Genomic DNA, 142334 nt, shown 5'->3' with positions numbered 1-142334 from the left:
CATTAAGCAACACAAAATTAGACCTACGGTTTACGATCAATGAAGATGTGTAAGTTCTCCCTTTTTTTGTACGGTTACACTTTCCTTGTTAAAAACTTTAAGAAGAATAAGAAATGTAACTCAGAAAAGATGAAGACTGCTCTAAGTATTGTTCAAACTATTTGACTCTGAGGGGCCTCTGTGTGACTCAGAAGGTTGGAAGGGAGTACATGTCATGTCTGGCCTTGTGATGCTTTTGTAAGTCAACACAAAAATGGGAGAACGTGTCTTTGATTGCTTCCTTTGTAACACGTTCTTTACAGCACTCTCTCCCCCTTTCTCCCCCTTTCTCCCTCTTTGTTCCATGCTCTGTTCTTCAAACTTACAAGCAAGACCCATACAAATGCTGTTTTGAAAGGGTAAGGTTCGAGAGTCACTACCTTTCTATAGCCATTCTTGGAAAATTACAACAGTTTGTTGTATGAATTGACCATATAGTTACAGTGGTTGTGGGAAAGAAATAGACCATTAATAATAGATTTGTTCTGAAGACCTTGACATTATTTCACAATTAAGGCATGGAGTCATGCTCTTAATCAGGAAACCAAATGGAATGTTCCATGGGTGAGCCATGTTTTAAGATGAAACATGTCTCATGAGAGTGTTTAAGTCACATGTTCTGCTGAATATAACCAGACTATCAAATGAGTTGTGCTTTTGTTATCATACATACAACATTGAGGAAGCATGTGGGGAAACCAATAGAGGTCCTGAACCGTATGGGCAGTTATGCCTTCATCATCATTTCCAAATGACGAGAATATCACAGCTGTAAACAGGAGAAATATGTTGCCATTGTACATAGGTAACTACCATTATTGAGTCAACATTTTTACCACTGCAATCCAAGGAATTACCGATATGAACAACATTGCCAGCCATGGAGATACTTGGATTTGATTCACCTCTCCTTAAATGACTGCCACCCTTGCAGAGAGGAGTTATACTGGGGTGACTAGCTCCCTCTGCAAATGGAGCCCAAGCCAAAGGTTCTCAGCCACCAGAGTGGGGGCTGAGCATCCAAACATTTCAGGACATGGAGATTAGCTATGGAACAACATATCATTTGGCAATGATCTATTTTGCCACTGTTGTTAATTACAGCAAGTATGCAGAATTTGTGTGCAAAACCATGATACCACAATGAAGGGAGTGAATCCCAGCCGGAGATTTGCATGCCATAATCCTGTTGAAATGTGAATAAATAAAGACTAGGAATTAATGTGGGCAAGATTTCATTTTTAATAAGTGCTTGGAGAAACGAAGAGGAGAGAAAAAAAGAAGACTATTACATCTCACTTACTTCAAGTGGAGTTGTGAGTGTGCAGGAAGGAATCATTCCTTCTCATTAAAGGTGCAATCTCGAGCCCCCCAGATCTCCAATGTAATAACCAGAGAAAATAATCTGTTTTATTGATAGGCACATGTAGCAGAGAATATGCCAACTGCCAGGTACTTATCTTTTTGCCTGTGTCCTGTGTTATAGAAGGATATAATTCTTTGTGACTGCTCCTGAGGGCATCAGCTCTTCAACTTCATTATTTCTACTTCCGATAGATATGTTTTGCCCTAAAAACCTGAGAATTTAATACGAGAGCTGACAATCTCTGCCAGCGGTCATTTGGAAATGGAACAAAAAATGTCATGTCAGTTGACAGAATATTTTCTTAAAGCCACACACCTTCCATCTTATTTAAATTTATTGATGGATTCACAAAGTAATCCTGTGCCAGTTTACTGATGGGAAAAAGGGATGCTTGCAGAGCATATTGAGCAGTCTTTGAGTATGAGTTAAGCCTCTCAACAGAGAAGGATTGATTTTGGTCAGTTGTCATCATTGTTGACACTGTTCCTGCTTATATTGTAAACATATTTGAAATTATTTATTTTTTTTATAAAAAATTTCAGTCATAACATAATAAGAGTAGAACTGGAATGTGTTCCAAATTCTTCAGTAAAAATCACATAAAGCACTATTACAAATTTGTAACAAATTCCTTCCTAATGCTGGTAAACCATGCCAGGAATCATAAACACTGCTCATGTGAGTTTTGTTAATCATCCACAACCTGACAACACTCTTTGTCCAGGAAATACATCTTCACAAAACCAAACCTTGTTTATACAACAGTTGATAAAAATCCTCCCATTCCTCCAACACTGATCCCAGTCATAAGTACTGATGACCTCAAAAGAAAACATTAGAGTTGACAAAAGCTGTGCTGTCTCCATCAGAGGAGGTCAGTGTAGTTATGTGTTTCAGACAGCAGTGGGAGCTTTAGTGTCAGACAGCCTGAGCAGAAGAGGTTTCTGCTCTTTATAAACTGGAGCTGCATGCATCACCTACTGCATCTTGACTGTAAAATGCAAGTACACCACAAAAACTTCATCTCAATGTAGAAAACAGGCCCAAAAGAAAACTATGAACCTGTTGTATCTCATCTGTATTTACGGAATCTGTGAAGCTGAACATTATTGTAACAGTGCTTTGCAATTACTGGAATAATACATACTATATACAATCATATTAATACTATAGTGTTTTACAATAATTCCATTAATAAAGTTACCATAAGTCACATGGAACCAGTATACTGGTGGAGACCTATGGACGGTTTATCAGATATGACACAACAGAGTACTGGCCACTTAGAGAGAAAGACAGCTTTATCTTCACCAGTCATAATTGATGTCCTTCCGTGCAAAGATCAGAAGTAAACCCCAGCTATCTCCATCAAGACATCTTTTGTTATTGCTTAACTTCACTGGATGAGTTATTTGCCCTGGGCTAATAAACGATGAGTAATTTGATGACCACACAAAGACAGACAGAATATTCCCTGTGTAGCTGTGTATGGATATGAACAACAAAGTTGATCACAGATATAATTTGCCAGAGAATCTAATGCAGGATGTGCCACAAATAACAACCAGAATAAAGTGCACCATACAACTATTTATAAAAGACGTGCGTCAAATAAAATGAGCAATCAGCCACCTGTTCAGGGCAGCCAAAAAAGCCTCACGACAGTGATGGATTAGTAGAGGAGATCCGTGAACAAGTGACTAATGCCACTAGGAATGTTGTATTGGTTTTGCTTGGTTTCGTTGATTGGTTAGTGTGGTTGTGTTTGTAAGTCTGGCATGTGTACTGCTCTTTGTCAGCAGAGAATGGGCGCCCCATGCCCACTTTGGATGTAAATTGTGAGGCTAAATTGTGAGCCTTAAAGTTTAGAGAAGCTCTGAAGTAAAGCTGAACATACAAGCCAACAGCAGGCGCAGTGTTGGCAAGTAGTTCTAAAGTGAGGAGGTGCACTGCCATTGAGATGACTTTTAGTATATAAAATAGAGGAACATCACTATTAGGAGCAAATGTGTTTTATTGTCAGTGGGTACTCCTTAAGGATGGTCTTTTTGAATGTCTTGTTTGGATGTAAAAAGTAAGAACAGGGTTGTAATGGAAAAGGAGCTGTTTAGTGGCCCTCATAAGACAACAACTAGATAGGTAGAATGCTGAAAGATCGAATCATCAAAGAAATAACAGGAAACGTCAGCGAGGATGTCCACAAGCTTTAAGATATGTATTTATGCAGTGTCACTCCTTTTGTACTTAAGATATTTAATATAACAACACAACACCAACGAGTAATCCTCATCGACATTTGAAGACCGCAGACCCCACGACAGCCTCACCTGAGTAAGAAGTAGTATCCTGGACACACCTCTCCATCTCCTGGTCCTAATTCAAGCATGCCTTCTCTATGCCCCAGCAGGGGTCCATATATCCCCAGCATTATGCACTTTTAAACAAACTTGGGTCTCTTAAAAGTAGAGCCAGACTTCAGAGGACGTGGCATGTTTATGGGAATGTGCTGTATGTGGAGATTTTCTCATTTTTCTGGTGACCTTGGGCACAGTGACATGTATGGTTTTGAAGCTTTGATTTGCCACGTTGGGAGTGTTGCGGAAAAGGTGCAATGCAAGATAATTTTGGCATTTTTCCCCTCCTGGGAGCATAGAGAAGTAAGAAATGTACCAGGTCCTCCTCTGGAGATTACAGGTAATACAGCACATAGCCTTCATAAACATTCTTGACACAACCTGATGATGGAAAGATTGCTTCAGGAGAGACTTTTCACACTTTGATTTGCCTAAAATGAGCTGGGGTAGTCAGTGATGGCTTTGAGGTTTTTAACAGAGAAACTTTCCCAAGCAGTAGATCTCCCCGCATCCACCCATGTTATGATATCCAGGTGAGACCACAAAACGCTATGTCAAGTAAACAAATAAAGGTAATAAAACTACAAAGAGATAGTGTTGATTTGTTATTCATGTCAGAAAAAAATACTCTAAATGTGATCCATCTGAGCTATTGAAGCTAAAGGCGTTAATCCAGGCCCTGTGGGCCAGCCGTAGGAGAATTAGGAATGAAAAAACCATCGGTGGATGCCTCTGAGGTCAACACAGAGTTGAACTGGTGCTACATATGTATGTTAATATGCCTAATCTCCCTTCTACAAATGTCTTACAGGCACATAAAGAGGTTTAACACTAAGACATAATGATATCAGGGCATCTGAAAGGGTTTATGAAAATATGAGACAGACGTGGCTCCAGATCCTATGGAAGACCCTTCATATTACGTCTCCATGACAGCGGTGCCGATGTTTTTTTGTTTTGTTTTTACAATTGACAATTAACATAAGTATTTTTTACTCTATTTTATCTATGATCTTTTAAGATATATGTCAGGGCATCCTATTTACCAATTTATTATACATTTTGAGCAACAGTAAACAATTGTGATTAAGTAGAATTGATAGACTTACAGAAAAAAACATGACATCCTGTAATTTGTCTAATAATAATAATATATATTTTTAAACTGGTCTAGGTTAGTTGACTGAGTGTTGCATACCGTTTATTTTTATACAACTAGGTAACGTATAACTATATATTTTTAAGAGATTATACCTAATATTACAACTACAGTTGTTACACTACTCGGGATTCTGAGAATAAGTCTGTGTACTGTATAACAAGAACTTTTTGCCAATGAAAAATATATGATGTTTTCTCCCAGCAGGAAACACGTGATATAGACATGCTGTCATCCCCAAGCTCATTTTCAAACACTGGGGAAATGACATAAATAAAGGTCCCTGTCTCCCAGGAGTAAGAAGTAATTAAGATGTCCATGAAGCATCTCAGCAGGTGGATGCAGAGGAAAGTCTTTCAATTAAGACTGGAGAATGGAATATGATGTGTTTAATTTCCCTTCACACCAACCTTGTATAAGTGGCTATCTGGCAATTATAACTTAACATTTAGTGACATTTTACCATAAGGTACTTGGCTGCAAAACTCTGGATCTGAGATATTTGGCGAAGAAGTGTGATGGAATGTTCATGGTGACATGAGTGCATGTCTGTATGCACAGCCTTGCTGACCAGCATGTCTGGACAGTAGAACATCCCTGTATGGTGTGTTAGACAAGATTGTAGTTTTCCTTACAAAAGCTGACCTGTGGGCACTATTCACCTCAACAAGACCAGTGTCACTCACGCCCCTACAAATCTGATACATTTAAGATGTCATTTCAATTCAAAATGGCATTTATGGCGCAATAATAAGAGACGGTTGTATAGATGTTGTTGGTGCTGTTTTACATAAATGGCATGATTGACGACGGATCTAACACAGGCGTAATACATTTTCATATTGTTTTACAAGACAGATGTCCAACTTACAAGTGTAGGTTGGGTGAAGAAAAAGGGCAAGTAACTGGTTGTCCAAAGAGGGATTCAATGTTAAATTTAAACGACAACAATATTAATAATTATAACAATATATTAAATAAAATATGTATATAATTATAACGTGGTAAATCGTACAATTGTCGTGTAAAAAGAGTAAAATATATTGATAAACAATAGTAAAGAAAATTGATCATTTCATCAAACCACTCACAAAAATCACAAGTTAATGGGTGTCCGTGGTTACCTGACCTGACAATCTTGTATCAGCACCGGAGAAAGATTTCCTGAGAAAAAGTTTTCTCCCAGTTATTTGCATAGTTGCATCTCCACCTTTCCTATTCAGTCTGATTTTTCTTCTACGAGAAAAAAAGCATATCTATTCAAAAGGCATTTAGTCCATTTATTTCTTAGCCGGTAAACCTATTCATCAATTGTTCTGCCTTGTAGATTGCATTCTAATGCTAATCTAGCGTGTTAAATATCTTTTTGTTCCCCTTTCACCGTTTTGTCATTCAGTTTATCCAGTTTTGGCCACCCATTTTATTTATTTATGCGCCTGCTTCTATTCATGTGCTCATGTATTTTTTATTATGTTGTTTCACTGTCATGCAGTGTCAACTCACTCTATTCAATGTGGGCTACTTGAAGGGCTTGGACGGACAAAGCGTGTACACATTGCAGTGCTATTCACTCCGGCCAGCTGGATCGGCTGAAAAAAACCATGTGAAAAGAAATCCTCCACAATGGACACAGAAGAAGTGCACAATGCTAACAGTTTTCCAAATACCACTGATTGCTTTCATCACAATGAGGGAAAGCAGCCGCTTTTTGCTGAGCTCCACTTCAACAAACAACACTCTCACAAAAACCTCCCAACCCACGTTTTGTTCCCAGACAAAACCTCCTCGACCGTCTAAACGCTCCCAAAGAAGAAAAAAAGTTCTTTCAGGTTTCTTCCCCTTTCCTCAAGTAAAATATAATAAAAGGGCGAAGAAAGAGAGGGAAATGGTCACTGAGCTTGTAATGTGAGTTCCTTTATCAACCTGACGACCTTTTCATGCATTTTAGCCAGCAAAATGTGTAATGCTTCTTTAGCAAAAAGCAGAAAATATTCTAGAAAATGAACATACGACATTCAAAATATATTTTAAAACCTCAGAATATCTTGTGGCTTTGTAGGCCTAATGTAATCTATAGGCTACTGTATGTATGCACGACCTATAAGGCTATAAGTTAAAATATAAATAAGACACCAGTTTAAAACATCAATACCGTTTCTCTTAAGATTTGTTTTGATCCACAGCGGTCTTTGGATAAACAATTTGCTGAATTGGTTTAGACAAGATAACATTTGAATATCTATACTGTAACTGTTTGAAACAGGTCACTTGCGCGTTATTACCAGTGCAAAGCAGGAAGTTCCGTGGAGAGAAGTGATCGGGGTGTTACAATAGATAATACAGAGTGGTGAAAGGGTTTAATTAACCGTGACGGAGATAATTATCCCTGGACAGTCCAAATTAGTTTTGCATAATCGCTCTGATCCATATGAATTAACTTCTTAATGTAATCGAGGAGGGGTGGTTTGCTTAAATAACATGTCCAATGTATTATTGCATGTCCTAATATGAGCATAGATTCTGTCCACTCCCCCAAAATATAAGCTATAACCACCCAACCTCCCTTCTCTCTCTCTCCAGCTCTCTCTCTCTCTCTCTCTCTCTCTCTCTCTCTCTCTCTCTCTCTCTCTCACTCACTCACTCACTCACTCACTCACTCACTCACTCACTCACACACTCTCACACACACACACACACTTAAGGACCAGAGATCAACTGTTCCCAATAGTGCATGGGAGGCCTTGAAGAATGTGCTTTTCATTGGATGATTTAATTAATATAAAACATAATGTAATTAGTTGTGTTTTGGATTTGGAAGTAGACACTTCATTCAGACCCTGTTTTAAATCTCCAAAAGGATCCCTCCTCAACGGCCCTAAGGGGATCTTTTTACTGGGAATAGAGGGCTTAAAAGAAACCCACTCAGTTTTATCTTCCTTCCTATTCACGATTAAAATTGTGATAAATCAGGTTTTGGCTCTTGATTACAATGGGTTGATTTAGATTTCCGGGTAATGCTATTCAAAGCGCGAACAAAAGCGGCCTTTGGAGGATACCTTACACTTCACCTGGACTGACCACGTCAGGGCAAGATAAACATCTTGTTAGCAATTCAAAAAGAACTACAGCGCGATTCTTTCCATTTGTCCGCATACGCTTTATTATAATCCTTTGTTCAACAAATGAACAGAATAGCATTTAAGAGTTTAAAGTACATGTAAGTGGTGTTAAATAAAACACAAAACATACAACTTCAATAAGAGTTAGTAAAACGAATTATGCTTCTTATATGCACTTAAATGCACATAAATGCGGATGTCTCAAGAAACAAAAATTGTCAGTGATAGTTGAAAGAAAGATCGACGTTCTGTAGTCGATTCAAAACTTTGGGGATACTTGGCAGAGTTTCTCCTTCAATAAATTACATCATATAAGCACTTCATATTTCCTGTGCAAATGTTACAGGACAACGTCCTCTGGTAAATCGCTTGGGTCACCATATGCTTCCACCAAACAATAAATATTACAGACATCCATAAAACAGTGTTTAAAAACGTAAAATATACACCGGATTTCTAGTCAAACAACCATGCCTGTTCCAGGGCCTATCTCAAAAACTAGTCTAATGAAAAATCAACTAGTATCATTTATCTGTACACATTTACAGTAATTCTGATTGCGATACGTTTTGAAGATGATACAGGTAGCAGGTGCATGATAAATTTGTAAACCCATCAGTGTGTGATTAAAGTTTCTAAATATTACTGAATTATCAGAAGAAATAGTCAACAAATTAAAAAAGTGGTCATCATTGGTCTCATTGGACGCTGTCAGCTACCCACCCACTTGATTCCAAAAGGTCGGAAGCAAGTGCAACTGCAACAGATAGAAATCAAATATGGTACTTTTCAAATGAGTATTCACATTGTCAAGGGTAAACTGGTTTCCTACCCTTTCCTCTCCGGTTTCTGTATTATGCCATCCGTTTGTTCCTTTCCTCTGCCAGGTGATAGCTGAATTGTATTTTAGAGAGTTCTCTAAATAAGCATAATAAGCTACCTTAGATAAAGGCATTAATCAATATACATACACATGTGATATCTGAGACGACGAGCACTTCATCACATGTACAAATTTGTGCATGCATAATAAATTCTTGCATGAATATTTTTTTTTCACATTTAAACAACTTCTAGGTCCATATTATCATAATGCCGCGGCATATGCGGGGTACGGTTCTAGTTGTGGCTTGCCCATTCCAGGAAGCAGGATATAGGCTAACGGTGGCTGGAGCCCCGCTGAGGGCCAGCCTGCACAGTTACAGGGGATCATGTAGCCAGGGTTGCCCGGAGATGGATGTGAGTGAGTGTGAGCTCCACCGACACCGCCAGTTCCAGTGAATGCTGTGCCACTGTGGTACCCCAACGGAGAGGCGTACGGAAACGATGGTGGGGAAAGCTCTGCCATCTTCGACCCGAGGTCAAAAAATGAATAGGGGTTCGTGGACATGGACGGGTTGAAGAATACCCTGGCAGCTGCGGCTGCCGCTGCCGCTGCCGCCTTGTCGGGGTTTCCTAAAAGGGACTCGGAAAGTGCTCCACTAGATAGACCGCTAACTTTGAGCGCGTCGTGCTCTCCAAGGTTGTAGGGCACTGGGAAAGCAAACTTGTCTTTTTTCATTAGAGTCTTTGGCTTCCGCCTAGGTCTGTATTTATAGTCTGGGTGTTCCTTCATGTGCATGGCCCTCAGTCGTTTAGCTTCGTCAATGAATGGCCTTTTCTCTGACTCGGTGAGAAGTTTCCACTCCGCTCCCAATCTCTTGCTGATCTCAGAGTTGTGCATTTTAGGGTTTTCCTGAGCCATTTTTCTCCGCTGAGCCCTGGACCAAACCATGAAAGCATTCATCGGGCGCTTTACGTGATCCATTGGTTTCGACATGTTGGTACAAAGTACTTTTGGCCTGAAATACATCCAAAGACAATAATGTCAAGTCACTCATGAAAACAGCTACACCCAAAACAATATGTCACATCATCGGAAAAAGGTTACATTTAAGAACATCGATGTACATTTCTGCAGTAAAACGTTATGACAAAGAAAGCTGCCATTAAAAAATACAAGTAGTATACGTCTTCACTTACTTAGATTTCAGTTCTTCATCCCCCCCGTTCGTATCCGTATGGAAACGAGAAAAATACAGCGCACTGATGAGTAACTGTGTAAAAGTTAGGTTTTCTGATTCATGGTGATATCCGACGACGACAATATGACAGACAAGTCAGAAGCCAATACGACCGGTGTAGTAGTTGTTATCTTGTATTTGCTCTATCGCCAGAGAATGTTAACCGCCACTCAGCACTTGAATCCAGCATTTACGCAATGGATGATAACTCCGGGCTGCCCCATGTGAAATAAGGATTTGTGAAGCAGGTAGTGAAAGTGCTTTAGGAGCATGCGCAATGCGTCTAATACACTGAGCGCTCTTTTAATCCCTCCCTGTTCGCGCGAGGGAGACCCAGAGGAAAACGCATCAATATTTTCTTGACTCAATCTTACGATTCTATTAGGACCAATTCCGAAGATTATAACATGTATGTATACCATAACAATTATGATTGCATGTAGTCCTACATTGATCACAAATTAGTATAAAAATAAAGCAAGCAATTTACAATAACAAACATGTAGGCTAACGCCTTTATTTATAAGGGGCCAATACATCGGACTGCAATTTATCATCAGAATGAAAACACTGAATACTGAAAACCTTAAAGATGGCTATAATGGACTATAATTCCGTGGTCTGATGAGGATGTAAACTATGTGCGCTATAGTCGTTGGCTGAAAGTCTGGCCTACGTTTTGGGATGACATAGGCCTACTTTCTATCAAGTAGTCAATTTGTTGTTCAAGTGTCTCAAGTAAGCCCAAATCACGATCATCCTTCAATAAATGTAGCCAACATGAGCCTGTATGGCCTTTGATATTGTGATCTTAAAGATTAATCTGTCTCTCTCCCCCCTCTGTTTACTTTTTCAAGAAACATTTTCAAATGGTAAGCCTACGTGAGGCTTACGTGATAGCCATCCTGTTTGCAATGCTAATCTATTAGGCCTACAGAATAGGCTGTATATAATTGGTAATTGACATTAGCCTACAGCCCGTCCTGCACCCAAACATGGTCGCCTCCCCTGTGACTGTCCTTATGGGTGGTACAGAAATGTTACACGTCTACACACACACACAATATACCGATGTAACGAATGTCTTCGTTACATGTTCTTATTCTATGGGAAAGCATTTGTCATAAATACTACTAAATATTGAGGAGGGTAGAATGTCTCTAACCGGCGTTGGTAAATTAATTATTTTACCGAAATTCCCCTTTCACTCTCACTTCAAAGGACTTTCCCAAGGGCAGTGAATCGACAACTGAAATTAGGTTGTCGAATATTCAACTAAGCAATTACAGTTATCTAAAATACTTGTTGAGTAAATTGTATGTAAGTGGTTTGTTCCGTACTGTTGTGCATAATTATTTAAATGGAAAAGTAAAAAGGGGCTGCATCAAACAATTGATAATGCTGAATAGGTCGGACATTTAAATTGATATATAAATGAATCAACTTTCACTGTGTTGGAATTTTTGACACCTCAGTTTTTATATTGGCAAAGCCAATATAAAAAACTGCCCTCTTACTATTAGGCCTATTCCAGTAACGTGTAGCTATTACTATTATTTGTAGAATATATAAAAGTAGCCTAGTATCCGGTATTGTTGTTCTTATAACGAATATTAATATGTTTACCATTGGCAGTTGTATATCGCAATTACCATATCCTTTATGATAGTAATTTGAATGACAATCATTTAGATCATCATAATATTCCCATAGTTATAGAAAATTCCAGTTGAAAAAAATCATGCATGGTATATATATTTTTTGAATTAAAGGGAAAAAAGTTCAGCGAGTGAATACCAATCGGCTCAATAAATAAATATTTGCGCTATAGAAAAAATGCGCTCCATATCATTTCATTGAAGGGAACGATAAACATTTTCAATTTTAATGAGCCTAACGACCAAGATTAATGTTGTTTCAATGTCAACGGGAAATACTGCCCTCCTCACTGAGAGACTTCCATTGTCTCTGGAAGGAAACCTGATGACAAGGTGGAGATGATGCGCGTCAAAAGAACCGGCCGCTGATTGACAAGTGCACGTTGACGCATCTCAGAGAGACAAGCTGCTACCTCTACTGAAAGTACCCGCGTCTCTCAACACCATGGTGTGTCCCTATTGTGGTCTTGTCATTGCCTAAGATAACATTCCAGCAGTGAAGCGCGCGAATCACTCTGCGGGAGCTTCTTCTTTTATGACACAAAGAAGCAAAATGACTATGAATTATATGAAAAAGTTCTTATCGGGAGTAGATTCTACCTACACAGGCAAATGAGCACACAAAACAATGCTTTTTATCCCCCTGTAATTAGAGTCTCTCAAAATCATAACTCCATATTATTTCAATTCGTGAGGAAGCACTTGATAAACGTTTAATTCTGAACTTGGCAGCATTTAATATTGTGTATAATTAGGCAACTGAATCATAATAGCATGTTTCATAATAGCCTGTTGCTCAACCGTGACCACAAGATTATGGTGTGCACTGGGAGTTTCCTGGACATGCCCATAGTTCTTTAAATGATAAGGTGTAGCTGAGAAAACCTTCAATTCAATTAGTGTTTCATCACCTGTTCTGAATATGATTAAACAGATTGTTAATGATTCATTGGCCTTTCTATAAGGTGAAACAGTGCAGTACATTGTGGCTGGGCAAAACACATGCAATTAAGATCTTATAAATTGATGCAAAAGACACAAGTGTTTGGCTTTTTCTCTCTTTTTCCTTTTTTCCCTGTTGGTGGGGGTGGGGGGGCAAGGTTCGAGAGGGAATAACACTTCAATAATTCAAGATGAGCTAGTGAGAGTGGGAGAATTACCTGGTGATAAAGCCTGGGTCTAGCCTCTGAGACGGAGCAGAGCAGAGCGCTGCCACCTCACAGCACACTGGTGATAAGACTGAAAAGAAAAATATCATGCAAATGGCAGGCAGACAGCAGCACAACAAGGACGAGGGGGACAGTTTTTTGCGGAGAGATCACCCACATTCTGGGCTCCAGCATCTTACAGCACACTGAGGTGGAAGTGGGAAATTTTTTTTAAAGGCATATAGCACCAGTTGGTTGTTTTACCTCACAGTGGTTTTCTCATTTTTCAAAAAGAGAACATTAATGAAGACAGACTGTGGTCTACATTAGCATGAAAACACACGCACAAACACACACGTCTGCAAAAAGACGTTTGTCTCTTTCCTTTCAGTGTTAATTACAGAACCATAGGAGAACTGCACTCCAATCATTACAGTTGCTTTCCACAGCAGAAAGGAGGGAGGATCGCATTGTTTATAAATAGGAAGTTACGCTCAAAAGCATGTGGAGTTGACCTCTTGGTATCAGAGCATCTTCTACACAATAAACGTCACAGGATAAACAACAGCAGTTACTGTCCGCCACATCAAACCCAATGGGCCAGATTGTATTTATGGCAACATGAAAGTTTACTCATTATCAGGGAGAATGTGGGGTGGAGAGATGGAGGGAGGGGCTCAGATTGTGTCCCTGATGCAGTCTTTTCTGCTTGTCTGATCACAGCAATGCCTTCCCTGCCTTCCTGGTCCATCCCCCTTCCTTTCCATTAGATTGCACAGGGGTGAGACCCAGATAGGAGGTAAACCTATTACACTTCAGGTATTCATGCACTTTTATTCATTTTGCCTGTGATTTTCATTAACCTACATCCTTTGTCCAGTTTTGTCAGCTACAATGTTCTCCTAGGTTCCTCTTTCTCCATTAAACAGATGTGTCAGCATTGCTGGGGAGCTGTCATAGCTGATAGGAGGGAAATAAATAACGGTGTCAGTTTTGTCTTGTTCATAATTGTAAGATGGCTTAGCCTGTTTTGTGGTCTGATCCTTGCTTGAAATAAACAGCTATTGTGAAAATGTACAATGGCACAAATTAGAAATTAGGACATGTTTTTTTTAAGTACCTTCCTGACTCTATGGAGAGGAAAAACAGCTCAGTTTAAAATCAATCTCATTAACATACTGTATAAGAAGGAAATGTTCTTGGCTTGATCTCCTGAGCCAGACAGTATTGAAAGTCAATTTGTCACCCATTAAATACTATTTGCTTCAGTATCTTATCTTAATACATAGTCATTTCTTGATAGAGAGCTAATGGCTTTAACAGTTTAGTCTTGTGTAAAATCCCATTGATTACTATTAAAAGATCCTTGTATTTACATTAAATACGTAATTTTGTCTGTAGTGTGCTACTGTTTGTACAAAGCCTAGTGAGTGTTTCAAGTGTCAGGAACATAAAGACAGGTTTGGCAAATCAACAATAAGGTTCGCTGCCTTCATTCTAATGAGTCACATTCATCTCTGAATAAGTCCATAATTAAAGCAATAAAGTTAATATTTTCCTCAGATTCAATGTGACCTATTTTATGATGTTTTCCAAAAACATATTCAATAAGAGCCAAATGACTTCTCCAGCTCTGTAATCACTCTAATTATACTGTGTTTATTTATCCTCAGGGCACACTTTTGAATCTTTGTTTCTGTTGGAATTTTTTCTCTAGAGAACCAACACGTTTACTTCACCACAACCTAAATATTAAGCATATCAAAATAATTCAGAATTAATCCTTTCATAGAACAGAGTATTAACTTAATCACATTATTTTGTGATACTAAATTGAGCATAGTGGTCATGTTGCTATGATTGTGAAGGAATAGCTAACCCTCAATAATAATAACGCTCTTTTATACACTATGAATGAGTATAAGCACAACAAAACACTCACCTTTTTCAGAGAAGGATCGTGTGTGTGTGTGTTTGCGTGTGTAGTTTGAGGGCAGACATTGTCAGTATCCACACGTGGAAGGTAACTGAAAGCGGTACATTTTTGAATGTAAAAAGCTACACAAAAGGACATAGAAGCTACAAGGTTGATAGGACCTTCATCCTCAAACCAAGTCAGTGGCTCACATTGAATAATCTTCCATTGAGGGATATCTCCACACCTCAAGGCATAAACAAAATAAAAGTGACTTCCTGCATCATTATAGAATGACCTTGATAGCCTTTTGTCATGGAAGTCAGATTCCGGAGCGTTGATTCCTACAATCTCCCACAGGGCATATGTTCAGCTTAAAACACCCACATTTTCTCTGTCGCTGAGCCCTGTGATTTAAATCCACAGATGCTACTTGTATCCCTACAGGCTCTGAGTTGACTTTTGCCATGATACACTGTTTTTCAACCATTTAGCAGATGTATTATCGCTAGCCTTTTCCCCCTCATTATTCGCCCCTTATCGACACAGCATCGCTGCACAGCCCCAAATAGAGAGTTGTAATTATTAGACTGCCACCTGATAGCACAACCTCTATCAGCTTTATCAGTCCAGGTCCCGCTAACTCATCACAGGGACAGAAGGAAGAAAAAGCCTGCTTGTGGCACAGCCTGCCACAGATAGCTCATCTCTCCTGATACATTTATAGTTCCAGTTGGGATCAGAGAAAACTGATGCACCCAGGCAATTTTTCATCCACCCTCTCCCTCAGCCCCACAAAGACTGCCCTCTTTCAGCCCTCCTCCAGTCTCTATCCTTATTGTGGAGGCAGAATTGAGGCCGTTTGGCACACAAAAAGTGATCCAATCTCCTTGAACCAGTGGCAGTGCGGTGACAAGCCATTTGGGCCCTCATATTGTGCCATCGTCCTTCCGCTAAAGAGAGTGAGTGCCTTGTTCATCGGTGACATTTTCTGCAAGGTCCAAAGCAAGGGGAGAGGGAGAGTGCTTGTGCTTCTGTGTAAAGGTTGAAGAAGCATCTATCTTGTTCACAGCCTTTGACTTCCAGGAACACTTTTACCGATGTTACTTTGGGACAGAGAAATAGGAGCCTTGAAGGGGATACATTGACTTGGGTCGCAACACTACATCAGTTTACTGAAAGCCTGGACCCTAAGCCATGTTCTGAACTCCTAAATATTGAACAGAATTTGATGTAAATCTAACTGAAGGTGATGACAACCAATCCAGCTTTAATCTCCAATATGCGCCATGTCAAATTAATGCATAAAACATTTACTATTGGGTTAACACACTGTGAACCCTTTGAATATGCCATTTCCTGGTTGCTTCTCATTGATTGACATTAGCCATATTGCTGCAGCATTACCATTTAGCAAAGAGAGATGAAAAAAGCTAATTTGTACTGTTCAGGAAATGCCTGTGTCTGAAACAATGACATGAAAAAATATCAGCAAGGTGATCATCTAGTTATTGTGATTCACGTGTCCATCAAGACTCACTTGATAATCACAGGACAATTTGAATAGCATGTTGGCATTCATAGAACACACGCATAACCCTATCTCTTCGTACCGTGCATTGTGGACATATCTCTGCTCTTCTCTATCAGTTATTACAATGAAAGAGCCTTTGTTTTTCCCCTCATCAGTATGTGAAGGCAACAGCCACAGTAACTGTGACCTCTATCAAATGGAGGAATTGTGAGGATGCATTGGAACTCTATGGTTCCCATGGCCTGGTTACCTTCAAACAGAGGCACTCTAACCCTGCTTGAAAGGGGAAATCAATCTTATTTGAGGAGATTAAGTGACCAGGATAATAACCATGTCATTGAGAGAGAAAAACCTCCCTCTTTTCAACAGAGTGAAATAACAGTGGTCCTGCAGATGGCTCATTGTTGCTGCTGAATGTCACATCTCTCAAGGTAAACCTATTATAGCAGTGGTGTCTGACATGCCAATGTGACAAAACAAGGGGCTATTTTCCAGGTTTACGTTTGAAACAAGCAGGACCAGAGAGGTCACCACTGAAACAGCTCGGAAGATCCGGTTACGGTGTGGCTCACACTGTATTTCCTGTATCGCTTGTCTTTTCTACACAGCCGTGAACAGGTGCGTCTGTGTGCACGCGCGTGTCCTGTGTCCTCCCCGGCGCTCGTGCGAGCGCGCTATTTAACTCAAGCACGGGCTTGAATGACACCGTGATCAATGGGAGGGCAAGTGTCCTGTCAGCACGTCCTGTCGCTGGGGTCTGTGGCAGTGGTCGTCTCAGGTGATCTCATTATTTGATGGACGCACCAGCGGAGAGCCCGCGTTCACGCGGGGCCCTCACATGAGGCTTAATCAGTCCGTTATTCATGCAGAGCACACGAGACACTTATGGGTGTTATTGATCGCATTTTGACAGAGTATTCTCTCCTCTCCATAATCAGCAATACATTACTGCCATGGCTCTGTTAGTCTGCACACAGCGGCATACACTACATCTTTATTAGAAGCCACTGCAGAGGGAGGGCCCTTATTATCAGCGTTTGGGAAGAAGGCTGGCTGTATTTGTGTGTTAAGATAATTTTTTGGTTTAATGAGGTAAATAATCTGTTTATTTCCAATGTTTATCTAAATAGCCCGTGAGGGGCGGTGCGGTGTAAAGCAGGGAAATTCACAAAATCAAAGACATCAAAGCGCTAATCGGTTGCGTCAGGATTAAGGGGGGTGCCCATTATGAATGCTCCTCTTGGTTTTTCACCAGAGCTGCTTTTATGTTCGCCAAAAGTCGATCCCCCGTGCAGTGAAACACCCTGAACCACGCCACACCAAAGACCTGCACCCTGACCCAGCCCTGCCCTCCCCAGGGATAGCCTTGGCTAAACATACCCCGTGACAGCTCCAGCTCCACCTCCTAAACCGAGCTGACACCCAGGCAGCACCAGCCCTGACCGTGTCTGCGTGAGCCGTCCCAAATTAAGCCCAGCTGAGGGTCAAGTTAAATCAATAGGGTGATCCATAAATTGTCCCGGGTTGATAATTACTGTGGGGAGCAGTAATTACAAAGAACATTCATTTACTGCTTAGATTTTGTGCCAGCGGAGGGTTTCACCCGGGTCTGATTCATCTGCAGGCACACAATTGGAGGAGGAAGCGTCTCCCTTTTTCTAAAAGCAGGCTGATTCTTTGAAGGAACAGTAGGCGAGCGCAGGCCGGGGTTCAAAGCAGATTTGGGGTGTGCCCCAGGATTGTCAGCAGGTTTGTGAACCCCTGTGTAGTCAGCTCCAGGGTTCTTACATTGACCAGTCACTAACTGTGTAGAGATGACAAAGGTTTCTCAGAATACACACTTTTGTTGATCCCGACAATGCGTCCTGAACATTAGCATCATAAAACAAAAAAATCCACAGGGAATATTTAGGGCTAAAATCTTGATGTCCTGGGTGCTACTAAAGATACAAAGGGCCCTCCATACAAATGCCATATTGCTTTGGCGGGCGGACAACCTGTATATACTTTGGTCTTTTTTTTCCCAGCCACTTTGAGGCACAGTACAAACGTTGTACAGGCATTCTATTCTAAGCCCCAGGTTGCAGCTGTTCAGTCACTTGCTGTGCACTGCCAAGTGCAAGGAACGGGTCTCTTTTATCAGAATAGAGCAAATCTGGGCTAATGTGTCTGGTAGAAAGAGTCCTAGGGAGCCGCGCTCCTCCATTCTTTGGCCATTCTTCCCACTTTTCTCCTCTCCTGCACTTGGGATAATTGCAGTTTAATTGGGTGACAAGAAATGAAAACTGTGTCCACATTATCTAGGATTATCTCTTTTTCCTCCAGCCTGCCATCAATTCAAAGCAGCCCATTTATCAGAGCAGGGAGGCTGGGGCTTGGTCAGCGGCGGTGAAGCTTTGAGCACCAGTTAGCAGAATGAAGTGAGAAGAGGGCCGAGAGCAGTGGGAGGAGGGCTGACAGTTAAGAAAAATGCTCTTTGTATCTTATCGCGAACGTACATTTATCTTCAAGATGCATATCTTTTTCAAGACTCCCAATCAATAGAAGTACTGTAATACTATGCCAGAGAACAATTTTGCCCCAAAAAAGAATTATGGAAAAACAGTGTCAGTTGTGCCAGTATACAGGCTGAAATTCAACTGCAATAAAAGGTTGTGTTTAATAAGAAGAAAATATTTCACTAAACCTGTGATGCATCACATTACTTCAGCTACCACCGTCAAAATATGTTCATGAATATAAATAAGCTTGCTGGTATTGTGTCTTGGATGTGCTCTGGATCCAGTCTCATTCATCTGTGCTGGGTATTCATCCATTTCTCAGCGTTCTTTAGGCCTGCATGGTGAGGTTATAAACATTGAGTCATTCTCAGGCCAGCACTAGCCTACCTTCCCTTTTGTCTGAGCTGTACTCAACTTTAAAAGCCCCTTTCAGAGAGCATGAATGCACTTCATTTTCTCTCAAAGAACTTTGCATTGATAGCTGGAAAAAGGAAGGTTGTTTAGAGAAGGAAGGAGAGACAATGAGAACAAAAATGAAAGCTTTCAGATTCCATTATGAACATTGCTCTCTATTCTTCTTGGCTGTTTATACATTTTCCACACAATAATGCCCCCTTGCTGTAATATGTGTCCCCATCATTCAGTGGCCCTTCTAAATGGGCCTTGCGTCAAGGCTAAGGTAAGAAATACTCAAGAAAAGATGGAGACGCTGTTTCTTGGCATTCTGGGGGAAGATCAAGGTAGAGAGAGCAGATCAGAAAACGTCTTCAATAATACTTTTCTAGCCAATGCACAGAGGCAGGTAAAATAAAAGGGACCTTGTCAATGCACTATGTATCTATTCAGACCCAGGTGCATTGAGTAAATATTTAAGATGGCCTGATCGCTGGGTAGAGAGAGGAAGCTTTGTGCGGATCTGAAGCACTGAAATCTGTGGTACAATGTTGTCGCTGGAGTGCTTTCTGCTCAGAAGGGCCAGTAGGAGACCTTAGTCCTCAAAGCACAATGCACATGAAGGTTACATGAGGTATTGTTGGTTGCTTTTAGATGAGCAATGAGTGAGATGAGTGTGTGTGAGTGTGTGTGAGGGAGGGAGGCATGGGGATGTAAAAGGTACAAGGGTGCCTTTGGTACACAACAGCCTACATGCAATTGCTTACTGCTCCAATCATTTGTTCATCAATGTACTCTTTGTTGGACGCCTTTCTACTCGTAAATGTAATTACAGTATGTAAAGATCTCATGAACAGAATGCATGTATTTAATGTTCTCTCGCCATCTATGAAATTATTTAATTGATATAATGACAGGCACAATGTTCTGTTAGAATAACACGCAGCCTAACTCAGAATTCATAAGTTAGATTTGAGTGATTTGGGCCACACTGGGACACTAAGTCAGCCTTTGTTTGTCAAAGTGAGAGAGATAAGATCAGAGCGTTCGAGGGAAAGGTTGGTCTCGGCGTTTGCGAGGTGAAAGAGACCTCTGTCTTGCTGATTCAGCCAGCCACTGGGTGGCCCGAGTCCACATCCATCTGTTGAGGAAAGTCGTGGTTAGATATGGCTGTCTCCAGAGCTCACTGTGACTCCAACAGTCACACAGAGCCGCCACACCAGGCCCACTCTGCCGTCTCTCTGAATCCACGCAGCACGGACAACACACCCGAACGTGAGCTTCCGTCTAACGCGTGGCTTCCGAGCACACCTTCTAAAACACATTTCACATCTTTGAAAAATCGGGACAGAAACTAGATTTGTAAAGGATAAGGACGAAAATAATAAGGCTGCTTTTTAAAGATACGAGTCGTACCTTCAAAACGGGGCGTCTGCTCGGCTACGTTTATCTGTCGTCCGTATGTGCGTGCTGTCCCTGTGGCGTGGAGAGCTGACGGGCGAGCGCCCTGTCTCAGGACCCGGGCAGGCCGGGGGTATTGCCGTGGTGACCGGCAGCGCCTTCCCCTCGGTCGGTGTTAATCATTTTTATGCTGCCCAGCCGTATAACATTACTAAAGGGGAATTGCTTCAGTCTGGTCAGTGCAGGGAGCAGTTTGTCTAATCAGAGTGCAAATAAGGTTTGATCACTGTCCAGTGTAATCTACTCCACGAGCAGCATTTACAGCACTAAATCAAGCGGTTTGGAGGCTGCAGGTGCAGCCTCACAGACAGCCCTCCCCCCGGGGCCCTAGACTGGGGAATAAACAGCAAATAAATGGCAGTGCTGTGGAGAGGGATGAGCTGATTAACTCGCTGCAGGGCAGTTTCTCATTATCCCCCTCGCCTCAGCCCCAGACTGGCCCAATCTTCCACTCTGTCTCACACAGGCTGCTGGCAAACACCCACCACACGCCGAGGCCACTGGCGAGATGGCGGGCGCGTTCCCCGCGCCGCGTGGAGGTGACCGCGGGTGTGCGCACGGGGGCTGTGTGTGTGTGGGAGGGGGGGGGGGGAGGGAGGGGGGGGGGAGGGAGGGGGGGGGGAGGGAGGGGGGGGGGAGGGAGGGAGGGGTTGTGTGTTTATCCGAGTCCCGTGCCACCCAGTCGTCCCAAGCGGTCTCAGGGGAGAGTGCTAATGTGTCAGCTCCATGGCTCATTTCTTTCAATTACCCTGGCTGGAAGGGGAACCCAACAGAGGGCCAGCGACAGCTCCATATGTGCAGGGCCATCCCTACTTATCATGGCCCACTTATGGACTATTCATATACCCTTCATTGGAGGTGACATATTGGTATCATATATCAACGAGGACGGTTTCCATCTTAGGATTCGTATTTTTATCAATTTAGGTCATGTTTTCTCAGAGGCATATTCAAAGAGCAGATAGCAGCCATATATGATCATTTTGATAACCACAGTCAAATTGTGGTAATCATATTTCACCACAATCAGATTTCCATCAGCACACTCTCCCTATCGCATGCTATTACACAAACACTCAATTGAAAACACAAAGCACAACGCCACAGTATACACCAAATGCAATAAATGTGTTTCAGCCTCCTAAATTACAGGGGGGGAATATTTTCTGTTTGGACCGCTCAGGTCACAGTGAAAAACAGCAGTATTATTAACGTTCATCTTTAATCTGCTAGTGATGCTCCAGAGAAATACAGAGAAGAATTATTCCATTGTTATAATTTTGATTTAGCACATCGCCAGAATATAAAGCGTTTCCTGACATACTTTAAATGAGCCACTCTGTTTTCCATTGTGCTTTCCCTTATGGTTTCAGAGCAAATTAATTAACATGATACAGAAAAAGGTAGAATGCAAATGTTGAAGCCCTCACTTGATGCCCGCGTATCCCTTTTGTTCCCCTTTATTGTAACAAATTATTTAATTGGGTCTCTGTGATTGTGTACAGACACAGGAAGGAACACAGCCTATTGTCAGCCTCCATACAAGCCACAATGCAGTATCAAATTCAATTCCCATCAAAACTGCAGGCTGCCATAGAGCCCACAGTGGCCCCAGAGATTAATGAAGATCTGCATTAAGGCAAAGCGTTGGTCTGAGATGGGAGATTTCTCCCAAATAAAAGGCCCCCTTCACCAAGAACAAAAGGGGGCCTTGAAAAGCAATGGGCCGTTCTGAGAGGATAAAATAAAGCTAAACTAAAGAAAGGAGTCTGCGAGGGGAGGGAAATGGTCTGAAATAAACCAATTTATTTCCTCTGTCATCTGGTTTACTTTCCTAAATCAACAAGTTGAGACGCGTCATATGGCAGTGGGATCAGTTTGACTGATGGAGCTTACTGGTGGAGTGTAACACACAAGTCATTATGCTAATGCTATTGCTGATGTACTCAGAAGCATAAACTTCACCTCTTAATATTTAATTTTATTTAGTTTACATCTATGTAATTATCACTGTTCAAGTTATTACAGTTTGAAAACTGACATTGTGTAATCCCATAGAAGAAAAAAAACTAACCCAAATTGCTCTTTGCAGATGTTTCAACAATGATGAGTTATCTAACTGGTCCCTCTCACTATGACTTGAACTGTGAGTATAATTGAATATGAATCATGTATTCAAAGACACATACAGCTGAGAAAGGCACACCATGACTAACTGGCTGAGAATGTAATGTCTATGATACTAAGCATTTCCCAGCTTTGTTCGTGTATAACAGAAACTTCTTCAAAGAGCTCGACTTGGAATGTATTCAAATTGTGTGAGAACAGATTTGCATTCTTTGTTTGTTAGAACATTAATGATTGGATAACTTGTTTTTTGACTGCAGCCTGTTGACAGGAGTGCTCTTTCAAATAGAAGCACAACAACATTGTTTTGTCTGGGACATTTTGAACTCATTATTTCCTTCTGCTTGTACCTAGGCGTGCTTGATTGACTCTGAATGACATAAGCATTATTTATCTGAATCGCATCTCTTAACACTAAGACTGGATGCTTTTAAATCATTGGCGGGGTCATATAATGATAAAATAAAATTATAATAATTTTCTAACACAAGTATAATTTGAACAACAGATATTTACAATAAAGAAACAGTATTTAGGACTGACCTTGATTTCAGGTTAATTATGATAATGGTTCATTCTTAATGCATGATATAATTGTATTTGGCTTCTACCATTCTGAGAGAGAGATTAAACTGAGATCACAAAGCAATATTGGATTCTAAACTTTTTGGGCCGATGCCACCCAAACAGAGCACTCTTTCACATTCAGCACATGGTGTGTCCCGGCCGGCCATATTTACTTCATTTCCCCCGATTCATAGATGCTGCTCACTGGACCAGAACATTCCAGCTGCCACCTCAACATCTCATTATTTTTTGAAATATCAAGCTTGTATCGTCTTGATAAATAATTCGCAGTAGTATAATGTATCAGACTAAAACATATTTTCAGGGGGCCATGGAGGTTAAAGTGCCAATCTCACCTTTTTAATTTTTTTCGCCCTGAAGACAGAGATTTCCATATATAGAGTGACCAGGGTTTGTGTTGAACACGAGCAATCGGGATGAAGCGTGGGGCGACACATATTGCTGTCAGAGATTGGATATGAGGCCTGCTAACCTGTAGGCAGCCTCCACGGACCAATCAGCTTTGCGCCTTGCCAATGCATTATCCACCACTAAAAAGAATTGTGACTGTGAAGTTTTTATCTGAGTCGTTGACAAACATTACTCTTTAATGCAGTTTTGTAGAAATGCATTCTTATCCCTCTTGGAAGGCATTTATCTACTTGAGACCTGCAAAATGGTTGCCACAGGGAAGGATTTCTTTTAATAGACCACAAAAGGCTCAGTATGGGCCACATTCTGATTTTGGTGAGAGATAGGGGCCCCGTCGTATATTCATGGGAAATTGTTTATCTTCAAGCAGGGGTAGTGAAAAGGCAATTTTACAATAGCATTTTAACTTTCATCTGAAATGATTCTTTTCACTCGGATAAATTGTTCCTTAGAACCTGAGACAGGTGCTTTTCAAAGTGAATATCAATCTGTGAAAGGAGACATCATCGAATATGAATACTAACCACCTGGGGGAATGAACACTGCACATGCAGCTTGTATGGCACACGTAAACAACAATTGTCTTCATTTGTGAAATAAAAAATAAAAATGCAATTTAGTAACTTCAAACTGATATACATTTATAGAGATTGCTCTGTGATTTAAGTTTAATGTAAATGCACATATTCGACAATTCAATCTAATACATACGCACTTTCTTCCGTAAAATAAAATAAAACGATAACATACGCATTTTGGACAATGTCAAATGAATCACACTTTTTTTTCCTTCTCTTAAACAGCGCTCTGTCTGGAGCAAATGACCCGTGGAAACTCCCATTCAGACATGGCAACATTGTGTGCAGGCACTTTTCCACCAGGCCCACAGTCCGGGCTACTTTCTTGTGAGGTCCGTGGGCCGGGCCTGCCTGTGAGGCAGGGTCCAGAGAGCAGGGGACACAATGCAGCAGTAAGGAAGAGCAGGCCCTGAAGACGGGGGGGCCTTGTGCACCCTTAATACCGCTCTCAGGAAGCAGGGACAATAAATCAATAGACTGTCCCTCTCCGGCAGGGGCCAAATGTAAACAAATTGAAAAGAATCCAGAACAAAACCGATTGGTGACTGAAACACACAGGCTCAATGGGGGGAGTCCTACAACTGGAATGCCTTTGTGGGGGCTTCTCTTCGAGTTCGCAGCCTCAATCACACGACTCACAGAAACATGGCAGTTCATTGAAGGTCCTTTTTGTCGTTTTTTTGTGTGTGTGTGTGTGTGTGTACGTCCAACTCAAAACTTTAGACTCCAAACCAACAGGTACAGTACGCAAAAACCAACAGAGACCCGACACAGTATGCGAGCGTGTCTGTGTTCCTGTAGAAACATCTCATTTCAGACTGCGAGCTCCTGCTACCACGGCAAAGACGTGTGAAAACAAACATGACAGAAGGATCCAGCCTGTCAGACCACACTTCTCTTCGTCACCTCTCTCTCTCCAGATGAGCCCCAGCATCATCCTACTCTTGCTCAAAGGCACAAGCGTGGTGCTCAGGCTGTCAGTGCTGCACGCCACAAGTTCAATTAATGAACCTATAAAAGGTTTAGTTTTTTTTTTAATGAGAGAATCTCTTGTAGCGCTTTATCTAACCACTTCATATTTCAGTGAGGTGAAATGGTGCTTCCACAGTTGCGAGGCAGAACTAATGCTATATAAATCTCAAGTAATAAGCAGGCCCCGGGGACATCGTCTAAATGAAGATTTTACACCAATTTGAACCTGCCTGCAATTTGATTCCTGCCTAAAGTGTATTTGTTTAACAGGTGCTTGAGATGCAAGCGTTTCCCTCCAAAGTGTCGCTATGTCTCCTTTATTAATTTCTGGATTGTGAGTGGGCGAGGGAGTGTGAAGAGAAAGGGGAGTTGACAAACACTAATCAAAGGTTCAGAGGGGCTGTCTCTTACATACAGCCAATCTACTTTTTGCTTCATTTGCAAACTAATGATTTAAACCCCCACAATCTGTTTGGGGTCAGCTCCTGTGTGTTTTGGATACGCTTGGCTATTAGCATCACTGAAAGCTTCAGATGTGTCAAGCCCGCTCTCCCTCCAGTGGTAGTCACCTACTTTAATTTCCCTGCAGGCCTCAGAGGGGGATGAATTCAACTAAAATCACAAGCTGTTTTGTTGGCAATCCTTTGTGGCCTATAATGAATCTAATGAATATAAAGAGAGTGGGGGCAAGGAAGGGAGGGAGAGAGGGATGGAGGCGAATACATTTTGACCACGCTGTGTGGCTTTTACTTGACGATTTGTGACCCACAACAATGGGACAATGGCGAGTGTTTTTGTACCCTTAATTTGCCTTTGTGTTTCAGCTTCATCACTTTCACAGCCAGCCATTCAAAGTTGTCAGTTGGAGAATAACTGCTGACTCCACGGTCTGTCAGACAAAGGGGGAGGCTTTAAGATGTATCCCTAACTATCATCAAGCTAGCAGAGCAGAAAAGGAAAAGGGGCTGAAAAGAAAAACAGACAAGTCTAAAGCAGGATCTGCCAGGGTTCCTAAAGCAGGATCTGCCAGGGTTCCTAAAGCAGGATCTGCCAGCGTTCTTAAAGCAGGATCTACCAGGGTTCCTAAAGCAGGATCTGCCAGGGTTCCTAAAGCAGGATCTGCCAGCGTTCCTAAAGCAGGATCTGCCAGGGTTCCTAAAGCAGGATCTGCCAGGGTTCCTAAAGCAGGATCTGCCAGCGTTCCTAAAGCAGAATCTGCCAGGGTTCCTAAAGCAGGATCTGCCAGGGTTCCTAAAGCAGGATCTGCCAGGGTTCCTAAAGCAGGATCTGCCAGCGTTCCTAAAGCAGGATCTGCCAGCGTTCCTAAAGCAGAATCTGCCAGGGTTCCTAAAGCAGGATCTGCCAGGGTTCCTAAAGCAGGATCTGCCAGGGTTCCTAAAGCAGGATCTGCCAGCGTTCCTAAAGCAGGATCTGCCAGGGTTCCTAAAGCAGGATCTGCCAGGGTTCCTAAAGCAGGATCTGCCAGGGTTCCTAAAGCAGGATCTGCCAGGGTCCCTAAAGCAGGATCTGCCAGGGTTCCTAAAGCAGGATCTGCCAGCGTTCCTAAAGCAGGATCTGCCAGGGTTCCTAAAGCAGGATCTGCCAGGGTTCCTAAAGCAGGATCTGCCAGGGTTCCTAAACAGGCCTGAGGCACTTCTTCCCGACACCATGTACCCGGTTACCCAGACACCTTAAAAAAACCTGCACAACATTTCTGCTGCCACCTCTGAGAGGACTTGTAGCAGGGGTTTTGGCGCGTTAATTAAAGTGCTACATCTGATAGGAGTGTGAGTGTGTGGAGTTAGAGGCCCAGCGGAGCTGTTAGAGCAGTCGTGTTTCTGAGTGCACTGATTTCACAGGCCCCTCAGGTGGCAGGATCGTATTAACAGCGCCATTGTTCACCTCTCCAACCCACATTCAGGTCAGGGCTTAAAGTTAGGGGAGACGAGAAACTTGGAAAAAGTCTCCCCAACACCTGTTCTACAAAAGACACAACATAGGTAGGTGAGAGAACACAAGCAAGATGTAGAAAACATGTTTGTAAGTCACACACGTGCAAAACTGAAGTCGGAGTGATACCAACAGGCACACTGGGAGTATTTTAGGGGTTCTTCCAGTGGGCTGCTGTGCTCATCAACTAGGTAGACGATAAAAAAAAAAAAATAGTTCTGTGTCAGTGGTCCATGTGAGCGTGCTCCCCAGTCCTTGTAATCATTCCTATTCATAAACATGCAGTGTGCTACCCTCCACCTAGCAGCTGCCTCTGTGCATTAGAGATTACCATTATGCATCTTCCCAGTCCCAATGATAAGAATCTTCCTCCACTTTTAAAGTTTGCAGGCGCGAGGCATTTTTAATACCACATGACTTGAGCATCACTTCAGGTATCACTCGCCATCTATTTAAAAAAATTCTATATACATTGTTCGACTTTAATGGGTATCTAATTTGTTTTTATCAGCTTACAGGGCAGTAAGTAATAATTTGCATGACTGCCCTAAGTAAATATGCTTCCATAAGCAGCCCATAGAATAGACCGGGGGATGGATTAACCTCTATATTGGCTATGCCCCGATGATCAATGTTTTTAGAAATAGAGAGAACAGATATATTGGTCTGTTGGAAATCTTCACGTAAAAATAGGTTTTTGTGAGAAATCCTGCTTTCTCTTCACTTCTTTTTTTCCCCACCCAAGGAAAACCTTGTCCACTCGCAGCAAGTTTGAGGTGGATACTAATGGATCAATTTTCCCCACTGGGTCAGTGACAGATTCTGAACTGAACCAACACAGCACATGGATTTGTGCTTGAATTATTTCATCCTCTCTCTGAACTGTGGCTATACAGCCACTACAATCCTGTGTACAATTATGTGGACTCTTTATCCTCAGTGAATTACATTGCCCTCTCCCTTGGTCCATGTAATATATTTAAAAAGTACTTTTAGTCCTAGTCTGTGCCAGTTGGTATCTAGGTATTTATTCTAGCCATTTTCCTTCCCTACTAAACCCCTTTCGTCTAGAGCCTGATAACAAGGTGCAGAGGATAGAAGGTCACCGTGATTACTTGAACTTGTCAGCTTTACACAGAAGAGGCTATCACAAGCGATAACCTTGTGCTCCCACAACATAACTAATACTCCTTAAGACACTGAACAAGCCCTCGGTAGCATGTGAGATATCTGTAAACACATTGGTTCTGACAGCCAACTTAACCCCCGAAATCAGGAAGGGCTTTCCCTCTGAGGCTGTGAGCGGATAATAAGACTTATTGCTACAGCTCCTTTTTCCTCCGTTCAGAATATTTTTCTAATGTCAGGTGGCTGAGCGGTTAGAGAATCGGTCTAGTAATCAGAAGGTCGCTGGTTTGATTCCAGACCATGCCAAATGACGTTGTGTCCTTGGGCAAGGCACTTCACCCTACTTGCCTCGGGGGGAATGTCCCTGTACTTACTGTAAGTCGCTCTGGATAAGAGCGTCTGATAAATGACTAAATGTAATGTTTTTAAATACGAAAACAAAGAAATACAGGGGACGCGTGTGGGGGAACTGGTTGGTGTTTGTCCTGGGTTGCATCAGACCTGTTTTCTGGTTGTTAGCTTAGTAGACAGCCATGGTGGGTGGTTGTAGGGCTAGGAGCCTGATCTTAGCAAAATGTCACAATTGTTAATGGGTACAGTTCATGGATACAGGCAGATGCAAATGACGAGAGACACGCTGTGACGTTCACTGCAGGATTGGATAGAAAAGCACATTTTAGCAACGTTTTCAGTCAGGAAGTTTACTGTTAAGTGCATAAAGACAACAAAACCACCCACTGTCTGCCTTTTGAGCTATTCGGCATTCGTTGAGCTATTCTATTTCAGCCTTTCGGTGTGAGAGGGTCTGAAAAATAAAATCCCTGTGGCACAAAGAAAAGGTGTGGTTTCTAGTGATGCACACACAACTTACACAGACACAGTCTTACACAGAAGACAGTGTTGTAAGATAACCTGCAAGTGTGCAAACTGGTCATTTGTCCGTGCTACCTCATTGATATGCCAAGAGTGATTTGTAATTTGCAAAACGCTTCACAAAAAAACCTGACAGCGTGGTCCTGCCTCTTTAAAACCAAATGCACAAATGCACATTGAGGCTATCCATAAAGATTGATTAAAGTGATAAAGATTTTGTATCAAAGTGACTCTGATTAAATCTATCGGATTCCCCGACATAGAGAAGATCCTAGTTTGCATCCGTCTCCTAATCTCCCTCACTTGGTGGGATTGTTGTTAACGCAGAAATGATATCAATGCAAAATATATTAATAACCATGATCCGAGAAGCTAGGAAGATGTCACTTAATCAATGCAAACAAATCATGCAGACCATGCTGTGATTATCTGGAGGAGTGTGAATATTAATGCCACTGTGCAAATCAATGGCAGGGTTGCATACATTGTCTCCTCTGTTGACTCATGGTAAAGGCATTTCTTTTCATTATACAGCTGCTGCATGCTGGAGAATGATCCAACAAGACGATGCTAAATGGGCTGAAGATAACAGATCACAGTTCAACAAGACCTGGAACAAAACACTAGTGATTTTACTGCTGCCTACTATAAAGAAGGGGATGTTTAAATTTCAATTAACATTGGTTTGTGTTTGGCTACAGTAATTAAGAGGGTTTTGCAGAAGGACATAAAAGGGACAGGTTCATTGTCTTGTATTATTCGCATGAACGAAGCATTAGTATGTAGTACGAGGCTACTGTACCCAATTAACTGGTATGAAACAAGACATTACTGAGGAAACCTTTTTGATTTGGAGGAGGTACTCTGGGTAAGAAAACGATTCTTCATTTCATTATTTGATAAGAAGACCCTTAATGAAAATATCAGCCAGTAGCAACAGCAGTATCCTACTTAGCAATAGTAGACTCCTGCTTGAGTAAAAAAAAAAGAATAAGAAGATGATTGCTTTGGGAAATTTTGTTGGAGCATCTGAATTATCATATGCCACCAGAGTTCATTAATAAAAAAACAGAGACACACCTGAAGAACAGATCCAAAACCAAACAAAGACTTACCTCTAAAAGCTTAATGAAAACGTCTGGGTCTGGCTCCCCAGTGTGTGTGTGTGTGTGTGTGTGTGTGTGTACTGCAGCCCTGTGCTCTCTGGGAACACACCTTCTCATGACTCTACCTTCCAGACTCTCTGACACAGCAACCGTATCTATCTAGGTGAGTAACGTGCCATTATTGTATCAGTGTCACTAAGAGCTATCATAACATTCCTTTCCTCAGGGGTGGAGGCTGCCTAGAGATTCCCTGGGCTGCAGGAGACTGTAGGGGGGGTCAAACACACCAAATCTCACAACAATAAGGGCTGGAATATCAGTTACATTTCTCACCTATAATCACTGGACGGCATTAAAAGCATTTTTTTCCTAAGAGGAGGGGAGTTCTTCATACTAGACAGTGAATGCTTTTGAACTGGATATAATGTAATCTGTGCTGAAGATATCTGCTGCTATTGTTTGCCTATCTAAGGGGAGAATGGTTGGGCCTATCAGTTACACTGTGGGGGTGATGTATTTGCTCTCTGGAACAATGTTAGAAAGAGATAAAGACCATGATACGCTGGCCATTCCTACTTTTTCTTTCTGTCTAAAGCTTTTTTTCATACAGCACAATAACAGGATCTCAAAAAAGCTCTTCAGGGGCAGAACAAACATGCTTATCTTTTCATCTCAACTTAAAGAAAAATTATCTCTCAAGTGGCAGACGAACACGAACTGGAAAAAGACACGCCACTTCAGATAGTTAAACTGACCACACAAAGTTAGTGGAGGATGGGGCTGATGCACTTTACTGGAACAAGACCAGGGGTGTACAACAATCACAGGACTGACACAGTGACACCAAGACCAGGCCTGGGCAAACAGAAGTTTCTTCTACGCTCTGAAACTTATACGTGCGAGTTCTGACACAAAGCTGACTGGCAGGCTGAGAAAGACTGTGCCGCCGCAGCTGATGGCGTCGCTGCTGTGCGTCAGATAGCTACAGTAGGCTGGTGTTTTGACATAACCTTCTCATTGGGAGATGCCAGGTTCTAGACACTTTCTTGTGTGTCAGATTATCCAGCTGGCGGGCCCATCTGCATCCCCGTGTCAGATTCATGCAGATGGGTTGAACAATAAAGACATAAGGCTCAGATCAAACCTTCCACTGTGGGAACAACCTGGGTCCCTGTTTCGACAGATAAGAGTCAGGATAACCGAAGGATGCAACTCTAAATACCCCGATGTGGATTGAGAGTTGGTGCATTCTTAGGTCATCCTGACTCTCTAAGTAAGAAAACGAAAGGTCAGAAACCAGCATGTGACTAAATCATCAGAGAAGATGAATATTAACGGTCAGCAGCGTGAGAGATGCATGCAGAGGCTGGGTGTGGTGATGATGATTCACTGACAAGCCCAAGTCACTGAAGAGCAACCCGGCAACAAAGAGAGACAGTAAAAGTCCCTGTTCGTTAGTATACTTTGTCCTACTTTATCAGGAATCTCTGTCATTATCCGTGGGGAGTTAACTTTTAGACTAGCTGTTTACTGGCTAAAAGGCCAGCCATGCATCTGAAGCCACACAGGCAAGATTATATATCCCTGGTCCACAAAAGCAGGCGAATCACTGTGCATTAAGACTGCCTCTACAAAAGGCAACAATGGCTTGCATAAACACTATTTAAAACTATTCACATGGCATTGAAGAGATGGGCGTCGACTCAGTATTGCAGCAAAGCCGGCGCATTGTGCGGAGGTGAAAAGAAGTCTAATGAACAGGAAGCCTTATTTGAGAGAGCTGACAGTAACCATACAACGGGCGCATTGTTAGCCTGCCACCGACCCTGTGGGTCTCTACATTAGGAAAAATGATGAGAAAGTAACCCCGAAAGACACAGTAGGCCCTTGGACCCACGCAGAAAGAGGCCAACAATAACGGGGGGGGGGGAAGGGACACAAGATGTCCGCACCTTCGCCCAGCGCTGCACGTTTACATGCACAGAACATCACCCGCTCTCATGGCCAAGGATAAAAGCACCCCCGGCCACATGGAACTTTGAAGTACATTTGGAGGAGTTTAACCAGCCTGAGCCTTTCAATTTAACTGTAGCAGCTTTTGCAATCTATTTCAAGCGTTTCTGGTCACATTAAGTTTCATGGGTAAGTTATAGATTGAGAAGTGCCACACACATACGTATACTAGCATTGACACAGACGCGAGTGTGCACACACGGATACACACATGCGCACACACACACACGGATGCGCGCGCACACACACACACACAACAGCCCCTGCCTCAAGCTCCATCAATCTTCCACAAAAGGGTGACATCACCAATAAGTATTCTCCCTCTTTAAGCTTTAAGCAATAAGTAACCCTTATTTACTGATGAGATAAGACCTCCCCCATTGTCTAGGCCTCCACTTGGCTCCTTTCTCTCCCAGCTGAGGAATCAAACAGCATTTTGCTAAGGTGCCGGACCATGCACAGGATTTAGGGCTGAGTCTTGCAAAGGGGTTTCCTATCTGGTGGCCTTTCACAGGGCCACAGGCTTAGCCAGTTCAAAGCATTAGGCCCAGGTAAAGACTGGCCTTTTAAGCCTGTTTGTTCTTTTCTGTAGTGAATCCTGTTATTTCAACCGTATAATAGCTAATGATGCTTTGTGATTGTAAGGGAACTTGCTGTATTTAGATTAAATCCCTTGCCCTTTAGCCAAGAAAAAGTCCTGGAGAGGCCTTTGTTTGTGTGTTTTAGTGAGGGATGCAGCCTTTCCATATTCTTTAGTTTGTTGTAACATTGTTCATTTCATGTAGTTGCAGGGAAATGTGGAATTGTTTGACAGATGTCCAAACCCAGAACTTACGGAGGGTCAGTTTAGGGTGGGTACCACGATAATGCTCATTAACATGGGAAACAATTGGGGGGAAATCCTTATAACATCTTTGTTCCACACTTCATCCAAACATGTAGTGAAGAGCACTAACCGCCCAGCTTGTCATTGACATTAACAACTCGAAAGTTGCAAATCAACTAGATGTGTAAGTACACAGAACTCTGCTCTCCTGTTCAAGTTTCACAGGAAAAAAGTGAGCTAGGTTGTTGGCAGTAATAATCACAGCCTAGAAAACAGTATCAACATATTCAACAGTGGGTGGGGGAAAAAATTATAATAAAACCTCTATTTTTAACAAGAAACTGTATAAAGCCATTCTCCATCGCTCGACACCCAGTGTCACAGCATGAATCCATAAAGGTGTATTTTGTTGTTTGTTTTTCTGAACGCTACATAGACAAGTCATGTCAGGTCTTGGGAACTTGTCAGATATTCAGTTTGCAGTCGCTTTAGAAAGGCTGAACACAGTCTCAGGGGAGTCGCTCAAGACTCCCCCATCTCTCCTCCATGTCACCAGCCAGGAACAAAGCAGCCATAGTCAATTCTTCTAATTTCACTACAGCCTGTCGAAATCCTGCTCGCCTTTTCTCCTTCTCTTCAACAAGTACTTTATGCCTGGATCAGTCAGGACTGAGCCTCCCACAGAAACCTGAGGCTCTCCCCTCTCTCTCCTCAGTCTTTCAGCGCGGAGTCTGACACAACACCGCTCCCTGCTATTCACAGCCCTACACCATGCAATTTGTTTCCATTTGTCAAACAGCAGTATCCCTCCACAAAAGAAAATGCTGGCACAATAAAAAGTTTGAAAAAACAACAATGTCCCATCCGCCCAAAATGGCCACCTGACAAACTGTTAATGGGCCCCTGAAAAAAAAGAGAAAAAAAAAGAACCTTTTTCTATTTTACATCACTTTCACTTGTCATGGATACTTGTTATATTCTGTTTCACTTCATTGATAAGACAACACTTTTATTTTTTTACAGAATACAATGTCTCATACAGTACCTCTTCAAATCAGCATCGCCATATCGCGTCTCCTAAAAACGCACACCGGTTAACTGGCACGGTCCGAATTCATCCCTCATTTCATTCATTCCCTCCTTATTGTGCTGAGTCTCATTTTGTATTTTACTTCTTTGGGATTAACTTCATTGTGCGGCCAGCCAGGTTTCTTATTCTGTTGCACAGACATCTATTTATTAAAGCCACATCAGCACTCCGATGACAGCATTGCTATTACACACCTATTCAGATATGTCTTAAAATAGCCCTATTATGACAAACGCAGGAAGGTTCCCGGTTAATAATACTTATTGTGCAAACTTTGTTGTCGCCATTCTTGCGGCTGGCGTTATCGAGAGGTAGAGCAGAGAGGATATATGCTGACTGTGATGTAGATAGTGCCCTGAGTATTCCTATTGTGGCGGGAGCTGCAGCAGTGTGCTGCAGTCCTAGATAGGGTTTAGGCTGCTGTCGACGCTGTGTCAGGTGTATTAGCACCTCGGAGACCCAGGACGCTCCAGCTGCCTGTGAGCTCGCGGTCTCCCCGGGCTCTGGCCGCCCGCCTGACACACGACACAAAGTAATCACAGATCACAGCGTTTAATCACTGAAACAAGCACTCCAGAGGACCCGCGTGTCAATATCCCACTCTCTCATTATCTGTTTGGATTGCACATCCACACTGTCAGATAAACAGAGTGGAAAATTAAGATTAAAAATATGGTAATTTCATTTCAGGCAGCAGGCTCCTCTCACTGCCCCATTATGCTATTGATTACCTCTGAATTCAATTTCTCTTTTCAATGTAAACTTTAATCTATTCGCTGGCCAACAATTCAACTCCCTGGGGGCTATTTGAGAGTAAGTAACCATTTAATACGACGCTAGCTCGAGATTCACCGGCCTTAATGAATTGTGTAAATCACTCAGCTTAAAAGGAGCGGTTCACGACCCAAATCTGAGCCCCTTTCTGCAGCATATTTAACCGTGGTTAAATACTGCTATTTATAAAAGGCTGAATGTTTACCGCCACCGGTCTTTGGAGGTGGTATAACTGTCTGTAATTGTGGTCAGTGTGAGGGGACAAAAGCACCTCTTCTTTTAATTGAGCAAGTGATAATAGCATTGTGTTCCATTTACAAACACAATACAACACTGTCTTTATCTAAGATGATCCTATTTTAAAATAAAAAGTATTAAACCATCCACTCAGTATTCATCCGTTTCTACCCTTAACCACTTACCATTGTGTTGTCAGGATTTAGACCAGCGGTCACTGATGTTTAAGGAGGGCAGACCTGAGACACACAACATAAAAAGAACACATAAAGACTAAAAAAAACCTTAACTTGTTAACATATTCTTTATTAATGTAATGTTTACATTAATAGTGTTTCGATTTGTTTTAAAAGGTTTACAATTGACTGAAGCTTAACTGTCAACAATCATGGACTACCACAAATACACATGGCCAGAACATTGCAGTATGTAATCTATGCAGAAGACAGTGGGTTCATACTACTCCCCCACAGGCACCAACACCTGGATCCCAACAAGCAGCTGCCAATTAAGCTTAGATACTCACAGTAGGACAGACAGGTTGACAATTCTACATTCCTTATGTAAATGTAAAGAATAACCAATAGTCATGAACATTCAAGGTATTGCATTATTTTCACATGTTTTTTGGTAATCTCGAGTAACAGATATAATGTAATGCACCTACAGCAACCACATACTGTATGACCTGTCTGACTGTGATTCAATAGCCTGATCCAAGAGGTAGCAATGCAGTCTTTCTTCTCAAAGTGCAAGGAGACCAATCAGGCCTTAAGACAATCAATGAAAACAGCGCAATTACAAAAGATTGTTATTCTGATCAAGGCACAATGATTACTGAACATAACAGTAAATGGCTCCACTTGTATCCAACAATTCTTGAAAGTACAGACCGATTGTCATTAAAAGCACTAAACTCAGTGCTCACTAAACTCAATAGTTTTGCTTTAACTAAAATAACTTGCATTGTGTAACCAACTTTTATACAACATACCAACATGAATACAACAAACACACAAACACTCAGGAAAACAGCATCTTGTTCCAACACAAGGCACAAACTTCTTGGAAACATTTTCATATGTTTAGTGTGAGCCCAGTGCCGTCAGGCCAGTCATGGGTTGCATGTAAAAAATATCTTGAAGGCCTTTTACATTTGAGCACTGGGTGATTATTTGGTGAGCTCTGGTGTTGAGAGGCTCTCCATCCTGTCACAGAGCAGGGTCAGGTAGGTCTGCAGGCTGTCACAGAGCAGGGTCAGGTAGGTCTCCAGGCTGTCACAGAGCAGGGTCAGGTAGGTCTCCAGGCTGTCACAGAGCAGGGTCAGGTAGGTCTGCAGACTGTCACAGAGCAGGGTCAGGTAGGTCTGCAGGCTGTCACAGAGCAGGGTCAGGTAGGTCTGCAGACTGTCACAGAGCAGGGTCAGGTAGGTCTGCAGGCTGTCACAGAGCAGGGTCAGGTAGGTCTCCATCCTGTCACAGAGCAGGGTCAGGTAGGTCTCCATCCTGTCACAGAGCAGGGTCAGGTAGGTCTGCAGGCTGTCACAGAGCAGGGTCAGGTAGGTCTGCAGGCTGTCACAGAGCAGGGTCAGGTAGGTCTGCAGGCTGTCACAGAGCAGGGTCAGGTAGGTCTCCAGGCTGTCACAGAGCAGGGTCAGGTAGGTCTCCAGGCTGTCACAGTGCAGGGTCAGGTAGGTCTCCAGGCTGTCACAGAGCAGGGTCAGGTAGGTCTCCAGGCTGTCACAGAGCTGTCTCAAAGACGACACTGCTTCCCTCCTTGGTGCTCACGGCACTCAGCCCGTTGGCCTCATTGGGACGACCTTTGCTCATGTAAACCTGGAGGGGGATCAGGAGAGCGGTGTCACTCCTTACTGCACACAGTCATGTGATGGGAAGTCTGTGAACGACAGATACTGCACCCTGTTCAGCTATTAGTCTCCCGCTATGAAGCAAGACATGCTTATTTTGGTCTCACAACAACAGTGACTTTCACAGGGAAATGTATCAGATCATTACAACAATAATCTGGATAGATTTTCTTCGCTTTTCCACACTGGATTCTAGTGTGAGATATTCTGTGTAGCCTGGCTAAACAACAACATACGCAATTTATTTCAGCCACCTCCAAAATCAGCCCGATGGCTCCAAGCTCGTTCGAAAACATAAAAAAAGATGGTTTTACACAGACAAAAGGCCGCGACGACAAATCCAACTTCTATGGCAACACAAAAAAAATGCACGAGAGGAAAGAAAACAGGTGAAAGTGGGTTGGTCACAACATCAGATCGACTCCTAACTCAGGGCTTCTCATTCAGCTCGGACAAAAGGAGCGAGAGGTCGGTATCAGATGGTTTAGTATATTTAAACCTTGACTGACAACTATAGAAACTTCACACTCCGTTCGTGAAGCGCCTCAGTATTTAATAAGTGGTGCTAGACGGTTATGGGAGTTGGAGTAATCTGATCTAGAGAGAACACCCCCACAATATAGAAAGGAGACGTAAGGGCCTGAACAATGTCTCGACCATTCCGCCAGTGTGCAGGGTAAGACGACACCAAATAATACCTCAGTGTGCCGAGTCGTTTTGAAATCAGTATTTCGCCCATTTCAGTCTGTGGTGTTGAGAGATACAGTTCTCCTGATAAATTTGTACGAGGGACAGAGAGAAAATGAAATGATGCCCACTTTTTCTTATTTCACAAAGACCTGTTTGAAGTTGCAATATCGTATCTGTAGTCCCAGACAGACGCACATAAAAATGGAATTGAACGATGAATACCCCGTCCTTATCTGGAGAGGGTCTGAAGGGGAAATACATCACCAATGAATTTCAAAGAAGAAAAAAAAAATTGTTCTCCATTACAGTAATCCCCATAGAAAGTTTATCCGAAATCGAGACAAAGTTAAAGCCAATATTTCAAGATAGATATAGGGCGGGGGGAAAAAGCTGCTGTTCTGGAATGATCTCTCAAACGATTGGAAAATTACATTTAGGAAAAACAGATTATATGGACGGCTCCTACTGTATGATAAAATCAGCCCATGTCAAAAAACTACAAAAGGGGAAATTTCACTCATGGGATTAAAGTTATGCTACGGCATCACTGTACTGCAGATCAGTGAAGGTAGAACAAAGTACATTCAATCTGAATGGACTCAAAGCTTCTGTACATCAGCACGGAACTCTTTCCTGTTGCTGGCCTGTGTTGTTCTGGCGCAGAGGCACGAGGTCTGTTGTTAAAGGGAGAGCCCTGGATCAGTGGGTCCGAGTCAGGGCAAAGACAGGTGTTGCCGGGTTACCTGTTTGGCTGCGTGGAACAGAGAGGCGGCCTCGGCCCGCCCCGTCTGCTGGACCATCTGATAGAAAGCCCCGTCCTGGTTCTGCAGCAGGACGTACGGTTCCTCGTACTCCTGGATCCTCCCTGCGTCCAGAACCTGCAATCATGCACACAGCAGGGTGTGTTCCGTGAGACACTGTACGTGGTATACTTTACCGCTTAGAAAAACCTAGCCTTCAGCGGATTCACTGCTGAGAGAGACAAACAGACAGTGCAGGCTAAGAGGGAAACAGTAGTTCTCCACTGCTCCAACCCGCCAATTCCAGTGAGTCACGACAACAACACACACCAGGGCTCGTTTCTGGCCGACAGTGTTGCGGACAATGGACACAGCCTGACAGTGATGTGACTGTGGAAGCAGACCAGAGATGGGGTGTAAACGTGCTTGTCTGTGCATTTTCACCGTGTGTTTCAGCACTGCAAGGGTGGTCGTTTTGACAAAGCCAACAATCACACCCTCTGTACACTTAAGAAAATTGCCATAGTTTCTTAGTCATCGCATGCCATGTGAGTCAAACAAAGACCAGCTCAGGCACAAGGCTCAGACAAAAACCTGCCATTATATTATGGAAACATTTTTACCAAGAAGAGACTTCTTTACACTACAGGAAACAACTACTTTGGGAGTCATTTTGAAGCTCTAACACGTCCTATGTAATCAGCGGTGGGACACTGTAGCAGATGAAAGAGGAGCTCAGTGGAGAACGCAGGCCGCATAGTTGCTACAATCCATTTCCTCGGGGGCGCAGCCTACCATTTTTGGACGGGGCAATTCAGGTGGGCCCCGGGTCTGTTTTAGCCGACAGCCTGACAATCTGGGGGCATTTGACACGAGCTCAGGTGTGGAAAGGTCCCCGCTGTGTGACATTTGGCTTTTCTCTCCACCCCTCTCACCGGCCAGGAGGCCACCAGGTCAGCTCGCGTCCACCCAGGGCAGGAAACAAACGCTGCCATAAATGGCACTAATTGGCACCTCTGCAGGCAGTGGCCTGGTTGAGGCCAAGGATCAAGTGGCGTGGAGCACAGGCTGTCAGTGGCCTTTGGAGGGGCCCGGGTCAGGGACAGGCGTGCCCGGCTGTCGCATGGATAGGATAAGAAACAGACAGAATACCATCTCCAGAGAAGCTGGCGGTAAAATGTTACAAGTCCTGACAGTGTTAAAAGTAATACTTCTCTGGCCCTGACCATGGGGGTATTAGAGGCACTGTACAGTACAATACAAAGCTGTTCTATAGAGTGGATACAAGGGTTTCATTATATATCCCACCGCTATGAAAGAGCAACTTTCAAGAGGATGGACTGAAAAGCCTTTTCAGAACCATGCCATTGTTTAGGACTGAAAAACTGTAGTAGTTTCAAGCATGTGGACTGAAGATGATCTGCCTGGCTCCTGTGTTCAGCCAATCACAGTCTGGTTCTCTCGCTGGCTCTTACCAGTATCCTATCACAGTCGATGATGGTGTTGAGCCGGTGGGCGATGGTGAGAACTGTACACTCCCTGAACTTCTCCCTGATGGTCTGCTGGATCAAGCCGTCGGTTCTGAAGGAGGATGGAACACAACACCTCGTTAACCAGACCCAGACAATGCTCTCCTCCTGAACACCCCAAGGCAGGGATTTTACTCACACATCAAAACAATGGCTAATCCCAAAGCAGGTATGTGCAGCTGGATGAGAGGTTATGGTGTTGAGTTCCAGTGTCAGTAACAGAGGCCAGAGCTTTCCCCATGGAAGGTGTTGCAACTTTTACACCCGCTTTTGAAATCAAACTTTCCCGCACATGGGCAATTTACGGTACATGCAGTGTGTTACGGTAAATAAATAGGGTAAAACAGACTACAGTGGCTACTTTTTTTGTTGTTGTAATTATCGCAGCACGTGAAATGTGGCGTTGTGTCCCGAACCCAGACCTGGGGTCCACGTTGGCGGTGGCCTCGTCGATGACGAGGATGCGGTTCCTCCTGAGGATGGCCCTGGCCAGGCACACCAGCTGCCTCTGACCCACGCTGAAGTTTGATCCGGACTCGGCAAGCACCGTCTCCAGCCGGCCGGGCAGCTCCTCCACGGCAGGCCTCAGCTGCACCTGCAGGGAGAGAGAGAGAGCGCGCCGGGGCCACCACCCTCCGTTAGCCCGGCCACAAAGCCCTCCTGCCAGGGACGTCTTTTAAAAAGGGGGGGCATCCAAACACACCCATTAACCGCCTGGAACAATGCGAGGGCCGGGCCCACGGGCGACCTTGGCCACTGCTGCCTTGTGGCCAGGCTCGAGCTTTAATCCAGGCCACCAAACCCATTCAGGATCACAACCAGGAGCTGTACCCTCCACTGTGGGGGGAGCCCTCATCCCGGCCGGCCTCACTGGCCAAACACCCCCTCCCCCCCTGCCACCCTCTCACCCCCCCCCCCCAGTACTTTCAATGGCTCCCAGTTACAAGCCGCACACTGAGCTGGGCCCCACGGCCCTAATGGGATTTCCCTTCCATGACTTGTGGCGAGCAGGGGAGGCTGAATGTGAGCATTGTGCTGCGGGACAGAGGGATCCCCCCCCTGGGCTGGGGTGGGAGAACCATTCACGGCCACGCCGGAGTACCTCTTGGAGTGCATTCCACAGGTCTTCGTCTGTGTGCTGGCTGAAAGGGTCCAGATTCTTCCTCATGGTGCCCGTGAAGAGAACTGGGTCCTGCATGGGGATGGATGGATATAGAAAGGGAAGGCCATGGCCGGTTAAGATAATGACCAGGGAAGACGTTTGAAAGGGTTAAGACAGGCTGTATAGAGAGGCGCTGGGGCTGTGTGTGAGGGAGAGGGCTTTACAAAAGGCCTGCGACGCCTCACTCGGGAGCCTCATTCAGTCCCCAGGCCTCCTTTACTATGTTTATCTTTTTATTTTTGGAAAGCTGTAGGTGACTCCATGGTTTCATGGAGAGTGTATTGGGAATCAAGGTTGGCTGGAAACGAGGAAAATCGTTCAGGAATAACCTGAAAAAAAACGGTTGTATTTAACATGTAACTGTAGAAAGTAGAAACCTGTAAAACATTCGATGTGTTTGTGAGTAAGTGTATTCTTGCGGTGAGCCACAGTCCACACCTGTGCCAAAGTTCAGCCATACAGCCATCTTCAGAAGGTAAATAAAGCTCGTTTTTATAGTGCGGTGGAAACACCTCGACCTCTAGGCGCTGTGCCCCAGCATGCCCTGGTGTTTGCTTTAAAACCTGACAAACACAAGTCCAGCCACATTCGCATGCCAGCTCTGTTAAGATATTCAGACCACCTGTTCGGAGGAAAAAAGTGATTTCCAGAGCACAGTGCTTAATGTACATGGACCATCTCCTCCCTGGTCATAAACCAAACGCCAACCCATTCAAATAACAATTTAAAGCCTGATAACATATTCATAGTCATGTTACCTCGTTGTTTTATCAGTAAGCAAATACTACAGCGCTTTCTTCTACAACAAACGACGGGTTTGATGACCCTTTAATGGCCATAATGACAATAAAAACGAAACACTAACGAGTGTGAACGGGCATCAATAGAGATAGCAGAGGACAAGGAGAAACTGTCAGGATCCACAATGCAGTCAAGGAAAGAGGATAAATCACGCTTACTCTTGACACTAATCTGACCTCTGATCAAGATACACATATTCACCTGGCAACTGGCAGATCAGGGAGGTAGTAGAGGTGCAGGAGAGGGCTGACAGGGTGGAGCCTGAAGGCTGTGCTACCCAGCCCAGGTTAGGAACAGTGACTCATATAGTACACAGCCCAGTATGTGCTTGTGGGCATGTCAAAGCCTCTGAGCCAACACTGGGTTAGCCGTACTAACACAGCTTCAGGAGACAACACACACACACACACACACAATGCAAACACAGATTCAGACGCCTCAACAGACTTTTGTGTTGGCCCTGAAACCCACGGCAACTGCTCAACTCTTGAGCAGATCCAAAAAAAGAGAGGGAGAATTTTTTGTAATTTTTTTGTATTCATCCTTGTCTCCATAGCCTTAAAATGTTCCACCTCTCTACTCCCAATGAGCTTTCCATCTGCCACAGGCAGACTGCCTTGTCATTAAGCCAGGAGTCCCAATTCAAACTAGTTTTGTGACACAGTTTAATTGAGGATTCAATGTTCAGTTGGAAAAACTGCTTTCAAGCACAGCTTTCCATAGACCGATTATGTGCTCCAACAATTCTAAGCCCTCTGTTTGCTGCAGAATTCATTTTTCTGACTGAAAACTCCTTCGTAAGATTTCAAAAGAACCTGAAATGGATTCTTTTCTAATGCTACATACTAATAGAAGTTTATCATAATCAGATCGGAGGGAGAGTGAAGAATAGTGGAACAGCTCACTGGCAACATATGGAATGCACCTCGCAATCTGAAGATCGCACATCACAAGGTAAGCCAACAAGTTATTTTCCATTTGAAAGGCTGAGTGAATATCACTTTTACTCTGAGATATAGCATTGGAATATATATATAATAAAAGGTTTTTAAATGTACATTTGTAAATGCAGTGAATACTTTCTATTGGGAAAGTGTAAAAACAATTCTAAAATAGCAGACAAGACCCAGTCTTGGTAAAGTAATACCTGTCATATTAAATCTTTTGGCAATTTTTCAAGTCAACATTTCTACAGTCAAAATCAGTCAAGTTCAAAAACCTGCAGCAAAACAAACACCTGTTTGAGAAAAACCTGATCTGGAAACGTGACGATGAATTGAGTCGCTATAGAGAAAAGCATTAAAATCGACCTGTTTAGGGCATCTTGGCTGCAATCGAGCAGCAATTAAAAAGACTGGGGCGCTGAAAGTGTTGCTGTCTGAGGTACTTTGGGGACTTTGACTGTGAGGCTGGGGGAGAGACGCCCTTTCCTAAGCAGCTTTCCTGGGTTTGGGGGAGTAGAGGGCTAATCCTCTGTCAGTGACGGGGAGCGGCTCTGTTCACGGAGCGGCCCGTGGGAGGAGTCTCCCCCCTCCACTCTGTTGACACTCTCCCGCGGGCGGCCTTCTTCTTAATGCCGTATCACTTTCGACGAGCGGAAGTCGAGTTAAACTGTCTCAAGGCATCCGTTTGTCTCACTTTCCGTCAAGCCCTGAGTGATGACTGTAATTCTCCTGGGATGGGTCTCTCTGTTGCCTTTCAGACAGACAGCCGTGTGACAAGGACTGGTAAACTCTGCCAAGGTGTGATGGCTTCTGTGGCTCACCTGCCTGGGGAGTGTGGATCATGCCTAGGGAACGCCAGGAACATGAAAACCTCTCCCGACTACCTCAATGGAGAACTCAGGAAGAGTTGATGAGGCACTGTTACTAGTATTACAGATGTGTCATGGTGGAACTACAATTCAAAAACACCCATTGCGGTAAGACAACCGTTTGTATCTGAACATCAAAAGTGATTTGATATCCTAAGATAGATAAGCGTGATAAGGACAAACAGGCCCCTGCAGGTGTGACTGTAGCACAGTAGGTCACAGGTAGAGGAAGACCAGACAGGAATATAGGAGAGGAAAGGTGAAGATTGGATTTTTCAGACTTGGCACCCGTAATACCAGGGTCATAGGTCATCTGGTGGACCACGCAGTTCTACATATGACACTAAGCCTCCAGGTTGAGACAGCGAGGTGACAGTTGGGACGACCAGTGCATGATGATTACGGTATAATCAGCTCTCCCCATTCACTGGAGCATTCCATCTTAAGACCCAAGAAGGAAAAGTATTCCATGGAAACTATATTTGTCCTTGTTTACTCCGTTGTGTATAAGTGACTCTGTAACTTACCCACTTCCCTCATTAGAACCCCGACTCACTAGGATGGGATGGTTTAATGATCCGAGCTCGTACTAATAAACATCTCGGTCAAACCTTTATATTGATGGTCGGAGTTTGTCCTCTGTCATGCAGACACGAGGGCCGTAAAGGAGTGAGCCCGTACCTGTGGGATGATGGACATCTTCTGGCGCAGGGTGTGAAGGCCCAACTCCGAGGTCAAAACGCCATCGATGGAGATCCGGCCCTCAGGCTCTGCCAGGCGGAACAGGGCAGAGATGAGGGAGCTCTTCCCCGCGCCCGTACGCCCCACGATGCCAACCTGCGGAGGAAAGCGTGCCTTTATCTCCGGAACCGTCGCTGGTAGCCCCGTATTCCTCAAGGCTCACGACGTAACCAAGGCCCCCCTCTAAGATGAATTAAGTCGTTTTTTTTTTCTTCCCCTGACGACAATCTGCATTCACGCTGACAGCTGACATTCATAAACTGACTTCTCTCGATCGCACCATTGTAAATGGGGTCCTTTATGTTCTTACAGTAAAAGACACGAACAACCAGTTCTACATGAGAGGCCATGTTTTTACCAAGATGCCTCTTACTGGCAGCTATCCGAGTATCAGTTATTAACAAGCCAGCACACGATAGGGCTGACATTAAAACAGCTGCGTTTTTCCTGAAGTTAACATGACAGGATTTGATGCTATCACCGTGTATGCATACCAGCCCTGTTCCACCGGTAACATTCTTCCGTTCTATAGGTTCTTACTCCGATTCTGAAACACGAGTCGGGAGAGGCTGTTAACTGATCAGGAATATCACATTTCCTTATGAATTCAAACGTAGAACACAAAAGGCTATCTAAATTCAATCTGGAAACCACCTCTTCCAATCACTACAATACATCACTACGAAACGTGACAAAAAGACAAGCAAACTAGTAACCCAGTATAGGCATGACTAGGGTGGATACAGCTCAGTGGTTAAGAGCATTTGACTGCAGATCAAAAGGTCAACGCTTTCTATCCCCTCTGGACTGCACATCCCTTTGAATAAAACAGTCAATACATTATTACATTACAGAGAACATTTAGATTGTTCCGTGTTTAACCCAGCCTGGTTTCTCTCTGGGCTGAGCTGTGTGTGTGTGTGTGTGTGTGTGTGTGCAGCGCGGGGGGTGTAAGCAGTCCTCCGAATGCTAGGTGCTGCTCTCTGTGTGTGAGACGGTCTCAGGGGGACTGTCATGATGCACAAAGCCTTTCAGCCCCACGGCGCCCGGGTGACAAGCCCTCCCCCAGTCTGCCAGCCATCCGGGCCTCTCCACTTATCAACCCATCCATTGTGAAATCAGCCGCACTGGCCAACCATAGCCATGCAAAATACACCCCCCCGCAATAAACACTGGGGTTTCAATCACAAACCCCAACCAACGTCCTCCGCCCCTCTCTCTCTCTCTCTCTCTCTCTCCTTCCCCCCCCCCCCTCTCTCTGTACAGTGAATAAACAGTTGTCACTGTCAGGTATCCCAGAATGCTAATGGAAACAAACGGATCCACTTCAGCAGTCTTAATTACATGATATGTATTCCATGAATCACAAATGGTATATTCCCCCGGATTCAGCAGCACAATATGGTGGTCCTTCAATAATTGATTAGAAAAATAATGACACATAGAAAAGGAACAGACCTACACCTATTACACAGGCTGCATATCAACTTCAGCTACTGGGGTGTGTAGACAATGGGATAGTGGGCCGGAAGATATGGACCCCCTCGAACCTTCTCTCTGGATCGGAAGATGGCTGACATGTTCTTCAGGACCACGGGGCCGTCCAGGCTGTAGGAGAAGTTGACCTGGTCGAAAATGATGACGCCATTTTTAGGCCAGTCAGCTGGAGGGCGTTTTTCGCTCTCCCAGGTCGCTTCCCTCTCCAGCTCGGAGTACTCCACCACTCGCTCCACTGACGTCATCTGGCACATGAGAATCCACACAACCAAACCTCCCGTCAGTCATCCTGCTGGAGGTTCAGAGATGAACCAAAGCAGGCCGGTGAGAAGACACGGTATACGTTTTGATCATGGTGAAGGTCAGAGAGGGTTCTCACCATGTTCTCCACCTCGGCACTCTGTCGGACCCCCCACTGGAACATCCCGATGAGGGTCACAGCGTAGGAGAGCGCCAGGCCGACCCCCCCGGCCTCCATATCTGCCACACCAGGGAACGGAGACAAACACAACACTGGATCCTCCAACAAGAATCAATTCATTCAGCAGAAGCTTTGATCAAAAAGCTACGTACAGGTGGGGGGGATTTGAACCTGTGACCTCTCGAAATCAAGAGGACAAATGCTCTACCACCGAGTTAAACTCATCCCCCAACACGCAGGTTCCACCAAGGTTTGTGTCAAGATGAGTATTTATATTGAAGGGCTTGTACAGTACCATCCCTGAGGAACAGGCATCCGAAGGCAGTGAGGGCCACAAAGATGGAGCAGATCCCATCCAGACGCACAGCAAACCACCGTGAGGTAGTCAGGAACAGGAACCACGCCTCTACATCGGGAGAACCAGGAGGCAAACATGTTAAGACATGACACTGTGATGTGCATTGGGGATCAATCGAAAACCAAAAACAACGATTGACGGTGGAATACTTCCTACCAGAGTGGAGGTCCTGGTGTTGGTCGAAGGTTTGCTGTAGTCTCTGTTGGGCTTTGAAGGCACGGATGGTCCAAAGACCTTGGAGGGAGGAGGACAGGTGGGAGAAGACAGGACTCCGAGCTGGAGGAGACAGAATCGGGGGGGCTGAGGAGCTGCACAGACAAACCTCCCAGAATGTACAGGATTTCTCTTTTTTCCCTTTTTCGAGGACATTGAGCTTGAATGCCACCCCCCCCCCCCCCCCGTCCTTTATGTCTGCCTGCCATTCATTATAGGAAGTAGGCAGAATATGCAAGTTGATATGATAACACCTGCACATTTCAATGGAAAATAGACCATGCAAACCCCTTTATATGACCTCAGCTTCACACAACCTCCATTGAAGAAAGGGCCACCACTGAGAGGGCTTTGTTAAGATGTGTTTGGCTTCTAAAAACAGAGACAAAGCCTGAATGTCTCCTTGGAGCCTCTTAATAGCAAACTTTTGTTCGTTAAGATCAGGGAACCTGTCCTCCTGTATGCCTTTGGGCCATCAGCCCAGAGTGGGGCGGATGAACTAGTTGCTGCCATGGCCCAGCCATGCCCGCTCGCTTTCACCGCCTTTGTATTGAATGGGCTGTGTGTGGGCAAGCCATGGGCCACAGCTACCTTTAGCCTTTATGCTAATAGACCCGGGAGCTTCTTCAATGGTCCATTAGCATTTCCGTGCTCTGCCTTTGTCTGCAAGCCCAAACGGACGTGTCCCCGCAGAAACCTACTGGTGGACTCCAGGCGCTTGATGTCTCGCGAGGTCCGCAGGAAGTAGCGGCGGAGGAACAGGAAGGCGACGAGCAGAGGGGCGACGGGGACGAGGATCCAGGGGATGGCGGTGGCCGCCACTGCGATCACCCCGAGGATCTGAAGGAACACCTGAGGACACGAGAGACACAGGGAGGGGGGATCTGAAGGAACACCTGAGGACACGAGAGACACAGGGAGGGGGGATCTGAAGGAACACCTGAGGACACGAGAGACACAGGGAGGGGGGATCTGAAGGAACACCTGAGGACACGAGAGACACAGGGAGGGGTCATCATCAGCCCTCGGAACGGGCCCAGCATTAGCTTGTGGGCTACCACAGAGCTTTGAGCATGGCAGGAGTGGAAGCCCATCAGCTGTTGTTGTTGTGTGGGAACACCACTGCCTGGGTGACGGCAGCGGGACACAGAGGCTGTGTGGCTCGCTGTGTGCGGGGAGGGAAGCCAAGGCACTAATACACTTAAAGGCAGGTGAGAACTGGGCTCTCTTCCTGTGTGACTCACAGCCCCCGTTCCCAGGGACTTCCTCTTCAACACCTCGGCCCTAAGTCCCCCTGGCACAGCACCCGGCCAATGGGCATCGTCACTCTGACTGGCAGAGGCTTCTGGGAACCACACAGTGGGTGTCTGATATACGGCGCAGCCAAACCACACAGCCCTCAACAACACAATGACTCGTCACTCTTGTTAATGGCTGGCTATCTGACACAGCTAGACCACTGGCCACATGCAATCTGATACCTAAATGTGAGTGCGGCCCAGTGACATGGCACCAAGACACTGTCCCACTCTGTTCTGACTGGTGGTTTCGTTTGAATGCTTTCAGAAGGTACTTTGTATCCTCTGCATCCACTCACTAATGCCCTCTAATAATAATTGTTTGTGACAATACCACAACACAATGAGTAGACCTCTAATAATAGTAAGCCTTGTTTTTTTTACCCAACTGTTAACTTTGTTTACAACAATAAATACATATAAGAGTCCCTTTCCAAGACTTTCCAAACTCCCAAGATATCCTGTACTGCATATTTCATATTTTCTTGATGGCTGATAAAATTGAAGTCTTACACCCTGAAATTAGAGACAACCTTAGAGATGATTCCTGTAAGGAACAGATTAGGATAAGTTTGTAACCTTCAATGGTCTCCTACTAGCCCTCAGAGATGAAAATTTAATTTAGCACCTTAATTACGGATGTTATCTGGCGCTTAAGCGCACGTTTAAGCATGATCACTTTCAATGTGGTTTTATGATGAAAAGCCACTCAATTCCGTTTACAGTGGAGATAAGAGGGTATTACCAGTCTCACCATCGCCGCGCTGGAGCACACACAATCAAGCAGTGAGTGAAAACTACTGAGCACAACTGATCCTGAGAATTTCACACTACATAAGTTTCAATCTGGGCTATGATGGGAGGCCGCTGGACTGCAAAGTGAGATGTGAGCACGCAGGCTATTACTGCATGTTATCCAACCTCCAATAGTGGCACACCACTATTTAACCAGTCTCCAAACATGGATTTGTGTCTACACTTTAAAAAGGGCCCTACATTTGCTTAACATATTTCACACCCTGTGTGATTATGTACTGTGAACTCTTGTTTATCCGAGTCGTTAGTGGATGTTTGGAGAGAGATCAGGCGGGGGGGGGGGGGGGGCCTGTGGGAGGGACTTCAGAGGGCAGGCTCAGACGGGGGTGGGGGGGGGGGGGTTCATCTGAGGACAGTCTTAGCAGGAACTGGAACCATTAGATAGGAGTCCAGCCTCTCCTCTCCTGCACCCAAGGGGCCACTGTCGCTAAGACCCCAGTTGATCTGATCCATTTGCCTGGTCTGCCCGTTATCGTGTCAGCATCAGAGAAGCCCGCTGCCCCCACCCACACTACACACAGATCAACCCGATAAGCAGTAGGGACACACCCCCCACCAACATCACATAGTGACCACTGACCCCCCCCCCCCTCGCCCCCCCCCCCCCTCCCTCCCCCCCTCCTCCTCCTCCTCCTCCCAGCACCCACACAGGAACGGACAACTCCCCGAGCCACAGCCCGCTGAACATAAAAGTGGATGAAAAGCTTTTGTATACAAACAGTTTAAATAAAGCATTAACTCTAATTGCTCTTTAGCAAGAAAAGAAAGCTACTGTAGGCATGCGATTCAGCCATTCAGACACACAGCGCTCACCGCTGTGCCTAGAGACCATTCACATCTCTGCTGACCCTAATTGCTTTATTTTGCAGGTGATACTATCTGGTCTTTGATGTCCAAATAAATTCAGAAAATTAAAGTTAATTGCAATATTTGTGCTCGGCTCTGATATCGACTGTTGTTCCACAGCGGAACATAAACACTTCCCTTTAATTAAACATCCCCCCGGACATGAGGAACCAGTACGCTTCTTTACAACTCCTTTTTCATCCTCCCTTTATGCAGTGACAGCATGCAGTGTTTCTAAGAGACGCAGCCGCTGGGAAAAAAGCACAAACAAAAACGGGAAATGGAGGGAGAGGCGAGGGGGCGAACTGAATTCCATGCTAAACAAAATCCTCTGTCATCGCCGACATTTTTTTGTTTTTTTTTGCCACACACTTTCTCTGACAGACTGGTACAATAAGATGTAGGGGTCAGTGGTACTGAAACAAAACAAGACCGTTCCACTTGGAGGTTGGGACAATAGTGGTGACCCAGTCCATTCTGCACCGGGTTTGGCCTTTATTTCAGTTCTAAATGCCCAGATGCTGTGGCTTTTCTTAGGGAGAAATGACTGGACACCTCCACATTTTCTCTTTCGGGGACATTTTCACTTCATAAAGCCGCAGTCAATGTGTTTTGTGTGTGGTGAGGAGGGCCTGACACATTCTGTGGTGGTCTCGGTCGCTGTCTACATTGGTGGCTCAAGTAGTCCCAGGATTAGGCCTTTGTCCGCGGTGAAAAGGTAAGAGAAGTCACTTATTTGGGCTCAGTCAAGCTGCTGATTTCTAACCCCCCCCCCATTTTGGAAATAAGAGAAAGGCTTTGAAATGCACTCTCGCTCACACACACACACACATGCCTTCTCTCTCTCTCTGTCTTGCTATCTCTCTCGCAACTATAAATCACTAGTATCCACCGAAAGCAGCTGCCCCAATGCTCTGCATGCATTCACACACACAAGCATACAATCTCTCTCTGATCCCTTCCACACTCCCACACACACACACACACACACACACACACACACACAAACATACAAACGCTTACAGAAACCAACAATGAACACAAGCCATAGTTCACAATTGTACAAAGTGTCAAGGACAGATTTTCTTTTGCCACACAGTCTCTGGAAGCTCACAGGCAAGTAAATAAAACAGTAAACCACACACTAAACGCGACAACGAACCCCCAACTGTGGAGGCTGGCGCGGGAGCCCCGTCCCCCTGGTGGAGAGAGGCGGTGTTGGCGTCTGTCTCCAGGGAGCGGCTGCTAGCCAGCCTGGGTTCCCAGGCTCCAGTAGCACCAGGCAGTCCAGCATGGCTGAGTCAGGAGAGGTGCCAGGACAGTGCCATGGGAGACCACACAGACACTGGGAGCTTTTCACCCGGGGCCAGCACCCACCATCACGTGACCCCCCCCCCCCCCCCCCCCCTACTGAGACGCAGACTCAAAACACACCCCTGCTGACGGACACTGGCTCTCCGTGTATCACACACACAAACAATTTTTGTGACACAAATAATGAACTTCAACCGAGGAACTCGTACGAGCATGACCGTCGGAGATGTACTGCCCATGTGAACACCAAAAGAAAAGAGTGTTTTGGCCTCTCCTTTTCTGTGTCACTCTTGTGTTTTTCCACCTTGCACACAGAGACAATGGGCCTGTCGGATAACAATGTTCAATAGGTATTTATGGCGGTTATATTTCCATCGTGGTCCCTCTCCTGTGTGACTCTGACTAACCTGGTATGTGTTGTGCCTGGAGCCAGAGCATTCCTCCTCTCTCCTGTCACCCGCTTGGTAAAGGCTCCAGAGAAAGCCTCTGAAATCCCATCCTACAGCACTCGCGGTTACGTCAGCAGTTCTCATATCCCACAAAGCCACCGAAGAGGCCCGACATACAATGTGCCACAATATACAGTCTCACCCTCCCGTCCACCCGCCAGTGTTCCCAAACAATGGCCATCACTGCCCTGAGTGTGTGTGTGCGTGTGTGTGTGCGTCTTCAAGCTGTTGCCGTTCCACACACAGGGGCCTCTCCTCTCAACACTGACGGATCCATGCCGTCATTTACGAGAAAGGGACCTTCTTCCTGCTTGTAACCGCTCAAACAGTGGTCAGACCAGGGTCAGCTCAACTCAAGCCCACACGCAGACCAATAGGAATATTTTGCCCTAACAAGGCCCTGACACGGCCGCTAAAACCGTAAGGAGTAAATACAGATCACCGTTAGCTCAAACCTCAGAGCCACCCTCCACTCACCGCCGCACGAACCTGCCATCTTAGGACAATTATGCAGCTGACAAACTCAATTTGGATGGTTAGGAAGACGCCGTGGATGTGCCTGGGACCCCACAGTCGGTGGCGTGACGTGGTCAGGAGCCTTGGCCCGGGCCCGGCCCTCTGAAAGGGCCCCCGTGTTCCCTCACCCCTCATTGTCCCCCCTCGCCCTCAGCCACCCCCGGTGTGAAAGGAGAGGCAACCCAGGATTTAAAGGTCAAGGCCACACAAAAGGCCCACCGTCCCCTCTGCCTGAGGTGCTTTTAATTGACATTTCTGTCTTTGTCCCCGTAACATAAAGAAGGGAAGAGAAAGGGCACATTTTTTCAATATATACTAAATTGCTCCTAAATGAGACCTGTGAAGAAATTTGCCTCTGGGATGCACAGAGGTCCCCCATGCCCCCTCCCAGCTACAGCCCCCCCCCCCCCCCCCCCCCACACACACACAGACTCCTCCCCCAAACTAGAGGGAATCCCCTTGTTGGGCCTGTATGGGGGGAGTGCTGATGGCTGTGAAGTGCTCACTCCACCATAAAGAGGCCAGCTTCGATGCAAATCCCCACACAGAGGCTGGCCTTTCCCCTCAGAGGAGATAAACCCGTTAGGGCATTGTTTATCAAGTTTCACTTTATTCCCCCCTGACAACCATTTAAACAATGACTGTTGGGAAATGTCCCTCCACGAATGGCCAACAATGGTCAGGATCAGCAGCTTCTCTGTCCGGCTAATACTTTGATAAAAAGAGTGAAAATCTTCCTTCCTGAAAGCATTAAAGGCTGCTCCATAAAAGGCACCTGCAAACAAGGGCAGAAAGAAGGCCAAACAAAAGCACTTTGTCCAAATGATGCCACCTTTGTCCAAATGATGCCACCTTTGTCCCCTTCACAAAGCGCTCCCATTTTTCCACTGCACCAAAAGAGCACATTGTGCATCATCACACACAATGCCCCACCACACATAGTGCCCACGAGGTAACTAGCCAGCTACAAGTTTGGAGAAAAAAAAAACACAAAAACTGCCTAGTTCTAGAATTGCTCGTCTAGGCCTGATTTCCGTCTGGACATTGGACTAGCAGCCACTCCCTGGAGACAGACGCCAACACCGCCTCTCTCCACCAGGGGGACGGGGCTCCCGCGCCAGCCTCCACAGTTGGGGGTTCGTTGTCGCGTTTAGTGTGTGGTTTACTGTTTTATTTACTTGCCTGTGAGCTTCCAGAGACTGTGTGGCAAAAGAAAATCTGTCCTTGACACTTTGTACAATTGTGAACTATGGCTTGTGTTCATTGTTGGTTTCTGTAAGCGTTTGTATGTTTGTGTGTGTGTGGGAGTGTGTGTGTGTGTGTGTGTGTGTGTGTGTGTGGAAGGGAGGTCAGAGAGAGATTGTATGCTTGTGTGTGTGAATGCATGCAGAGCATTGGAGCAGCTGCTTTCGGTGGATACTAGTGATTTATAGTTGCGAGAGAGATAGCAAGACAGAGAGAGAGAGAGAGAAGGCATGTGTGTGTGTGTGTGTGTGTGAGCGAGAGTGCATTTCCCACTGGACATTCTGGATAAATAAGACCTGGCTACATGTGACCTACAGTAGTCAGCTTTCAGTTTTCCTGCTGAAGCTAAAGGCCTTCCACAACATTACTCTTTTACACAGACTATTATTCACCATATTATCAAAATAGCGGGGGGGGGGGACCATGGTGGACAAAAAGCTTTTGTAGGTATGAGCTTTTGTGCTTTCAGCGTTTAAGATGGCTTTTGTCTCCGGTGAGATGGGTATCTGCCACAAACATCACTCAGGCATTGTGGACGAGGGATTCGTTTTCAGAGCAGCTTTGTTCTTTTCTTCGGCCCTGACCAACGAGCCACGCCTGCTCCCCTAACTGGGATTGTGCTGCAAACATTCCCTCCTTTGTGGCGCTAGGTGCATGAGCTGGCTCATCTCCGCAGGCTTTCCTGGGAGATGATTGTTCGGCGTGGTGTGGTGGCGCTCGGTAACATTACCTGGCTATGCGTCAGGGTGGCCCTTGGCTAACCAGCCAGCAACGGACCGGGGTGGGGGGGGGGGGGGGGGTGGGGGGATTGAGGATCACGGTAAGCTGGGCAAGTCCCTCTCTCTATCAGTTTCAACTGACCTGTCCTCCCCTATCACCCCCCCCCCCGCCACCTATCTCCCTCCATCTTACACTCCGTCTCGCTCTCAGTCTGTTCTCTCTCCGCCGATCTCTCTCCCCTCGTTCTTTCTCTCTGTGTCTCCCCCCCCCCCCGCTCTCTTTACCTCTCCACACACTGCTGCTCACTCCCTCTTCTGCCCACTCAGGAGATCATCCACTTCTTTTCTCCTCCCTTCTCCCTCACTGTCCCCAGATCTGGCCCATCTTCCTGTCGCCATTATGTCCTCTGTGGTACCTTTCTCTCTCCCAATCACTTGCTTAGTCCCCCGACACAGTCCGAGGCCAGGCCTCCAGTGTCGTGCCACACTGAGGGAGCCACGCCCTGGACTTGTGTGCAGACACTTTTATTAAATCTGTGCAGGCGCTGGGCCGCGCTGCCAGGTAATCCTACAGTAATTGTTTCCAGATTAGGGGACCCGGACCACAAAGCAGGCCTAGCCAGGCATGAAATGGCCTCCCCATGCAGCCCCGGCGGCGGTCGAGGCAGAGGCCGGGGGGGGGGGGGGGGGGGGGGGGGGGGTTGGGGCTGAAGCCACCCAGGTGAGACTCACCTGGGTAAAGTCCACAAACGTCCAGGGCAGCAGGGAGTCCAGCTGGCCGATGTCCTTGGAGAACCTGTTGAGGATTCTTCCTGGTGCATGACGGGACACAAGAGACACGGGGTCACTGATCAGTCGGGTGTTCCACTGATCCATCGGTGGATGGGTTTGTGAACTTGAGCGTTTTCATTGCCAGTGGTGTGTGATGATTATTTGCACTAACTGCTGGAGAGCAAACACCCGTACAGCATTAGTACTGCAGTGCCTTTTATCGTTGGAGTGTTCCGCTAATACGACCAGTGAAAAGATCATGAGTCTTGTGTGGAATGTTTTTCAAAGGGAGGAAAAGATATGACTCATTTCAAGTCACACTGGATCTTACCTTGAATGAGCTCACCAAATATTTGCGAACAAAAGCACACACTGAAAAAACTTAGTAATCCATGAGCTAATACGTCCCCAAACAACGCAAGACCTTTCTCAATAATTATTTCATCCCCCCCCCCTTCACAAAGTCAGTTGCCACTTCATAACTGACTTTCTATTACCCGAGTCTAGGCCAAATCACTAGGATGTATACATTGAGCGTGATATCAGGTGGACAGGGAGCCCTATCGAAGTTAAACAAAGAATCATTATTTGGCCTCGATTACATAAAAGCCTGTCCTAGTCTGAACTGAATACATTGGCGAGTCTTTTGTTTGTTCACAAAGACGGAACAGAAGCTACGTACATGCCTTTCTCTCCTGACTGGCAGTGTCAATGACTTTAATTGAGTTGCCTCCAATCTGCTCAGGTGTTCATTATCCCGGCCGAGGCAGCGCAGGTGCTCCTCCAAACCTTCATTGTGGCTCCTTTAGAAACGTTCCTCCTCCCAGCCCGATCCCAGACCACGGAAGATTACTCTCCAGCTGTTTACCGCAGGCCCCGGTAATAGCCTATCCACAGGTCTCCAACCCCGAGGCAGGCAGGCAGACAGGCAGGCAGCAAAGGCTGTCCTATCTCAAAAGGTCTTGGAGGGAGACTTCAGACTTCAAGATTTCTAACACCACTTTCTAGAACTAGACACGGGTTAAAAGGAAACTACTGAGCGTGCGCAACCGTTTCAACATCTCTGGAACAACCGGATCAATGTCTTGACCTTTTCACGGGCCGCCATTGCCCAGTACGACCCGTTTGTGAACCCACAGTGTGGAGCCCAAGTCTGGGTGTAAGACACCCTGTGGAGATGCTGAGTCCCCCAGGCTTGTTCCCCCGTTTATCCCGCCTGTGTCGATTTGCTGTTCTTGCTGGCACAGTGACAAGCACAGGGCATGATGGTGTGTGTGTGTGTGTGTGTGTGTGTGTGTGTGTGTGTGTGTGTGTGGGGAGGGTCTAAGCATGGATGGCATGTACATGGGTATGTGGATGTTTTTCCAGTGGGAGCAGAGTTGAGGCGCTGACCTTAAAGTTGCCTGGCATCTCCCAGTGTGTCCCATGGAGGTGGGCCCTGTAATCACCCCTCTCCACGGCCGTAAGCTGCTTACAGCTTTATCCCGAACCCCGCTCCCGCCTCCGAAAAAAAACATGCATGCAGACGAGGACGGGCTCCCCATAACAGCCATCGCATAAGCCCAGCCGGAGCATTATTCCCCCCACAACAAACCAGCAATGCTCCAAATCAGCGCTGATTCAAAGTCAAGTGGCGTAAGCATGTTGTACACTCAGAGGCAGGCTAATCGTATTCACAGCGTGAGTGCCCCTTTAGCATGCAGACGTCCTGAGGGGAGGGCTGGAGGAGAGGAGGAGCGGAGGAGCGGGCCGCTCCTGCCGTTCCCTCCGCCAGACAGACGGAGAGCATCGCCCCGCTCGCATTTTGGCAACAGAGAAGAAGAGAATTATGTTTGTCAAACTGTGCCTTTGGAATATCCTATAATGTGTATGTAATGTTACTGTCTAAGCCATAGATGACCCAAATCGATGCGTGTCGGACAAACAAAAGGCCGCGCGGAAGGAACACGTTACTCCTGGTTACATCATACCATGGTTTGAGGGTGTTAGAACATCAGAGAACAATCGGCTGCTTGACGAGCAGGTGGGCTAACGTCAGCTCTGATGAGGGAAAGCATCGACTCCAGTCATGGCTCACTATAGGAGAGATGCATTACAGCGATGCAGTTACACATTAGACATCCAGCAAATGGAAATGCCTATGAGCCAAGACAGGTCGGGGACAATGGCTTCAATCACTACGGGCGGCTGTCAACAATATCACCTATTGTGTGGAGGGGGGGGGGGGGGGGAGGGGGGGGAAATCTACGTTTCAGGATATCAGCTGCATTTAAGTATCAAACAATTTCTCATGCTCGGGGACTCCGGGGGTGATCTGCACCACTTTTTCGGGGGCCGGGGAAGTATCAAGCCCTCCCAAACCGAGCCGACCCCTTGGGTGGAGGCATTAGGCAGGCCGGGCTCCGGGTCCCGGCTGAAGCAGTGGAACAGTGGGGTCCTACTGGAGTAGGGGCGTGTGGCTAATCGTCGTTCCCTGTAAACATCTAGATAAGAGGGCGACTGAGAGGCCCATCGTGTGTGGGGCCCACCTGGTGCCGGGGCCCTTTTCAGCCAGACGGGCGCGATAATAGAGGAGCGCTGGGGAGGGAGGGAGGGAGGGAGGGAGGAGGGAGGAGGGGGGCGCCCAGGTTTGAGGTGCCACAACTCACCTGCACGTGGGTGGCGGGGCCCAGGAGCCCGGGGGCAGCTAGCCTCCCACCGCTGGCACCTCGCTGCCAACACTAATACATTCTAAATCCATTCTCTCCGCTCACACCACCAGGCTCCTGCAATCTCCTCTCCTTCCCTTTCATGCAATTAAATAGTGGAAGTGGCGAGCGAGGGGGAGCCCTATCAGCCACACTGCACACACACACACACACGGCTCCATCTCCACATTCAATTTACACCCCCCCGATATCATCATCCTCTCTGCACTACCTTCACCCCCTATCTCCTCCACTCACCAACTCTGCAGAGGGAATATAGACATTAAAAACACTGCCTCCGCAGACACAACTAGCTACACGCCTCCGCTATGACATACTGTACCGGCGATGTAGCAAGTGGCTACTTAAGTTTCCTATATCTACGTTAGCTGACTGACAGCTCCCACTAAGTGACATCTTTGCAGATACGAGATGACGGCGGTTTGCGTGTGTGTGTGTGTGTGTGTGTCTGCTGATGAGCTGGAGTCTGGGCCTGCTGTCTGAGGGGATTAGCCCACTCAATGACACTAAATTACAGGGATCAACATCAGCTCAACACATCCACTGCTGTGTGTGTGTGTGTGTGTGTGTGTGTGTGTGTGTGTGTGTGTGTGTGTGTGTGTGTGTTGCTCCACAGGGAACATGTTCAGTTGGGTAGCACAATGAACAAACGTGTTCATAATTGTAAAAATTCAAAGTACACCCATACCAGGATGTCAGAGGATGGTTGACATTAGGCATTAATCGTCTAGAGTACTCTATGATCCTGTTCAATCATTCTTACCAAACATCAAGGCTCCGTTATTGTCAAGCAGCTACGTTTCCACAGGCACAAGAACGCCTTTCTTTCAGCCAAATGGCACATGCACACATTACAGCGCTTGATACAGTCCAGCTACAATACCGATCCATCACTCATATTTCACAAACGATTTGTTCCTTTGTTCCAACAAGCCACGCCGCGAGCGCGACAGAGCTGAAGGAGCCTGTGGCGGTAACCTTTAGCTCAGTCAGTAACAAACACAGGGCCTGTCGAGCGGCAGCACCCATCACTTCCATGTGTAAACAGTTGTCAAATCCTTAACAACGCATGCACAATCACAAATGCATTACTCACACTTGTTTTGGTAGCACAAGGGAATGGCAGACATGATGGAGCAGGGAGTATGAGAGAGAGAGCGAGGAAGGAAAGAGAGAGCGAGGAAGGAAAGAGAGAGCGAGGGAGGAAGGAAAGGAATAAAAAAAAAATAAAAAAGGCAGTAATACAGTTCCAGAATTGACAATAACAAAAGCTTAATATTCTCCTCGGCTCACCTGTAATCTGATTCAAGTGTAAAAAGTAACCTGTTAACATTTGATGCCCGCAAACACAGAAAAGTGGAACTTTGGAACGGAAACATTGAAGAAAAATGTGTTTTCTTTATCTTTCCACTCATTTCAACAGGCATGTTTAACAGAGATGAAAGTCATCTTGACTTTGGCTGTGCAAGTTTTCTGTTTGATCTCCAGTAGAGATGCCGGCCTGTAAGCAGGTCATCATCACTCAGAGAAGTTATCCAGCTCAACTTCAGTCACAGACATTGGACACGTTTCCTAGTCTGGGACTGGACCTGGAACAACTTGACCCGGCCATACAACGGTCACCGATAGCAACACAACAGCCATCAGATAGCAGCGTCTGTTATGAGTCTCCTTGACTGCACTATTAAAAAAAATGATTACATTATTCAAAGTGTTTGCACTCCTCCTATGTGCAGATTAGCAGGGAGACACACCCCAGATAAGCCGACAGGTAGGCAAGCACAGAACAGAACGGCAGCAGTAAAAACTAACCCAGAAGGTTAAGGCCCGGTGTTTGCTTCTAACACACTCGTCCAAAGAAACAGTATGTCGCTACACCCAGTACTAATGCCAGCAGAAACCACAAGCTACCGAACACCCTCAAATCATATTTAGAGTTGCGTTACCAGCTTATTGTGACTCATTATACACAGAACTCCCAACTGTGCCGATTGTGTCGGACATGCGTGTCACTATGGAGAGATTAGACTGAGTAATTATCCACTGACAAGTGAACAATGGACTGGGGATTATGTTTTTTTTTTTTTTTAAGTTAGCCAAGTTGTCCAGTTGACATTAGACTTTGGTTCTGAATGACAAAAAGGCTATGACATCATCGAGTCAACTTAGCTTCTATCAACATGTTGATATTGGCATCACCTTTGCGGCACAATTTGTTTCAATTAAAAAATTGTACAGGGAATAATTTATCTAAGTGCTAAAGTTGTCGGAGGTTCAATTGTTTATATGGCCTTTTTCTGTTCAAATGTATTGTATGCCGCTAGTGTTTGCACAGTTATAAGATTTGTCCACTCCAGACTCAGTCCAAACAGCTCCAACCTACAAAGCTAATGAAAGAATCAAAGACTTCTGTCACAGCGCACTGGACAAATATACCCATGTGTGCTCAACTCAGCCGTTCAAATACCTCACTGTCCAACATCTACAGCAAACAGTATTCATTTTCCTGTTTTGTTGTGTGTTTTGTTCTGGCTCACGGTACAACAGATAGCCCTCTTCTCGCTCCGTAGTGAAAGAGGTGACACCTACGAGAGGAGCCGTTTCCTCAGCCTCCTGAGGGGTCTGGCCCCACGTTTCCCCTCAGCCACCGGCTCTGATGACGAGAGCCCGTCACACGGCAGTGTCTTCAGGACATCGCTGTCCTGAGCTGATTGGCTGTTTCTAAGGTTTACCGCTTAACCTCTGCACTCCAGTTCATTCTGTGATAGTTATATCATATATACTGTATGCACATATTAAGTACTTCTTAAATAGGTTACAAATAATAATAATAATAATTATAGTAACAATATTAATAATAACAACAAAAATAATAATAACAATTAATACATACACACACACACACATATAAGTATAATATATACATATTAAGTACACAATGTTCCTCAACACTAGCTGATCTAGCATCAATTTAATCATAGGAGGAATGCAACGTGCAATCAAAAATCATTTTTATCCTATAAAAAGCTGCAGAAATACTTGTCCGGTTTCAAGGCCCGCTTAAACTGCTTAGTGCCTGCTGAGTGTGGTGAGGAAGTATAAGTGCTCTCTCTGTCCTTCAACTGACGTAGACGGGGCCATGTCCCAGTTGTAGCCTGCTCTCTAGTGGACAACAGTGAACACATCCTGTAAACGACAGCAGGTCCCAACCCAGGCCAATCCTCATAATCAAAGCCTATTATTAGGACCTACGTCTTCCTGACCATCAACTGTTCATCCGCTAAAGAGAGTGCTGTGTTTGAGTCTTAGATATGTGGATCCTTCCTAGAGAACGTGTGTGTTCAGAGAGAACAGAACTCCTTACCAATCGGATGAACGTCGAAGAAGCGTACAGGCGTGCGCAGGATGGCGTTGAACATGCGGTTGTGCAGAGTCTGCGCCGACATCACCAGGACGTTGAAGTAAACCAGGCTGCGCAGGAAGCCAAACAGGATGGTGGCCGCGGTCAAACCTGATCAACGCACAAGGTGGGATCCATCACCATGCAGCCACAGCAAGCCCCCAGAGGAAGGACAAGCTGGGCGCTTTCGCACCATTGCTGAACACACGACAAAACCCAGAGAAGAAAAGCTCCCAACAAACTCCAACGGTGCTTCACTTTCAGGCCTGGCTGCGAGTTTGAACTCTGAATACAAAAACCAGGAACTGTGAAGAGGTGAGGAGTCAAGGCAAGACAATCGGGGCAGTCTTAACGCTGGAGGGAAAAGACGAGAAGCCCTCCTATCTAACAGCTGAGGCCCAGGAACACACACTGGGCCTTGAAGGACTGGGCCACAGCCAAACAAGTGTGGAGACGTGAGGTGAATGCCTGGGGCTTTTCACAGCCTCGATAGCACACAAAGGGATGTGCTCTGACTGCGCCTCACCTGCGTAAACACCCAAGTACAGGTCAAGGTCCAGATGCTGAGGGGCGCTGCTGTTGGTGATGGGTTCTGTCACATTGAGGTGCTGCTGTTCAGAGGCCCTGGCAGGATTTAAAACAGCACAAGGACAAATAAACACTGCAGGCATCAATGGATGAAAGACGCAAGCTGTGGGCACATATAAAGGAAATGTGTTCCAAAACAGAGCCACAAGGCTATACTCGAACCAGCAGTGTAGAGTATAGAAACGAAAATCACACTCAGAATCAGTTGTATTGTGTTGAACAAATAGTTTTGAAAGAAAATCTGATAAATTGTTGGAACGTGAAATACACTGATAAGATGTTAAGTGTACAGTGCATTTTTAGAAACTAAAAAAGGCTTTTGTGTCTTACCAATAGGCCAGCCACCAGTCCTGTAGTATATAGCTGATCTAAAAATAACAAAACACAAAATGTGTGACATGACAAGTGCAACTACAATTAGGCATAAAACAATCCTAAAACAATCCATTTTCAAACAAAACGTGGGAAGCCACTCACATGAGCAAGCAGGTTGAGGAGAAGGAGAGCAAGCAGCACCAGGAAGTTGGCCCCGGCTCTGAAGTACTTGAGGTAGAGACGCAGGCCGATGGTGCCCTCCGAGCGGCTCTCCTCAGTCATGTGCTGCGCCGGCTACGGACACAAACACACGCACGGCTCTCAGTGCAGCCACTCATTCACCACTGAATAACTCTACCACACAGCGAGGGGGGGGGAGTTTGCGAGTTGAGGGTGAGCACTGCCCTCTAGTGGAGGTAAGGGGGAGGCAGCACGGTGAACGAACCAGTTCCATACATGCAAGTTTTTAAAAGGAGGTTGTTATGAGTGGAGAGGATGCTGGGGGTCTGTACCTACCAGGGGGAGGTGGTCTGCTCCCTCCATCATGGACTGCACAGAGGAGGTGTGGGAGAGCATGGAGCTCTGGGAGAGCGTGTGAGGGGAGCGGGAGAGGGCCCCGGGGGTGGCCCTGTCCTGCTCCTCGTCCTCGTCCTCCTTCAGCAGGGAGGTGAAGTCCACGCCGGAGCCCTGCAGCTCAGAGTAGGTCCCCCTCGCCACCATGTGGCCCTGTAGGACCACAGGAGCTCCGTTGGACTACCAAGGTGTGTTTACAGTTTTGAACATAGGGGAACTATAAGAAACACACAGACACACGCACCTCCTTTAGGACGAGGATCTCGTCCGCAGCCTTCAGGTACTGCAGCTGGTGAGTGACGAGGATGCGAGGTTTGTTCTTCAACAGGCCGCAGATGCACCTGGGACACACAAGCACCGGGTGAGCTCGTCTAATCCAGATCCAAGCAGCCACAACGAAGCTTGGATGTGAGGTTAGGGGGGTTCCGAGGACCAGGGTTGGGAAAGGCTGTGCTGGGGGAAGGCGTAGGCGCTCGTCACTTACTGCTCAAACAGGTGCTTCCCCACCTCAGCATCCACAGCACTGAGAGGGTCATCCAGCAGGTAGATATCCGCATCCTGGTACACTGCCCTAAAATACAGACACACACACACACAATGTGTGAACCTCCTAAATGATGTGGTTGTACAGTTGATGTGAAATAAGTATGACTGTAAACATGTTATATGAGTAATAAGGGTGTACAGTATTCCCCATGCATACCCTGGTCATATTAATAAGCAGCAGTATTGTGTGTGGTTGGGGGAGAAGGGAGAGAGGTGAGAGCTGTACCTGGCCAGGTTGACCCGGGCCTTCTGCCCTCCACTCAGGGTGGCCCCCCGGTCACCGATCACCGCCAGGTCCCCTCCCGGCAGAAGCTCCATGTCCTGTTCACATTTAGTCATTTAGCAGACGCTCTTATCCAGAGCGACTTACATTAAGTACGGGGACATTCCCCCCCGAGGCAAGTAGGGTGAAGTGCCTTGCCCAAGGACACAATGTCATTTCGGAAGTCCGGATTCAAACCGGCAACCTTCTGATTAGTAGCCCGATTCCCTAACCGCTCAGCCATCTGACTCCCTCACAACCCCAGCGTTAACCATGAGGTCACCCAACACTACGGCACATTCACCACACTGACCTAGTGGACAACCTGAACACAGGTAGCAGCTGTATGTGTTGTGATGATCATAATAATTCCTGTTATTGTTGCACTGTAGTATTCATTGTTTTGTTCACCGCGCCAGGTAGCTGAGATGAGGTTCCTTTATGTGGCTACTAAATACAGACTGTTCCTTGACTCGGACCCCAGAAATACTGTTACAACTATGCACGTCTGGTCCTTGATCTTCCGCTGTGCCTTCTAAATACATTATTTTACCGTTGCCATGGATAAAATAATGTCTAAATGAATAAAAGGTTGATATAAATGTAATGATAATCAATTTGTTTGCTAGGATCCATGAGAAGCTCACCCTCTTGAGGGCGCAGGCTCGGAGGACTCTCTCGTACTTCTGGGGGTGGAGCTCCTTCCCAAACAGGATGTTGCTCCTGATGGTGCCAGGGAAGATCCAAGGCTGCTGGCAGGCATAGGTCAGCTCGCCCCTGACCTTGACCACACCCGTGTCCAGAGAGAGCTCTCCCAGGATGGTGCTGAGCAGAGAGGACTGAGGAACACAGGAAACAGTGGAGGATGGAAATCAACACACATCCTATAGAGAAGGACAGGGTCAAAAGGTCATACTGTATCGGTTCTACTCTAAGGCTCCGCGGCCAATAGAGTGTCAACCAGTCAACTAGAATGGATATGGGGAATTAAAAGAGTCCTAGCTGATTAACAATAGAATGTGAGACTTTAAGGTGAAGCTGAAATTGAAGAAATTAAGTGGCCTGCTGCCCACAGAGGGATTTGATGAGGTTTAAGGTCAAGCTCTGAGAACATAGCCATGAATCATGGACTAACAACTAGGACAACATCATTGAATTGGTACTCAATGACAGAAGTTATTCTGAGGTTCAAGTGTTAAAGTCAGGATAGTATCAGTCCATCATGAGTAAATTAGCTAGCTACCAGCTAACATTAATTCCAACCCGCTAGCAAACTTAGTTTTTGGAACTCAGTATTTTTCAAACCCTGCATACGCCCATGACCACAGCAACTGCCGACAAGACCTGTAGATCATCACGTCAATAGATACATCAAGGTAATGACAAATACTGAGCTAGCTAAGGGGAGAACAGAGAAGTTAAGTTCAGTTTGGGACAGTTCATTATGCACTTCAGGACTGTACTGGGACAGGGACGATTAAAAAAAAAAGTTTGTTGCGAGCCCTGGCTGCACTAGCTTGGGAAGTCATCCATGGGAGCATCATCCCATCCCAATTCAGGTTTCTTACCTTCCCGGCGCCTACTGGTCCGATGACAGCCAGGAGCTGCTCCGACCTCACTGTGAAGGACACGTTCTGCAGCGTCGGGGCATCTGACACCTGGGGAGAGGGGAGTACAGGCCAGTGAACATACTAGAATCATACTCTGACACACTGCAAATCTTGAAAACTGAAAATGTCCTGTGTGCTCTAACGTGGAGCATCACCTTTTCCCAGTAGCAGACTATGTTCTGGATCTCCACCATGCAGTCCCTCTTCTCTCCCACAGGGGCGCCCAAATGTAGTGTCGACACTTCCTCCAACAGTAAGAAGTTCTGCCGAAGACAAATGAAAATGGGAATGACTAGACATTTCTTTAATGAGTTTTATCGGTTCGGTTTTAAATCAGTGCTGCTGCGTGCGTCTGGACGGCACCTTGATTCTGCGGACGCTGACCAGCGTCTCAGACAGCCTCTCGATGGCCGAGGGGAAGAACAGCGTGACGGTGAGTCTGACGGCGCCGTACAGGGACACGGCCACAAACACACGGCTGGCCGAGATCCTGTTCCCAGTCAGCACGTACACGCAGAAGGTGATGAAGACGATGATCTTGCTGGCCACGAAGAAGGAGGCCATGTTGAGGCCTCGCAGGTAGGAGCTCCTCATGATCTTCGAGATCTCCTTCCTGAACATTTACATTTGAGTCATTTAGCGGACGCTCTTATGCAGAGCGACTTACAGTAAGTACAGGGAGGCAGGTAGGGTGAAGTGCCTTGCCCAAGGACACAACGTAAATTTGCACGGCCAGGAATCGAACCGGCCACCTTCTGATTAATAGCCCGATTCCCTAACCGCTCAGCCATCTGACTCCCGATGAACGAGCCGGGGAGAGATGTTCATGTCGTGTTTGGTATTATGTTTTTAATCCCAACCACTTGATCTGCAGGAAAATGTTCTACCACTGGGCTACACCCACCCCCATGTTCATGAGAATCTGATCACCATGATCACTGTAAAACAGTTGATTAAGATTAATACTAACAAAAAGTATAACTCTGTGCCTGTATGAGTATTGAAAACTATGGCGTTTCCAATAGGAATTACTTGAGATATCTGGATCAACACAGTTTCGCACTAAAAAGTATTCTGTTTTATCTTAGATATACTATTAGGACAAACACATGGATTACATTTAACATTTATAGAGATTTGGTTTGGAATGATAAAGTGGTTGTACGTGTGGTTCAGCTTATCTCAAAAAGATGGTGTGTGTATGATAGTGTGTGTCAGGCGCTCACACAGCCAGAAGACAGACATCCACCATGACAACCTCAATTCATAAGAGGAAACCACAACCCAATACCTTTGTCTACCAATTTAGCATAGTAGAACAATAGGGTCTAATGTTACAGTATGTTAGCACAGTAGCTATGATGGTCTTATTACATTTACATTCAGTCATTTAGCAGATGCTCTTATCCAGAGCGACTTACAGTAAGTACAGGGACATTCCCCCAAGGCAAGTAGGGTGAAGTGCCTTGCCCAAGGACACAACGTCATTTGGCACGGCCGGGAATCGAACTGGCAACCTTCAGATTACTAGCCCGATTCCTTAACCGCTCAGCCACCTGACTCCCTTATAGTATGACTACCACGATAGACTACCACGATAGACTACCACGTGTCCTTCATTTAACGGCTAATTCAAAACACAACATACCTTCTGATTTCATCTACCAGAGCTGAAAAAGGTTTCTCCCATGCATACATCTTGATGATACGAATTCCTGAGACCACTTCGTTCATTGTGCGTATTCGGTTGTCAGTTAAAGATGCAGTTTGTGCCCTGGACAGACATAAATACAGTTGTTCAGGTTACAAAACATGCTGGCTTAACACAGACGAGAAGTGTCATGCAGTACTATCCAGGAGTGGCATAACCGCAAAAGCAAACTTTGTACGGCAACTCGAATGCATGCACCTTAGAGATGAGAACAAACGCCCAAAGAGAGTCTGGACAGGCATCAGGATGACCAGCAATGCCATTCCTGCAAGGCATGATGGGCCTATCTCAAACCACAGCAAACCTATCACAGCTGCTGCTTGCAGGGGACCAACCCACAAATAGTGTAGAAAGATGGTGACCTGTCGAAGAGAGAGACGTGTATGGACAATACGGTGAGGTGAAGTTGCTATCGTCCAGGTTACCGAGCTGTATGTTCACAACCAAACGTTACTTTTCAGATTCAGATCGTTACCTCGTCAAACTTGTTGACGTCGTTGGATAAGAGGTTCACAATTTGCCCCGTGGTTGTTTTGCCCAGGGCTGTACTGTTCAGACAGAGGGCCTAAGGAACACATTTATGATCAAAAACATGGATTAAAAACTTAGAAACTGTCAACGATAAGTCTGTTTTGGGGAAATCAAACAGATTAAGGTTTACCAGTTAATAATGGTTATTAATGACTAAAAACCCCAAATTGTTCACTAATGCTAACAAAGCATGTTGCACTGGCACTGACCTTCCGATAAATCACATGACACATGGCCACCCGGATCTTCATTCCTGCTCTCTGAACGTGGTAGAAGTAGAGATGGTGGAGGGCGGCCAGACCGAGGGTTGATATGGAGATGCCAGCGGCATAAGCATAGGCCTCATGAAGGGCGGCCATATTGTTAGGGTCATAGCTCTCAAAGTACTGGATCAGCTTTCCAAGAAGGACTGGCTGGCCTACTTTGATGATCTCCTAATGGGTAAGATTGTTTTAATTGTATACATGATAGGAATACTGTTTTGGGCACACATTAGCCTATATTATTTTCCACCTATGCGTGAGGTACCTCAACAAGAGTGTATATTCCTATGCAAGCGTAAGACTTCCAATAGCATCTGATAAGGGCTTTGGTTAGCTTAGGTTTGCGCAGCTCTTTGGCTGCCCTCTGCACCTCTTGGTCCCAGTGCCTGAAGGGATGAAAACACAGATCACTCACTGTGTCAGTCAGTGTCAGTCATGCCTTAGGATAGTGTCACTTGTATGGCTTCAGAATAGATGTGGGTGTGACATACCGCTGTAGGTCTTCCCCTAGTCGTTCAGACCCATCTTCTGGGAGCACTTTGTACATGTCATGTTCCTCTAACCTCCGCTTGTAACCAATTTTAAATAGTGGATTAAGCCAGCTTTGTGACAGGGAAAAAAGATGAGAATATAATATTAATTGGTTAGATTAGCCTACACGTTGTAGGCTATGTTTGTTGCCATCCACAATACAGCTCTATGGAATTAATTGTAACGTAGAATGATATTCAAAAAGACAGGTTCATGTGTAGGCGCTACACACGTATGTTTTAAACTTTCCAAGCGGAAGTGATGATCGTACCACGACGTAGGCTATCTTTGTTCTTGTTATAACAGCTTCCGTGTACAGTCAACAACGTAGTGCTTTAACCTTTTCAACAGTAGACTACACAAGTGACACGTTATTGCCTAATATAGCAATGCCACGGGCTGTCGGGACAAGGGACCCCTCTCCGGTTAATACATGCCAAACACTGCTGCCTACTTTGCTTACCAGAAAAAAATCTTGGACAGAAGATTAGCTGTGGCCGAAGGATTATGCTTTGTCTCTTTCCGTACTGGCTCCATGATTAAACTTGGTAGCCTAAAACCTGAAAACAACAGCTACATTTTGCTTCTAGGGTATCATAAACAATTTTAAGTGAAAACATACGTTTTCTCACCGGCACCGGACATGCTGAGGTAGCATTGGGATCATTTCTACAGCGAAGGATGCCCGATACATCCCGACATAGCCCGACACAGCCCGGCTCGACTGCTATTAGAGCAGCTTTCGTATGTCCCGCCCACCTGTTACACGATTGGCTGATTGAATACTTCATTGGCGGTCCATCTCTCTTGTGTTGCATCAAACAAGAATTTGAGTAATCGCATTAACTAAAATATAATAGGATAAACTACGCATTTGATATACACATTTTGTACAAAGTAAAATTATTGTATTGTTAGATATAAAAATGTGATGTATATGTCATGTAAACTACATATTAAAACATTGTTTGACTTTTTCTGAGCAGCAATATCTCAAACATTCGTGGACTGCACTTCATGTCAGCTCAAAAGTTCAAGTCCAAGTCTTTTATCGTCGGGTACACAGACCAACACAGGGTCAGAATGGGCACTGACATTCTTAGGACAAGACAACGCAAAGCAACCTGGCATAAATCAAATCAAAAATCAAATTTATTTGCATAGCCCTTTTTACACGCAAGCATGTCACAGAGGGCTTCACATATGCCCATAGAACTGCCCCTCAACCAACCTAAACCCTCAAGGAAGACAAGGAAAAACTCCCAAAAAACTCTCAACAGGAGAAAAAAAAATGGAAGAAACCTTGGGAGGAGCAATTCAGAGAGGGATCCCCTCCTCCAGAGACGGTTGGTGGGAGAGAGGAGCAGAACACAGGCTAAACATAGTCATACAGTGTCGATGGGTTTTTAAAACACCAAAATCCATTATTCAACTTTATAGATGTAGGACAGGACCGGGAGACTCGCGACCAGGTCCAGCGTTGGCTGACCGACGACCAGGCAGGTGCTGACAACTCAAACCCCCCACACCACAAGGGATGTGTGTGGGGGGGGACAGAGAGAGGAGAGCAGGGATTAGAGAATGCCAGGAGCAGCTAACAGTTACAGTCATAATAGAATGAGATCCCCACCGGTCAAGTGTGGACTGGTGCAGCAATTTAACAGAGCAAAAAAGGGGAATTTGATGCAACCCCACACACCAAGACAGCGACAGCCCCCCTCATTTGGAACATGAAATCTGTTCCAGGGGAAGAGAACTCTAAAATAAGTTATACTTAAAGAATAAGGATGGAAACAACCCGTCCCCCGTTGCCTCCAACTAGTAACATACTTACCTTTAACAGTCGTAGAATTGACTAAACAATAACGTTTTTAACCTAATTTTAAACGTCGAAACAGTATCAGACTCCCTAATTGAGACGGGTAGTTTATTCCAGAGAAGAGGCGCTCTATATGAGAACGCCCTACCAGCTGTTTTTTTCTTAATTTTGGGAACCACCAGATAGCCGGCATCTTGAGATCTAAGTGTCCTTGAGGGGCAATAGGGTGCAAGGAGACCAGAGAGGTACAGTGGTGCCAATCCATGCAGAGATTTGTAGGTTAGTAGTAGAACTTTGAAGTCAGCTCTGGCTTGGATAGGGAGCCAGTGTAGAGAGACAAGAGTAGATGTTATGTGATCAAACTTTCTTGTTCTGGTCAATAGTCTAGCAGCAGCATTTTGCACCCGCTGTAAATTTTTTAGGTGGGTAATTGGGAGGCCAGAGAACAACACATTGCAATAGTCCAATCGGGACGTAACAAATGCATGTATTAGTTTTTCGGCATCATCCTTTGAGAGAAATTTTCGTATTTTGGCAATATTACGTAGATGGAAAAATGCAGTTCTAGTAATTTGCTTAATATGGTACTCAAACGAAAGGTCTGGGTCCATTGTGACTCCTAAATTTTTTACTAGCTGGCTTTGAGAGACTTTGACGGCGTCTAGGTCTAAGGTCAGATTGGAAAAATTATTTCTATATTTTTTAGGACCGAAAATTTGAACCTCGGTTTTATCCGAATTTAGAAGAAGGAAATTTGCAGTCATCCAAGCTCTCAACCTAGAAACACATTTTTCCATAGCATGTGGAAATTCTCCAGACTTTATAGACATATATAGCTGAGTATCATCTGCATAACAGTGAAAATTTACCCCAGAGCTTCTAATTAGGTTTCCTAAAGGCAGCATATAGAGTGAAAATAACAGAGGGCCTAGAACTGAACCCTGTGGTACTCCATATTTTACAGTGGAGCTCCTGGATGAGCAGCCATCATAGTGGACATATTGTGATCTATCTGATAGATACGATCTAAACCACTGAAGTGATGTACCAGAAATCCCAACATAGTTCTCCATACGTTCCAAGAGAATCTCATGATCCACCGTGTCAAAAGCTGCACTTAGGTCTAGAAGAACCAGGACAGAGAAAGAACCCGCGTCAGAGGCTAACAGTAGATCATTGACTACCTTGGCTAATGCAGTTTCAGTGCTGTGGTGGAGACGAAATCCAGACTGGAGAGGTTCATAAAGCTGATTTGAGGAGAGGTGCTCAGTGAGCTGTTGTGCCACAGCCTTCTCTAAAATTAAGATAAATGAGATAAATGGCAAATTTGAAATTGGCCTGTAGTTGCTAAGACAACCTGGATCCAGGTTTGTTTTTTTAAGAAGGGGCTTAATAATAGCTTGTTTGAAATCGTTGGGGACTTGGCCAATTACAATATATTCATTAATAATACTAAGCATGGGTGGTCCAATAATAGGGAGAAGTTCCCTACAGAGTTTGGCAGGGAGAGGATCGAGAAGGCAGCTAGTGGGTTTCGAGGAGTCTATCAGCTCGATGAACGCTTCCATAGAAATAGGGTTAAAGTGAGTGAGAGCCTCAACATGCAGCATGCTTGGTATAGGGGAAAGTTCAGTGTTGATGGCCACTCCTCCAGGACTAGTCTGTAGTTTGTCCCTTATTGCATACATTTTTTGGTCAAAGAAATCTAAGAAATCATTGGGAGAGAAATCTGAACTAACACAGAGTGTACTTTTCTTAGTGAGATTTGCAACAGTGTCAAATAGGAACTTAGTGTTGTGTTTGTTCTTACTAATCAACATAGAGAAATAATCTGATCTGGACCTAATGAGGACTTGCTTGTACTCCATTAGGCTGTCCTTCCAGGCCAGGCGGAAAAACTTCAATTTAGTGGTACGCCACTTATGTTCTAGTTTTCTAGTGAACCTCTTAAGAGTGCGGGTTTCCTCTGAATACCATGGAGCCAGTTTCTTGTCCTTTCTTTTCCTTGGTTTGAGAGGGGCAACAGAGTCTAGGGATAGCTGAAGAACCAAATTCAGATCCCTCGTTTTAGTATTTAATGATTTATTTGGGACGTCAAGGACTTCTAGTGCAGCGGGTAGAATATTAGCCAGTTCCAGAGCTGTGTTTGGGGTTATGCAGCGGCTAGTAGAAATATTCTTAGTGCCTCCAAGGCTTTGTCATGCATAACATGACAAAGTACTAAGTAATAAGTTTACACCTATGACAAGCAAACATATAATACTATAAACCTTCTAAATATACAAATAATAAGCAATAGAGTATACTAAACATATAATACACATAATATCCTATGCTAACCTTATAACCTATACTAACCTAGAGACAAGTAGGGTACACAGGGGTGTGAATGAGAGAACTCATGCAGCAAGATCAAATGCTGGATTGTTGTCCCATAAACTAGGGATCTGTTCGGTTGTTACTGTTTATGTTAGTAATACTTGTATGTGGTGATACCCATGATAGTGAACACACCTGGCTTTTTAAAGGTCAAATGACCTTTTCCCCTATGCGAAACTGACCATGAGCAGGTTTTTGAACTTTGCAAGCAGTTTACTGTTGAACCAGTAACTGGACTGTCACATTGTTCCTTCTCTTTAAGATTACTGATTACTTTTTTATTTTTGTGAATGTTAATATGATACTTTGCCCACTCAAAACTCAGATCTGAAGAGCACCAAGTAAACAAAAGACAACCCTTCCTGTCTCATTTTAATGGATAACTGTCAGTTGAAGATATATACTGTTGATGGCTGGGTCATCTCTGTCCATCCCTTGCCAGTAAATGGAGCAAAGCCTGATGTCCGGCATGTAAATCATCTCGGTAGAACACATGTCCTCTATGTAATTTGTTCAACTGTGACATTGTAGTCCCGCCATTCTCCTGAAGTGGATGACATTTTTTTCAAGTCATCTCTAAATCCTCGGCATTTCAAAATGTCCGGTTGGCAGATCCTGGCTTTCTTGGGTGGTCTTGTGGGGCTGGGGGCCACCATAGGTGCCACGGTGTCCAACGAGTGGAAGGCCACTAGCAGGGCATCCTCGGTCATCACCGCTACATGGGTGCTGCAGGGGCTGTGGAACAACTGTGCTGGGAACGCGATTGGAGCCCTGCACTGCAGACCCCACCACACTATCTTTAAACTGGAAGATAAGGAGGCAGCAGCCACACCCAGTACCATTACTATGCTGTACGCAGTGACTGAGAAACATGATCCAACATACATACCAATGGTGTCGTGTAACATGCCTAAACACACGTGTACTGAACTACTGTTTATGTTAATGCTGCTCACAACAAATTATCCCTCGGTGTTCCATTGCATGGTTCTTGGTCTCACATTAAATAATCAATATCTCCATATGAACAACAGGTGGAAAATATATTCTGGTATACAATAACAATGTTATAGTAAGAAGATTGCAATGTTTTATTTTTTGTCGACACGTCGTATCTAAAAATAAACTCTCAGAACATAGTCTATTGTGGGCATCTGATTTGTAAAAAAAAAATACATTGGTGTGCAATCTATTGTCTGATATGGTTTAAACCGTCCTTTCACATGTCTGCTTTTTAAGAGTTATTCACCGCTGGAATACCAAATTCCTTTATTTTAAAGTGGGGTGGGGGGCTATTTTAAACATGGTTCTCTAGTATTTGAGAGAACACCACAAGTTCTATTGTCTTGATGACACAGAGATTTGCTGTGGCCAATGAGTAATCTTCAGAAGGAAAGGTTAAAGGTATGAAGTGTTCCTGTCTGAATAGGGTTTCTTCATGCATACAGAGGTGTACTGTACTTTAAAACTATCGAAAGACAGTAATGATGCCTACAAAACTAGTCAGGCCTTGTAGATCCCGTAAAAAGTACAATATTGAGATTATCAGCATTTATACACATTTTCATGGTTTCAAGTCGTCTTTTGATTACAGACATTTGATCATATATTTTGTTTCAATATACATTTCAAACTTGTGCAGACAAGGTATTACCAGTGTCGCATTTAGTGCTAAAGTCGTGTTTAAAATAACACAGGTCGTTTGATTTCTAGGCTTCATAAAAAAAAAATGCTGTGTCTAACTGTGTTGTACTGTAGAGGGATCTCTAACGTCACTGACTCAAGGTTGGGGAAGCCTATAGATTCAGTGAAGGAATGTATATATTACGACTTTGCTGTAAGTTTATTTATTGAAGTTTGTTCCCACGATTACCTTATTTGTCCCAACGAGTGTCATTAACATGAACAAAAGATGTTGGTCGCTTCCTGAGGTTTCGGCTAGCGTGTTTCAGGCAGCGCTCACTAGTATGAGTGGAGTTGTTAATGAGTGATCAATATGAATCTATTTTTAGCTGAGGAAGAAAGTTGTAGTTAGCACTTCCTGTCATAATGAATCGGTATATTACAACGTGATGATAAAAGGATGGTGGTTCATTTATCTCTTTATTCCTCTGTAGAGAGACACTGGATTTTCAACATGATTGAGGATGTTTGACCTCTTTTGGTACCAGATAGTTATTCCCAGGTTACTTATGTAAAACATCCATTCTGAGGTCATCATGACCCATTTTTAACATCCATAATCTGTGGCCTACCAGAGCACAGAAGTCCCCATCATTTCTGTTCTGCCTCTCAGTGAGTCACAGTGGCCTGTAGAGGTTTAGTGGGTGAAGGAAGGTACAGACCATTGGTCAGCAATCTATGAGAGAGCTAAACCCCTCCCTCCTAGGAATAAGAAACAGCTCAGAACACATTAACCATCAATTCTGGTATGCCCATCTCACTTCTGTGAAGCGTACCCCAGCTATTCTCCTCAGCAAGCTGCATTGGCCAGTGGACCTTCCTTTGAAAAGCTTGTCTCTGAGTCAGCTGTGAAGATCCCACCAACCTAGTCTCCACTGGAGTGGAGAATAACATGGGGAACATGGTGACAGAGATCTTGGCGTTCATCCTGTCCACTTCGGGATGGGTGCTTGTTTGCTCCACTCTGCCCACCGAATACTGGAAGGTGTCCTCTCTCGACGGCACGGTCATCACCACGGCAACCTACTGGTCTAACCTCTGGAGGGCATGTGTTACAGACTCAACAGGGGTTTTCAACTGCAAGGACTTTCCCTCCATGCTGGCATTGGAGGGTCTGCACCTATTCTTATTGTTTTGATTCTTTTGGAAAGTATCTCACCATGCTTGTGGACATTGAAGTCATGTTTGTTTCAAGCTAGTGCAGTATGTGCTGATATTGAGTTAATCCGATTTTTGTTTTGTAGTTCTGAACAGATTGTCGTCACTTGAAAGTTACCAAATATTCAGGTTAGAAGTGTATATGTTTTTCTTTTTTGATTTGGGAGGATTGAGAGTGGATCTACACCTTTCCGTTATAGCTCAGTTCACCTGTAGCAGTTCTTAGAATTTTCCAGAGTTAAAATGTGATGTGGGGAGAAGGGGGGGGGGGCATTTTCTGCGCAGGCAAACTCATTTACCACCAAATACGTAAATGTTTAGCTTAACTTCTTGGAGTTTAAGGCTGTAAATTTGATTTACCGAGAGCTTAAGGCTGTGGCTCCACCATGGTTGACTAGTCTTTGGGTTAAACCACCAAGCTAATGTTTGCCTTTAAATCAAGGCTCAAAGGCAGCGCTTTTGCCAAGACTGTGACCACCTAAGCATGATACACTTAAAAACAATTATGTGTGGTGCTTACTTTTAATCTTTAATGCTTAATGTGCCTATTTGTCACCTAGGACAGTACGCTGAGTTGTGGCCTGAAATTGTGACCTTGTTTGGTCTGTGTTTGTGTGCTTGTTGTTAGCATGTGTGTGTGTACAGTATGTGTGACTTGCGTAAGGCGCTCTGCATATTGACTCTGTAAGTTTGGTTCCTTCCTGCTTTCTGTGACACAAGTTTTCTTTCAGGCTATATCCAGGTCTGCAGAGGTCTCATGATAGCAGCCATCTGCCTAGGATTCTTTGGTGCCATCTTTGCCTTGGTCGGGATGAAGTGCACCAAAATTGGAGGAAGTGATCAAAGCAAAGCTAGAATAGCTTTTGTCTCGGGAGTTAATTTCATACTGAGTGGTGAGTATTGTGAAATACGCGTGTACAATCAATGTATTTAGATGGTACATTTGAGCACTGATCTCATTTGTTGTTGCAGGTCTCTGCTCTTTGTCTGGATGTTCCCTGTACGCCCACAGGATCACCTCAGAGTTTTTTGACCCCATGTTTGTCGCACAGAAGTGGGTGACTAATTCCAAGTGTCATACTGCACGATGTCACATCACTGGTTGGGTGCTTACTGGTGAGCGTTATCTTGCTATTAATTAACTTCTGTTCTCCAGATACGAATTAGGAGCTGCCCTGTTCATTGGCTGGGCAGGTTCCATCCTGTGTCTCCTAGGGGGGCTCATCCTCTGTTTCTCCATTGGAGACAGTTTCCCTCCAAAGAAGTAGGTGTTAAGTTGACTGAGCATCTTAACATTTCATCAGGGGAGTCAGATGGCTGAGCGGTTAGGGAATCGGGCTAGTAATCAGAAGGTTGCCGGTTCAAGGCACTTCACCCTACTTGCCCCGTGTTTGTATAACATACATGGCGAATAAACTGACTTTTACTTAATTTAAGATTCGTATATGTTTAGTGTTTTGCACCTCCCTGCCACAGTAAATTCTGTGTTTGTATAACATACATGGCGAATAAACCGAATTCTGATTCTGATTCTGAATGTCCCTGTACTCCATGTAAGTCACTCTGGATAAGAGCGTCGGCTAAATGACCAAACGATTGAAGACACACTGAAGGCGATCATATGAGTAATCCTTCCCTTTGTTTACTCTTTACTCCCTTGTCTCTTACCGTCTCTACTTCCTTGTCACAGCTCAGGTCGCTACGGTTACAGAGGCTCCGCCTCGCGTGTCTCGTCCCACCCCAGGGCTCATGCACAGCCCATACACCAGAAACCTCCCCCTGACTACAGCAACTCTTCCAGAGCGCAGCACTTTGACAAAAATGCCTATGTGTAAGAAGAAAGAAAGACGCAGAGTTACTATAGTTACATGGATTTGAGGGACATGCTTACATAATCTACTTTGGTAGCGATGACAAACAAAACTTGATACAGGATATGAACTATGTAAGTATGAGTACATAACTGTTAGGAACCACTGGATATTGTCTTTACCCACACTGTCCACTTTTACAACACTTTAGCACATATTGCCACGTTCGTATGTGTGTATATATATATATATTATGTTGTTTTAATTTACTTTTACTTTGCTCCTAACTGATTTTTAGACACCCCCCTTGACAGAAACTGAAGTATAATTAAGTGTAGATTTAATGTTGTAAATACAGAGCTTTCAAAAGTCGTAAAGTTGAAAAAAATCAACAGTTTATTGAAGTCATAATCATTTGTTTATTGTTTACTGTCAATTGTTTTATATTTTTTGATAATCATGAATTTGACATTAAATTAAACTGAGCACTGTCTGTCTGCATTTTACATTATTGTCACTTTCAGACTGTAATGACAGAACAAGGACAAGTTTATATAGACCCCCCTGCAGAGTTGAGGAAATGTTATGCAGTAAGGTACAAAATGGTGCATACAAGTACACATACAAACATAACTAAAAGCAATGCGTAGAAAAAAGAAGCTCTGTACCTGACACCATTTCTTTGCACCATTGCACAATCCCAGAGTAGATATAGTAAACAGGATCTGTGATGTGTTTGACAATAAAGTTAACATAACCACTCCATCATTGCATCAACACCCCATCATCATCCCAAACAAACCACATCATCCCTGTCCTCATACACCTATTTTCATCTACCAAACCAAAACAACAAGCACTAACGTCCTGCATCAACCCATGACGTTAGAGGAAGAGGGTGTGTCAATACTCCTGCTCTGTTGCATGCCATAGAAGGAGCTCTCAGGTTGGTCCGCTAGCTCATCCCCTCTGATCCAGAGCCATGTGGAAGCGTAAGATCCAGTTGTCTGGCTTCCTGATCTCTTCCCTGGGATGGGTGTTTGTGCTCTGCACCATGGCCATGGACTACTGGAGGGTGTCCCAGGTAGGTGGCACTGGAGGCTCGTTCATCATCAAGGTGGCCTGGTTCTGGTCCAACCTGTGGAAAGATTGTTTTACTGACTCCTCAGGTATCAGCAACTGCAGAGACTTCCCTGTGCTCTGGTCTGTCACTGGTAAGTGCTCTCCTCACACGTCTATTGCAAATAAATGCTGTTCTATACAATCAACTTCAAATAAGTATTTGGATGGATAATACCATGGTGAAGACTTCAATCCTGTCTATCTGTCAATGTCTGCGGAAACATCTTTCGACTTCTTTTCCCCATGTCAAAGACATATTTTACCAGACAAGATATGACAACATATTTGTGTGTGTGTGTTTTTTAAAGCATATGTCCAAGGTGTTAGAGGCTTGTTGATGTGCGGACTCGGTCTTGGGTTCTTTGGAATACTATTTTGCTTTCTGGGGATGGAGTGCACGTACCTTGGAGGAGAGGACCAAATGAAAGATAAATTATTGCTGGCAGGATCAGTATTTCACTTTGTTGGTGGTAAGTACAACACATACAGTACTGATTTGAAAATGACACATGTTTTGCCCTCAACATTTCTCAGTATCACTGAAACCTCCTCACGCAGGTCTGGCAGACATCGCTGGATACTGCTTATACATAAACAGAATCGCCAAGACAAACTTTTCTGGCAATCAACCTAGAGGAACCTTGATGTAAATTGAATTTACACTGATCTTCAAAATAATATAAAAACATACATTTCAGTTACACATCTGACTACATCAGACGTGTAGAAAAGTAACGTTTTTTGTTTTTTATGTTTTCCTTGTTCTTTTTGCTAGCTATGATCTCGGCGAACCTGTCTTTTTGGGACTGGTGGCTAGTTTCTTTATCCTTTTGGGCGCCATTCTTTATGCTGTTACTGTTTACAGAATACTCTTCCCTAAAAGGTGAGAAAACACAAATACATATGAAATACGCCATCAAAATCTGGAATGAGCAAGACTACCGGTACACTGATTCAAATGGTGTTTCTTTGTTGTAGCCCAGAAAATGGAAATGGCACACAAACATACATGGCCGCTCGCTCTAGGGGCCAAACCCTCTACAATGGCACCTACAGACCAAGCAGACTGTACTCTAGACAGTACGGCTCCTACAAGGGCTCAGGACGTTCCAGCAGCTACCAGCTCTCCACCATCTCAAAGACAAGCATTGAAAAAATGTCTGAGAGAGATGCTTTTGTGTAGTGGTACACCTTTGACCTTGTTAGCTGTGATTGTTACTTGTAACTTTTTTAGTCATACTTGTTGTAAATGTTCTGAAAGTGATTGATAAGCTTATTGTGGAACTGTATATATATTTAGAAACTATGACATTGTACATGTCGTACTTAAAATTCAATTTACGATTGAATTGTAAATACATAAAGAACATTTTGAATGGGTATTGGCTTGATTGATTGTCAACAATTTACACATTTCTGCTCTGAAAGGTGTGACTAACTTACACAATTTTCACTTTTGAAACAAGGATACTTTTCTATAGTTTCAAACAGTGATATCCAGGATTTCCAAATACCAATATCAACTTAAATCTACTTTTGCGACCTTAACATTACAAATGCATTTAAAAAAAATCTTGGTTTGGAAAAGTGAAGAAAAATAAACAACACTTGAGTTTATGCTGGTGATGGATAAGTTGAACCGATAACAAACATGCCACGACCTTCACGTAGCTCAGTCCTGTGCCCCTAAGCACCCTGCCACGGTCCTGCCATTATGACCAAGCCAGGATATGTGATGATGTACACAAAACAGCTTCATGGAAAGTGTAGGGGCACAGTGCTTCCTCAGTTTCAGTTGAGGCAGACACAGTAGCAGGCTCATCACAATCATCATCATCAGGCTTTTCCCTTTACTATCCTGTAAGCCACATAGAGAGGTAGCCATGAATTACAGGACTGTAGTGATGTACATAGAGATAGGCTGTTTTGTGGTGTGTGTGAGTGGATGGATCCTGGTCTGCTCCACCATGCCAACTGAGATTTGGACCTGGTCTGAAGTAAGCAGCATCGTCCTGACTACATCGAACTACTTCTCCAATCTTTGGAAGGACTGTGTTTCTGACTCAACCGGAATGTCTGACTGCAAGGGCATCCCTTCCCTGTTTGCACTGAGCTGTGAGTAGTTTATTCAACAGATTATCCTTTTCCATATTAGTATTGAATGAAGTTTTAATAATGGAGATTTATTTATATTTTAACTCCCCCTGTTTTTATAATAGATAAAGTTAAGACAAGAATGGCTTTACCTGGCTGTGAACTAAACCTGAAGTACAGTCTTTCTCTGTGCTACTTTGACAGGGGACATTCACATGTGTAGGGCTCTGATCATTACTTCTATAATCCTGGCATTCTTTGGGTCTATTCTGGTCTTGGTGGGGATGAAGTGCACCAAGCTGGGAGGATCGGAGATTATAAATGCAAGGGTAACATTTGCTGGAGGGATGAACTACCTGGTCTCAGGTAAATCTTTTGTGTTTGTGAGATGGTTGGTTTTGCATATATCAGTTTTTTTATAGGTTAAAATGCAACAGAACATTTATTTTTTGTTCTAGGGTTGTGTTCTATGGTGGCGTTTTCTTTTTTTGGAAACAAATTAAGAGCAGAATTTCATGATATGCATTTTAAGGAACAAAAGTAAGTATTCATTAATTTCACATTTGCATATTTAATTATAGGTAACTAAACGTGGGACAAAATGAAAGTATACCCGTATGACAACAAACCCATGTGCATGTCCATGGTCAATTTATTATACAATATATGACACATCATCATAATAGAAAACATTGCATTGTTTTTTTACAGGTTTGAAATAGGAGTTGGTGTGTATATTGGCTGGGGAGGCTCCACATTCCTAGTTGTCGGAGGCCTTCTTTATAGTATCATTGCAGGGAAGGAAGGATGCAACTCAAGGTGTGCAATTTTTAATACTTGCCATTAATAAATAAGATTTCCATTGCCAACAGATGACAATAATGACAAAAAGCTGTTCTCCAATCGTTCTTCCTACAGTTCAGACGGAAAGCAGCAGCCCCCCTACAGGATTTCTGAGGCCAACATCGTGTTAACCCCAGAGGCTCCAGTTAAACAGACCTACGTAGTGTCATCACAACGCACGGAGGGTGGACAGAGTCGGAAGTCAAGGGCCAGCAGTGACAGCCAAGCTAGCAATGTCTCTGAGATCAGCAGAAAAACCAAACCTTTTGCCACGAATGCCTATGTGTGACCTACTACAACTATGCACATAAACGGAAATAAAGGTGATAAAAATGAATGAATGCTTCCTGGCACCTTTGGCATTCAAGAATACAAGAAATTAGTCGTCTTTTTAATGATGCTTACAGTATACTTGACTGTTTTGACCAAGACAAGACTACAATATTGAAATGTTTTTTGTATATTAATGTTCATATGCCAACATGATGATGTTAATACTTGTATGCCTCAAAACCTATAGGCCAACAGTTCATGTGTGAGGTTTTATATAGCATACTTCTTTAAATAGTATTTGGATGTGCAACATATTGTCTTGTTTGGATTCTTTAAATATGGTTTTCTGACGATTGACTCATACGCTACATCCAGGCCCATCCGGGGTCAGATTAACGGCCTTCCATATACATGACCATGATTAGACACACCCTTGAGATACCGAATGTTAACTTTTTCTAGCGCCTCATATAACGACACGCGGCGAGGTTCTGCTGCCGTGGCTGCTCTCTGTTGAGGGAAACGTAGTGGGCGTAGTTTTCATCTAATTCATCCAATCAGAGCCACCCACGACCGGTAGAGTGGAGTAGCCTCAGTTAGCTCTGGTTGATTAGCTTGCAAAACTGTCATCCAGTTATGGGACTGTCAACTGTGGTTCTGTAATGGTTCGGAAAGCTATCTACTTTCAATACTATATATATTATTAATAGAAACGATATAGTTTGTTTTCGTACAATATTGATTCGCTATGGTTTCCATAAACCCAATCGCTCGCAAAATCTTTAATTACATTCCATTTGTTCTTGTTTTGATAGACCTGCGATATGAAGGTAAGCACACAAATCATGGACTTTAACCACAAGTTAACTTGGTCTAGCTAGCAACTAGCCGCTTATGTTGCTATGCACACTGCACACTGAAGCTTGAAACATAATTTGTATTTGGCTGTCTTGGCTAGCAATCTGCTGGGTTTGACGTTCACAGACTGGATTAAATGTTTCTGTAGCATGCTGCTTTTGAGTGTATCTGGCACGTGGTTCCCCAACCTGTATTGTAGGATCCCAAGTGTGGCCCAAGAGCAGCTGTTAGTGGAGCAGACTGGGTGTAGGAGAACGAGTTAGACTGCATTGTTGACGACTTGTAGCCTATACTCTTGACTAGCTTCAATGACAACACGCATGTTTCAGATTTCCCTACTCAAACAAACACAGACGAGAACGGCTGTTAACGTAAACATGTTATTCATCGCTTCTCAGGTGTAAGAAGCGACAAGGATGGCAGCGTCGAGAACCACCTTGAGATGGGAAAGAAACTGCTAGCTGCTGGACAGTTGGCTGACGCATTATCACACTTCCATGCAGCTGTTGGTCAGTATCCATCTACTACAACGATTAACGGTCACACTGGTCAACTGACTGACCATCTGCTCGGATAAAATGTTTTCTTTAAATTTGTTGACTTTAAATGTACTCAATTGGTCTATATGACTTATCCATGTCCAGATGGAGATCCCCAAAACTACATGGCCTACTACAGGAGAGCTACAGTTTACCTGGCCATGGGCAAGTCTAAGTCTGCCCTGCCAGATCTCAGCAAAGTCATAGAACTCAAACCAGACTTCACATCTGTGAGTGACATTATTCATTACAAATAAACATACTCAGCTGCTTGATGGCTGGATAAGGCAGCATTGTAAGAACTTGTTGTGAACCATAACTGTGAGACACGTCTTTCCAACAGGCAAGGCTTCAGAGAGGCAACCTGTTGCTGAAGCAGGGAAGGTTGGATGAAGCTGAGAGCGACTTTAAGAAAGTGGTGAGTGCTGCTTGAGTCTGAGGGAGAGGGGGCCCAGGGCAAATACTGCAGCTGGGTATCAGAAAGCGAAACTGAGCATCAGGATTCCCTGTCTTGTATTGTGGGGTGAATCACCAGGAGGTGTCAGTGTTGAACTGCGGAAAACATGGTCCTGTATTCACTTTAGTTAGATAACTTCTACACTGTATTAGAATCTATGCAAACGCTCCTGGCCTGTGGTTTAATGTTTGCTAGGCTGAACGTCTGAGTGATCATAGTGCTCAACTTTCTTTAGGATGTCAGTGAAATAACTCTGAAATGTTCTCGTTCAGTCGTTATATAGAAGGGCTTTTAATGGGATATCAATTAGCAGTGGTATAAAAAATACATTCTAACATGAAAAAAAGATTAATCACCATCTTTAGGCCATTTTCAAACTTGACTCTGATAATTACATGGGTAGGCACCTCTTCAGCTAGTCACCAGGGACAGTTTGCAGGTGCCCATTAAGGATCAGGATGGAAATTGGCTGCTAGGTTTTCCAATCATATTACCGTTCTTTTCCACCATGGCGCTGCCAGAAGTCATGAATGCCCTTGTTTGACTCCATTAAGGGGAACAGTATACCCTAGTGGGTCTATCAAGTAGAACACAAAGCAGAAATGTTTCAGTAGTTCCATCAGTGGCGGGATCTGCTGCCAGGCTGCTCTGGGTGAGGTGCGGCCCTGGGCCATCACTGACAGGGTCGCTCCGGGCTGCTCTGGGTGAGGTGTGGCCCTGGGCCATCACTGACAGGGTCGCTCCGGGCTGCTCTGGGTGAGGTGCGGCCCTGGGCCATCACTGACAGGGTCGCTCCGGGCTGCTCTGGGTGAGGTGCGGCCCTGGGCCATCACTGACAGGGTCGCTCCGGGCTGCTCTGGGTGAGGTGCGGCCCTGGGCCATCACTGACAGGGTCGCTCCAGGCTGCTCTGGGTGAGGTGCGGCCCTGGGCCATCACTGACAGGGTCGCTCCGGGCTGCTCTGGGTGAGGTGCGGCCCTGGGCCATCACTGACAGGGTCGCTCCGGGCTGCTCTGGGTGAGGTGCGGCCCTGGGCCATCACTGAGGGTCGCTCCGGGCTGCTCTGGGTGAGGTGCGGCCCTGGGCCATCACTGACAGGGTCGCTCCGGGCTGCTCTGGGTGAGGTGCGGCCCTGGGCCATCACTGAGGGTCGCTCCGGGCTGCTCTGGGTGAGGTGCGGCCCTGGGCCATCACTGACAGGGTCGCTCCGGGCTGCTCTGGGTGAGGTGCGGCCCTGGGCCATCACTGACAGGGTCGCTCCGGGCTGCTCTGGGTGAGGTGCGGCCCTGGGCCATCACTGAGGGTCGCTCCGGGCTGCTCTGGGTGAGGTGCGGCCCTGGGCCATCACTGACAGGGTCGCTCCGGGCTGCTCTGGGTGAGGTGCGGCCCTGGGCCATCACTGACAGGGTCGCTCCGGGCTGCTCTGGGTGAGGTGCGGCCCTGGGCCATCACTGAGGGTCGCTCCGGGCTGCTCTGGGTGAGGTGCGGCCCTGGGCCATCACTGAGGGTCGCTCCGGGCCGCGGGCACACTCACTTTAGAACAAGGGGAGGAACGGCATCAACATTTGAATACCTCTGATTTTATCTCCTGACCCGCTAACGAGTACATTTGATTTGGAAGTGTGTCGAGAGGCAGCATACCGATCAGCTGTAATGCTTTTGTTGTTGTTTATCTATTCAAGGTGTTGGTAAAAGTTGGGATATTGTTTGAGGTGGTAATTGATGGGTAGCTGTCATGCTCTCCAGAGCTCCCTGCTCAGGTAGCGGTACTGGTGGTGACGTGTGTTTGTGTGTGGGGGAGTGGTCATGTTCACTGCGCAATATGCATTGAGACTGGTATAGTTCTTCTATGGTATTGTTTTGGTAGGATGTTGAGGGGTCTGGCCAGAGGTACGGGACGTGCGTTCCTGCTGCTTCAGCAGGTTATTACTCTGGCACTCTTATGCATCCCCTCTACCCGCTGGCCTCCCAGGGCTGAGCTAGCAGGAAAGCATAATAGGAGAGCCAAGTCTATTTGTTAAGGCTGTTCCATTAACTGAGCCTGCCATCATGACGATGATGAGCAGAGTGATGAGGAAGATTACTCCCTGATGGAGGTTGTGCATCAGTACGCAAGGAGCAGAAGAGTGATTGGCAAAAATATGTTTTGTTTATTTACAGTAGACCAGCCGTCGTTCTCTGTATTTATGAGCAGTCAGTAATGATGGCTGTAGGAACGGGATAGAAGCATCTTTTTTTTTTTACTAATGATTGTCTATGCAAAAAACCGAGTAGACCATGTTAATGTGGGCCTGTTGTCTGTGTGTTTCCCAGCTGAAGTCCAACCCCAGTAGCAAAGACCAGATGGAGGCCGAGAGGCAGCTGACCAAATCCGACGAGATCCAGCGTCTGGTGGTTCAGGCTCAGAATGACTTTGACCGTCGGGATTTCATCACCGCCGCCGCACAGCTGGACACCGTCATAGAGGTGAGTCGGTCTGAACTGCCGACGTTTCCCTGCCGGCCACGGTGCCACCTATTCCGGCGAGGTGCAAATTCGACATGTTAGCTGAACCAGGAAGCTGCGTGTGCTTCTGCGTGTGACCAGACATGCGTGTGGGACGTGAGCTCTCGGGAGCTGCGTACGGAGTGCTTCATCCAGCTGGGGGAGATGGGCAAGGCCATCAGCGACCTGAAGGCCACGTCCAAACTGAGGAACGACAACACGCAGGCCTTCTACAAACTGAGCACCATCTACTACAGCATGGGAGACCACGAGATGTCCCTCACGTAAGGCGCGCTGGACAGGGGCGGCTCGTCACTCAACTTTGGCTTAGGTAAATCTGTGATGCGTGTTTTTTTTGTGGAACCAACCCTATCCCCCCCCCCCCCCCCCCCCGCCTGTGTGGTTCCAGCGAGGTACGAGAGTGTCTGAAGCTAGACCCGGATCACAAGCTGTGCTACAGTCACTACAAGCAGGTGAAGAAGCTCAATAAACAGATCCAGTCTGCGGAGGAGCTCATCGACCAGCAGAGGTGAGAAACGATGTTTCGTGTGTGTGTGTGGGTATTTTTGGTTTCGCCTGAGTCACCCACATGCAACCCTTCCTGCCGGACAGCGTTGATAGAATAGCTGCTGTGTGATTCACCCGTCTCCAAACATCCCAGCCAGCGTCATCCGCTGTTGAAGAGCACCATGGATGAGGCGGGCCGTGGGGGGGGTGGGGTGGTCGTAACATCTGTGGGTGTATCAGCGTCTGTTGCATAAGAACAGTGCGTCAGCTGTGCTTCCTCCTCCATAGATACGGCGATGCCGTGAGCAAGTACGAGGCGGTGATGAAAACCGAGCCTAACGTGCAGCAGTACTCCCTGCACGCCAAGGAGCGCATCTGCCACTGCCTGGCCCAGGTAGGACTCGAGCCGTGCGGCCCTCGCCCTCGGCTGGGTGGAGACAGAACACCGGGGCTCTCCGGGCCTTCTCCAGGCTGCTTGGTTGTGGACAGTTGATGGGTAGTTTGACAATGTCACCCAGCCTCTCGTCTCTGCTGTGTCTGTCCCTCCCAGGATCAGCAGGCGGAGAGAGCCATCAAGGTGTGCAGCGAGGTCCTCAAGTCGGACCCCCAGAACGTCAACGCGTTAAAGGGCAGAGCTGAAGCCTACATCCAAGACGAGCAGTATGAAGAAGGTGAGGAGTGGTTGTCGCAAGGTGACCTCCAGAGTGAGCATGTCTGTGTCCCGACACAAAATGTTTCCTGGAGGCGGCGTATTTTCGATGCAAAGCGTTTTTGAACTGCTCATAGCATGTGCTTGGATATAGAGGGCAGTATTTTCCCACCAAAACCTCTGCCCAAAGATGATGTACTTTTTTTCTCTTTTCTCCCTCCCATCAAGCTGCGTTGACAGGACATGATTGCAACCGTATGGTCAAATCACTGTTGCCTGAAATCTCACAATGTAACATGGCATCCCTCTGTCCTTACACAAATATGCGGTATCCAAAAACGGAACCTGACAAAATTGCACACTTCTGAGTCGACATTTCTTTGAAGTTTTAGCATATTGTGCCCCTATCTCTCCTCCTTTGACCCCAAAAAACTAAAAAACATTGCCGCTGTTTTAAAAGTGATGCAATGTGACTTTAAATGCAGAGTGAGGCAATTTCCCTGCTGTCCTGAGCAATAGTAAGAGTATGCACAACCTGCCCTGATATACAGCTGCCCTGCCTGGGAGGCTGCCGTTAAGCACAGCAGCTCGTTAATCAACCTGGTAGCCATTCCAGGGTGGCAGTGCCAACACACACACACACACACACACACACAGTCCTTTAGCCTGTTTCCATTGATTTTTGTATTCCCTTCTGTTGCAGACCACAGCTTGAGTCACTGGCCTAATGCATATCCATTGTCAAGATACCGATCGCCATCTATTTATCACTGTTGTCTTATTGCTATGGTGTGTTAGCTCCCAACATTCAACTCATTTGGGGTTTTTTCTCGTCTCGAACATTATTTAGCATAATGGAACTGTAAAGCTGTAAAGGGAATGATGCCCAATGAGCCACAGAGTACATTGCAAATGGTAAATAAAGAGAAAGAAAAATCCTTAATTAGACACGTCAGCCTTGTACAGGCTTAACAAAGGTGTGAAACGGTCGAGACAAACACATACTAGCTTGGCGTCATGTTGGCACAACAGTCGATTAGAGCACAGATCTGAGAGTCTAAAGCCGAGATTAGATAGTTGTATTGTCCCTTCCAGCACTTCGCACAAGTGTGGTGGTTGTGAATGTGCGCACGTGCATGTGCGCAGGGTATAAATAGAGACCGCAAATGTGTCTGTAAGAGATGTTCCCGGGCAGGAATCTTATGCCATGGGGAGTTTTGGCCAGCGAAGCCTCACCATGGCTCCATGTCCCCTGCAGAAGGCAGGCAGGCAGGGTGGTGTGTTGACGGGGTTGGGCACCAGTAAATTGCCATTAAGGCACTTTATCTGCTTAGGCGTGAACACAACAGTGGGAGGTGGGAGCGTCAGCCGTCACGTGGGCTTTTAAACTGTCACAGCCCCACAGGGCCTTGTAAACACAATCTCTTTTTACTCCTCACGCACATCTGCGCACCCCCCACAGAGAGCCAACCCTGATCACACACGCACTCCATTCGGTCTGTCGGCTCTGTACGAACGAACAAAACATGGGTCGGAGTTGTGATTTCTGACGGGGGCAGAATTATGAGGTGGTGAACTAACTGTGTAGATGCAAAACGCAGATGGGGAATTTGTTCATGATGAATCGTATTCGCGCTGTTTATTTAGCAGTAGTTGACGCTGAGTCGTCAGATCCTTGGCCAAGCCTTGTGTGTTTCATCAGGGGCAGTTTGATTCTCCTGTAAAGGCACAAAACACACGTGACACATGGAGTTGTTTCATCATGTTTGCTTCTCTGCAGCTGTCAGGGACTTTGAGGCTGCCAAGGAGCACAGCGAGAACGACCGTCAGATCAAGGAGGGTCTGGAGAAAGCCCAGCGACTGCTCAAACAGTCCCAGAAGAGAGACTACTACAAGATCCTGGGTGTCAAGAGGTGGGTTACTGGCTAGCTCTGCTGCAGGACAGGGTTGTTACCAGTGTTTGTATTGGACAGTCCAATGAAGATGCACTGTCCAAGACGGCACATCTGGTTGTCTAGAGAACTCCCAAACAACAGGATTAAGGGGTTTGAGAACACTTGAGATGAGGATAAATCCTGGGATTGTAAATGCTCAATAGATAGAAATGTGTTCAATTCCTGATGCCATCCAGTTGCTGCTCAGTCGTTTCTTGAGCATCTACATATGATCTACAGGGACAATGGGGAAATAAACGGTCACAATCATATAACCTAGTGTGTGTCACTCTCCCAGATCTGCCCAGAAGAAGGAAATCATCAAAGCCTACAGGAAGCTAGCACAGCAGTGGCACCCAGACAACTTCCACGGCGAGGAGGAAAAGAAGAAGGCAGAGAAGAAGTTCATAGACATCGCTCAGGCCAAGGAGGTTCTCACTGACCCAGGTGCGTACACCCAGCGCTGCCGGCCTGGTGCTGGTCAGGTCTTCTCCTGACCTATTACTGCAGCTGTCTGGGTTCTTCCCCGGGAAGTCATCCAATTGATGCTAGTCAAGACAGCTGTTAAATGCACCTTTTTTAAATTCCTTGCATTTATACGTCGGCGCTCCTGTGTCTCTGTGCAGAGATGAGGAGCAAGTTTGACCAGGGAGAAGACCCCATGGATCCACAGAGCCAGCAGGGAGGTGGTCATCACCACCAGAACTTCCATGGAGGCTTCAACAGCTACCAGGGCGGCTTCAACCCCTTTGGCTCTGGACCGTTCAACTTCAAATTCAACTACAACTGAGCCGACAGACGTCAGAGCTCTGTTCAGCATGGCTGCAGCTCCTCATGATCTCACGAGCCTGTCAGGGAAGGAGCTCGCGAACAGCACACCGGCGTGTTCCAGGAGATGTGAAGACAACTGTGACTTTTTGAGCACAATAAAGATGTATTATGGTTCAGTATTTGGGATTCTATTTTCAAAACAAACAAAAATATCGAAGAGTTGCTAAGCATTTTCAATCTTCTGGGATCTTACAATTTGGGAGGCCTTCGATAAATTCCAAAGAAATGTTCCACAACTGGTGGAAGACGACACTGAAATTCCATTCGTAAAAGCAAAAGTGTACATAGTTACATTATTATTTTTATATGAATGGAGTTATTCTGAATTGTAAATAAAGATCTATTTATACCTACTTGATAACAGATCCATGATATTTATTTAATGAGTTTCCTTCAGAATCTGATAAGGTATTATTCAAAATCACATTTGATTAATACATTTGAAATCTTATGTATGGAACTGTAGAATGTCTTATGCACATACATTCAATCATACTGGCATAGAAACGGTGTCGACAAACATCGGTAGCAAAGATACATTTTATTAATCCTGACATGACGGCAACAAGGACAAACATTCTCTGGACACTTAAGAGCTTATACACCTTCTGGTTCTCATTTCTTGATTAGCTGTTAAGGCAGAAACATGGCACCACACATCTAAACATGGATTAACCCGTGTGCTGCCTTTGGGTCACATGACCCAAAGGTTCATAACGAACCACCGTTGTGTTTACCCAATACAAAAACAAATAAAAATAATTTTATTTTAACCTTCACAATGTGGGGGGTCTGAGACAGCCCGACGGTTAACCCTCGTGCTGCCTTCGGGTCACATGACCCAAAGGTTCATAACGAACCATCGTTGTGTTTACCCAATTTTACCCAATACAAAAACAAATTAAAATAATTTTCTTTTAACCTTTGCAATGTGGGGGCTCTGAGACAGCCCAACAGTTAAAAGAAAATGCTTCACTTTGTCTTTGTATGCGGTAAATCTGTCGCAATACGACGGTGGGTCACAATGACTGATGGGTCAGAATGACCCGAAGATAACACAAGGGTTAAAAGAAAATGCTTCACTTTGTTTTTGAATGCAGTAAAGTTGTCGCAATACGACGGTGGGTCACAATGACTGATGGGTCAGAATGACCCGAAGATAACACAAGGGTTAACACCTACTTCATTCCTGAGATAAAAGCGGTTTTATTGTGCATTTCAAGGCATTACAAAATCAATTTTGACAAGTGAAACATACTTTGACCAACATGAACACAGCCTGTAAACAAAATCAGTAACCTGTCAAATCCTATGTTCTACTTACTGTACCTTTTGCATAACAAACTACTGATATGGAAGCAATCTGTGACATATTTTGAAAAAAAAAAGAGGCATCGAATACTTAATATTGAAATTTAAACACCACCGAATTTGTTGGTTTTGAATTCACCTCTAAAATTGAAATATGAATTTATTTCAATGTAAAACAGAAATTCTGATCCAAAAATTCAAAGTTCGGAAATTCAGGTTGCTCAAATTCAAACAATAAAATTCAGATCCCCAACCCTGAATTTTCCAAACCTTGAATTGTTGGATCTCATTTTTATTTTTACATTGAAATAAATTCATATTTCAATTTTAAAAAGGTGAATTCTAAACCAACACATTTGGTGGTGTTTATATTTCTATATTAAGTATTCAAGGCCTTTTAAAATTCAAAACTTGTCACTGATTTGCTTCCCTATACTGAGATCCCTCTGTGATTCTAAGGTGAACATGATCTGCGCACAGACTCACTTGGCAGGCAGAGAGAGAGAGAGAGAGAGACATGGTTGGTGGGTTGAGCACTCATCCAGACAGCTTTGGGGGAGGGGCTCTGTCCATGTTATATTTAGTGATTACAGTAGCTCCAATACAGCAAGGTTTTTAACACAAAGCATGGAAATACGTCCTTAACGTACTTTTTAGTGCAAGAAAATAATATCTAAAATGCTGATTTGTACAATAACAGAGGCAACAAACTGATGAAAAACCTCAAGCAGTAGCAGTGCATCTTACAAATTAACATCAATTCCAATGTAATAGGCTCCATGTCTAAAGCCTTCTAAGGTGTGCAGATACATGATTTAGAATTGCACATGAAATTTCAATACAATTAAGGTTCCTGATCATTTCTAATGGCACTGTGATAGCCATTCAGCTAAGGAATGTGCCTTCTTGATTTGATTATTTTGCATACACTACAGTATCAGTGCAATCATTGCCATCACAAACTCCACAGTTTTCACCTATCATGGCCTATATAGCCCTGCATTTTTCCTGCTGCTCTTCATTCATACCTAATCTCTAATAAGGCCATAAAGCCATCTAATGTACTTCATGTAGTGTGCATCTATGGCAGGAAAAAGTACATCACATGCTGTCATGAGACATGGATGCCCATTAATTGAAATCTACATGATTTTTTAAATATGCAATATGCTTCTCTGTCCTCCTCTTCTGAAAGAGGTGGTTTAATATGTATTGGACAGTTTTGTGGAAAATGGGTTTGTACAGTTCCAGGATATTTCACAATGGGAACATTTCCATCAGGGTTTCTGTGAATTAACAGGAATGAATGAGAATTGTCATGTTTCTGCCACCAGGCTGCACTTCACTTGTGTATATTTATTTATTGCAAAATGTTTAAAATGATGGTGAGAGAAAACGCAAATGCGTTCCTTCTTTGTATTTCAGCAAAAAAAATGTACCCAATTCCCAAGTGGAAACATTCCAGAACGCCCTTCAATCTAAGTGAAATGTACATCTTTGTGCGGTGGTGTTCTTCAAGCTTCACAGGAAGACCATGTTCATCCTGGTGGGGGAGGATGCTAGAGCTCGTCCCGTAGGCTGCCTGGAAGGACAACAAGCAAGACACCAACGCAACTTCTTGTTACATGTCCCTGGCTTTAAAGTATATTTATAACCAAGGAGCCAATGTTAGCTTTTGTATGTTCCAGATATCAAACGAACATTTACCAGCCGTTGCCTGATAATAATATAATATGAGATCAAAATATAATATAGAAACAAGTAGAAAACAACCGGCTGCTGTAAGAAGTAGACATGAGTGATTTTGACATAAAAGCGAAACAACGAGGTTTAGAATGCATCATGTTGATCGTGTCCCATATGACGGTAGGCAACGTTAATGAAAACCCGTTCAACTTCACTGACCTTTCTCCTCCTGAGTGTGACCCTGGGCCCTCTGCTCCTGCACCTGGCTCAGTCCTGTGTGACCCTGGGCCCTCTGCTCCTGCACCTGGCTCAGTCCTGTGTGACCCTGGGCCCTCTGCTCCTGCACCTGGCTCAGTCCTGTGTGACCCTGGGCCCTCTGCTCCTGCACCTGGCTCAGTAACCGTTTGATCTCGTCGTCGTACTCCACCCACTCAGGCACGATCCGGGCCGCCGCTGTTAGCTTCGGCTCCTTGGTCTTGGGGTTATTGCACTGCAGCAGAGAAGGCAGACACAGACATCAGTCATGGCACCACCGCAGCAACCTCACAACAACCCAGACCATTTCTTCAGAGTGTCTGTAGAAACCATTTAAAGCTGATCTGATTTCCTGCTCCATTAAAGTGACATTAGTCTGTGTCTCCTGGTGCAGAGATGCCAACGAATGTCCCCTAGCCGAGTTAGAGAAACTCTTTACTTTCCAGGCTGTTAGAGCCTGTCCAATATTTCCAAAGCAAATACTTGCTCCATTGCTTGAATCCACGCTCAAAATTCATTTAGGAAATGGAAATATTACCAGTGTCTCCATTTCCTCAACGCCATCATCCACCTAGAAGTACTGCTACTTTCAACAGAGGAATGTTGAACATAATGTTCATGGATAACAGACATTAAGGAAGCTGAGAGAATCTTCAATCAAGTAGGCCAAACCAAGGGATGGCATGATTGAATCGGAATTATACACTTATTTTATAAATACATGAGTACAAAGGAGTATATGAAGACATCGTACTAAAAACTGTGCTTAATTTCTGACAGGAACACTAATTCATTTGAACCATTTCTTCAACTCAGTAATACTGCACATTTATTCCAGATGCTATAGCTCTGCTGAATGGAGGTTCTCCTTCCATTTGACATTTACATTGCAGTACAGAACAGTGTGTGTAGGGGGATAACTAGCGAATAGAATAGCAGAACCAAAAGCATTTGAAACACAGATGTACAACGTTCAGTATGTGTACACAGCATTTTACTCGGAACAAGATGTGGCAGTGTTTTTGGTCAGAGTCGTGCGGCTGTAGTTAACTCCATCAGAAACACTGTCTCCCCACCTTCGAGAAAAGGCTCAAGACGCACTTGTTCCGGGAGTACAACGGTACTTAGGAATGATTTGCTGGACCTGATGTTAGTTTCCTCCAGGAACACAATGACTCTTGATTGAAGGACTTGTTGCTCAGTTGTAACTGATTTAACTTCTTGTACTCGCTGTGAATTATATTATTGTTGCTTGCTTTTCTGCAGGTACACTCTTGCACTTTTTGACGTTCATGTTGTGTAATTGTAACTTGTTTAACTGCATGCTGTTATGGTTCTTCCCATTGGCACTTATTTAGTTTTCACAATGTATGCTTCGTGTTTTGGCTACCCACAATGTTTTTGGGGCTATCTCGTTGTTATGATCAGTGACCTATGCACTTTTGTATCGCTCAAGTTGGAAGTCGCTTTGGATAAAAGTGTCTGCTAAATAAATACATGTAAATGTTAACTGGGTATGTCGGCTGACTGCAAGCTCTCCTCCTCGCACTCTACCAGGGAGTCAGAACGTTCCAGAAGCAGGAAAGCAGAGAGCAGCTGTGGTGGAGGTGAGAGTGTAAATGAGGGTGGTCTATTCTTGACTGTGTGAGCCAATAACCATCAGCTAGAATTAGCCTCCCGAGAGGAACTGGATACAGTGTTCTACACAGTATCTGACTGGTGTTAATCAGTTAGGAGAAACCTGTCGGAGATGGAGCGACAAGGAACCTACCAGGTCGATGGTCTTGGCGGTGGCCTTGGAGGTGTTGTCACACCAGGTCTCGCACCAAAGCCACTCCTGGGGGAGGGACTTGATGGGCACCTGGTGGATCATGTTGTTGGGTAGGTCCTACCAGGATGGGATCGGAGGGGATTGGATCAGCAACCAGTCACTCAATGAGGTAGTCATGATAACAAGAAATACCGTTATGTAGCCTTTGGCTGCAAAACCTTAATCCACTCGTCATTGTTCATCGTCCCAAAGGGCAGGCAACAGTGACGGTGCCCTTTTGGGATAATCCAGTACATCGAAGAGTGGATTAACGTTGGCGTCGCTCACCTGGTCCAGGTTAGATAGACTGTTGGGGTCCTGGCTCAGGGCTTGGTACTGACCACGCAGTCTATCCCCTGCAGCTATCTTCCGGAACTTCTTCAGATCAACCACATAGAGAGCACTGGAGGCACATAGGAGAGAGGAAGAGAGAGAGAGAGAGAGAGAGAGAGAGAGGAAGAGAGAGCACAGTTACAGTCCCCAACACTAGCTCAGTAATGGTTGAACCCAGAGGGAACTCAGCCTAGCGTGAAATGAAGATAAATGTCCCATGCCGCCACATAAGCATGGAAGCTGTAGCATGATGTTAATGCACCCTGTGGTACAGTGAAGTTAATGTCGCAGGACTGGCATCACAGACCATGTCTGTCCACACACTCTTACCCACGTGTGGATGTATGTGTGTACGTGAGAGAAAGAGATTAGAAGAGAACGACAGAGACTATGAGAGATAGAGAGACAAAGAGAAATAGACAGAGAAAGAATAGAGAGCCAGACGGAGAGAGATACAGAGGCAAAAAGATAAAGACAGAAGGAGCTCTTTAGGTCACCCTCCCCCCTTCCCTGCCACTCTCCTCGTCTGCACATGTAGCTGTGCATGAGAGAGAGAGAGAGAGAGAGAGAGAGAGAGAGAGAGAGAGAGACCCCTCTCTTCCACTCCTCCCGCCCATGCGGCTGTGTTGCCTGCTGGTGTCCGATAAAAAAATCCTCCTGATGTCCTGCTGGCCAGAGCTCCGGAGGCTGGAGGGCAGGCCTCCATCTCAGGCAGCGGTCCGGACCCAGGAGCACGCTGCCAGGCTGGGGCTACCTGGTCTGTTCCTCCCCCTGGCAGTAACCTGCTGGTTAGGCCAATTAAAAAGGAGCCAGCATCCTGCGCCACAGACCAACACCATCTATCCATCTCGTCCTTCCACCTAAAATACTGAGTGTGCCATCCGAATGGTCGAGAAAGGAGATGTTTCAGTGGAAAACTCTCTGTTTCTTTGTTGTGTTGTAGCTGAGGGAGGAGTTATGAATGCTGACTGAATTACATGTACCGTTCAGCGATGAATAGCACACATGCACTTTCAAAGAAAAGGGAATTGAAGCACTCCAGAAGAGCTGTAGCCGTAGTGACAGAACACATATTTTCATGAGTCGGAAGTATTAAAAAAAAAGAAGAAAAATAGTGAAAAGCTGATGCAATGGTAAGGTCTCACTCTGTAGCCCATGTACAAGTATGTCTATGCAGCCAGCAAGACATGATGAATGTCCTGAATCAACAGTAAACAGAGCACTCAAAGGAGTCACTCACTGTCTGCTGTAAAATATTTTATGCATTTATTCCGCTGAATAAATCAGGGCAAAACGTATTATTCTCTATACTCTATGGCGACGTCTGAAAATATTATATTGGAGCTGCAAAACGCCATGTATAGCAAACAGATGAAGACAATACAATACGGATCATCACTGACACAGAAACCACTTGTCCTTGCAGTGTGGTTTGTAAAGGGGAGGAAGCTGGACTTTAGTACCTGATGTGGTACTTCCTGTGCCCCAGATGGGAGGCCCAGTAGCCCGTCTTCCAGAAGCGGTACCCCTCCATCTCTGTCCGGCTGTCGCAGAATGGCGTGTAGCCATAGGGGGCGCCCTCCAGGTTCAGATCCCTCAGCTCCGTCAGATCTGCGCGCACTATCTGTGAAGAAGAGAAAAGAAACCTGGGTTTAAAACCATTCCATGGCCATGGGTCTTCACCAGCAACACTCCCTCTACAATGTCCTTCCACAACTGCCCCGCTGTTCACTCACGGGTACAACAGTCTCCCGTCTGACGCCGACTTGACACCCAAGGCCAAAATGGGGCTTTTGTGACCGCAAATGTTTCGCAAAAAAACGGGACAGGGTGACTGCGGCGTACCTGGTCGGCGTCCACAAAGATGATCTTGTCCACAGCGAGGGGGAAGAGGACGTCCAGGAAGAGGATCTTGTAGCCCCAGATGATCCTCTGCTTCTCAGTCTGCTGGTGGAGCCAGCGAGGCCACTTGTACTGCACCAGCTCATACTGGAAGCCATACACCGCGGCCATGTGGGGGATGGACTCCTGAACACACACACAAAACATTCAGAAGAAAAGGCCAGACACGTTTTAACTTCTCCCATCTCTAATCTCGTCGGCTCACCATAAAGTGAGACTGTTGCGTTTCAAAAACAATGTTCAATTTGCAACTAAAACGCTGAGAACAGCCATCCCGATGCATAAATAAAACATGTATGGATATTTCACGAGCGGAGAAGTTCCCAAAAAGGCCCTCGGGGGTATCGAATATTTCTTATCATCTTGTGGAATATTTCATAAACAGTGAAATGTAAACGTACAGTGTTTTGCTAATACTCCCTTTTGCCCGTGGCTCTTTTCTATTATTTCTGAGACATTTGAGAGGACTAGTAGGCGTTCATGTACATAGACTCATCCCTATAGGAGGAGGAGATACAAAAAAAGGCAGACTATCACACAGGAAAAGGCATCCCACAGTTCCTTTCATCCCTCTTCACAAACACATCTGTGTCCCAGGGGTTGCTGTGCAGCCAGGAGAAAGTTATCACCACCAGGCAGGGAGAGCACAAAGTTTGCATGGAGTCACGCCGCTGGGTGCTTACCTTGAAGGAAGGAGAGAGGTAATTCTTGAGGAACCAGAACTTGATGGGGGTTCTGGTGTGCCGCAGGACGGACAGCATCATTATTCTGGAACAGAGAGGTGGAGGGAGGAGAGGGGAGGAGGGGGGGGGGTGTGGGTGGATCTCAGAGGAGCAGGGCTAATAAAAGGCAAGAGGCAAGCTGAGGCTTCAGACCAACAGTGTGTGTGCGCACTCGCTAACCCACCTCAGGAAGCGCTCATACAGATGACCAGAGGCCACAGAGAAGATGTTGAGCACATCTTCTTTCTTCTTGTCTCCGTCCTCTGAACCGGACCCCCCCGCGATGCTGTAAAGGACCGCAAGTTACATAAGCCCGCCGGTGTTGGGGCTGCTCCCTGCTGATTGATGCAGAGGGGTCTTCAGACAGAAGCCTCTACATCACAGCTGAGCCATCGCACCCCTAAGGCCCCCCAGGCAAAAGCACTGCGTTTAACTGATGACACAAGGAACATTTTGGAACAAACCATGCATTAGTGAGGGTGGGGGGGAATAGAAGAAAAAAAACCCGACTACATTGAGAAGTCTGTCAGGACGAGTTATGGAGCGCACGTCCCCACTGTCGTGGGGCTTCGCGTGGTTTTACAGCGCGACGTGAGGGTTAAGCTGTTGGCGCTACTCCAGGACGCTGGCGTTATCAAGTCATTACAGCGGAGACACGCGGAAGGCAGCTGGAACTTCTACAGAAGCCCTTCTGTTTTGCTCGACCCATATCAAATGAAAAAGCTGCTAATCAAATACGAGCTCCGAACCCACGGCTCCAGTTCCTCCCCCATCGCCTGCGAATGGCAGATTGATTTTGGACACAGTCATCAAATTGCTAAAACACAGGTGCAGAGGGATGATTAAGGATAGGACAGTAGGAGCAGGCCGGCTTGTACTGCAGGTCCACAGGCTGCATCCAGGTGCTTTTCAATCTGCCAGACCCTTCGGTGTCGAAACCAGGCACCGAATTCAGTCTAAATTTGATCAAGATAGTGTTTGGGCAGATGACTCATAGGGTAATAAATCACTTGTGTTTTGTCTTCATAAACTACCAGGGGCCCAGGACACGTTCATGCCCCCACTAAGCCCTGTCCAGAGGCAATAGATCTTGTACCATGGCACATGTTGGGTCCCAATGGGGCCTGTGTGGCTTGTGGGCAGGCTTCTTAGCAGCCCAGCTGCGTACCCTCGTCTTTAGCAGACTGCTGATGACTGCAGTGGCTCTCCCATATTCAATCAGAGGAGCAGAGCGGAGCAGGGGCCTGGGCCCTGGGGCTCCGACTGAGACCATGGTGGGTAATAGAGAGGAGGAACATAGCATTCAGCCTTTCCGTCTGCCCCTGCCCCCCCCCCCCCCCCCTCCCCACACCGGCGCCTGGATCTGTCCTCATGCTCTGCCTCACTTCGGCTCACATGGACTCAATTCTCTCTCCATTTCTGATTTTAGGCAGGCACACAGCACTCAGCCTTGCAATAGCTCCATCTCTGCTTCCATTTCCCTGCATTCCCCCATTTCTCTTCCACCCCCCCCCCCCCACTTCCACCCCCCCCCCTCCGACCCCCAGTCTCAGTCTCATTATCAGGGGTGAGAGTCTGTGCCGAGGCTGGCACTGTGGTCCTCCCTGCTAGAGTGAGCTTGCTGCCGGGGTGAGTACCTCCCCTCCGCCTCCCTCCCAAGGCTGAGCCTGTCATGACGGAGGGACAGAGGGATCACGGGGACCCCTCGGTTGTGAGGGCCACATAATGCCATCTGGAGCGCTCCAACAGGACCCCAGATAAGCAGCTTTAGCAGTCAGGTGAGAGGCCGCTTGGCCGACATGCGCCACATGATCCAGACCCCTGGAAGGACCTTGGCTGGGCCGGGCCAGACCATCAAGCAGAACCTGCACAGGTGGACCCAGCTCTCCGCCTCGACAGCTCATCCTCCAACCAAGTCCAACTAAGTGGAATGTGTTTCCACTTCGTTCCACTTAGAAAGCATCCAATAGAATGGGAAGATATTTATTGAAAGGTCCCAACTTAACGGAGTCTAGTGTTCCTGTGGCAGATTTCAAATAAATAGTGAACTTGGTGAAAACTATGGGATGACCGTTAGAAATGATTGTGAGCTTGAAAATGTGAGCAGGAAGAATCCCCCTTCCAAAAACAACAACACACACCGTGCCAGTCAACACCATGCCAGTCAACACTGTGCCAGTCAACACCATGCCAGTCAACACCATGCCAGTCAACACCATGCCAGTCAACACCATGCCAGTCAACACGGTCAAACTGGGTTTTCTGCAATGTTCTGCCTACCTTTTCTCAAAAGTGCTCCAAACACTCCACACAGCAAGCATTAAATGAAGAGACAGACGCAGTTAGAAGGTGCTTGTGAAACACACACACACACACACACACAAGCATGCGTGGATACACACATACCTACGCCTACAGAAGCACATATTATTTGCATGACTAGACCTTACAGAGTAATACTGCAGTCTGGATCTCACGGACGGTGGAGCTTTCCTAAAAACCACAGTGGATCAGTGACCAGGGCGAACCATCTCCCCCTCCCCCTCACTGCACACACTCACCACCACACACACACACTCGGCCACTAGAAGCCTACTCTGAACTGGACTGTGTGTGTGGCGCGAGTGTGCGCATACGAGAGGACACTCACCTGGTTATGGATTCCCATATCCCCTGGCTCTCTGCGACGTCGCTCAGCAGGTCCTCGTTGATTTTGTCAGGCTTTTTCTGCACCTGCGGTGGGACCACGGAAACGAAGGCGTGACACGGTGAGCGTGACACGGTGAGCGTGACACGGTGAGCGTGACACGGTGAGCGTGACACAGTGAGCGTGACACGGTGAGCGTGACACGGTGAGCGTGACAAAGTGAGCGTTATAAAGTGAGCGTTATAAAGTGAGCGTTATAAAGTGAGCGTTATAAAGTGAGCGTTATAAAGTGAGCGCGACACGGTGAGCGCGACACGGTGAGCGCGACACGGTGAGCACGACGGGACGCATCGGGGCTAGGCCGCTGTGTGACAGGACGGAGGGCTCACCCTGACTTTGATGATCTTGCTGTGGAAGCTGTTCAACACCACCTGGACGTCGCCGGATTCTGTGGCCGAGTCTGTCCCGTCGTGCCTGTGGGACGGTCAACAGACACGCACAATTCAGACGGGTTTTATGGGAACTTGGGTTTGCACACAACAACAAAAAACAGCCAAACTTTGAGAATCGGTCTCATTTTCCCTGGAAATAGTGTGAAGAAACGCTGTTGTGAACAAGCGTGGTGTTTTTGGACCAGGCAGCCGGAGGGCATCAGTGGGGCTTCCAGCTGTGACGGCCCCTCTCCCAGCCCCCCTCTCCCAGCACCACCATCCATCCAAGGACGACAACAAAGGTTATTCCGGGGGAGGAGGACACTGGGAATTCGGGGACTGTTGGAAGGTCGGCCGTGCTGGTCGTATTCACTGTTCTCAGTCGTTGTTCAGTGGCAGCCTGATGCCATCGTGTCCATCATTACTGTTCAACTCTGCCGCCTGTGGGATCCCTGGTGCGGCCTCGTAAAGGGAGGCCCTTTGATAATGTCCTGGCCTTTAGCTGTAATTGTTTTTAGAGCAGCTGTGTGTGTGTGTGTGTGAGAGAGTGAGAGAGTGAGAGAGTGAGAGAGTGAGAGAGTGAGAGAGTGAGAGAGAGAGAGAGAGAGAGAGAGAGAGAGAGAGAGAGAGAGAGAGAGAGAGAGAGAGAGAGAGAGAGAGAGAGAGAGAGAGAGGGTACCGGGGTCTGCTGGTGGAACACCTCAGACAGATGAGCAATAGGTTGTCATTGCTCAGCAAGCCATCATGACCTCAGCGCTTACTAAAAGGCTGAGAATTAACCTTATCACTATGATAAATGCCCCACCCCTCAATAGACACAACCCCCCCCTCCACACACACACACACACACACACACACACACAGGAGTCCTGTTTAGGTTTGGCTCCGCTACCGTCGCCTGCATGCGCGGTGCACAGCCATTAAGGCTGATGCTGGGAAAATGCACGAGAGATCAATTTGTGTCTGCGGCGTGCTCGACGAGGAGAGCTGGTCGTCTCATTCATCGCTGTCAGGACAGGCTGGGCCGTGGCACGCCCGCGGCCCGGGGAGCGGGGGGCACGGGTCGGGGACTGGAGAGGACCGACACTCCCACTCGGCTCTGATCGGGCCCCCTAACTGGGGCAGGGCGCCGCTAAGCGGAAGAATAATGGTCGCTGCCAAGGTGAAAAATGACATCACCTTTTAGCTCCACCTGCAGGATTGGGGGAATAAATCTTGGTGTCTGATATGATTCTGGAAGAACCCAGGGCTGTATGTGTCCTAAATCTTCTGTGAGGATGAGCTGAGGGGCGAATGTGTGTGATGTGAGGGCCACTCGGCTGTACGTGTGTGTGTGTGTGTGTGTGTGCGCGCGCGGTCAGGATCTCTGAGAGAGACGCAAGTCCGAACCGTACAGACTTGCAGACAACCAAGGACTTCGACATGCACTCCTGTCAGGGAGATCACAAGTGATGATGGATTCATACACGTGTTCTAATTCCATTTTTCGAACGAGGAAATTACATTGGGCCAGATATGGAGAAGGAATTCCAGACTTAGACAAGACCCAGGCCTTGAGAAAAGGCATCAAATCCGCTGTTGAGGGAACATCATGCTGGTTTTTGTCGAGGGATATTAGAAAACATCCATGCGGCGTTTATATGCAGCCATCACCGCCTACGCCTGGCTAGCAGCTAAAACAGATATTGAGCTGCTGATTTCCCTGGTTGGGAGAGGATGGCATGGCAGGTGACCAGCTGAATCATCCTTCCACTCCGTCTTCTCTCTAATGGCACCTCTACCCTCCTAAACCTCTCCACCCCCGCCCTCTCCTCCCTCCCTCCCTCCCTCCCTCCCTCTCACTCACTCACTCACTCCCCCCCCCCCCCTCCTCCGTCTCTTCCAGACCGTACACAGCAAACTCCCTGCACTCATCAAAACCTTGAGCTGCTACAAAGTCAGCAGCTCGCCGCGTTTCCATAGCGATGGGGTTTTAGACCTCCGGTGAGATCGCAAGGTAGCTGAAACACCTCGGAAGTTGAGCTACAGATGGAGCCCGCTAATTAGCATTGCGCGCGGCGCGCTGCTAAATTACTAACTCGTATCCCTAATGCCGTTAAATTATCAGGGAGTGTCAAAGCCAAAAGGGAAACGTAATCCTTTAAATAGGGCTAAAGAGGGGAGCAGGTTACAGTTGAGTTTCTACTCACGCTAGGATCTGGTAGATGTCTTCCGACCTCCCCTTGCGCAGCCTCAGGACCCAGGCGCCTGGATTGGCCTTCAGCTGGAAGTAGCCCTGCAGACAGACGCTCACATCACAACAACACACTCCTCTCGGACGCGCCGGCCAAAACGGTTTTGCCCATTCGTCCAGACGGCTCGGTAGAGGAGAGCCCCTCTCTGGACAAGGGTTCAAGGTTTGGCGGCAGCCACCGATAATCAAGTATCACACCCCTTCTCCCCCAACACACACACTTGCTAATATCTGAATCATGCAAAGCTGCCACTTAGCATGACACGGCGGAGGAGGGAGAAGGAGCTCACCAGGTTGGCCATGACGATGGTGTCCTGCATGAGGGGCTGCAGAGTCATGCCCAGGGTGAACTGCAGGCCGCGGGGGGGCTGGCCCGTGGACAGGTCGTAACAGTGGCCCTCCAGCAGCAGGTGCTCCAGCTCGTACTCCGCCGCCACCAGCCCGCTCACCTGCACACAGCTCCGGGGTTAGGGCCCGCATAGGACAAAGACGGGCAGGGGCAGGGGGAGAGAGAGAGAGAGCGAGAGAGCGAGAGGGAGGGAAAGAGAGGGAGAGGGGGAGGGAAAGAGAGAGACAGGCAAGCAGAGAAACAACCAGGCAGGCAGACAGATGGAGAGGTATCAGAGAGGAGCACATCTTGGCGGCCCTGCAGTCTGGTGGAGTGGGAGGGTGCTAGAGGTGAGAGGTGGGTAGGGTACCTCCTGCTAGGGGAGGAGAGGGGTGGGTAGCGTACCTCCTGCAGGTGGATGTTGTCCAGGTCGTGGGGGCTGCGGACGGCCTCCACCATCCAGCTGTCGGGGGTGATCATGTTGAGGGTGAGCAGGGGAGACTCGGGGAGCTCAGAGAAGCGGGCCACAGGGCCCGGGGAGACCGAGTCGTTGGCCATGAACGACACGTCTGATTCCAGGACATAGCGATAGAAGCTGCGGAGAAAGTGAGAGAGAGAGACAGAGAGAGAGGGATGAGCTGACACATCGTTGTGTCCTCCCTCCAAAGCCACTGCAGATCCAGGTAAGAAAGAGTCGGGAGAATGAGCTGGAATCGACTTTTCCCAGCAAGAATGAGGCAGAACCCCCCCCCCCCCCGCCCCCCTCCCCCAAACAGAACAATTGGAGAATGAAACTGGAACTAGAGCGCTCTGACATATTTGATAAGCGATGCAAAGCAATTAACAAAAGCTTTGTTTACATGGCTAGACAGAGATGATGACATGTTGTGCAATGTTTAACTTCTTGAAAAGGAGAGCTGGGGGATTGTTGTGACAGCTGGGGATACGGTGTCTTCAAAGTGGACAACTTAATAGCTAGCGCTCTATACCGCATGACGCCACACAGAACCTTCCAGCTCTGCTAGTGTTAACCAGCTGTCTGGAAGCTTTCTGTCTGCTAATCTTTATGCTAATGTCTTCTTTCGACACGGGGAAGCCGTGATGACTGGGGATAAAACGCACAAGGGCCGACACCGCCGACACCTTCTCTTGTGTTCATGACGCCATCTTGCTCCCCCCAGAAGCGCACATTTGCACACAGGAAGATATTTCAGAAGTTAATTCCGTCCGTGGCAGCAGCGGTCTCTCCCACAGAGCAGAGGCAAGAGAGAGAGGGAGTCAGTGACTGCAGTCTGGAGAGCAGAGCTGCTGCACAGGAAGTTAGAGAGAGAGGGAGGAAAGAGGGAGAGAGAGAGACGTTGGAGATAAAGAGTGAGAAAGAGAAACCGAGAGAGAAATGGAGGATTAAATTACTGAGCCCTAACCAAGTCACTGGAGGAAGCACTCACTCTTTATTGGTTGGTTCCCATTTTGAAGAGCGAACCAATTCCCCGCACTGAACGGAAAGTCGGAACAAGACGACAGCATGCCTGAGGAAGTCCCAATCCCAACCCCCTGTTCCCCCCCCCCCCCACCCACCCACCCCGGGGAGGACATACATGAGTGAGAAGCAATCACCCTGCTGGTGGTGGTGGAGGCAGGGGGGTAGGATCCACCTGAACATGCCTGCAGCAGAGCCTCTCCAGGTGGGAGGAGTGTGAGTGTAACACGCCCTGGGACTCAGCTGGGGCCCTGGAGCCTGGAGAGAACGCCGCTGTGTTTACACAAACTCATCTGCCGTTCCAAGTTGGGGAGCTCTGGAAGCCCTTCCCCGAGCAGACTCCCACTTAGCGCCAGGCTGGGCGGAGATGCCACGCAACAGCCAATCGTCTTCAGGAAATTAAAGGATGTTGACGCAATTTGTTGATTTTGTTAAGATAGTTCTTTCGGAGAAATTGCCAAACTGCTTTTGATTCCACCCAGGATATCTGAATTTAAAAAAAGCAATTTCGAAAACACCTCACAGTAAATCAGCTTACAACGCTCTCCAGGACATGGCATGAAACACAACTCCAAATTACTAAGCTCTGCATGTTATTACAGATATTCGTGAGCAAAACCTTGAAACAGTGTTGAGGGTAATGTAAACTCTACAGCACAAGCTGTAAACAATTTGCCCAGAAAAGCCAGGGGAGGCCCAGAGCAATAAGGTGATGTTATTAAGGAGATAGCATCTGTGTGGTGTTGTGGCGCAATCTCTGAAGGGGAGGGAGGGGGGGGGGGGGGGAAGTGAAGGCGGTTAAGGGGGGGAGAGATGGAAGGGGGGGGGGGGGAGGGAGGTACATGCACACGCCCCGGACAGGAAGTTTAATTAGACGCTGGCGGGGCTCACCTCTTCAGGGGCATCTCGGACAGCTTGGCTCGGCAGTTCATGAACACCTGCAGTTTCACATTGACCACTTGACTGAGCACCTGCAGGAGACACGGAGGCACGACCCAGTTACAGCACAACACACGGCCCCAGCTCAGCAGGGAGAGCTGCGGTGGAGGCTCCTCTGATGGAAGACTCGGCGTCTGGCTGTCTATCTTCTTCTAACTACAATACATTGAGGTTTCCACCTTTCCGCCTCGCGCCACACAACCATGTTGCCTTAGCTGGGGGCTGACAAAGCAGCAGCTGAATACAGAGGCAGCTGGGCGGTTGGGACGTGCGTTGGATTGGGTGTGAACGCTACCACGCGCAGATGCTACACACTCTACGGGAATACAGGAATTGTCAGCTCAGGGAGGTGACTCATCAAATTCACCTCAGTCACATAACACTGACATGGTTTTGTCCAGCTAGCCTACGAAGGTAGCTACGACTACTTGAGCCACTGTGTTTTGTAATGAGTCATCCTGTTGAGGAATAAGCAAGGAGAATCACACTGTACAATAAACTACTTCTCTCAACTCCCAGATGACATTCATTTATATAACAGGAGGTTTAATGTAACGACACATTCAATGCTGCTGGGTGATCATATAGGGCAACAGCATCATGTTAATGCCAGGATTAGCCAGCATCTATCGTTGGGTCTCGGTTCACAAACAAGGACGGCTTCTAAAACGGAACAGTCAATCAAAGTAGATCACGGAAAGGAACGCAGGTCTTAACCTCGATATCTGGGAAGGCAAAGAAAAGACTTGTGTTCAGCGTGAGCTCTGGGCTCGTGCCCTGCGTGGCGCGGCGCTCGCTGAGGGAGCAGACGCCTGTGTCCTAGCGCACGTCCGGATTCAGCCGCGAGGAGGAGGAGAACTTACAATCAGCAGAGGGGACATCTTCTGGGCCTCCCTGGTCAGAGGGTCGAGCAGGGCCACCACGTCATAGAACACTTCGCCTTCGCGAGGAGCGAGATGGAGCACGCTGGTATGGGTGTGTGTGTGTGTGGGGGGGTGTGTGTGGGGGAGGAAACAGAGAGAAGCCGTGTCAGCAACACTAGGCAGCACTCCCAGTCGCTTCAGTTCAAACTTGCATCAAACACACCCTCTCTCTCTCTCTCTCTCTCTCTCTCTCTCTCTCTGTCTCTCTCAGTGTCTCTCTACACAGCTTCAAATAATACTGATGCCCGTTTCAGGGCCCATCAGGACAGGAGGAAAAGTGAGGGGCCGCCTGGTGAGGAGAGGCGACATGGCTCACCTGTGGCCGTCTTTGACGAAGCGGACTTCTCTCCTGGCTTCTCCTTTGGGGGCGGCAGTGAGGAGGGCGTCCACTTTCATCACTAGGTCGCTGGCTCTAAGGAGGGGAGGGGAAGACCAGGGTCACTCAATCACAAATTCCTGATCCTTCTCAACACACCACTCCGCAGGTGACCCCCACACCTGGCCTGTTTCAAGGTCGCCGAGTGGTTTTAGAACCCAAAAGTCTTAACCAACGAGATGGAGCCTCCAATGTGAACGATTCGGCCATTTCACAAAACTTGATCTGCCCCTTGGGGACTGAATGTCCGTTTTGTAAGCGCCTTTCAGAGACGGCGAGGGGAGGGCCGTCTCCAGGAGATAGGAGGAGGGAAACGATAACGAGCATGTCGTGTGATAACGTCGCTTCCATCCCAAACGGACGGCCGTCGCCGTGGCGTCCGGCACAGACGGCACAATGCCTCCAGCTGAGGTGACGCACGGCGGTCGCCTGAGCGTGTGGGAGCAGAGCCGCACCGGAGCTCCAGCCAAGCCCAGCTTGACGAGCAGTTCGGAATTCTTCCCGCCACCCCCTCTGCGTGCTCCCTGATTTGATCCGAACTGCTCGATCAAGCAGGCTTGGAGGAGCATCGGTGCCGGATCCTGCTCACCGCTCAGGCGACCTTGCGTGCGTCACCTTCTTGCTGTAGAGCGTCTTGCGCCACCTTAGCAGGTTGTGATGAATCAAATAATTCACTCTTTTTGTATTTATTAAGTCCTGTGGCGCTTGTGTTAGGGCAAAGCACAGGTAAGAGAGAGGAAGAAACCTCTGAGCCGGTGGGTTGAACTGAAATGGAGAGATGGAGGAACACGTACTGCTTTCCCTTGATCCCCATCTGCTTGATTCTCCCTTTGACTTTCTCTGCCGTGGAGCTCTGGGTAATCTGCTCCAACAAATGGAAATCCTCCACGGTGAACTCCTCCTCCTCCTCCAATGGTCCAAGAATCTGAGAGAGAGAGACAAAGAGAGAGAGAGAGAGAGAGAGAGAGAGAGAGAGAGAGAGAGAGAGAGAGAGAGAGAGAGAGAGAGAGAGAGAGCGAAAGAGAGAGCGAGAGAAAGAGAGAGAGCAGAAGGAAAGAGAGAATGAGAGAGAAAGAGAAAGAAAGAAGGGAGAGAGCTAATGTGAATGGTGACGGCTGCTGTATCTCTCCAGCTAATGTGAATGGAGTAGGGTGCTTCATCTCCTCCAGCCAGATGGCCACCGCGCTCCCACCCTGCTGCTTCCTCTCTCTGCACTCCGCTCATCTATTCTGGGAGGAGAGCCGCCCGGCCCCGCCGTGCTAGCCGGCCTCACAACACAACAATGTAAAATGATATTAATTGTAACTGCCATCTTTGGGGTTGGCCTCTTCATCCTTTACTGTCAGCACTGCTGCTGCTGAGGCATCAGTCATCAGCTCTACACACACACACACACACACACACAGTATATCACACACATACCGTTTCACACACACACATCTCTGCAACCTATGACCCCCCAGACAACTTCCTGCTGACTAGCAGGCTACAGGATCTATGCGCCACTAGATTTACACTAGAGGGAGGACACCACACACACACACACACACACACACACACACACACACACTGCTGTACTTCAGCCCCACACACCAGTTACAACCCCAGGTCGCCCCCGGGGGATATGCATGAGGCCTAACACAGCGTGTTGTTATGATGTCTGAGCATGACGCGGTAACAGTAAGAACTGCTGAGTGGATGACTTCTGTGCGATCTGTCTGACGAGCCGGGGGAAGGGAGCGCGGACGTGTGTGTGTGTGTGTGTGCGTGCGTGCGTGGTGTCTCACCCGGCCGTTGCTGACCACAGCCCTCCGTCCAGGGCTCAGCTTCAGGACGTCCCGACAGAAGAGCTGCTGGCTGCGGAGCAAGTGCACCTCCAGCGTGTTGAACGTCTTCTCAAAGGCGTCCGTGTCCATGCCCTGAAGCGGACGAGCAAACATTTGGTTTAGACAGATATATTGAGCGCACGCCGCCATTCTGAGGACTCGGTGATGTATAGCCGCATGGGCTTCCTCAAGGACGTGCCTCTCTTTCTCCCAGGCTGTCCAAAACAAAGTCTGCCCGGCGCTTTGATGGAAAGTATGATGTATTCGGGGCTGGAAATCACTTTGCTATTGACAAATCACTGACGTTCTGCATCACGGCGGCCTTTAAACGTAAATATTTCACGGCCGGAGAGACCCGAGCTGTCCGAACTGCACATGCATGGGAATCTAGGAGCGATCAATCAGTTTGCAATTAATCTAACAAACCTTTAATTAAACATTGGCCATTTTGTCCATAACAAATCAGAAGTGGGAGAGTGGGAGGGTTTGCACAGTCAGGTTATTAGTTTCTTACCCCCCTCTCCACCACCTCACCCCGTCCCACCCCAAAACCAGGTGAAATACCAATAATGTCAGCACAACTCAGTCAGCAGGTCTGTCAAGCAGCCAATAATAAACTCATATCCCCAGACTCTGGCTCCAGGTCCCAAACCACAGAGCCCCAGCCAGGTTGCAGCGAGCACCTGCCATGTCCAGACAAATCTTTCCCCTCTCTTTAAGGAGTCGTACTTGTCTCTCTCCCTCTGTGTATACGTATGCCTGTCTCTCTCTCTCCATCTCTCTCTCTCACTGTCCGTGTGTGCACCCATCTCTCTCTCCATCTCTCTCTCACTGTCCGTGTGTGCACCCATCTCTCTCTCTCGCTCTCTCTTTCTCTCTGCTACAGCCCCTGACTGATGGCTGCCCGGGTCATTTCCTGTCTCTAATGAGGACAGAAAGCCGGCTTTTCTGTCAGCAGCGCTGTAGATCGATCCCATGTACAAACAGCGCAGAGGGGCTCAGGACACCTGTGGTCGTGGGGTTACTGAGCCGGAGCAGGAAGAGTGACGGACAGGCTTGACGGGGCACATCTAACCCACACGGCCGTGAAGCGCTAGCAGGATCCCGGCTAGTCGGGCTCCCTCTGGGGGGTGGGGGGTGTGGGTAGATCAGGTATCCAGGAAGGAGGCCTAGTTAGAGATGCAGCACGTGGAGGCCGGCTCGTGCGCCGACTCTGACAGACGGAGTGGAACTGACAGGGAGCAGGCGGCTGCTTATGTGTCCTCTGACTGAGGGCCGGCGGACAGGCGCGCTCGGGCAAATGTATTCTGGGACGTGGTATCCAGGAGAAGAATAAGGGGAGGTATTCATCAATCACCATTTTTTCCGGGGCTGCAAGCTTTAATAGAGAGCATTGGGATAGAAGCGTTCACTGCCGGCTGACAGCAGGTAGAAAAAGAGAGTGTGAGGGCTTAGAATAGAACTAACAGATCTATGCAATACTTAAGGTGAGAGAGAGAGAAAAAAATAAAAACTAACTTATAACGGAATGAACAAATCGCAGCGTTCCTCCTGTTCTCACCTGCACCAGAAGGTCTTTCATCCTGGTGCCTTGCTGGAGGAGCAGAATGCTCTCCTCTCTGAGGACCTTGTGGAGGAACTCGGCTGCGACCTTGTTCTTCTGGGTGAGGAGCGAGGCCCAGAGAGCCCTGTACACCACCGTGCTCTCCTCGCTGGGCTTACTGCCGGGGTTAGCAAGCACGCCTACACGGACTCCAGGACTGGCCTTCTGCACACGGGAAAATACAAGTACACAGAGAAACGCACACACACACACACATAGAATCTCAGCATAGCAGTCGACCGAAGGTGGCAATAACTGAAAGGTGTTCCAAGGTCTTGCCTGTGCATCTACTGAAGGTGTGAAATATGTTGGAATTCAATTAGTGTCAGCATTGTTACATCTTTTCACTTAAAAGGTTACATATGCAATGCGTTTCCTATTAGCTTTGAAAGACAGCAGGCGGGGGGGGGGGGGGGGGGAACTTTATGAAAGCGTAAAGATTTCGTCTTCGATAACACTACTGCTGAAAAATGCACTTGGCATCATCGTTCGCCCCTAAGGGGAGTTCATAAAGTAGAAGCCCTCTATAATATTTTCCATGGCTCGCAGTGACCAGACCTTCACAAGCCTGCTAATGGCTACCCATCTCTGCCTCAGTAAAGTGAGGCATCACCTCTGGCTGTATTCTAAGTCAACCACAGAATATTTATGTGGGTGTTTATCATTGAACAACACGGGCTGCTTTTGTTTGTTCATGTCGGGCCAAGGTGAAAACACGTCCCAACAGAGATTCATTTCAGGGGAGATTCTGCGTGTCGGGGTGTAATTAACGTCTGGGGCTTACCTGGCTAGACTACATAAAAGAGATGAATTTGCATGGACATGCGCGTCAAGCAACCGCGAGTCGCTAATTAGGATTCTTAAAGCTACATTTATGCCAAAATTACTAGTCAGTCATCCTGAGCTATGGGAGATGCTTCAGCTTCACAGTTTTCAGAAGGCTTAATGAAAAAATAATATAAATAAAAAAATCCACTCCAAAGATTATTAGTAATTCATGTCTTGTAAACGCATGTGAAGTTTGGAAGGGGAGAGTGGGAGCGGAGCTTCTTTGAAGTGTGTCTGTGGCGGGGGGGGGGGGGGGAGCGAACACGCCGTCTGGGCTCACCGCGTGTTTCATGGCGTTGAGAAGCAGCCGTCTCCCCGGGGCCGTCTCCAAATCTCCCACGATCCAAACGGTCACTCCGCTGATCCCGTCCTCATCTGGGGAAAACCCAACGAATACCAATGACTGTCAGCTCTGCATCACACAGGTGGTCGCATTCAGGAAACTGCGGTCTCTATTGTCTAGCTCCACCGAGCCCTGGGCTTGCGTTTGACTAAGCCCCGGTTTTGCCTTGTAATTTAGGCCGATAGTTTGTTCCCCCCCCCCCCCCCCCCACATTTTCTTCCTCTCTCAGTCTGAATGTGACAGCTCCAGCGTGCTGGTTGGAGATGAAGGCTAACCCTTTAAAAGGGTCTTCACCCTGCCCTCCCACTGTCTGTGAGGTGCAGCACACAGGGACATTATATCTGGGTTATTTTCCAGTGAGAGAGAGACAAAGGAGAACAAAACGGAGAGGGAGACGAGTGTAAGGAGGGAGGGATGGAGGAGGGAGTGAGAGTGTGTGTAAGGGCGAGTGGGAGCTCATGGGGGATTGTGCCACCTGTCATGGCTTACTGTCTTCTTCCCTCCAGTCTTCTCAGCATAGTAAGTGAAACAGGGCCTTGGATTTCCTCACATAGATATGCGTTTGTGTATACACACACACACACACACAATATGTATGAATGAGAGAGAGACTGCTAAAGGGAGCAGAAAGCTGTGGGTCTGAGACTGGAGCCAGGTCACTGGCATGGTGCCAATCAGAGAGAGCGGCAATTATCTGGGGAGAAACGCACGCAGGCTGCTCGCCATTTCTAAAGGCCAATTTCATCCTTCCGCAGGCCCACAGGAACACGCATGCGGATCATTCGCGGAGCTTCCTCCCTGATGTTTGAGGAACAAACATTCCTCAGATGTGCTCGTTTAAGCCGCGCTGCTTTGTTGGAACAAATCATTTACACACTTGCTCAAACACATTAAACTACACCTCGCTGCGGTATCGACACGGAGGCGGGACCAATCAATTGGCAGCAGCGCCAGATGGCCAGAACAGCCGCCCGCCTCTCACCGTTTCTGGTGAAATACTTCATCTTCTTGGCGACGACGGCCGTTTGGTCCCTCGAGTCCAAGTAGGAGAACATAGTGGTGTCCTCCCAGTCATCCGCAACTAACGGGAGAAACCAAAACAAAGTGTCACAAACACACACAAGGCTCGACGCAAACAAACTCAGAACGCCACGTCTGAAGGGGGGTAGAAGCGTGTTACCGGGCGAAGCGGTGAAGTCCAGGTATGTTCTATCGGTGCTGAGAACCAGAGGGTTAACGCGAGACACCACATTAGGCTGGTCCATCAGATAGTCCACCACATCCGTCCCTTCAGTCAGCTGACCCTGTCAGCAGAAAACAGGAGAGGACGCTAGCGCAGGCACACTGACGATATCCCCAGACTGTTCATTATATCTAACCAGGTCACTCACAACCCCAACTTCATGACATGGCCAAGGAAGTAAACAAGAACACCCCTAACAAGCATGTTGTTCCAGCCGGCTCGTACCATGAAGACAGCTCTCTGGAAGAAGTTGGTGGCGTCCATGATGCGCTGCAGGATGACGGTCTCCAGTTCGTCAGGGTCCATCTCCTCGGGGCTCAGAGGAACGCCGTTAAACAGAGCCAGAGGGAGGGCGCCCAGACCGCTCTTCCTGTGGAACACGGCTCCTGCCTGGCAACACCCCCCCCGAAAAGAACACACAGTCAGGGTCCATGACGACAGAGTCTGCTAACCCCTGTGTTTTAATCATGATCGGGTTTTTTTTAATGCCACCCAAAACAGAATTTGTTTTTAGGTACTCTTGGAAAGACATCCTCATCTTGTATACCTTTCTTTTGTCGTCATACTCAGAATCCACCCCCAGGATCCTGGCTGCGTTGGCTTTGGGAAATTTCCTTTTCAGGTAGGCAGACACCGTATCGACAGACAGCGTCTCGCCGATGTCTACTTTGTTGTACATCTGCGAGAGAGGAAGAAAAGCAAAAACAACGTTCTGTGAGAGTTGAGCGTCGCTCTCCATTACATTCCGGGCGCTGTCGATACCCTCCATCTCAGGTTCCCTCCCAAGATGACCCCCCTCCCTCCTCCTCCCCTCCCCCCTCCTCATCCCCTCCCTCCTCCTCCTCCCCCCCTCCCTCCCGTCTGCTTCAATAGCACGTCAGGCAGCAGGCCAACACACGGACCACAATCACCAATATCTCACGAGTTGCATCAAAGGCAGCACTTTTTACAGGAAATGATTTCAGGATGAGTTTTGGATCAAACGGAGGGGTTAGAAGATGCCCGTGGGGAGATGCGTACCGCGGCCACAGACATTAGAGCCTGAGACATGTCGTACTCATCGGCGACGAAATTCAGCAGTCGGAAAAAGGCGACCCCGGCGTCGGAGAGGCCGTCCACCTCGTCCTCCGTGTTGACGACGAACACAAATCCGATCCTTTGGGGAAACGCGAGAAATATCAGATTTGAATTTGCAGATGCTGCCGAATGTGACCATGTGGCGCAGCTGACAGGTGTTCTGAAAACAAGTGTACTGTAACAGTGTCTGAGGCAGCACACCTGAGAGGGATCTTGTGTTTGTAGAACAGCTCAGCCAGCTTCACCAGTTCGACGCTGTCCTCCTGAACCGGGTCCAGAAACAGCACCTGTACACAGGAAACAGGTGAGAACACCGCCAGCCCGGCTCCTCAACTGGAATAAACACCTCTGATAATCAATTTACACAGACAATGTGTTGCCTCAGCCAAGACAAGAAACAATCAAATCTTTTCCATTTCAAAGCCTCAAAAAAAGACAACAACGGGATCATCGCAGCTCCGTTACTCAATCTCCTCCGCAGTCCAGGGGCAGCTGTTCCGGAGAGAATGAGTGACAATCTCCCTCGCCCTCCGCCCTCCGCCCACAGCCCACAGCTGAGCTCCCGGGGGGGGGGGAATCTCACCAGGTTGAAGAAATTGCGTCTGATCTGGCGGATCACCCCGGGGAACGTGGCTCTAAGGAGCTCCTGCAGGCTGGAGGGCCAGCTGCGATACATGGAGTCGTTCTCGATGTCATTCACCCACTGGAAATAAAACGCAAGACAAGAGAAAAAGACTGATTACATGGGCCGGCTTTCCCGGAGACCTTATCAGGAGGAAAAAGCCGATGGCCGTTTTGGATCTTAAAGATCAAATCGATTTCTAATCTAAATGCGCCACGCTGTGCCATAGCTAGATAGACCCATATTCCCAGAGAAGAAAGGCTTATGACCATTCTTCCCATGACTGAGGGGCGCACGCTGGGCTGTATAGATCTGTGTTGGGGGCGATAGACGTGCAGATGGCTACTGTGGCCAAAATAATCCATTACAGCCCAAACTGATACTAACAACACTCTCTTCTCCAGAACCTCAGAAACCTCCCAGAGAAAGAGCTCTCTCTCTCCCCCCCCCCCCCCTCCCATTCTCTTCATCCATTTCACTCTCTGGCAAACCAGACCAGCAACACCAGGGGGTATATTTGAAAGGCCTCACGGACAGACAGTGACTCTGATCGAAGGAATATATTTCAGACGGAATATCTAACGGACGTTCATTTGTTTTTTTTCTCAAAGTGTTTTGCATAACAAAATGGCCAAGGGGGGCCGAAATTAAAGTTTGCAAGTTTTTAATTTGATAGCTTTCTTTGGCTCCGGTCCCAGTACATAATCAAGGGTTTTGGCAGGCTAGGACTGCTGCAATACTCTGATGACTGATCCACTAATCCACATGCTGGTGCCAGACACTAAGACAAAGCACCTGCAATTCTGGGGTGGGCTAGGCTTTCTCACCGTCACGGCTGGGTGGCGGATGTCTAAGGCATAGTTGTCCTCCATAGGGCTCACAGGCAGTCTCAGCAGCTTGCCCAGGTTCTCTCCCTTGATGCCCAGGTTATGGAGGCCCTCCAGGATCCTGGCCTCTCCTCTGATGATGTCCAAGATGCTACCAAAAGGCGAGATCACAGGTCAGCTTTCATCCAGCCTGCCAGCAGGATGTGCGAGCACATGCTAGCAAGGCTAACTGGGATCCTGTCGTTCCAGGATGCCAGCTCTGTGAAGCGCCTCCACAGAGACGGCCCAGGGAGGGGGCAGGGGGTAGACCGACTGCTGCTCCGCCCTGCTGGGCTCCTACCTGAAGGGGTTGTGAACATCCAGATCAATGTGCAGCCCATTAATGAACAGCCCCCCGTCTCCAGGATGGACACCCATGGTCTCGCTCAGGCGCTGCAGGAACAAACCCATTGCTGTTAGTCCAGTGTGAATCAAGCCTCCATAAATCTGCTTGTCTGATTAGTATACTGGTCAAACTTTAGGTTAATAACCAGAGAAGAGCATCAGTTCAGGAACGACTGTGGCGAACACTTATGACAAACAGGACGTCTCCAAAAAGAAGATTTGGTAGACAAAGTGCCAAGAATCCTGGATCTTTCTCCCAGGATTCTGCTTATGACGTCACACCTTTTGGTTCTCCTCAATTTCTTTTCTCATTTCTTGGTTTACAGCCACTCTTGTCAGTGATCTGTGGGAACAGTAAAACATGTACAGTCACCATCAGCTTTTTCTACATCCCCGGCGAGCAGTAAAAACCCATTTTTAATCTCCCAAATCTGTGGGTCGTCAGATGGTATATCTGCAGCTGACTCCTTGTAAACACAAGCTCCAAGCTTGACTCAGCACTTCTAAGTTGTTCCTCATAAGAGCTGTCTGGTGCCAAAAACAAGCCGACAACGGAAAGACCGATTTAGTCTCCCATGTCGGAAGAGGTGGATTTCTGACACGTTCTGAGGCAGGATGAGGTGCCAAGTCTCACCTGGCTTTGCTGGGGAAGTTCTGGCTGAGGTCCCTCAGTTGCTTCAGAGCCTCGTACTTTGGTACAGACATCACCCTGGCCGCCGCCTGGAAACTCAGATCTGTCGGATGAAACGTGAGCCTTATAAGGTTTGGGTTGACGACAGAACGCATCGTGTTCCTTTGAATCTAGTACCAATCCACAAAATCCCTGAGAATCTCCTCCCTTTGCTATGTCACGCTGCGTTTAACTCGTTAAATGAAGCATGACTAAAAGCTCCAACCCCCTGAAATGAACGCTAATCATTTAAATCGAACTTCAAATGTTCAAAGCAACACAAGCCCTGTGCTTTAGGAGCTAAATGAAGCCAGGCCCTTGCAGCAACTTAGATTTTTTTTAAGCGCACTTTCTAATAATATGTCTCATTGATTTACTGTATGAAGCTCAAGCACACACTCAAGTGATTTACTTTATCAAAAACGACTAAAAAGCCACTACAGGAGCCTGCTGCTCAGGGCCCCGGTTCTGTTTGTCAGCCAGATTAACCTACGAGGTACTCGACGGAGCTGGAGTACCTTGCAGTTCCCACACTTTGAGGGGGGCCATATCGTTGGTGCTCTCCAGAAGATGCTTCCGGAGCTCCCCAAGCTGCTCCTGAAGCTCCGGGTGGGACTTCCTGGGGATGGAGAGGTGTGTGTGTGTGTGTGTGTGTGGGGGGGGGTCAGGGAAGGTGACACAAATGTCACTCAAACGACTACCACAGTTAGACGTTTCGGACTCATCAAGCAGCCTTGTGTGGGACAACGACTGTGTTCTACCAATCTATAACTGCAGGAATGTGCGCAGATACTGGCCATTCTTGTCATAGCTGACTATTGAAAAATGTCTATTGAAAGGACAGTTGAAAGACTTACTTTAATTTTCCAAAAAGGAATCCTTGGACTTCATCAAAGTCCTCCTCCTCTGTGTTTACAGCCACTTTTGAATCTAAAGCAATCATGGCAACGTATAGAATTTCACTCTTCCCATAAGGTGTTTATTACTATTTCTCTATACAAAGTAGCCAAGAAGATACCCACCTTTCACTTTGGTGTCATCCACAGCTTTATATTCAGTGCTTTTAATGGCCAGTTCAACACCATATCCAGACAAAAGCATGTGTTGAGGCTTCGGATCCTAAAGAAAAAAAAAACAACCAAAAGGAATATGATCTGAAGGGAGAACAGACACGTTGGCACAGATGACGAAGCAAGAGCAAAACCTAAGCCCCTGAAAGGAAGAAACCCGGCCGAACTATTTCTCTTCTTTATATGTGAACATGAACCCGCCACGGGACACAGACTGACATTTCAACCGTGACACTAATGCCCCCGTGATCAAAAGACTCCCCCTGCATTCCTGACACACGAGGCGGCTCGAGCACACCGTCTCCGCCACCTACACGGTGGCTTGCTGATCTCCCCGGCATCTCTGAAAAGAACACATTACTGCAGCAGCACACAGAGCCAGGCCGTCTGCGTTTCAGACGCTAACTGTCCACAGTTATACGTTTTCTTCTGCCTAAACGCTGGCGGAGAATGCAACCCATCTGGCTGTACACCGTTGTGACCTTGGCTTTTGTGCACGTAGCTCTTACAACTGCAATTGCCTCCCAGGGAAGTTTATTTTATCCCAAGGTGCAAATAACGTTTTGATTGTGAACATAATCAAAAGAAAATAGATGACGTCTATCGAGCTACAGAAGCTAAACAGATCCAGATAGAAATTCGAAATTTCTACCTAGAAGACAACAGACCTCAGAACACAGTGGATGTCACTTGAAACAACCCAGTTCAAATCTATGAGAAGAATCCCTACAGGGCTAGAATAAAATACAGTATGAAATGGTGATGTCAATATTCTTCCCTGGTTCACTGAGTATGTTCTCAATACTGCCAAGTAATAAGTGACCGAGACTTCTGAGGCTCGATCGAGTTCACGATCCTGACAGCTGACAAGCTCCTAGGCAAGAACAGAGTGTTGCAAATACTGAAGGCTCACAGTTCTTCTTATAGCATGAAAAGAGTCCTATCTGGCTTTTGTCATTATTTACAAAGGAATAATAATATCGTAAATGAGTTGGCAACTAGTACTCCTCTTCTCTCGTAACTCAGGAGATGTTATTAGTTAACCTAAACAGTTATAGTCCTTAAAATGTATACGCCTTTTTCAAATTCTTCAACACAAATTTATACAATGGTAAAATCGGCCTACACATTTCTACCGAGGTTACATCATTCGGATCAATCCTCTAGCAGGTATTCAAAACAACCAATACACAGGGTCATATTCGCTCTACGTGCTCAATTAGCTTTTAAATCACATCAAATAAGAAGTCAAATTTCAATGTAAATCGTCTCATTGCTCCAGAGAAGGACACCAGGACGGCAGGGCCACAACTCACCGCTACGTAGTGACGGAGAACATACAGGAGAGAGCCCTCCACAGCCTTCTCAGACAGGACCTTGTGGAAGGAGTTGAACTTCCCAGTGCCAATTTCTGCATACAAAATCACCACTGGGACTTCAGTCTTGTTGAGTCCTGGGTATCTGTGATCATGCTTGTATATGTATGGCTTAGGCCTGCAAACACACATGGAAACATGGTTAGAAGCTCTGGTTTCGAAAGAATCGGAGCGGGCGATCCGTCCTGTGAATACAGTGTTAAAAACCTCGAGGCTGACAAGTAAACATGTGGAGGGACTGCAGAGTATCTGATGCTCGCATGGAGGGGTTGACAATGAGAAGCTGTGTTACCGGCGTGCAGCAGCCTTCAGGAGTTTCTTCATGTCCTTGGTGCTACAGCTTTGTTGACCATGGATAGACACAAAGGCAGGGCAAGCCTTGGGCGGCGGCTCATCACTGGCAATCTGTCAGAAGAAGGGGGAGAACAACTGTAGGAATCAACAACCAATGACCAACAATAACACAAAAACCCCTACTAAACAGCAAACCTCTTTATGATACCAAGAATAACTTTGCCCCCCTCAATAAGCCCAAGTGGCCATTAGACATGATTGTAAGCGCCGTGGTTCGAATGGTACATGGTCCTACCTGCTGGGATGCAAAGACTGCTGGAGAGTAGGCCCTCAGAGACAGAGCAAATCTCAAGAGACTGACTTGAAGATCTGTCTGAAACTGGCCAGCCTTCTTGATGATCAAGTTGTAATATGATCGCACTGACTCTGCGGCAGAGGCAACCAAGGGTATCAATGAGTGAGGAATGAACGTACAGCATAAACTCCATACTGAGGAGTCAGATGGCTGAGCGGTTAGGGAATCGGGCTAGTAATCTGAAGGTTGCCAGTTCGATTCCCGGCCGTGCAAAATGAGGTTGTGTCCTTGGGCAAGGCACTTCACCCTACTTGCCTCGGGGGAATGTCCCTGTACTTACTGTAAGTCGCTCTGGATAAGAGCGTCTGCTAAATGACTAAATGTAAATGTACTGTACATTGGAAGCGCAGTAAGATCTTGAAGTATCTTTAAGATCTCATCTTAATATTTTTATTATTTGGCTTTCGAGTCAGTTTAGGGTCACTCGTGCTTAATTGTTTTGTTTGTCTGTTGTTTGCCTTATTTTACAACTTTGTACAGCACTTTGGTCAGCGTTGGCTGTTTTTAAATGTGCTTTATAAATAAACCGACTTGACTTGCTGGGACAAAAATGAAATCATGTTGTTTAGGTTTAATTTGATGATTTGAGATACATCTATGCTATTTTATGTAAATTAATTGGGTTGAAGGTCACACACTGATTCTGAAATGTTACAGAATTACCCAAACCAATTGATACAATTTTATTTTGTGTTTACTGTCGGGGTCATGATTGATACTCACATACCTCCATTCTTGTACACTGTCAACTCTTTAACAGTTTCAACAAACTGCCAGAATTTCTCATTCCCATCTTCTCCAATGAACTCACTACACAAAAGAAGTCAAATGAGTAAAACATGTTAAGCTAGAGAGGGTACAATTTCTGGGGAAATTGTAGGGTGTGCTGCTTGCGTCGGTTGCAGAGGGGTCCGTTTTTAATGACATTTTTAAAACTGATATTTCTGTATATTTTATATAAAAAATGCATAGCCTACTTATTATTTATAAAGATTACATAGATTTAAAAGCATATTTTTTTCTGCTCATTTACAACTGAAAATACTAAGAGTGAAGAGTAGAATGAAATAGATGTCTTCTCATTTCCCCTGCAAAAGGGAATGGTGATCAGCAGCCTAATAGTTTAATCAAAACGAATACATTTGGCAGACCGGTGTAAAATGGACCTAATATCTATGACTTAAACGTCATTTTAAGTTTTTCCCTTCTCGTGATATTTTCAGGAATTTAGCCTACTCATATTGCATTCATTCATTAATAAAGAACACCTTTTGAAGATTATTCTAACAACGACGTTACCAGCAGATTCCATCTGAGATATCTCAGATGGAATCGCGATTCAAACAGTACCATCTGCTAACTGAAAATATGCCCCCAAAAACGTAAATAAGCTTGACATTTATTTAGGGGAAAATCCCTCATTCATAAAAATCTCAGTGGTAGCGATCATTGTCAGTAACGAGGCAAAACGCGATATAGCCTTGTGTGGACAAGCTGCCCCGGTAAATTGTAGCTTGTCCAGTACAGTACTGGACTGTGTTCGTCTTGGTAGCGATTGCGTTGGTTGAATTCGATTTAACGTTCCGTTGTACGGTTTAGGCTTAAATGAATTATTTTCATGAACAGATTGACGTTTAGGCTGTGGCAATGGAGTTCAGGTTAGTAGTCACTACAGTAGTCAGATATTTTCACCTATTGAAAGACTTTTGATTTAAGTAAGGGTAGTGCCGAACATGTGCCGCCGTTTGACTTCCTACAGTACTGTAAACAGCTGTGGAGATGTTTTTGTTAGCGACTAGGCTACAGCGTTGCAGTGAGCTACACTGGTTTGAAACCACAGGTAATGATAATTTCACCCACAAATCGTTTACTTGTAATCGAATGTCATAATAAATCCTACAACGGAAATGTATTTGTGAGGAATGTTTATTTTAATGATTGAAAACAGATGCATCATAGACCGCTGTAGGATGTGTTGCCCGGGCAACAGAGGCTAATGTCATGATGCTAATGCTTCAGTGAAATAGTAGACTACTGTTTCCGAAAGTAGATGTACTTCCTTAATAATATCAGCTTATATTGTACATTACACATCACAATTGTGTGTCATATCACAAAGTAAAATTAGCAAATAGTTATCACCCAGGCCTCTTTGCTTGTGGCGTTTCTGCAGCTGCCTTGCAGTAAAGCAGTCAGCCTTGCTATCTCCCAGAAGTTAACGAGCTTCTAAACTAATGTTCTGCTAGAGATAGTCACGCGAGTTTTCGTGACGTTAGTGACGTTATAGCGTCAGTGACTGTGGCTAGCAAGTTAGCCACCTTCACTTTTCACCACAAAAACTTAATTTCTACTTAAACCGTCCAACGGAACGTAAATACAAATACAAGCAACTCAATCGCTACCAAGACGAAACTTTTGACACCTAGGTTGTCTATGTAGTCCAAATATTGACTGAGACTTATGGGTGGGAAAATCAACAATAATAATAAAGAAAGAAATATATGTGAGAGAACAAAGGTTGTGCCCTTGCCGAAGGCAACGCACACCCAATAAAGTATAGTTAAAAAACTTTAAAACCAGCAACATGTTTTGTCTAAACAAATCCTATGTAACATTTGTCCTCTTTTCAATACTCCACTCCTGTATGTACCAGTTTACTGTGCATAGCTACTAATCCCACTTTGCTCCCTTCCACCCACCTGTTTGCTATTAAAGATAATTGCTTAGCCTTACGGTCATGCTAGCTGAACATTGCTGTCAACATAATGCAGCTGCAGTTCGATGTATTTATAGGTCTTGGTTAAAAATGAAAATAAATCAGCAAGCATACAATATTTTTAAAGTGTAGAAAAAAGGTAAATGTAGCGTACAACAAAAAAAACTCCACCTTGTCTCCAAAAGAAAAGGCGTCATGCTCCACTTGGCTTTCAGACTGGCAGAGACTCCTTTGGAAGCTGATACACGCTGGATGTTCATTAAGAACAGTGACAGCAATAAGACGTTTCTCATCCTCTGAAATGAAAAGATCAGATCAAATGAATACAGTAGCCTACAAAATGAGATTTAGGGCCAACCGCAACAATCATCATCAGCTTGTATCCTCTTGACTAGGCTTTGTGCCACGTAGCGGTAATGCTAATGGATAGGTGCAGGCAGATATGGAATGACAAAATGGATATGCAGACATTATACATTTACTGTGGCATGCCAATGTTTCAATTATATAGTAGTAGTATATCCTACTTGTATTTGTACTTAAATTTAGCTAGCATTCAGGCATCTATTCATCTGAACCACAAGCAGTTTGAAAGCCTGAGTGGTACTTTATGAATGAACGTTCAGGCAGCGATTTTAGTGAGATCAAAATTTGTAAACTAAATAGTCTGCTGCCTTTACTGCGGACAAATGTTGCAACATTAAATCCATGTCAAGTCACAATTTCGCTCGTTGAAATGTGGACAACGTAGTCTTATCCTTTCTTACCCCGTAAATGCTCGCTGCCATTGAGAGGTCCTTTGCTATATACACATCTAACGTGTTCTTTGTGCTTACAACCCTTAACTAAATACTAGTTAGTTATTATTTTCACCGAATTATATACTATATACCACACGTCTTTGTATGGTGTGATTTTGTTTTATTTTTTATAATAACGAAGTTTGACAACAATATTTTTTTATCAGGCAATGCTATTGACACCTACTTTTGTGATGAGCGCCACGCTAGTTCAGAACTCTCAAGCTCGCAAACCGGGGATATTGATTTGAGGCAACTGTGCCTACTTGGTGTAGCCTAGATGTGGAGTAATGTTTAGAAACATTCTGAATGCAGTGTTCAAACAAATAAATCTGGATTTAATACATTAGCATACGCGCCCTAGTTAGGCAACTATTTGTCTATGTAATGTGCTATTTTGAATTTAGACTTAATTGCTGCCTTGTTCCGTCATAATTTAGCCTACTAATAACTGAACACTTTTCACACCAATATTTCGTACGCTGTACAACAAGCTATTATCCACAGTTGGCTGCTTGCGGTTCCTGAACAATTCGAAGCCTACTGTACAGTCATATGACTGATATGATATGTCATATGATAGTTAACTTTAGCCTGGGTTGGAACTGTCCATGGTGCCTAAATTAATTCTGATAAATTGCATCCTGGACTAACAAAGACACCACTATACATGTAGACTACATGTTAATGAAATAGCCTAAACTATATTTGAATAGCCCACGTGTAGGTTATCCTTAATATAATTTATTTTACTCCTATTTTTTACATAAAGTCAAACTTACAATGTTAGTTTAATGCTATTTACTTTCCTGAAAGACTAATACATCTTAATTCGAGACATAAAACGACCTCAATTATTCTCTTAATGGCTGGTAATGATGCAAACTCATCGCTTAGTTTCCTAAAATCTAATGTGTCTTTATAGAACTGAAGCCATGTCAATACGGTTTTGAACGTTATCTGCTTCGTCTGCCTTTTTCAGATAAGGATAGCTATAGGCAACGACAAGTGCATAACGTGTTCTGTCCATCGGCACAGCATCTTCGAAGTAGAGTGTACAGTGACAAGAACCGGGATTCTGAGGATGCTACAGAAGATTCCATCCCACTGTAATCGAAAGCCGCAGTCGCTCGCCTCCTCATACGCATGCTTTGGGCATGTGTATGAAATTGTGCGTGTCGTCGGTGAAAGATATCGACGTTTGTGCTGCATAATCCTAGCAGACAACTCTTCAGATTGGTGATGAGTCGAAATTCGACGGGAGAGTAAGTCATATTTAGAGATGACTTATTCCAACTATAGATAGTCAAGCATAGGGAGGTCTTTTTTGTGCAGCTCTGAAATATCGCTTGTGAAGTTGGACATCCACCGGGAGAAGTAACCCAAATGCATTGAGGTGTTTGTCAAATCTTACATTACACAGTGTGCTCAGGACATGGAGTACGGTGTTTTAAAGGAACATAAAGGTAGGCTACCTGTTTAGACCAGATTATGCCTCTCAGAGTATACCGTTACCAAGTAGTATAAACCGTGTGTGATCAACATGTGGCACTTATAACATCCATAGAAATCATTATGATGGTGTATCAAGAAGCCGCTCTTGAAGATACCTCATGTAATTATTCCCACTAATGGAAAAAAACACCTGCTCGTTATAATGGATGATAAATCCAGTAAACTACTCCTGGTTCCTATTTTAGCTGTTCTTTTTGTAATGATAGGCTATCAGTATATATGTCCGGCTGGCAGCAACTCTTGCCACTTTAAAACTGAAGAAAATTTGAAAGGGATCAGTTTACTTTCCACCCCATATCGGACAACAGATGACTTTTACAGAGATCAAGACCTGGAGGAAGACAGTCCGCCTAAATTGCCCTCAAAATTCAACTTCACAGAGCGAGACCTTGAGCGGCACGTGGAATTCAACATCAAAGGAGATGATGTGATAGTGTTTTTGCACATTCAGAAAACCGGTGGAACAACGTTTGGAAGGCACTTAGTTAGGAATATTCGTTTGGAGCAGCCTTGCGACTGCAAGCCTGGGCAAAAGAAATGCACATGCCACCGACCGGGGAAAGAGGAATCTTGGCTGTTCTCGCGGTTCTCTACCGGTTGGAGCTGTGGGTTGCATGCAGACTGGACAGAACTAACAAACTGTGTACCCGTCATCATGGACAAGAAGGAAGCCCAGAAGAATCGAAGGTATACTCCTATTATGTTTGTGTGTGTGTGTCTGTGTGTCTGTCTGTCTGTCTGTCTGTCTGTCTGTCTGTCTGTCTGCCTGACTGTATCTGTGTGGGCCACTTGCAAAGTGCACAACATTGCATTGAAGGGAGGTTCAGAGTAAATTCTGAGAATCCATGAGATTTATTGATAAAACCACTTCATAATTGTCATTTAAACAAACAAAAGCCTTGATACTACATGGTGGTCCTCCATTTACTCAGTTTTAATCTTTTCATCTTATTAATTACCTGTGGTAGAATCTTTTCATATTTATAATTTTCACCTGGGCTGTTTTTTATTTATTATACATAGGCAACCTCCTTTTCTCAAGGGTAATTGTCTTTCCAAACTATCTGCTTGCTTTTTCAAAATGTTTTCCTCAAGAAAATCTCTACAGTAGTTACTTACAATAGTAAGTAGAAATAACAATGTGATATAATGAAAACGATAACAATACTGTTGTTATCATTCACCGTGCTATCCACCCCTTATCTTTTCTTGAGCGTGCTCTTGAAATGACCTGCCATCACTGTGCAACAATGTGTGAGATCATCGCATTCCTCCAAAACCCAGAACCTGCACAGATCCTTGCTGTTGCCTTGTAGTCTTCAAGCCCATAAAAAGCACAATAACCTCAAAGCTAGATGGTATAACACCTTTGCTAACAAACCCGTACATTCTGAATCAATGTTAACAACTGGAGTGACTTCATGATTAAGCTAAGTACTCATAACAAACAATGTAGTCCTTGATGTCCAATGAGTGCAGAAATACAGACTTGCTAGATGGGGTTAGCCAATTAAACTTTTTCTGAATAAGTGTGTGTTTGAAATGAAAGCCCAATCTGCATCCTTCATTAAAAGGGATGAATGATATCTTGAAAATGTTTCTACGTCCTGTAACTGAAATGGATGGTGTGAGTCAACTGAGAGTACAGTATTCCAATCACAGCTTCTTATGTAGTTAGGAGCAAGTATATGAATTATACAGTACTGAGTGTCTTGGAGTGTGCTCATTGCTGTTGCAGTACTGTAATAAATGTTAATGCTTCGAATCCAAAAGTCACAAAACAGAATTTAATCAACCAGACCCAGTAGCTTCAAACCCAACATAGATAGACGGTAAAGGGCTTGCAGTAGGGATCGATTTTTCTCAGTGGCCTTTTATCCTTATGATCGAGGGAATCCATCTTTGTCCAGTCTTTAGTTTAAAGAGGTTAAAATAGTTGGCCAGTAGACCAACACACACTCACACTCTCATGCAGGCGTGCACCTTCACCCCTCGGCCTTTGAAGTCTGGAGAAGACGACTGATGTGATGCTGGGTCTGTTTCTATAATGTTGCTTTTTATCTTCTTGATGATTAATACACATCTCAACATGTCATAAATTCCTCATACATAGGGCATAATTTTAGAGTAACCTAGAGTAATATTTACTGTTCTCATTAAGCATTCAGTAGGATTCAGTAATGAGCATTTAATCAATAAACCAAAATAATTACCTTAGGATTTGTATGCCCCACAAAATATGAGTTATACAGATACTACTGTAGTTTGTTTTTTTGTTTGTTTATTAAACAACATTAACTTAACATGACCATCATTCTTTCATTCATTCTTAAAAAAATAAAATCTATCTGTAGACTCTGTAGACTCGCATTTATAAGTTTCCCCAGAGACTATACTGTATGTTCCAGACAATGGTGATAAGAAGCCCCAAAAAAGTTACACCTATAAAACAGATTTAATGCTGGGACTGCAATGTTTGTAGATGAGAAAATTCCTATAGGCTTTGAAGAAGAAAAATACAATCGTGCACTAAACTGCAAGGACATGAGCACATGATTTATTTCTGCAGTGCCAAGTGTTTCCTTTACTCGTGGAAAGAGCCTACTGGATGCGACAGCTCCTCGTTTCACAGTCGCAGCATCTATTCTGTTCTCTCCCTGCTCCGGCCCTTCTCCTCGCTCCTAAAGGGGCCTGGACTTCAGAAGCACATTAGTCCTGAGATATAAACGTCACTTGCTACTGTGCTCTCAACCAAACTGAATGCCACTGTAATGCCTGTGTTGGTGAGCGATGCAGCGCGTTGGCTTTTTAAATTTTTGTACAGAGATGGTTTTTTATCTCTAGTCTGGGTGTAGTCTCTTTTTATGTGGTGAAATTGTCTACTAATGGTCATCATTTCAGAAATGAATATAGGTTTTTAATAATGCAACGCTTTAAATGAATAAATTGAGGCATAACATGAAGAGCTGCACAAATAACAGCTCACTTAACCACGAGTTACAGCTCCAGCACTCATCTAATTCACCTCACTAATCTGAAATTTACCTCAGGACGTCGCACGACTGCTCAACAAGGCTCACTAGTTCTGGGTTGCATTGAGGTTGTTTTTCACGGCCAAAAACAGATAGCATGCCCTTGTTTTACGGTCGAGAGCCCCTCAGACGGAGTGACTGTCTGCTGGCTGTCCAGGCCAGTCACCCTGCCACCGACAGCCCTGAGATGGCAGCTACGGGGGTCGGGGGTGGGGCAGCGGAGGCGCAGTCCGCCTGGCGTGGCGTGGCCTTTTCAGCCGGGCAGGGTGCGGCACGCAGAGAGCCGGTCGCACGGTCCAGGAAAGGTCAGGCGTGTCAGAGCAGATCAGGCTGGTGTCCTGCAGTGGGGCTCTGTGGGAGTGTGTCGCCAGTCAGGGGAGCAGCAGAGCAGGCAGGCCAGCGTATCAGCTGGGGCTTTAGGGAGAGGGAGACCACAGAGCTGTCCTCTTATGTTTCGGTGTTGAGAGCAGCATGTTAATATGAGAGTGGCTGGATGCATGATTTACAATTGCCAGAGCGTAATGAGAGCCAGGCACCAGCTTTTCTCACGCAAGGAGATAATGGGCATTTATTTTTCTTGCTTGAGTCATGTCAAATCAAAGCTACCTGATGACAGGGGTGTGTCTCTAGCTGTAAGTATCTCTAGTGATCCGGTCTTTGTGCTTGATGTCTATCCTGTCATTGATGTCGATGGAAGATCTTTACAGGCCATGCAGTTTATTCTGTACTGTTACTGTACAAACAAAAAATACTGTTCAAGACCACCATTATGTTTTTTATATAATTCCATTCTACTGAGAACATGGTAGCCAACAGGGTACTTCTCAACAGAACACCAAGCTGCCTCCCTCTGTGTTTCCTCATAGAGAGCATCCTCTGCTCCTCTCTGTCCTTGTTGCGAGGGCTTCTGGTCCAACGTGAGCAGCATACAGCCACAAAACATATGACCCCCAAGACTCAACAGCTCAAACAGAAACCTGCCCCGGGGAAACGCTGCTTCCTGGAGAAAAGCAGCAAAGCCAACCAAGTGGAGCCTTTTAAAGCACCACCAGAGAAACTCTGGAATCAGCCAGACAGACTGCTGTGGATTCTGTCCTCTTTCCTGATTTACCCAGACTCTCTGTCCTTCTTCTAATTATTGACAGTGCCATTGCAAACTTGGTGAAACGGCAAATCAAAGCTTAACCCCGGCAAATGACTTGGTCATGCAAAGTTACAAGCTGGAAACTTCCGTTTCATTGATTTACTAATGAACGCAGCCCTAATTACAGTCATAACGTGTTTTTTTTTAAATGGATTAGCAATCTTTGACTTTGTCAGCATCTTCCTGTGTAGTTTTGTGTGTACTTCCATAGTTGCTTCCATTTTCAGTATAGATTTTTTTGTTGTTGGTGACAGTTAAGATTTTTCTTCTGAAAAATAAGTGGACGACAATATTCATGTATCAAATATTGGGTGCCTCAGATTTCTGCACAGTCCTGTATATACAAAAACAACTTCATATGTGTTAAACAAAAAGCCAGGTATGGAGACATTGAAGTACAGTAGAAGCACTCAGTGCTTTGAATCCATTAGTTTTTCGATTCCAGCATTGGTGTGTGTGTGTGTGTGTTAGTCTCTGTCGGTATGCGTGTCTTCAACCCATGCTACGTGCAGTACAGTAATAGCTGCTCTAGCATTTCCCCTTGGACATTTAGAAAAGTATAGATTCACAACCTCTTCATTTCCAGGCCAATCAGAGTAATGAGGCACCTGCAGCAGCAGTAATGGGCCATTATTACTCACCAGGCACACCGATGACATGCTCCAGCCACACTACCTCCCGAGCAATACCCAACATAATATTGTATTCATTACAGCCAACGCAGATAGGGCTGCAATTACTGTGTGGCCCTTACCGCTTACTGCTCCAAAGACCAGACTTACAGTATGTCTTACTGTTTCCACCACCTGCTTACTACATACTGTAGACCTCTGCTAGGCATCTGTCTGGACATGCAGGGTGAAGACCACAGTGACCTGGACCAGGTCCAAATGCCACTACTGTTTTTTTTTTACCACTGTTCTACTCTGTCTCTGGAGTTGTAATAGGACAATATTCTGTCACATAATAATTTCTGTGGTACTCCGATACTCTATTAAAATATAGTTTTTTTAAGTGGCCGTGGTTGGGGTCAGGACCGGAATAGAAAGCCCCATGTATGTAAATAGAGGTGCACTTTTGGGGAAAGAAGGTTCTCCAAAGCTGAACTTGGGAGCCAGTCAGTCCTTTTAGCATAAGGTATGCATGAACTGGAAAATGTCTCAGCGAAGGGCGTCAACATTGTGGAACTCTGTGTTCAGTCAAACAGAAGGGAGCCACAGCCATGGCCCGGTCCAGCATGCTGAAACAGCAGCAGGGCTGTTAGCTGTCTTCTGAACACAGATGGACCCAGAGAGGTAAAGTTATCCAGATTTACAGCCCTGGTCGCTCCAGCAGGCCCGTGGGCCGAGCTCAGAGCTCCTCCACATTGTGGGATGTTTATTATGTGTGGAGTTGAGTGTGCCCTTGTGAGCCCTCAACTCTCAGGGTGTGGAGATTGCTTTTCATGTGTCATTAATCCAAGCCGTCATTGCTGGCAGGCCTAAACTGTAATCCAGTTGGTTCGATAATAAAGTGTTACCTAGATAGGAGGTGTTACAGCGTCTGTCAAGCACTTGTTCACTGGCTTGACAAAGAAAATAAAAGTGAGTCAACGAAGGTGTGATTAAATATAATTTAAAGAGGGATATGTACTGCACTAATGACTACGTGATTCAAAAGCGTCTTTATAGATGGAGGGCAGGGTGATTACTCTGTGGGTCATCGCCATCGTTGCAATTCTCATGGTTATTATGGGATATCCCACAGCAGTAGCACCATAAAAAAAGCAGTTTACTTAATGTTGCTGAATAAAATGATCGTAGGTTTTTCGAATGTTTGATTTATGATTCTGATGTGTATCTCAGTAAGGCTGTGAAGCACTGCTAGCTAGTCCGTACTTCAGAACTTTTAATCTGTTGTCACTTTGAGGAAGATTAATTTAGTGCTGCAAAGTGTTTTAAGCTAAAAGACGATTAGAGTTCCAGTTTTATGCCAGAGTTCGATTTGTGACATAACCAAAATGGTGTCCTAACTTGCCTTTCTATTATATTGTTTTGTGCACATTGATTAAAAAGCTTAGCTCTGATTGAGATTGCAGTCTTTGGCCAGGAAATTTACATTTGGCGGAAAATAGAAACCTCTGCATGCTTATCAGCCATTCTGCATATTTGATGTTATTTCTTCTGAAAGTGTATGCTACAGACCTCATAGTCTACCTCTAAAAGCCACTCTGGGTAATGAAATGGTTGCAGCGTGCCAAAATAGGCGCACAGAGCCTCTGATGCTGCTGTCAAATATTTGCTGGTCTGGCAAATATGAATCTCCAATAGTCTGATTCAGCTCTTAGACTGTGATTAAAGGGTGTCCCCTGGACCAGATTCCGGACAGGACTTCAGCCTACCGGCTCCAGTCTGAGGCCTCATCCACGGCTCGTTGCGTGCGTTACAACCTCCCTGATCTGCTGTGGTCGGACAAAACTGCTCCGTGCGAAGACGGGACAGGAACTACCTGTCCAGGTATGTGGTTGTTAGCAGAGTATTTTGTTGAAGAAGCAAAATAAAGTACCATATTGATGAGGCATCACATTTTTGTCGGTATCAGTGGCTGTATATCAGTAGCCATGGGACCTTGAAGCCCTTTCAGAAGGTCGATCTGATTGGGTCCTTCTCTCCGAGGAATCATTTGATCAGTTATTGTATTGATCCTGGTGTTCTCCTCTCAAGGTGTGCCGATGTATTTGTACTTGGCTTGAAGAAGTAGAGCTTCGTGGCATAATTGTCAAGTTGAACTCTTTGACTCCAATCTCCTTTTGATCAGGGTGAGCTCACTCCTCAGCAGTCTGCTTCAGAGAGTGGAGGGTGTGTGTGTGTGTGTGTGTCAGCACATTGGGATCTAATCTTTAATCTTAAATGCAGTTATCAAAGTGATGGGAGTCAGTCAGCAGGAGTGACTCAGAGACGCCCCTTGGGTTCCCCGGACGCCTGCTGTGTGGCTGGGCTTTTACATGCTCAATTACCAGAGGTGCCGTTAACTCTGCTAAATCTGCCTACTTACGGAGAAACACATTCTACTTCCTTGTTTACTTCCAACAGGCAGCTCAGTAAAACAAGCTTGTCATATATTCCTTCATTATATGCAGATGAAAATTGCATGATCAGCTTTTTCCTCTCTTTTAACAGCTAACTGCCTCCAGGGTACAGTCAAACCGAGCTTAAACAACTGTCACGGTGCAGTCTTTGTTTTTCTTTACTACTATATAAAAGCTATGGCTGTTAAAACAGCATTTTCATCATCCTTTCTGCAATTTAGAAATGCAAGATTTGGTCAATAAACTGCTAAGCAGGTTATGTAGACCAGACTGAAAAAAACATGGTTTACCTGAACTGAAACATACTCTTGTGTAATAGTATAGAATAGGAACAGAAGGAGCTATCATTTATGGTAACAGTGGCCCTGGGAATTAAGGACATTTACAGACTTTTGTTCTGTGGTTTCACCTTCTGATCCAGTAGTCGTTGTCCTTGAATAATGATGAGGCATACGTAGTCTTGGAATGTTACACACTGTCACTGGGATAGTTATAGTTTGTTATACAGCTTTAGAGGATGCCAATAAAATAACTCAACTCATTCACTTCACAATTAAGAAGACAAATTATGAATATGAACATGCTACCAGCCAATGACAGCAGTAAGAGAACTGACAGCATTGTTACAGTAGCAACCTCTCTGTTCCAGAGTGTTAATAGTGTTACTCTGCTGTCTACCAGCGTCGCTTCATCTCCTCAGACTATAATGAGACAACAGGGATTAGGATACAGGCCATTGGCCATTTATCTTCATGTTAATTTATATTGTCATATTCTCTCTTAACCCTTGTGCTGCCTTCGGGTCACATGACCCAAAGGTTCATAACGAACCATCGTTGTGTTAACCCAATTTTACCCAATACAAAAACAATTTTCTTTTAACCTTTGCAATGTGGGGGGTCTGAGACAGCCCAACGGTTAAAAGAAAATGCTTCACTTTGTTTTTGTATGCGGTAAAGTTGTTGCAATACGACGGTGGGTCACAATGACTGATGGGTCAGAATGACCCGAAGATAACACAAGGGTTAATCAGATAATCTTGACTGTTTGCCCGGTGAGGTGGAATGGTGTGTTATAACAGTGGCTCTAGATTGTATTCATCCCATTGATTCGTTTTTTCAAATGCTTGACTGTCTCTGATTTTAAACAGTGTATACATTTTTGTGCACCAATATACACAACCAGAGGTAGAAACTTTGTTGTTATTAACAATCGTTTTAGACCTTGGGAACTCATTATACTGTATACTGCAAAAAGAAGTGATTACTTCTCTTAAGCTGATTTTAATGAAGCACAGTCAGGCATCTTTGACAGGTGATGGCATGGCCTGTCTAGCTTCATTTCTTTTTGTTTTCAGCATCACAGGATTGACTTCCCTCGCAGGCTGTTATGCCTGCTTCTTTACTTAGTTGACAGATTGACAGATCAAACAGCGTCAGGGAAAACGGCAGCTCAGACGCTTGGCTGTGTTGTTTCTCAATTGATACCTTTAAGGGCTGAGGAAAGATCCCTGCCAGGAATAACCAGCACGGGAGTTGATTTATAATAACTACCCGAGGAAAGGTCATCTGTCCTTATTCGGGCCAGGCGTCCTGACAGGTAATTTATGCTGCGGGGACCAGGACTGAGGCTCACAGGGAGGACCCACGCCTCTCTGACATGGATTCAGTGGTTGAGCTAGTGGCCGAGTTCGCGTTTGGCACGTGCCGAGTACAGGTAGAGTCACCTTCACAGAGAACTAATCTCCTCTTCACGGCGGTGGCTCCTCAGTGAGAGGTGACTCAGGGCCGGTCTGTAGTGTGTGACACGCTGCCCACTGTTTCACACCTCTCAGCTCAGTACTCGCTGGCCACAAAGGGGGGAAACCTAACCCAGGCTTGTTTTTTTCTCTGTCACGCAATCCTAATCGCAGGGTTGGAAAATCACGTGAAGAGACGATCGTCCGGGAGCTGCTACGGGTGTCTGCGGGTGGCGAGGCCTTATTTTAGGTGCGTTTGGGTGTGTCTTGATGTGATGCTCAGGGATGTAGACATTGATTGATGGATCAGACCAGACAGTGACTGGGTTTCTTGCAGAAGCTTTTGACAGTGCTTTTAGTGGCCCTGGAGACTTTCTGGTTTAATTATGCCCAGTATCAACACTTCACCCCTCCAACCTCAACCTCACTGGGAACGTGAAAACAAAAGTTCTCTCCTTCCCATCGTCGCTTGGCATCTTTCAATTTCTCTCCATTTGCTGTGCGCAAGGCTGGCTGTGAGAGAGGCTAGAATGATCTCACTGAACAGATTGCTGTCCAGATTGCTTCTCAAACTCCTGTGTTTATAAATAGGAGCTTGTGCGCATTCTGGTTTAATTCGCAAGATGATCTCAGATATTGAATTAGCAGTGCACATAGAATCAAAGGATCCGCACATAAGGCACAAGCTTCATGAGTGGTAAACACTCATTAGTTTTTTTGTATTTTCTAGTATGTGCAGTTATAGTGGAAGATCTAGGCTTTACTGACTCATTACCTTGCAAACTGTTTCTAAAACCTTCCATTTCCTTCATTTGGCAATACTGTCATTAAAGACTCAGATAGAAGACACATTTTATCTGCCATTTTCTGTGTTTTGCTGACTAAACACCATATTAAATCCCATTGGGAATGTGAAGGTACAGTGCAGATCAATTCTCGAGCAGGGCCTTACTGTATATCGCTTCATAAATGTGGTCTTGGTACACAGTATAATAAGTATGGATTGAAAATCCATCCCTAACACTAGAATGGCGCAGGAGAATAGAGTAACATCTTGCAGTATCACAGAGTGGTGGGGTGGAACAAATAGCATTATGTCTCTCTACGGGCCTGCGATGCAGCATATAAACTCCATCATAGGAATCCAATGTCTCTCAATGTAAGACAGTCCTCCTGAGACTCCGGTGGTAGGACAGCTAGGTACAGCTGCAAATCCCATTCACAAATCCAGGGATCAACTTTTCTTTCAGCTATCTGGAACATTGCACTGAATGATTTACTTTCTACTGCACTCTGAGTTGTTGTGCTGGGTAACTCCCCTGGTGCTGGGGATCTCCGGGGTTCCTTTAGTCGCTGGCGCACAGGAAATCGTTCTATTGCTGGATGTAGCGACTGTATATATTCCAATTATTCATAAGGAACAGATTAACTTTAAATTGTCTCTTAGAAAGCTTGTTCTTCTTCAGGGTGTTTGGTGCAGAACATGGGTCCTGATCCAAGCAGGTGCGTTGGCTTGTTGAGGCTCCTAGTCTCCTTGTGAAGGGAGGTTTGTTAGTTTCGAGGAGAGCTGAGAGGTTTGTTGGGAGTTGGGCAGAGAGTTTTTTGAGGTTGTTTCAGGCCTGGAAGCCCAATACAGGGTGCCAAAATGACTAATGGGTCTTACCTGGGCCCAATATTGACTACAGAGAAATACACTGGGATTGATTTGACTGCTAATGCCACCAACATAATCCACCCTCCAATAGGCCCATGGCGACTGCAGCCTCTTACAGAAGGTTCCAGACTAAGTCTGAACTTCTTGTCTTCCTAACAAAAAGCAATCAACCTTACTTTGACCATGTTGAAAAACATTGGGTTCTACATAATAGAATTATAATATTATTTGGGTATAATGTTATTTTGGATGAAATATGTTCAGTTTGCAGTTTAAGGTAATACGCTTGGCCTTTAAGAATCATATTAAATGACTACTGTATGAGAAAGATTCTTTGCTTATCTCATTTTCTATTCACACAGAATGCACTCAGCTTCCCTCACAGTTTTAAACAATCCACAAACATCTTGAAACATACACACATCTCCATATTTGAGCATGTCCATCCGTACAAAGACATGCAACACAAAGTCCTTGACTACTCTGCTGTGAATGACGCCCTTAATCAAGAAATCACAAGAATACCGGATGTGTACACAGACACACTGGGAGGATTAAACAGAAGCGACGCTAAGTACGTACTCGGCCGAGCAGTTCTCCTCTTGAGCCTCACTGGTCCATTTCCTTTGTGTTTTTTCCCTTAGACTTTGCACTGCAAGTACAATCACATTCACATTCAGTCAAATTAGCAAGCTCTTGCAGTTGATGTATAAATAGGTTGGGACTGTGGCAATCAGATTAGGCACCTTGTCCATGGTTAAGGCTTCAAAGGTTCAGCTTTTGTTAATGAAATATGGTTGCTAAAGCTGCCTTGAGTATTTTAGTTTGGAAATGTTTGCTGACTCACCATGTTTGTGCTGCAATTCCCTGTGGGTAAAACAAATTATGTATATTCTATTTTTGAAAAGTGTTATCAAATTCTTTATTCCAGTATCCGAGGTAAACCGCATTGTTTTGAGATGGAATAAGTTTACAAGCTTACAGCGAGTCTGCAGGTTTAACTGCAGAGTGCTCTGAGCTGAGAACCTTCTCCAGAGCGACGCTGTGGCCTTTCCATGTAGATGATTGATTCAGGTGCAGTGAACAGGGAAAGGACTGGGCTGACTTTGGGCTGTGTTCCTTAATCACACAGTATTACCACACAGGAGGCATTTATCACCAAACACCAAAGGCTTCAGACCACAGGGAACACTGGACTTCGGCCCCTCTGCTTACTCACTATCCATCCAAAAGCGAGTGGAACCCAACCACATCCATTTATTCTATGCTACAAAAGGAGGAAAACTACAGGAACCAAAGAGAATGCCCCGGAAAATTCTAGAGCCATTCAATTTTTCATCCTTGCAGCAAGGTCATATTTTGAACAAAATTCAACACCAGCCTAGCTTTTGTTCCTGCAGATAAGCCTCAGGTAGCTGTCAAAAAGTTCTGACAAATTTATCAGAAATCCATTTTGCAAGGTAAAGCCGTAATCACTCATTTATATCAAAGACCCATGGCGCACAAGGAACATTACTTTTGATAAGCACTTTCCTGACAAGTGTGAACTGATTACCAAGAAGCCACTTTAACCAGATGTGATCATTTCAGCAGGGGGTAGAGGGGCCACTATGGTGAGACATGCCATTGTTTTGGAGGCGAGGCCTCCTACGGCTCGGAGGGGAGCCCCTCCCAAAGCCAGAAACAGCCCGGGCTAATGGTTCCCTCCATGGGGGTCATTCTCATCCAGAGTAATAGTGGACCCCTGAACACAGTGGGACTGTTCCCTCAACCCCTGTGGAGACGGCCCCGCTAAAAGCCACTTAATGCTGCGGATCAGTCAGTCATATCAGAGGTGTAAAGCAGTTCATTAGGATATTAATGCATGTTTAGACTTTTGTTTAGTTTTAAGTTGCGAAAATGGGTTTGGAAATGCCAGTGCTTCATCTGCGTAGGTATCGATCAAATGTCACATGAAGGGGGCTGTTGAAGGGGGCTTTTGGTTCCTCTTGGATGAGCATAAAGAACTTCATATTCTCTGGCATGTTCCTAATTCACGATGACAGCCATTTACAGTATCCTGCACCCCAAGATAATCCCAAAATGGTTGGCTTAACATTGGGTTGTCACTGAGTGATTCCTTGTCTTATTGGTTTAGAAAGAATGGCCTGGTCGTGGTTCGTTGTTGCTGAAATCCGAGCACAGTTCAGGCCTTTAGCATTAAGCATGCATATCACTACAGCATGAAGGAACAACGTGGTAGTTTCACCATTAGTCAAAGACGGCCACCGCTTCCACATAACACGGCGTGACGGCGGAGACGCACCAAGCTGGGATGTTAACTCTAAGGAAGCGAAATGTCAACATGGACAATATGCGAAGGGTGAGGAATATTTACATTTAGTCATTTAGCAGACGCTCTTATCCAGAGCGACTTACAGTAAGTACGGGGACATTCCCCCGAGGCAAGTAGGGTGAAGTACCTTGCCCAAGGACACAACGTCAGTTGGCATGACCGGGAATCGAACTGGCAACCTTCGGATTACTAGCCCGATTCCCTCACCGCTCAGCCAACTGACTCCCTGAATATTCAAGCAGACGTCAAGTGTGGAAGCCCCTGCCATATGCCATGCGGGTTCGTCGCCTGCTTCCATGCAAAACACGTTTAGTCCACAGGGAGTCTTAGTCTGGGATAAAGCACTCTGACATTTACATTGAAATGCACAGTGTCACAAAGTAAGGCAGCGTACCTGATCTGGCGTCCTTCTCCTCCTCGCTCCCCTGTAGTACAACCACTCTAATTGTTTAAAAGCACAGGCACAGAACCCTTCTCCCCTGGGTCCTTAGCACTGATGCTTGATAAGATAACACAAACAGGCACTTGTTTATACAGGGCTTTGATGAATGGCTGTGCATTTTATGTTAAGAAGATAAACAACGTCTAGGGGAGGGTAACTACCGCTGTTTTTAATTAAGGCGCCACACTTGCAATCACAGCAATAAACCTGTCTGCTGCTGTTGTCTAATGAAGGTAGATCAAAGTCAAAGCCATCACACCAGTCTGAGGTGAGCTTTTTTGTTCCTGCCGGTCTTTGAGTTGGTGTCTGTCAGCTGCAGGGGAAATATATATTGCGGGTGTTTAATGTCACTCCGCATTTGCAGACTTCAGTACGGAGGCTGTGTGAAATTCCCCCTCCGCCTGACAGAGTGGCAGATCGTCCAGAAATTTGTATTCATGGCTGCAAATGGAAATGGAATGAGTGAGAGAGGTGTCCTGCAGTGCCGGCCTCTCTTATTGATGTGCGTCGGAGGGAAGAGAGTGACATTTAACTGTGCAAGGATGAGCAGCCTTCCCAGAACCCTGCTTCAGAGCCCTGCCTCTCTGAGCAGCAGGCCATGTATTCCTCACTGGTCCGTGTGGTCATGACAGGGCTGAGGAGGACGGGGGGGGGGGGGGGGGAGTAAGGATGGAGAACTGAGCTAAAGGGAGCCATCCCTACTAGTATCAACCCCAGCCTTGCCGCAGTCAGAGGAGACAAACAGGAAGATCAATAGTCCCACTCAGGACATCTCACTACAAGGGCCTCCCTCAGCACCTCTGTCTGTCACACCCAGCAAGATGGGGACTGCTGACAAGGGAGGTGTCAGACCATAGTGGGCACAGAGGGAGAGAGAGAGAGATAGAGAGAAAGAGAGAGAGAGAGAGAGAGAGAGAGAGAAACCATAGTGAAGAAACAGAGAGAGGCCAGGGAGATAAAGAGAGGAGCAGATAAAGAGCGTACGTGTTCAGCACCATGGACAGTACCAGAGCGAGTCAAGACTCATTCTGCCACTAAAAGACGGTATGCAAGTCAATAGAAATGTAATAGGCTGTCCGTCTATATTGAGCTAATCTGGGGCGCTGACGGCATCCATTGTCTATGCTATGTATTGTTTTCGACAAGTCAGAAGCAAGCGATCAGTCTTTGTTTATATAAAGGAAAACACCACCGAGGGCTTTTGTGGGTAGGTGGAATTACCATAAGCTTGCTGCTGAAGTTTTGCTTTGATATCCAACCCAGCCCTGTACGGACATCTGTTCAACATGGCGGGGGAGACTCTGTCAAGTTCTCCCTCAGTGTTTCCTGAGTGTGAAGAGGACGGGGGAGTCCGTCAGTGAAGGCTGCCAATGGTAATGAAGCCACCACTATAAATGAGCCAGTCATTCATGATTAAGTGGCGTGTCATGCCTGAAGTAATTACCTTAATTAGCTATTGAACAGGTTTCAGGGTTAATGGGACAACAGGTTGGCAGTGAACGTGATTTACTGTTGGAAGTTAATGATTTTATTTTCATCTTCCCCTCATTCCTCGAAATGATTTGATTAACAGGATGGTGGAAACAGATCCCCTTGTTTGTTAATACAAAATCAATTTCACGGCTGACTGGGCTATCTCTGACAGTGTTTTTGTTGGAAGAGCAAGGTCTTTAGTCTGCCCACCAGAGACCAGGCCTATGCAGACAGACAGAGGCCGGTGGATGGGCAGGGTGGTAAATCACTTTGTGCTGTCTCTGACCCCGCACAGCCCGCCTCTCTTTGTTCCCCAGACTCTGGTTTCCCTAACCTTTTGTTCAGCCTGCAACTTTACCTCGGCTGAGTTGTCTTGGGAAGTCTCTGCATTCCTGTGTGCGTATTCGGAGAGAGCTTTTGTCAGACGAATGAGCCTGTGTAGGTAATTGGGAACCAGCCGCCGCAGAACTGAGTCGGCCCTGCAAGGAGAGATCAATGCTTTCAAATGTTAGGTTAGAGGGAAAAAAGTTGTAATGGTATTGCCTTGAAATTCTTAGCTACCAGGGCCATCTAATTGGAAAACCTTAGACTGATATTAAACTGAGGTCGGAAATAGGAACTCTTGTTAACCTCATTTTCTATCTCAAGGAAAACACTTTGACTGCAAAACATAATTTGTCCTTGCTTCTCCATAGAGGATGACGCCCATGGCATGGCAAGGCTGTTTTGACCGGCCCTGCAGCTGGTACCATAGCTGGTTCTACAAATCCCCATGGAGACATTACAACCTTTAATTTGCCTTTCTTTCTCTCCATCGGATTGGTTTAGCATATAAATACCCGTGATTAGAATAGTTAAATAGCAACAGTAGCAGGCAGCTGCTGACCATCTGTGTCAAATACAATTGTAGAGCAAGATGGGTTGTGGAATTCAGATGGCTGTATGGAAATCAGCTGTTTGATCAACTGGATGGTCCATATTTCTCAGATACAGTACAGTACTGTATTAGCTGACATGCTGTTGGATTTCTGCCTTGAAGAATTGGGGGAAGATTTTATTGCAGTGACTATTGCTGTTTATGATTTCATTATCCTATTCAGATATAATGGTCCTCTTAATGTCCAAGGTAGGTCACATTGGCTCCCCACAATAGAAATGGGTTTTGTTTACAATAGCCCTCGTGATCCCAGTAGCCATCTCACCTTATCCTAGTTAGCCCTCAAACATACCTTTTTTAACATTGCTTTGGTGTCATCCGATATTCTGAAGTATAATATGTTTGTCTGGACGGATACATGGTGTTGTCATGTACTTTGATAATAGCTTATCCAGTATTGGTACCTCTAGATGAAAGCCACATGGAGCCATAAAAGGGGAAAGTTTGTGCTGAACTGCAGAAAGAAGACTTCTCAGTGCCTCTTGGGAGCCGTCACAGCCACAGTAAATGAAGTGCAAGTGGATTTTACATCTTCTGTTGGGCTGGTGGTTGAGGTAAAAAAAAATATAAAAAACGATCCTGTCTTCATGAGTCAGAAGCGAGATGAAAAAGAGAGGAAGATGGAGGAGGAGTATGATTGGACGTGGAGGCCCTTAATCCTGGGTTATGGTGTTTGGAAGGCTCTCAGCTATAAGGTGATCTCCATCTCTCAGCATCATCTCTGCTGTGGGCTAATAGTTCCAGCTTTAGCCATTGGCTGGTGATGGTGATGCAGAGCTACAGCATTGCTTTATCAATCACCAACAGTGGATCTTCTTTTTCCAACACTTTTAATATACTGTTCGAAGCTCAACAATCCACTGTCCCTCTGTAGACATAACATCTGCTTCCTTTTGCGTTTCTATTCAGATCTTTTGTTTAAGCTGTAGCATTATTTCTTTGTCAATATACTTCAGGCAGACGGAGACCTGAGCAGACTGCGGTCTGACAAGGAGTGGGGCTTTTCTCACGGGAGATGAAAACAGAGTGTATATGTTCCCTTGTCAATCTAAAAGTGTGAAGCTCTGGTTCACAACTGATAAGGACTTTGATGAAGTTGGAACATGAACAACAACAATAAAACTATATTACCATGAGCAGAGCCCCTCTCTCTATGTCTATCTCTCTCTGTCTCTCAGTGGATTCTGTGATCATCCTCTCAGCTCTGACAATCTTTTTGTTCATTGAGCAGGTCTTTTTCCCTTCGATTGTCAATGAAAGCTAGCTTCTGTGTGAGGCGAGACAGTCAGAGCTGTGTTCGTCTGTCAGGCGCCGTAGGTTCCATTTAAACCCCTAATCATATCGAGGCTGTGGGGGATTCTCAAGAGCAGCGGTGTCTGTTCAACTGTAGAACATCATTCTGAAGCAGGTCTCAGTAGGACGCACAACTTTGTTGATTTGGTTTGTTCCCCTGAATAAAACCAGAAACATGCATACGGTTACGTGCATTCATGCGGCATCTCGATCCTGTCGCAGAGCTCGTTCCTGTGTAGCCCTGCAATCAGTGCTTAAAGGTATGCGACGGTAGGCACTTATAGCGATCCATAAACTCCACTTTTCCCAGTAGTTTTAGTAACATATCTGACCCCTGTGTGTGTGTGTGTCATCCTTGAGGAGAGCGGATACGTGTGTAACTAGATCTCGGGGCTGATGCGGGAGGCCTGTCAGCCGGCAGACCGGCCTGTCCGAGGCAGGCGCTCCAGGAGACGGGCTGTTCTACAGCAGGGGGCACCGGGAGGAGATAAATCCCAGATAGTATCAGGTGAAGATCCCCCTGGTCACGCTGCTCCTTCACCCAGGCTCTTAGCGGATCCCAGGAGCCGTCCGGCCCCCGTTCCTCCGAGATGCCGAGGCCTGATAGCTAAATGCTGCCGAACAGCA

At 45.7% G+C, this 142334-nt stretch overlaps 7 protein-coding genes across 11 annotated transcripts; 4 read left to right on the top strand and 3 right to left on the bottom strand.

The window, feature by feature from the left end:
* Nucleotides 1–8057: 8057 nt before the first annotated feature.
* On the bottom strand, nucleotides 8058–10339 carry sox21b (SRY-box transcription factor 21b). The gene is made up of 2 exons (XM_062456676.1): nucleotides 10060–10339; nucleotides 8058–9878 (listed from the first exon to the last, which is right to left on the bottom strand). The coding sequence occupies exon 2, from the start codon at nucleotides 9854–9856 to the stop codon at nucleotides 9125–9127; it is 732 nt and encodes a 243-aa protein (XP_062312660.1). The 5' UTR covers nucleotides 9857–9878; nucleotides 10060–10339; the 3' UTR covers nucleotides 8058–9124.
* A 26668-nt stretch (nucleotides 10340–37007) lies between these two features.
* LOC134017242 (ATP-binding cassette sub-family C member 4-like) lies at nucleotides 37008–68959 on the bottom strand. 3 transcript variants are annotated; one of them, XM_062456670.1, is made up of 31 exons: nucleotides 68850–68959; nucleotides 68188–68298; nucleotides 67962–68082; nucleotides 67643–67867; nucleotides 67378–67467; nucleotides 67101–67264; nucleotides 66840–66965; nucleotides 65555–65804; nucleotides 65347–65454; nucleotides 65150–65239; nucleotides 64229–64420; nucleotides 63546–63640; nucleotides 63258–63344; nucleotides 63018–63114; nucleotides 62717–62926; nucleotides 62363–62494; nucleotides 62216–62253; nucleotides 61824–61921; nucleotides 61262–61408; nucleotides 55151–55230; nucleotides 47917–48067; nucleotides 47159–47278; nucleotides 46940–47050; nucleotides 46603–46703; nucleotides 46277–46468; nucleotides 44667–44822; nucleotides 41312–41401; nucleotides 40632–40804; nucleotides 40156–40261; nucleotides 38684–38818; nucleotides 37008–37218 (listed from the first exon to the last, which is right to left on the bottom strand). In XM_062456670.1, exons 1-31 carry the CDS (start codon nucleotides 68870–68872, stop codon nucleotides 37123–37125), a joined length of 3915 nt encoding a protein of 1304 aa, XP_062312654.1. In that variant the 5' UTR covers nucleotides 68873–68959; the 3' UTR covers nucleotides 37008–37122. The 3 variants fall into 3 exon arrangements, with proteins under 3 accessions (XP_062312654.1, XP_062312653.1, XP_062312655.1); XM_062456669.1 differs by having other exon boundaries at nucleotides 68691–68940; XM_062456671.1 differs by lacking the exon at nucleotides 38684–38818 and having other exon boundaries at nucleotides 68691–68940.
* A 5784-nt stretch (nucleotides 68960–74743) lies between these two features.
* Nucleotides 74744–77632, top strand: LOC134017246 (claudin-10-like). The gene is made up of 5 exons (XM_062456674.1): nucleotides 74744–75220; nucleotides 75998–76159; nucleotides 76239–76320; nucleotides 76423–76530; nucleotides 76957–77632. Exons 1-5 carry the CDS (start codon nucleotides 75001–75003, stop codon nucleotides 77099–77101), a joined length of 717 nt encoding a protein of 238 aa, XP_062312658.1. The 5' UTR covers nucleotides 74744–75000; the 3' UTR covers nucleotides 77102–77632.
* Nucleotides 77633–77870: 238 nt separating this feature from the next.
* On the top strand, nucleotides 77871–79752 carry cldn10l2 (claudin 10-like 2). Its single transcript, XM_062456673.1, has 5 exons — nucleotides 77871–78291; nucleotides 78508–78669; nucleotides 78758–78845; nucleotides 78975–79082; nucleotides 79178–79752. The coding sequence occupies exons 1-5, from the start codon at nucleotides 78060–78062 to the stop codon at nucleotides 79380–79382; spliced, it is 795 nt and encodes a 264-aa protein (XP_062312657.1). The 5' UTR covers nucleotides 77871–78059; the 3' UTR covers nucleotides 79383–79752.
* A 228-nt stretch (nucleotides 79753–79980) lies between these two features.
* On the top strand, nucleotides 79981–81708 carry LOC134017244 (claudin-10-like). Its single transcript, XM_062456672.1, has 5 exons — nucleotides 79981–80314; nucleotides 80498–80659; nucleotides 80752–80833; nucleotides 81005–81112; nucleotides 81212–81708. The coding sequence occupies exons 1-5, from the start codon at nucleotides 80083–80085 to the stop codon at nucleotides 81423–81425; spliced, it is 798 nt and encodes a 265-aa protein (XP_062312656.1). The 5' UTR covers nucleotides 79981–80082; the 3' UTR covers nucleotides 81426–81708.
* Nucleotides 81709–81967: 259 nt separating this feature from the next.
* dnajc3a (DnaJ (Hsp40) homolog, subfamily C, member 3a) lies at nucleotides 81968–89786 on the top strand. Its single transcript, XM_062456668.1, has 12 exons — nucleotides 81968–82239; nucleotides 82666–82776; nucleotides 82912–83036; nucleotides 83150–83224; nucleotides 85576–85728; nucleotides 85849–86030; nucleotides 86156–86275; nucleotides 86542–86647; nucleotides 86804–86924; nucleotides 88683–88815; nucleotides 89135–89283; nucleotides 89463–89786. Exons 1-12 carry the CDS (start codon nucleotides 82158–82160, stop codon nucleotides 89624–89626), a joined length of 1521 nt encoding a protein of 506 aa, XP_062312652.1. The 5' UTR covers nucleotides 81968–82157; the 3' UTR covers nucleotides 89627–89786.
* A 405-nt stretch (nucleotides 89787–90191) lies between these two features.
* Nucleotides 90192–123110, bottom strand: uggt2 (UDP-glucose glycoprotein glucosyltransferase 2). Of its 3 annotated transcripts, none has more exons than XM_062456665.1 (41): nucleotides 123045–123110; nucleotides 122449–122573; nucleotides 120289–120371; nucleotides 119502–119632; nucleotides 119205–119317; nucleotides 118853–119030; nucleotides 117489–117585; nucleotides 117324–117396; nucleotides 116985–117085; nucleotides 116431–116530; nucleotides 116079–116139; nucleotides 115753–115844; nucleotides 115413–115563; nucleotides 114547–114666; nucleotides 114165–114250; nucleotides 113907–114042; nucleotides 113434–113565; nucleotides 113112–113276; nucleotides 112824–112947; nucleotides 112626–112724; nucleotides 111581–111675; nucleotides 110431–110637; nucleotides 108831–108962; nucleotides 107838–107968; nucleotides 106984–107079; nucleotides 106608–106710; nucleotides 105697–105776; nucleotides 103731–103920; nucleotides 103288–103446; nucleotides 102954–103039; nucleotides 100723–100807; nucleotides 100337–100419; nucleotides 99967–99990; nucleotides 97871–97972; nucleotides 97648–97732; nucleotides 96908–97090; nucleotides 96526–96686; nucleotides 95018–95132; nucleotides 94691–94807; nucleotides 92884–93154; nucleotides 90192–92560 (listed from the first exon to the last, which is right to left on the bottom strand). In XM_062456665.1, the coding sequence occupies exons 1-41, from the start codon at nucleotides 123063–123065 to the stop codon at nucleotides 92538–92540; spliced, it is 4716 nt and encodes a 1571-aa protein (XP_062312649.1). In that variant the 5' UTR covers nucleotides 123066–123110; the 3' UTR covers nucleotides 90192–92537. The 3 variants fall into 3 exon arrangements, with proteins under 3 accessions (XP_062312649.1, XP_062312651.1, XP_062312650.1); XM_062456667.1 differs by lacking the exon at nucleotides 123045–123110 and adding an exon at nucleotides 122805–123023; XM_062456666.1 differs by lacking the exon at nucleotides 99967–99990.
* Between the last annotated feature and the right edge of the window lie 19224 nt (nucleotides 123111–142334).

This window comes from Osmerus eperlanus, chromosome 3 (genome assembly GCF_963692335.1).
Source record: "Osmerus eperlanus chromosome 3, fOsmEpe2.1, whole genome shotgun sequence".
Classification (NCBI taxonomy): Eukaryota; Metazoa; Chordata; class Actinopteri; order Osmeriformes; family Osmeridae; genus Osmerus; species Osmerus eperlanus.
This window is presented reverse-complemented; position numbering and strand designations above follow the sequence as displayed.

Bases quoted from the DNA above. Each gene is read 5' to 3' on its own strand.
- sox21b (XM_062456676.1), bottom strand. From the start codon at position 9,856: ATGTCGAAACCAATGGATCACGTAAAGCGCCCGATGAATGCTTTCATG.
- LOC134017242 (XM_062456669.1), bottom strand. From the start codon at position 68,764: ATGGAGCCAGTACGGAAAGAGACAAAGCATAATCCTTCGGCCACAGCT. The intron at 67,468-67,642 runs GTCAGTGCCAGT...TGTGTTCCTTAG, and splicing joins GTCATGTGATTTATCGGAAG to GCCCTCTGTCTGAACAGTAC. The intron at 63,641-64,228 runs GTGAGCTTCTCA...AAATGTGAACAG, and splicing joins GAGCCTGCGCCCTCAAGAGG to GACATGGAGCTTCTGCCGGG.
- LOC134017246 (XM_062456674.1), top strand. From the start codon at position 75,001: ATGGGGAACATGGTGACAGAGATCTTGGCGTTCATCCTGTCCACTTCG. The intron at 76,160-76,238 runs GTGAGTATTGTG...TTGTTGTTGCAG, and splicing joins AGTTAATTTCATACTGAGTG to GTCTCTGCTCTTTGTCTGGA. The intron at 76,321-76,422 runs GTGGGTGACTAA...TCTGTTCTCCAG, and splicing joins CCCATGTTTGTCGCACAGAA to ATACGAATTAGGAGCTGCCC.
- cldn10l2 (XM_062456673.1), top strand. From the start codon at position 78,060: ATGTGGAAGCGTAAGATCCAGTTGTCTGGCTTCCTGATCTCTTCCCTG. The intron at 78,670-78,757 runs GTAAGTACAACA...CTCCTCACGCAG, and splicing joins AGTATTTCACTTTGTTGGTG to GTCTGGCAGACATCGCTGGA. The intron at 79,083-79,177 runs GTGAGAAAACAC...TCTTTGTTGTAG, and splicing joins AGAATACTCTTCCCTAAAAG to CCCAGAAAATGGAAATGGCA.
- LOC134017244 (XM_062456672.1), top strand. From the start codon at position 80,083: ATGAATTACAGGACTGTAGTGATGTACATAGAGATAGGCTGTTTTGTG. The intron at 80,834-81,004 runs GTAAGTATTCAT...GTTTTTTTACAG, and splicing joins ATGCATTTTAAGGAACAAAA to GTTTGAAATAGGAGTTGGTG. The intron at 81,113-81,211 runs GTGTGCAATTTT...TTCTTCCTACAG, and splicing joins AAGGAAGGATGCAACTCAAG to TTCAGACGGAAAGCAGCAGC.
- dnajc3a (XM_062456668.1), top strand. From the start codon at position 82,158: ATGGTTTCCATAAACCCAATCGCTCGCAAAATCTTTAATTACATTCCA. The intron at 82,777-82,911 runs GTCAGTATCCAT...ATCCATGTCCAG, and splicing joins ACACTTCCATGCAGCTGTTG to ATGGAGATCCCCAAAACTAC. The intron at 86,031-86,155 runs GTAAGGCGCGCT...GTGTGGTTCCAG, and splicing joins GACCACGAGATGTCCCTCAC to CGAGGTACGAGAGTGTCTGA.
- uggt2 (XM_062456665.1), bottom strand. From the start codon at position 123,065: ATGGCAGCGAGCATTTACGGG. The intron at 122,574-123,044 runs GTAAGAAAGGAT...TTTTCATTTCAG, and splicing joins TGGCAGCGAGCATTTACGGG to AGGATGAGAAACGTCTTATT. The intron at 116,531-116,984 runs GTACTCCAGCTC...TTCATCCGACAG, and splicing joins CAAAGTGTGGGAACTGCAAG to ATCTGAGTTTCCAGGCGGCG.